Source organism: Eretmochelys imbricata, chromosome 9, assembly GCF_965152235.1.
Source record: "Eretmochelys imbricata isolate rEreImb1 chromosome 9, rEreImb1.hap1, whole genome shotgun sequence".
Lineage (NCBI taxonomy): Eukaryota > Metazoa > Chordata > Testudines > Cheloniidae > Eretmochelys > Eretmochelys imbricata.
Window position 1 is genome coordinate 83928099 of NC_135580.1, and position 125032 is coordinate 84053130.

Here is a 125032-nt window from a genome sequence, read left to right on the forward strand (position 1 = left end):
AGTAGTCTGGAAAGGACCTATCATTGGGACTGTGGGGCCAGCTCTTTATTTGTGCTGCACTAAAGGTAGGGATTAGTTCTGCACTGATTAACAACTCAAATAACCCCACTGAAGTCAAAAGGTTGCACCAGGCTCAAAACTGTACTAAACTTGACTCCTGGATTGAAATCTCGCCTGGGCAGCTGCCAGCATAAGGCCTGTGCACCACCTAAGTCTCACTTTAGCCCTGTGTTGAGGGGTTTAGTGGGAGGTGAGTGGTTTCTAGGGTTTGTGGTAGCTCTCTGCATGGGGCTGACTTTCACCTGCAGCAAATAAGGTCCAAGTTCTTCTCTCACAACTACATTAGTGGGACCACAGTGAAGTCAACGACACTCTTAACTGTAAGCCCTTAGAAATGTTAATAGGGTATAATCCTTCTCATTCAGTTATACAGTGCAAGCTATTTTCCTGTTTATTTTCTGGTCAGATCTGCAAAATTAAAGCTGAATGCATTGACTCTGCCTGGCCTTTATCATTGGATGCTGAAACTTGAATTTTCCTCTATGAAGAGCTCAAATTCTTTTCAATATGCTCAGAAGGAGGCCTTTATCCTTTTCCCTGTAATTGCCCTACCATAAACCAGAGAGAGCCAACAAACTCAACCCTCTCCATCCAGGTCCCATTAGCAAGCAATGCAGGGGCTATCCACACATTTCATCACTTGGCTGATTATTGGCATCCATTAGCCATTAACAGGCTGTGCTTGGACAAACTAAAAACAGAGCATAAAGTACATTATTGTTTTCAATGAAAGACCCAGTTAAAAATCTGTGATTCCCATAATGAAACCAGGAGAAGAAAAGCCCTAGTAGAGCAGCATGCATTTGAACGTGCGTAAACTGAAGGCAGTGCAGACACAAACAAAAAAGTAGAACAAATTCTTTAGAAATTTTTCTGCATTTATCTTCATTGTAACCCCAAAGCGAACACAGCACCCCTGTGACTGGAGAGGTTTTAATGGGCCACTTCACCTTGAATGGTCCCTTGAAAACTACTTATACTAAACAGTCTGTTCCACCTTGTATTTAACAGCAACACTGAGTTAGTTTCCCAGATCTGAAGAAGAGCTCCAGGTAAGCTTGAAAGCTTCTCTCACCAGCAGAAGTTTTGTTCAGTGAAAGATATTACCTCACCAACCTTGTTTCTCTATGGAAACTAAGGGCCTTCTTCAGGAACAAGAAGGTTTTAAACCCTGTCCCCTCCATGTATATGTGTGGCTAAATCAGCTGCTCTAGACAGTATAAACTTTACATCAAGTTGCCGCACAGCAAGCCAGGCAATGAATCTGCCACACACCAGCTTGCTGAGCAGTAACATCCCATGTGGAGCCAGCTACGGTTTGGTGAAAGTCCCAGAGAGCAGGCTGACATACTATGCTTTAAAGTAATAGTAGCTCACCCTGCACACCATGACTTTCACTGTACTGTAGTAGGGTCCACATGGGACGTTACTGCTCAGAGATGTGCTGCAGATTAACACCGCAGCTTGCAGTAACGTGGAGACAAGCTCACAGAGGAGATCTGGTAATGATATTAGGACAATGTGGGATTTGGCTAACAAGGACCATTGCTGGAAAACAATGGGCCTGGTTTTGCTCACACACCTGTAAACTCTGCTGACAAAAATGAAATTACTCTTGATTTAGATCAGCGTAGATGAGCCTCCAAAGTTCAGTATTCTCACTATCTCTGCATTGATCAATATATAGACACAATTCACTTTCAGTTTCCCTCCTTCATCATAGCGGTGAAAATACATGGATTAACTTTTGGACGCGTTAAACCCATTTTCTGTTTCTGTTGTATGGACTGAAACAAAACGTCTGGTCTGTTTGGAAAGCACTTGGTTGGTCTCTTGACCTAATCTCCACTTGATGCTCAGCCCTTGCTTGCTGTGCAAATCTGCTTCTAATCAAATGAAACATACTTTTTCCTGTCAGGCTTGTCAGCTGCAAATAATCCAAGGATTCTGCAGTTCTTGGCTTTGAATCCCAGCCCAAAATGTGGCAGAGAGCTATGTAGGGTATTAGAACATTTATCTTATGCTGCTCTGTGAAATGTGGAAGACAGTTGCAAAGTAAGCTATGAATTGCTCTGTAATAAAGTGATCTTTATCTTGCTTTTTCCCTAAATAAGACACTTCTAGCAGAGAGAGGGTCTGCAAATCTAGAATTACTTGTACAGCATCTAAAGTCCCTCCTAAAATCTCACTTCCACTGCTTGCCGCCCACCACGAGCCATCTGCATCTCCTCCCATGCCAGCTCCATAAACATATAGAATTGCACATTAGCAAATCCTGTGCACTTTTGAAAATCTAGCCCCATAGTATAATATAAAACCAAAGTCACAATAAATAAACACTCTACTGAAATAAGTAAATACAACAGCAAGAACCCTGGAACCAACAAAAACTATTTAGGATCTAATCCTGCAGCCATTGAAGTCAATGGCAAAAACTCCCATTCACTTAAAAGTTGTAGAATCAATGGCCTTACCCTGCAACTGTAATTGTGTGAGAAATACTTACATACATGTCCGGTGCCACTGAACTGAAGTCGGGACTCTTTGTATGAGCAAGGATTGCAAGATGAAGCTCCAAAGTGAGAATGTAAACTGTTTGGGGGCAGGTATCATGTCTTATACAGTATGTTTTTTAATCACTAGGCACACCTATGGCCCTGTAACAATAGGAATAATTCACTGTGATCTGTATTTCCTATTCTGTCTGTGGCAAGATCTAAACCACTGATACTGTAAAGATTCCCATTAATTGCACTTTTCCCAACAGTTCCCTTTGAAATTCCTCACTGCTTTAAGATGTCCCACACTGTCATGAATACTACCTTGTTTGTCAAAAAATGGCAAGTACAGGAAGGACGCACAAGTTTGTTGCCGTTTTCCTTTTGGTTCGTAGTGCAAGAAGTGTATCCAGCGCAGCTTCCTGCCGAAGGGGCCAACCTGGCAGGGTGCTGAGAGTGCTCAATGCCCATTGATTTCAAAGGGCGCTAAGCATTTTCCAAAAGATCTGCAGCTCTGTATTAATCAATAATACAGCAAGAAGCTATGGACTTTATTCTGTATATAATCAAATCCCGTTGCCTCACCGTCCCAATCAATGGGACAATTTGGAAGCATAACGCCTTCAGGAAGGCACCTTTCTCTGTGTGTGAAAGTCATCCCAGTGCAGATGGCCAGCACGAAGAGAATTTAGATCTGTATGATTTTTCCTGCCAGCCAGGACTAAACAGCAAGTTCAACTCCAACCGTTCTAGTCAGTTCCTGATGGTGGTTTATCTACCATTGTCAGGAATGTTGCATTCAGTTAGGCCACGTGCAAGAAGTGAGGCTGCAATAAATGAGATAGATATTAAATGATGCTAAATGAATTACTACTATCCTTGTTATGGAATCCTGTTTATTTTAAGCAGAGATATTCCCACAGTTGTTACACCCCAGCAAATGTTGGGAACCCAACACCTGCTTTGGACAGATTTAAATTGTTTCTTCTAACAACTGTGTTCTGAGTGTGTCATCTTCTAATTTAAGTGTTTTGAGTGCACTGTTAATATCAGCAGGAGAAATGGGGAAGTACCATTCAGCTGATAAAACAACATGTATTCATCTAGTCACCCTGAGAGTGATGGCTACGAACTGTTCACAGAATACAGCCAAGGAGAAGTATGTCATTTTTGTAGGTCCCTGCAACCTGTCAGTTTAGTAATAGAAGCTGCCATTCATATAGCACTTTAGATTTGGGCAAGAAGCTTTATTACTTTAAAGGTTCGTGCAGACTGAAGTTCAAACAGAGTGAGATTCTAGATCACTGGGGATGAAGTTCATCAGCTATATTAGAATATCAGTCTTATGCCCAATGTAATAAATTGCCATTTCAAGGCAGAGTGATCACTTTCTCAGTGCACTTGTATATCCTGTGTCATAAAATCTCAAGAAGTAATAAGAGTTTCCACCAGAAGTCATTAAAGTTGGGCAGTTGCTTGGTGGTCTCCATAAAACATGTCAGGGGGAGTTGTCCAGTTTCTAGGGAACAGATGTTCAAAGGTATTTTAGTGCTGAAGGATGAAGATAGGCACCTAGTGGCATTTTCAAAAGCACCGAAGCAGGTTAGTTGCCTGCATCCAGGCACTGAACCTGCTTAGATGCTTTTGAAAATTCAACTAGATGCTTATCTGCATCTTTAGGAACCTACATACTTATCAAAATCTGGCCCTAGGTGACTGAGTCTTAGCAGAGAGACTATTGAGTAAATGGTCATAGAGACTGAAATACTCTCACCCATAAGCATAGGTGCTGGAGTTAGGAGTGCTGGGGGTGCTACCGCACCCCCTGGTCTGAAGTGGTTTCCATCATATACAGGGTTACAGTTTGGTTCAATGGCTCTCGGCACCCCCACTGTACAAATTGTTCCAGCAACCCTGCCCCGAGGCTAGGTTATCCCTGTAACTCAGGTTTCAAGCAATATTGGTAGAACAGAACAGGGACATTTGCTTTGATAATCCTTATTAAACACCAGTACTGTGGGGAAAGAAAAGAGGACTTCATTTTCCAACTAAACATCTTAATTTTTCATGACCTCTAGTTTCATGGTAAAATGAATTAATACAGCTATGAGTGTGTGTTAGGATAGTATAGTAGCATGATTTTAACATCCAGAAAACTTCCTCCTGAATACCGCACCATATACAACCGAATCTGTTATCAGCCTGCAAGTTATAGACATGGTTGTTCCATTGACTGGAAGCTTCATATTGTAACAATATTATCTTTAGCCTACTTGGAAAAAATTGGAAACAAAGCAGGGAGATTTTCTAGCACCTTATGAACTGAACATTTGTTAGGAAGCTGCAAAAGTCAGGGACATATTTATTCCTTTGTGCTACTCAAAGGATAGTCCAAGTGCAGAGGAATGAATCAGTGGTCCTGATCCTTGGAGAACAATGCTCATGGACAAGTTTAGATTTAAACTCTATCTGCTGTGGAACAAGTGAAGGAAACCATGAAAGAGAAGATGCTGCGCTATTGTCAACTGCTCATATTTTAACAGAGAAGTCCTAATTGTCATTCAGAGGAAGCCGATGTCTAGAAAATGGCTGTTGAGAGAAACGTAGCAGTTCAGGGTATGTCTACACTGGCAAGTTTCTGCACCACAAGTTATACCACTTTTATTAAAACGCTGGAATTAAACCGCTGTTGCGTGTCCACACTGTGCTTCTTGTGACTCTGGAGCGCATCCACATTAGCAGCTCTGGCAATGGCGAAGACAGCAGTGCCCTGTGGTAGCTATCCCACTGTGTGCCTGGCCACAGGGTGCTTTGGGAAGGGTTTGCAATGCCTCAGGGGGCAGGCACAGCCTCACATGATACAAGTTTCCCAATCCCATTGTTCCAGGGACTTCCTACTACATTGCCAGCCGCTTTTCAACTGAAGTGGGCAGGGGAGAGTGAGTATGTGTGTATGTGTGTGAGTGTATGGAGGGGGGGAGAGAGACAGTGTGTTTTGGGAGACAGAGAGGGTGTCAGCATGCTGTCTTGTAAATTCAGACAGCAGCAGGAAGCAACCAGTCCTGAGGCAGGGGGAAGGGGAAACCCCAACATTAGCCCCCACCTCCCTCCCTGGGCACCCTGCACAGCAATCTCTCTCTCTCTCACACACACACACACACCTGCCTCTGTGTTCAAAAGCACGAGCTTTTCACATTAATGGTTTGCTTTGGAGCAGATCAGCACAGCACGCAAGGGCTGCCAGAAAGGGTGCTTTGCAAGGAGAGGGGCGCAGGTCTCCAGGGCAGCTGAGTTCTAAACAGTGAGCAGAGCGGTCACTCGAGGCATTATGGGACAGCCCCGAAGGCCAATTACAGCGCAGAAAGCAATTGAGTGTCTTCACTGGCACTCGAGCGCTGGAGCCTCTGTGCAAATAGCCTTACGACTCTCGTCGAGGTGGGTTTTCTGCAGCGCTGCAGCTGAGGAGTTTCTGAGCACGAAGTGGCGTGGCAGTGTGTACACACATCTGCAGTTTGATCACAAAAAGCTGCCTTACTGCGCAGAAACTTGCCAATGTAGACACGCCTTCATTTTGAAATCGAATTAGCCCACACACCAGTATATTGTAACGTAGGTGTAGCAGCAGGTTAAGATAGACTACGTGGTATGCGGCTAAGCCCTGGCAGTTGTGCAGTTTAATGGGCTGTTAACTGGGTGAGGGCGTGAATATAAATGGCAAATAACGAGGCTTCTGCTGGGGTTTTGTTCATGAAGGAACAGTGCAGCTGAAGAGCTGTGACTGAAACTTGCTATACTATGCAATGCTAATCCCTTTCAAAAACTGCTGCTCTCCTGAGGCCAAAACAGCTGTGAGCAACAGGACTGAAACTTACAGTAAGTGCAAAGCGTAAGCTCAGCATGTGAGCATTCACATAGTTTACCCCTTCACCTACTGCTGTCCTGGCTCCTGAGGATTTATAGTGTGCTGTGGATAGGCGGTTTATATTGTACCTCTCTGTTCAGAAAACCAAGGAGATAACTGGTCCCAAATGGAAAAGTCTTGCTCCTGGGGGGGGGTGAGGGGGGCGTAATAGGAGTGAGTGAGCCCTGGGTAGGTTTGTAGTGTATATGTTCATGGCACTTTGATGAAATAGTGTTCTGCTTCCATCCTATGAGAACTAACGAATGTTAAGGCCCTGCCCTTTGCAAACAGATTTAATCACAGTTAGCTGACACATTGGTGAATACACTACACTGACTATGGTCACTATCGTGTCATCTCACTAGCTTGTGTGCAATCACGTTTAAGTACAAAGAAAGGCTGTCCTGTATTCAAGCCTTACAGCTCCCAGAGGAAGCATTCAACTTTTCGGTCTTCCGAATGCCTAACAATGGGGAACGGCCTACTCTTCTTAGGGGTGAATTGGGTGTGGGGTGAGCTGAGGCAGTTATTCCAGCAGCCGCGTGCACTGCACATCTTTTAATGGCACAGTTCAACATAAACGTAACAAAAAATGGAACAGAAAATACAACCCTCTAAGCACAGGCAAAAGAGTGATCTCAGTGCCTCGCAGGAATGCCTCTAAAAAGAGAGCAAATAAGGTACAGTGTCTCCCAGGTGGTGTGTGTATGTTTATTTTGATTTATTCCGTTACAACATATAAACCTCCTCTTCTGCTTTAGGTGCCCTTGACATAGATTTAGAAACAGAAATATCCCTAGATACCAAAATAAAGCTATTCTGCTGCTCATCATGGGCCAAAGAAGTAGATCGTACCTGACTGGTAAAAATAGCAGCTAATTATATTGTTTAGCAGTAAGAAGGAGAACACTTAGTGTGCTAACCTATGACTCAGGTAACGTGGGATTAATCCCCTGCTCTACCACAGGCTTTCTCTGTGGCCAAGTCACTTGAAACTAATGCAAGTGAGGCACCTAATATCTTTGAGGAGCTGGGCCTCTGGGCCTCAGTTCCCCACCTGTAAAATGGGGACAATAGTACTTCCCTGCATCACAAGGGTATTGTGAGGATAAATACATTAAAGAGAGTGAGGCACTCAGATATTAGGGTAATAGCAGATATAAGTATCTTAGAGACTAACATCGTACTAGACATTCTCAAAGCACTGTACAACTATTAACTAACAAATCCTACCAACACCCGTGTGCGTAAGAATTATCCCCATTTTGCGGATGGGGAAACTACAATGCATTGCAATTAAGCATTTTTCCGAAGGCCAGGCAGTCAGTGCCGGACTCAGGCGATCCTGTATGCAGTATAGGTCTAAGAGCTGTCTTCGCAGCACAGGATTCAGAAAAGAGCATGCGTTCCTCAGTCAAGCATGCGTACTACCAAAAAGAGGAGCTGGCCACAGGCTCATATCAGTTAGTACTTGCTCCCAGGGATTTTTCTTTAGACTTAAATAGCACTGCACAGGACAGGATCTTGTCCTATATACGTACATGTTAACTCACAACATTAGTTAAAAGATGGTATTTAAATACTGGCATATGCCATGATACTCTCATTGCTACAGGTTAAAAGAAAAAGACTACTACCATGCCCTTCTAAACCTCCGGTGTCCTCCATAACAATAAATAGTCAAAGCAGGATAGTAAATTGCAAAGACAAGCCAGAGCTGGGCCCATTTCAGATGATAAGGCTCAGAGTCTTCTTGTAAGGCTACTTCAGTCTATAGCAGGGGTTGGCAACCTATGGCACGCATGCCAAAGACGGCACGCGAGTCTATTTTTAATGGCACGCTGCTGCCTGCCGGGTCCCAGCCACCGGCCCGCTCAGCCCGCTGCCGAACCCAGGCCGGGACCCCGGCAGGCAGCAGCTTGCCATTAAAAATCCTGCCCGCCCGGCCTGCTGTCCTCCGCTCTCCCCACCCCACCCCACCCCCCGCCCGAGGAAGGCTGAAGAAGCTTGGTCCTGCCGGCTGCTGCTGCAGGGCAGGCAAGGTCCGCCCTCCCCCGCTGCTTCGGTTCCTGCCCCTCCTCCTCTCCCTCCCTGCCACCCATCAGCTGATGGCCCTTGCGAGGGAGGGGGAGAAGCGGAGCAGCCGCTCACTGCTCCGGGGAGGAGGCGGAGAAGAGGTGGGGACGGGGCCTTGGGGAAGGCGGGTGGAATCAGGGCATATCCCCTCCAGCCCCCTGCTATGAGCTGCTCTGGGTAGGGGGCTGGGAGCATCCCCATGACCCTAGCCCACACCCCCACCCCTCTGCCCTGACCCCTACAGCCCCCCCGCACACCCTCCCAGTCCCCTGCACCCCCCCAAACCCCAGCCCCCTGCCCTGATCCCTGCACCCCCCCACACACCCCAGCCCTCTGCCCTGACCCCTGCACCCCCTCACACACACCCAGCCCTCTTCCCTGACCCCTACCACCCCCCACACACACCCCAGCTCCCTGCCCTGACCCCTGCACCCCCTCACACACACCCAGCCCTCTTCCCTGACCCCTACCACCCCCCCCACACACCCCAGCTCCCTGCCGTGACCCCTGCACCCCCCACACACCCCAGCCCTCTGCCCTGACCCTTGCACACGCCAGCCTCCTGCCCTGACCCCTGCACCCCCCCCACGACCCCAGCCCTGACTCCAGCACCCCCCACACATGCCCCCAGCCCTCTACCCTGACTCCTGCAACCTCCTCACACCCTCCCAGCCCCCCACACCCCATGCCCTGACTCTTGCACCCCCCACATTCCCACCCCCACCCTGAGCACCAAACAGGAGCTCCTGCACCCCCCCTCCCCCACATTCCCACCTGCACCCGTCACACCAAATGGGAGCTGCCCAGGTAAGCACTCCACAGCCAGACCTCCTGCCCCAACCCTGAGCCCCCTCCCTCATTCTAGCTCCTGGCCAAACCCTACACCCCAAACCCCAGCCTGCTCCTTCACCCCCAGCCCTGTGCTCAGTGCACTCCCACCCTCAGCTCAGTGCAGGAAAAGAAAGGGCTAGAAACAGGGAGAAGGTAGGTACCTACCCACTCTATGTGGGCAGGGCTGGGATCCCAGACCGGCAGCGGGCTGAGCTGGGCTGGCAGCCAGGACCCTGGCTGGCAGGAGCCGGCGGACGGAACCCCAAACCGGCAGCGGGTTGAGTGGCAGCAGGCTGAGCTGCTCAGCGCACTACCGGTCTGGGGTCCTGGCCGCTGGCCCCACTGAGCCCGCTGCCAGTCTGGGGTTCTGGCTACCGGCCCCTTGCCAGCCAGGGTCCCGGCCGCAGGCCCCGCTCAGCTCGCTGCTGGCCTAGGTTAACAGAACCTCAGACCAGCAGCGGGCTGAGCGGGCTGGCGGCGTAAGATCAGCATTTTAATTTAATTTTAAATGAAGCTCTTTAAACATTTTGAAAACCTTGTTACATACGACAATAGTTTAGTTATATAATATATAGACTTGTAGAGAGAGACCTTCTAAAATGTTAAAATGCATTACTGGCACGCAAAACCTTAAATAAAAGTGTATAAATGAAGACTCAGCACACCACTTCTGAAAAGTTGCCAACCCCTGGTCTATAGTTTTGCTCCATTTTAAATTCAGTGTCACTACACTGTAAGCAGCTTTCCCATAATAATAAATGGTTCCCAAGAGCTCTGTACTGAAGGCTAACATATATATAAATGTGCCTAATAAATAGCAGATATCTTCCATAATCAGCAGCATACATAGATCTTCTAAAAGAAAGAGCCATGTGTTTAATGGCTTGGAGGCAGCCCACCCAATGGATGATATGTGCTTCACTAACATATTTGCTCATCTGTTTAACAAAAGCCCTTATATGGCGAAAATATCCAAGGTGAAACCATCAATGCCTCAAAACCAGATGTGAACTGTTGCTGCCACCAAAGCAAGTATCATAACAACTAGGAAAAGTCAGACACGATGCCTGGGCCTTTTATTCCTCTCACATATGAGCCTAAGCCAGGCTGAAGTCTGTGATTGTCTTCGCTTCCTGAATTGCACTGTGTAAGGGTGAGATATTTTGCTGGATCATTATGGAAGACGTTTCATACCTTCCAAAGTCCCGAAGTGAGCAATGCCACTTGAAGCTCCTGTTTTCCTGACATTAAACTTATTTAGAAGCAGCTCAGTTTTAGTGGCCTCCAGCTGCTCAGGTTAAGGAGGACCCAGTTCAGTTGAGAGCCTGCGATGGGAACGGCTTTACCTGAGTTCCACTGTGAAACAAAAGTGCCCCAGGCTGTTCTTTTAATATTCAATGTTTACACAACATTAGGCATACAAATGGTAGTTCAGAGGGGAAAAAACCCTAGTGTTTCCTTTAAGCTTCATGTGAGTGTCTTCATGTGTGTGTTTTTCAGCATGATTGACATATGGCAAATAATAGCATTTGCTGCTATTCTTAGGTGTCTTTTAGGAAATATTAACCTCAGCATTGTACGCACTGTCTTGGGCACTTACCGTATTATCTGAGCTCCTCACATTCTTTACTGTAGCGCAGTGGGGGTCAGGTCCATGACTAGGGCGCCTAAGCCAGGGGGTTTTCAGGCCAAATTTTTTGGTGGCCTCAGAGTGCAGCCACCAACGCTTGCTGGTGGCCACTCTCACACTTTTTCCTAAAATACTTAATTAGCTTTAGGAAAATCAAATACATATGTACATAGACACTTCCAAATCACTGTAATTTATTTATTGCTCGCGAGTGTCTGCTGTGAAAAGTGATATTAACAAACATACAAGTATCACTTTTCACAGTACATTTACTCAGCTTTGGCGAGCCTGGGGACAAATTAAGCCCTAGATGGAGGGTTGGGGGAGGCAGTGGGGGCCAGGGGAGATGGAGCTGGGGGAGGCAGTGGGGGGATGGAGCCTGAAGCCCTGCGGCCAGAGCCCGAAGCCCTGCAGCCGGAGGACAGGGTCCAGGGACGGAGCCTGAAGCCATGTGGCCAGAGTCTGGGGCCTGCCACTGCGCAGCCGGAACCCAGGGCTGGAGTCCAAAGCCCTGGGGCTCGAGCTTGTTGCCCCGCCACCCCACCATCCCTGGGAAGGTGGGGAACTCACTGGCTGCCTGCTCCTACAGCGCTGTGCCCCAGGTGACTCCAGAGGGGGCAGGACCCAACCCCTTCTGCTGGCCCCAGCAAGCAACACCAGGGCAGTGCATCCAGGACCTCAGGGAGGGGGAGGGGTCTCTACTTTGCCTCCCCTCCCCCCATATCACATCCCAGGAGGCTGTAGCCACAAGAAAAGCCCCTGGTGGCTGCATTTGAGAAACGCTGGCCTAGGCACTAAGTAATATTAATAATTATCATGAGGAATATGTTGCAACATGCAGAGCCCGTACTACAGCAGCTGCCAAGGCGAGCCTAACCAGCGTGACCAGCCTATTAGACTGCACCATTCCGTTATCCTTTCCTCTGCCAAATTGGGTCAGAAATTCATGTCAGGGTGCGGAGTCTGCAAAGCTTAGCATTTTGTGCAAGCGCCTGGCTAACTTGCATGAGAAATCCACACATTACGCAGCCCTGGATTAACTAGGAGGAAGGCTGAGACAGTGGGTCAGGAGCAGGCTAAGATTAAACAACACTGCCATCTAGTGAGCCGGTGACAGTCTCTTTTCGCCTCATAATTATGTGGGCCGTGTTCTACTTTCCTTTGGGCTTCAATATTCTGCTCTCGCCTGGTAGGCACGAGGTAAAATCTGCCATGCGGACCCAAAAGGGGAATTTTGACTTTCAAAAGAATCAGAGTTCTTATTTTTAAAAATGTAAAATTCAGGAGATCTTTATCATGAATATACTAGATCGGGTGGCACAATAGACCCTTTCGTTGCATAAGGGGGTCCCTTGCCAGCACAGAACTGGTGGAGCAGCTATACACGAGCTTCTCTCACAGCCCGCAGTAGAGGGGGCGTTTGGGGTGGGGAATGGCAGTGGGCTCTGCCTATTCTCAGTTGCCCTTGGCTTCTGGAGACTCTGGGCAGCCCAAGCAAAAGAGCAGCCTTAGGGATGCTCTAACTTTGGCAAGGCTGCTACAAATTTACATAGAGGGCCAGACAGGCCCCCTGGACAACAGGAGGATATGGGAGTGCAAAGCTGAATGAAAGCTCCCTTTGCTGTCCCTCTCCGAGATTTCAGGCCAATCATGTAGTTTTCAATCAATAATTGATATGCTAATTATGGCCAGTCCCAGGTTTTCTGTAATATCATGCTACCACAGGGGAGATGGGTTCTGAAGGGACCCCTGGCCTCTCATTACTTGGGCAAGCAGTGCCTGTGAATACAGTGGAGGTGATGACTTCAGCCTTGTGAGGAGTAAGAGGAAGTGAGCATGCAACTTCCAGTGCTTTTTTGTACTTCAGAGTTTGGCCGTGGACTGGTATTGTTGAAAAGGAGGCTGATGGAGTAGAGGAAAGAGCAGTGGTGACTGTAGCCCTCCTCGGCTCCAGATGAACTTTTAAATTATGGTCATTTTGCAAAGTAACACTGCCCCCTGCTCTAGCTGCTGGCCTGTCCAGTGAGGTGTGGGTGCTTTCCCTGGAGCTGTGGCTGCTTTGGAAGCCCCATTCCTCTCCCTCTTTTCTGCCTCCTTCCCAGATCCCAGACCAGCCCGCCCTCAAAAATCCTCACCCTCATCCCTACCTGTCTCCCCAGCTGCCATACTCTCCTCTTTCACCTGTAGGGTCCTCCAGTAGGCTGTTCACAGCCACTGCCTGAATTCCATTCCTGACACCCACTGTAAGGTTTGGGGACTGGATGTACTGCTTTGGCCTATTCCTGCTCCCATTAAATCCCTTTGATTTCAGTGGAAACAGGACCAGGCCCTTTACGTCTATTTCACAGTGTTTAGAATTCTTTCCAGGGAATGTGTTTAAATAATGTCTTCAAGATAAATGGTGCCCTCAGATACAGTTATCCAGGGACCACCCAAAAACCACCCTGCAGACAATGCCCACTGAAATCACTGGGAGCTGAACATGTGAATCCAGCGGTAGAATTTAACCCTTTGAATTTTGAAATCTTTGCATGCATTGCCTTCTCCCTATTCAGTCCTACAATATGTAGTGATTTCACCCCTAAAGCGCTGACAAAATTAAAAGAGAGATTAAAACCAGGTTTCAGTGGAGAAGGGTTCAGATTCCCATCTCTGAAAAACCCACCCTGCAGCTTGGGTTCTGGATCTAATAAAAAGCAGGAAGGGGACTATTTTCAAGGTCCAGGTCAGATGTGGCCAAAATCTCTCAAGAACAGAATGCAAGAGACTGGTGCCCTTAAGTCCAAGCCGTAATCTTGATTCAGCCTCAAACCCAAACTTTGCATAATGACAGGTTTCAGAGTCTCAGCTGTGTTAGTCTGTATCCGTAAAAAGAAAAGGAGTGCTTTTCTTTAAACCCAAATGTGAACCTAAGGCTAAACCTTACGTGAATCTTGACTGGGATCCAAATGCTGCCTCTTGGGTCTTTCTCCATACAAAACAGCTTAAATGAGAAAAACTAAAATAAACATGCAGCCTTTAGGAGAATCCCTGCTGGAAACAACCTCATGTTTTATTAACTTATTTGTATGGGGCAATTTGTTAATAATTGATGAATGGTGTGTTGGCAGAAAGTGAGAAACTGACAGCATTAGGCATTTGTTTGCAAAGTGCCATAGAATGCTGTTGGGACCTGGTAAATAAATTAATGGAGAAAAATCTCATCACCTCACTCACCCTACTAGCTCTGCTGAAGTCAGTGGTATGAGGTATTTATATCAAGCAATCAGGAATGAGACCAGAGGTAAAGAAGTAGAGTTGGGGCACCTATTCTGAAATAAACAAGCTCCTGCAAGGCTTAGCGGTCTGCCTGGTGATAGAATAGCTTCCATGAAAAACAATCCTGACTTTTATTCTGGGTGGGGAGAGAAAAACAACTCCTCATTCTGTGGACTAGGGATGCTCGCACGTGCCAAATCAATATTACACTGCAGCAGTGTACTTGGGGCCTGATCCAAGTTAAATGGAAAAACTCCCATTGGCTTGAACGGTCTTTGGGCCTGACCCTATCACATTATGACTTTGCATATATATGTCACGTATTAACACTTCCAAAAGGCGGCAGTCATGTCAGAACCAGACATTAAACAAATTTATACATACACGCTGCTAGGTCTGTTCCCCTCCACAGGGATGAGTCTTATTATGGGATTTCTTCCAGGCTCAGGCTCTGAGCCCCAGGACTCTGATATAAGTTTGTAGTGGGCTTGGTCCCTGCTGAACTCGAATGGGCAGTGTCATTTCTCATCACTACATTTAATAATTCATGTTAGCCCAGGCCTAATGTAGGCACCAATTCAGGAAAGCATTGCTATTCAGGACAGCATTTAAGCCCATGATTAAATCCACATGAAGTCAATGACTAAAGCAAATGTTTAAAGTGAAATATTTGCTTAAATGCTCTTCTGAATAGGGCTGGACTTAATTAGAGTCTTAAGTGTTTTCATGCATCAGGCCATAGTATGAGGGGAAGTTTCAAAAAGAGCTCGACATTGGCCTCAGTCTGCTCTCACAGTGTGTGCAGTCAGGCCAATGCTGAGAGGTTTTGGAAATCACATCCTATATATACATTTTTTAACTTAGTACACCGTCACTTAAGGTGATACATTACACTAATAGACCTGTTTGGCTCTCTCTCGAAGGATAATAAGGCATGGAATAACTTGTTTCTGAGACCAAAATTGCATGTACTCTGGTTTATAAGCAGCTTTGTAAAAGATCATGCTATCATCGACTACATTTAAAGTACAGTCATTTGTACATGGTAATAGCATGTTAAACAAAATGTACACTTAAAGAAAATGGAAAACACAAATGTTAGCTTGGAATATTCCTTTCATTTAAAAGTGCTGTCCTGTAGTTAAGGATCTAATCCTCCTGAACGCTCCAATCAGTGAAGTTACTTTCTTGACTAGGCTCTAAACATTGAAGTGCATATACTGTCATCAGCCAGGAGATTCTCCTAACTAACTTCCCTGCTCAGTGAAAGGGAATAGACCCTTGCAACCAACAGAAAATGTACCTATAGGAAGGCAGTCTGCAAAAATCTAAACTAAACACCACATGTTCAAGTGTTTGTGGTTAGTAGAGTCAAACAAGAAATGACCCAACATAATCTTCCAAAATGTTCGGGGGATAAGAGTACTGATCTATTCAGAGATTTTTTTTCTCAATCCTGTCTCATGTCAGATTGAAGCTGTTTAGTTTGGAAGCCGAAGGCTTTGCCCTGTTAGGTGCTCGAAGGCTTTGCCCTGTTAGGCGCTATTCTATCTAGTACAATAGCATTATATGACTTTGAGACATATACCTAGAAATGATTCCAGTGGCTCTGCTCTAGGACCAGGGCTGTGCTCTATGATACTATATAATCCCTTGTCGGACAATCCAATTGATCTTGTTGCCTGCTTTTTTCCATTGGTGAAAGACAATTTTGCTGTCTGACCTTGCAGATTGATTCCACCAGCACTCCAGTTTCCTACAGCAAGGAAATCAGAACCCTTGGGAGATCTACAGTTTTAATTTCACTTCCTGATGGCTGTCACTCCTAGAAAATGGTGTCGGAATGTTCCTTATCATGTCTGCAACAACAAGGCTCGAGGCTGCTAGAAATGACCTCACAGGATGGTCTAGACAGCACTTTTGCAGCACTGCAGCTCCACATCCTGGGGATGCTCTCTCCAGACCACTGGGGTAACACATTGTTCTGTGTAGTGGTAGTTTGAATCCTTTGTTTTTTGTCCCTCCCCCCCAGTATTTGTTTTGGCACTGTTCTGAAGGAAGAGTGAAGTGGTCTCCATGCCCTTGATCATTACAGAAGCAGTCAAGTTCTCGTCTCTTTCAAAGAGAGAGATGTGCTTCCTTCAAGAGCACCAGTGAATGTCTTTTCCCAAAGCAATGTTAAAGCACAGGTGACTGTTAAAGCACATGCAGCTCATGGGTTACCCCTTAATATAAAATACCAATATGAAAAAATTCTCCACCACAAATTCACCAGGTGAAATTTAGCACAGGATAGGTGTGCTATAATATATCACAGCCCTCCACCAGATCATCTTGTCGCTGTCTGCATAACAGACATAATGTGAAGGAGCTGCGCAGCCACAATGGAGTCCAAATAGTAAATGGTTACTGAATATATACAACACACTAGCCCTAGCTGCACATATTATATTACTCCTGGGGGAATTCTGCGCAATGCAGAATTTTGCAGAAATTAACGTTGTGCCTGCAGAATTTCCTTTTCCCCCAACAGAAATGGGCTGCAGTGCTGCTAGCCACCATTAGGGGCCACTGTACTCTGCAGAGCCCAGCTTGCACATAGAAGACCCTGCTGGGGGGAGGGAGAGGGAGCTAGAGGGTTCCTGGCAGCTGCAGTTTCCAGCATGCCCTGAGGGAAGGAGTGGGTGGCATGCAGGAAACTCTGTGCAAGCCTGGAAATGAGCATCAGGCTGTTTCTCCCTCTGGATCCCTGGGTGCTGTAGAGGGAGGGGGATGGGTGTCTGGGCAAGGGGGGGCCCCACAGCTGGGCTCTGGGGGGGAGGATGCAGGTGTCTGGGCAAGGGGGGGCCTGCAGCTGGGCTCTGTGGGGGACAGGATGTGGGTATCTGGGCTGCGGGGGCACATTTGGACTCTGGAGAGAAGGGGGTTCAGATGTATTGGCTGGGGGGGCCCTGCATGTGGGCTCTGGGGGGGGAGGGGTTGTGGGTATCTGGCCCCCCCAGCTGGGATCGGGGGGGGGGGGGAAAGAGGGCAGCGAAACAGGAACTGGGTTGTTATAGGGGTTTCTTTAACTCTCTACTCCCGGGGGAATTTTTGGGTGGGTTTGTATCGTTACAGACATACTTGCTGACAGTTATTTTGAAATAAATTACCAAAATAATTGAAATTGGCATGATTATGTAGTGTTATTTTGACAAATAAAATTTGCACAATTAAAAAATATTGTGCGCAGAATTTTTAATTTTTTGGTGCTGAATTTTTAACTTTTTGACGCAGAATGCCCCCAGGAGTAATATATACTCACTGCTCCTCTGGTGGGGTTCTAGTGGGTTCTAATATGTAGAACTCTCTAAGTCCCACTAGTGGGCTCATAAGCTATTTAGAGGGCTACCACTCTATTCCTATAAACTACATCCACCATTTATAAATGCTTTACATAGTGTGGCTACAACATACAAATTAGGGTATTTCAGAGGTACTGACAGAATATGGTAACCCTGCCATGAATCCTATCCAGTTTCATTACTAGCACACTCATTTCCAGGTATAACATTACAGAAAGAGCCTAGAAATTGCTGACCAGGCTTTTGAATCAACTGAAGAAGACAGGAGAATTCACCCACCCAAAGAATCTAACCCAAATTTTAGAATGGACTAAGAGCATGCTAGAATAGGACTCTCTTAATGTGTATTTTCTCATATAGCCCCTGATTTAGCTGAATATTTCATCACATGCTTAACTATAAGTGTTTTGCTGCATCAGCGCTGTAGTATAAATATGTTCAACACAGATGTAATATGGTGTCTCAATTCATTAATTTAAGAAACTCTGAGTAACTTGGCCTTACATTTAGGGATGTTGTTTTTCTAGCTTTTTATCTGGAAGTCACTTGAAGACCTTGTACAAACTGTCTCTTCTTTCATTTTTTAAAGTAAAATATAGTACTGATCAAATAAAACTCTATTTAATTGGCTCTCTGTTTAATCAAAGGTGGCTACTGTAAGAAGACATCTATTTAAGCTGTGAACATTATCACTGCTCAGGTGATGTTCCCAAGTTCACCCAGCCAGTCAGTGGCAGAGCCAAGATTAGGAGGTCAAGAGTTCCTGACTCTGAGTCCTACACAGACCACTAGGCAAATCTGCCTCCCAATGGCCCTGATTCTGGGCCACATTCTAGCCCCTTTATGCTGCTCCTGTGGACACCCCAATGCTGATGAATTCCCCAGATGCTTTAGGACCAAAGAAGAGACACTATGCCACACCCAATTTAGGCATATGCCAAGAGCATATGAGGGGTTGTAGCCAGAACAGAGTGCTCTGGTTACTCAGGGCAACCTGGTGGCCCCTAGCTGGCCACCATAACTTAGAGCAGTCTCTGGCGTTTGGGCAGCCCCCCAAAATTCAGAAGGCACAGAGGTGGCAAAAAGCCACCTTTGCCTCTCATCTGGGTTTTGCCTGCTATGTTCTGCTGCTCAGGAGATGCAGCAAAAACTGAGGCTCAGTGAAACCACTTCCATGTTCCACTTCAACCTTTTTATAATGGCACATTCTGGCAGAGGTGAGTTGCAGGGATAAGCTGAAGCAAAACACTGACATATCCCCTATTTAACCAAAGAATATTTTGCAAACTAATAAGGAATACCGTTTTTATGATGTGGTAGAATATGTTGTTTGTCACAAAGGAATGTCCAAAATCCTCACAAAACTCCCTTCCCGTATCATCCACTCTTTAAAAATTGTATCACTTTGTTAACTGGTTTTATGGCTACAAGAGTTTACCATGGAATAAATAAGAGAGAGCATCCTTGTTCTTTTTAGTAATATTTTCCCTTATGACTCATAATCAGCTACTGCACGCAGAAGTTAGACTGGAAGACAAAAATTTCTGAAGTTACTCTGAGCCTCCCCTCTGATGATCAGATCTTGGTACAGTCCAAAGAAATTTCAGGTTAAGAAGCCAGGGACTCTTTGTTTGCAGTATTGATTTTGGAGATTTTGTTTGCCTGACAGCTCAGGAGCAGAGACTATATAAGCCAGGTAAGTGCCAACATTAATAAAGCTAACATGTGTTTAGTGGGTTTGCTTCATCTGTTACCAGAAACAAAACTCTCTTTATAGTAATGATAATCACCACTTCGATTTCACTTTGATATCCACAGTAAGAAAATGCTACTTTAAACACAGTAACATACATACTTTAGATAATCATGGCTGGGTTTGATACTGAACTCTGATTGAGGCTTTTGTAAATGATAGATTGTAAAAGCATGACTACCCAGTTACTTCTTCTGAGATAACCAGTCTAATGTTACATGGAGTCTGACTGTTCTACAGGTGTGACTTCTACACAGACAAAAAAAATCAGAAGGGCAAGTGTTGATAAACAATGTGATTACAATTTCACAATTAAACCAGTTTCACAGGGGTATGGAATTGCACCTTCTTTGATTTCTTAAAAGTATGGTCAGTTCTTGTTGGGGACTTTTCTATTGCAAGTCTCACATGGGCATTTTAAATCTTTCTTTAAAAGAGATGTTGATAATATCTAGCAAGAAGTAGGTGCTTAGCATCATGGATAAGTAAGCATTCAAAATAATTTAACAAGAATACCTGCTATTCATGGACTCACTCACAATCATTAATTGTCATGGTCATCGTTAAAACTGAATACGATGTGAAAGCAGGAATAAGAGTTTTTAGGAATTGTGAAGACAGAATTGCCTGCTTTATTTTCAAGCAGAGAACATGTCTAGAAGGATTCCACAAACATTTCTATTGGCACACTTTCTCTAGTTTGTACACTTACTCTTAATGCTATCCTGGCTTGCACTAGTGTTAATTGCAAATATATCATCATTCAAACATGCTTGATTATTTCCTTCCCAAATCAAGAGTGTAGTCTAAGGTTCTGACCCAGTGCTTCTGGAATTAATTTGAATAATAACTAACTAATTGTGGCTGGTTTTATGACCATTGGATAAATCACTTAGGGGCAGCTTTTAAAAGGCATTTGGGTACCTAAAAATTGAGATAGGCACCTAGGTATTTTTGAAAATTCCATTAAGCACCTAACTCCTATTTGGTGCTTTTGAAAATCCCATTAGGCAATTAAATGCCTTAAAATCTGTCCCTTAGCCACTTTGGCTCAGATCCTCAAAGATATTTAGATACCTAAAGATTCAGAAAAGTGCCTAACGGGATTTTCAAAAGCACCAATGAGAGTTAGGCACCAAGGTATTTTTAAGTATCTGGACCTTCATGCCTTAATTTTCCCATCTGTAAAAAGGGAATTACTCTGCTGATCTGTTTAAAGGACGGGTTGTTAGGAATAATTTAATAGAGTTGGGTTCTACATAATGTGCGAGGCACCAAACTGGGTGTGATTTGGGGCTACGCCCCTTCAGAGAAAACAACAGGAGACAAAAATACAAAGTATCTCAGCTGTATTTTTTCGTGAGCGGAGATTAGCATGCTACGCTCCTACTTTCTGAATACCTGAGAAGTAGGACAAGAAAAATGCTTGTATAATCTCCTTAAGACTCAAACTTGGGTAAATGTATGTCTATAATATTTACTACTATGTGTACATTCTGATGTAGCTTTAAAATGGATAAAAGGTCACCAATGCATACACAAAACATGATCATAGGTATACACATTCCTTTTAAGAAGGTACTCCATACGTGAGAATAGATGCAGTGCATTTGCCTTAGAAGGGATACAATGGTAAGTGGATTCTGTGTGTCCGCATGTGTACATGAACAGCAGAAATGTGCTGGTACTTCCCCCCGCTGCCCATGTAGCTTTGATTCATGCACCATCCTTTTCTAAAATGTGCCCGACTTTTCTGCTGAATCAAGCTCTTCTAGATCCTTCTACTCCTTCACACATGGAGGGACTCAGAGTGGCTGTGACTGAAAGAGTGGCAGCATGGAGTTCCATAATCGCCAACTCTTTTTTGACACGTGTGGAGTTTACTTGGTTTGCAAATTCAAATTTTTGTTTTCTAATGGCCAGCCCTGGAAACTCAGTCTGGGCTTTGAGAATTCAGCTGGGTTCCTTCCACCTTGTGCATCATCACCAGTAATAGAGGTCCTTAGCTACACCTGAGGAGCCCTATTATCTTCAGCTCAGCTCTGAAGCACTTGAGTAACCTCATTAGCATGAAGTGAGTTTACAAATTTGTAACTGATGACATAATCCAGAGATAATAGGGTTGCACAGATGTAGCCTAGGGCCACTTTTGTACTCTCCTGCATTTATATAGCACATTTCATCTAGAAGGATCTCCAAATGTTTGCCAGCTGTGTATACAGCTAGGTTGTGACTTCAGACACTGCCTGACCAAGAGATTGTGCATAAACTCCATCTCCTCAGGAGTAGCCCTGGGAGGGCTTGTGCTTCCCTGGCATACATGTGATTCAAATTTCCATCCTGCTTTCACCTTGAGCCTAGAGATTAATTTACTGCTGGCCAGTTCCAGAAGTAAATTACTACCCACTCCACAGTAACAAGTAGTGGCATGGTACCAAGGCTCCACCCATTCCCCCATCTACTCCCCATCCACTTTCTCCAGGGAAGGTATAAGCAGGCAAGAAGCCCTGTTTATTGTTGCAGACCTGAACCCCAGTTTGGGTAGCCTGTGAAGGAACATAATAATACTTGTAGTACAAGTCACAGTCTAGCCCTTAGGAATCACTTCACCCACTGCTGAAAAATTCCCTCCTGCTACGTTCATTAAAAAAATATTCAGACAGGGTGTATCACATGAATATAAACCATAAAACAAGCTATAGGGTCCAATTCATTCTTGCAGAACTTCAGTGAAGCAGATGGAGTCACATCAAGGATGGACTTGGGCCATGAAGCTTCAGTTACCCTTCAAACTATAGTGTTCTTTGTAACATAAGCCTCCTCTCTCCTAGCTCCCAGTCCATAGTCAGTGTAGGGGCAAATTAATAGGGCCAGAAAGGACCATTGTGATCACCTAGTCTGACTGCCTTTATAAGACAGGCCACAGACCTTTCCCCAAATAATTCCTTTTGAAATCATACATCGTCATAGTGTGATCAAAAAGAAAAGCTTCATTAGAACATCATAATGTAGCTGTGGCAGAGCTGTTGCTAGTTTTGGTACCTCCCAGTACCAGAAAATGCATGTGCTCATGTCCTTCTTCACCTTCAGAATTAAATCTGGCTGCAAATGGAAAGTTCACTAGAGTCCCTGACACCATCTACTGATAGCAGTTGTTGCTGTTTCCCTTGGTAATGGCCAGTCCCATCTGGTTACCTCTGGCCTGGTGCTGTTGTCTGCATAGTACCATCCCTCTCCTGTATTTCCCCAGTTGGTCTGAATATACAGGATAAAGGACAAATATTCTCACTAGAAAGTTTAAGGCAAGACACTGTAGCTAGTTTTCCCCTTTGTAGACATACAGCAAGAGGACTGCCATAACTGTGCAACTAAAAATGCTTGGCACCTATTGGTTTATTTGGTTACACAGCCTTACACTCACGTGTGTCTTTCCCTTACAGCATTTCTTCTACTGAACTAAAAGCTAGTTTTGGATAGAGAAACCTTCACATGCTTAAGAAAGTACCAAGCTATCTAATAGTTAACCACATATTTTCTTTTCAATTTTCTTTTCTAACAGAGTGACTTACTGCTGGACAAGAAAAGGGATAATGCTTCAGGTCAATTTAGCTACCAGCAGAACTCAGATCATGTAATATAACTTGGCAAGTCAGCAAACATATGAAAATGTTTCTCTTCAAAATGGTTCTGAGCAAAGTACAGATTTCACAACTGCTTTGAATTTAGCCAGGCTGTTAGTACAGACTTGGAAAACCATCACTTTATAAAGCCCTTAAATCTGAGCAAATAGAAACAAAGCACTGTAAAATTCTTTTCCTTGTTTCCTGGAACCTCTTTACATTAGGAATCTTTCAGGGAAGTAGTTCAGAGCTAGCAGTAATTTAAAGCTTCTGGCTGCAAAACTAGTTTACTGGTCTAGTTGTTGTGAAGTGAGTTTTTGGAGTGCATGCTACCAGGAAGAGATGCATGTTGACTAAAATACCAAAAGGGTATGTGATCTCAATCAAATAGCTGGCTTTTTACTTTGCTTGCTCATTGCTTGTGAGATTCTTTGTTTTTTAAACAGGAGTAGTCAAAGGAACAAAGAAAGTTTTTTGGCACAAAAAACTTTTTGGGGGTGGGGTGGGGTGGATGAAACAAACTGAAAATCTTGACTTGGGCTGTGAAAAATGATTGAACTCATTTAAAATCTGGGTGCAATGGCGGTCTAGTTCCAGTAGCCCAACTCCTTAAAAGTTCTGCAGCCCTGCACAGATGCTATTCACATATCTGTCCCTACCAGCTAAGCCCCCTCCACCAGCCAGATGAGGGAAGTACATGAAGGTCATCTCAAAAAGCTTAATGGAGCATGGAATAAAAAAATTTTGAGACGGGGGTGGGGGGTGAGGGGTTTGTTGGCCTAAGTCTGTCTTCTGTGGTCTTCACTATAGGATTCAGCTGGAAGGAGAGAGAACTCTTATCCAAAACCATGCACAATTGCAGAACAAATACAATATATATGTGGCTAAAAATTCTCCCTTTTTGTGTTGGCTTTTATGTGGAAGCACGTGTTTGTTAATTCTGTGTACAGAACAGTCTGTCTGGATATATAATGAAATAAATGCATTTCCAGTAAATCAGGCCCCTCTCTTTGAAGATAGATCCAGTTTAGAAGGCAGTGATTGTTGCAGCCTCTCAGAGATATGTTGGCCTGCAGAATTGAAAAGCAACTTTGTGCTTATTTTTATGAAGATGAAAACAGCCTTTGTGACTTCACTGCAACTTCATTGCTATAAAAAGAAGATATGCTTGTAGACAGCAAAACACACCCGCTGTGGATATCTGTGCTTAAAGGACATCATTTAAAAATCACACTTCTTTCTGAAACATTCTAACCTACATGGGACTACTTAGTCACACCTGTGATGACCAAAACTAGCAGATCAGCAAAGAAATATTTTTCTCCATTATTTTCAGCATGTTTACTGTGTGCATTTGACAGTGCTTTGTGTATAATAATTCTGACTGTTTTCCCTGCATGAGCAGTTAGTGAGCTTTCTGGTTTTGTTTTTGTGGGTCTTCTACACAGCACCAGGGCACAGAAACTTAAAAAAAAAGGTTATTGTAAAACCTTAAAACTCAGCAGGGGCACTCAGAGGGATAGTGCCTGAAACTGTTCTTAAGTCTCCTTAAACAGATTGGATTTCAGGTTGATGGCCCTTTAATTTTAGAACCACTGATGGTGCCAGGACTCTATTTGCAGCTATGCTGAATGTGATTTAGCTCTGCACTCTCGCTCCAGCTGGGGAAGTGTGGCTAGATAGTAATTGTAAGTAAAAATCAAATAATACTGTTCTCTTGCAGTTAAAATAAGGAAGGGGCCATGTGAGCAGGATCTTATCAGAAAGGAGAACCGCCTAGACTATCTTCACTGTCTGTGCTGATGAGTTTATTCCAGTCAAAATCTCCTGGAAAGGAACCGTTTAGAAAAAGTCTTCCAACCCTGATGCTAGTTCCTGAGAGGTGCTTAGCATCCTCCATTCCAGTCGGTTTCAACAGGAGTTGTGGGTGCCCAGCACCTCCCCGAATAAGCTTTCAGGTCTGCTGCTTGTTTGTGTTGTACTGGGTAGGGAAGTGAATGAGGCTTGACATTCCATTGTCTGGAAGCTTAGCTTGGAGAGTCTAAAGAACGTAAAAGTAAAGAGCACCACTGTAACTTGATAAAGCCAAAGGGGGGATAGCTTTACTAGAGTCGATTGACCTGCAGGATTTTTCTGTCTGAAGGACTTGCTTTCTTTATTTGCTGCAGCCCAGCCTATATAGCAATGCTGAGGAGGTTCTCAAATTGTAGTCATATATTTTAGGACCAGTCATTAGCCAGCATTACACAGATGTTTCTCATCACATGACAGCGTACTGAGCCCTAGTCCAAGGCACACCGAAGAGGTTGCCAAGCCTTGCTGTATTTGCTTGTAAGTCCAGTAAGTGCCAGCAGTGTAAGGTGTAAATATTTTATAGTAGCTTACCAAGGGACTAGGGGGTACGCTGTTGAAACAACATCCTTTGGCCCATGGCAATATCATCTGTTTCCTCCCTCCCTCCCCAAGTCACTGTCGTATCTGAGCACCTCATTATCTTTAATATAGTTATCGTCACAACACAATGCCCCTGCAAGGTAGGGAAGTACAGCTAGGGAACATACTCTCAAAGGTGGATGTTTTACCCTCACTGAAGTAGCAGAAATCAGTTGGATCCAGGCTTCAGCCTTTAGGATCTGGCTCTAAATGACTTGCCCGGGGCCACACAGGGCATCCGTAGCAGAGAATTGTACGAGTGACTCCCAAATTTCAGGCTTACAGCCTAACTCCTGGGCTTCCTCACTAGTATGCCTAATAACTAGCAAAACTGACTCCTTCCAACACCGCTGCCCTGTAGACCCAGCCAGCTAGGCAGCTACTGGTTAGACTATGTTCTTTATTGTATGACTGCCTTTATACATTGCTGCAATATAAACTCTTGTGTAGTAGTTGGGGCGGGATTTTAATCCTGAAAGGATTGGAATTCCCATCCAGTACAGCACACCAAGAGGGGGGATGGGTAAAGTCATTAAAAACCTAGCTCTGTGAATTATGCAATGACAAGTTGAAAACCTTATCCCCCTGGAACAATTTTAAAAACAAGCGTATCTTGCAAATAGACTCATAGTTTGGGATCTTAGTCCGCCAGTGGAGACTTTTTAATTAGAGAACGTCAATGAGTGTTATTATGAGGTAATTATCTCTATTCCATTCAAATTAGAGTAATTAATTTTTCTCAGCTCTCGCTCTCTTTTTTTAATTGGTGAAGTATTCTGCACTTGACTTTGAAGCAGGCAGGGGCTGTGGGGGAAGAAGCAAATCTACTTAATATTCCTGGTCTTTGGAGACCAACTGCCAAGTAGGGTATCTTCTTTCAGGATCATTAATGAGAAGAGAATTGCCCTTAAGAAAAGGGAAACTGTTTAGAAGGATACAGTAGCACTGAGCTGTTTCGCCCCTGAACAGCCAATATACATACTGTTCAGCTCGAAGGCAGTTTGTATTAACATAAGGAAATATCTTCCTCTTTGAATCACATAGGTGGTAAAAGGTCTAATCCTGAAGGGATTTGAAATACGTCCATTGACTTCAGTGGGGCCAGGATTTCCCCCAAAGTCTTTATACTTGTGCAAAACTCCCATTTGTTGTCAATGGGAGTTTTGCCTTAGTAAAGACAGAGAATTTATTAAGCAGGCACTTCAGGATTTGGCCCAAGAGAGCTAGAATGGAAAAGAAATACAGGATCATGGTCTATCACTTTTCTCGTGCAGGGTAGTCACCCAGTCTCTGCTGCGCCTTTCCACATACACTAACTAACATCAATACAGATCTAAAGAAAATCTGCCATGTTTAGTTACACCTTTGGGCCAGATTCTGGCTTCAGTCCATGTGCAAATAAATGCAACAATGGAGGATACACATCTGATATCAGATTGTTCCTTCCACTCCAGTGGGTGAAGGTGCTAACACCTGAAGAAGATCATTCTGATACTTTGATTAGACTTGGGTGAACTTTTTCAGATGAAAATTTTGTTCACTGAAAAATGCATATTTGAGACAATCAACACATCTTGCAAACTCATATCAAATTCACTGAATGGTTTAAGCTTGGGGGAAAAAAAGAAGAAAATTTCCAAGAAGGTCAAAATGTTTTGTTTTGACATTTTCAAAATGAAATGTTTTGATGGTTTTTTTAATTCAAAATGTTTATTCATTTAAAATTTTTGCTTCAATTTTATTTTTAATAATCGTAAAATGGTAAGAAAACCTGAAATGAAATGTAACGTTTCAGGTCAAACAGAACATCTTGTTCAACCTGAAATGAAACTTTTTTGGCTTTTGCGTTTTTGCCCCATAACCAATCAATCAGTTATTTGCCCAGCTCTAACTGTAATTGCATGCCCTGTCGCATGTTATTGCTTCCTATACTCTACAAGGATGTTTTACACACACAGTATCCTCTACTTCAGTGACAGTATTTTTATTATTGCCGATCATGTCAGGGAAAGAGGAGGATGTGGCCCTGAAAATATGAGGGAAAGAAAAGGCAAAGATTCGCCATACAAGACATTCCAAGCAGAGTGTGTTCGTAATCACCCCCTCTTCTCTCCAACAGCCTGGCTGTGTAGAAAATGGGTCTGGCAAAATGTTATAAAAGCCATAGACAATCCTGAATAATTTCTGTTAATAATTCCTGGTTTGTAGCATGTTTACTGCAAATATAATACTTGAGCTGTGTGATTGGTCACCTAAATCACATGGCATGTTTGTGTTACCTAATTGCATAGTCATAACTCTTAGAATCAATGCAAACACAGAAAGCAAGTTTCCTATTCACTTTCCACCAATATTTTCAAATACCTGCTGCTTCTATGAACATTGCTGTCAGGAAAATCAATTTACTAAAATATCTGGAAAAAGCAAAAACAGCCAAAGCACATTCCTTTAAAAATTCAAATAGCTTCTTGTGGAAATTGTGTTGCAGTCTTCACCCACCTCTATTCTTCACTATTCATGCATAGAAGTCAATTAGCGGGCCCCATTTTCTACCTGGCTATTGGAGAGAGGAGCGGGTGATTACAAACACACTCTGCTTGGAATGGTCTTGTATGGTCACTTTCCAGGTTTATCTGGGTATCTCTTATTTAATCATCTCCCTGCCATTGTGATGGCCTGGGGCACCTCGGTCCCTCCTAGTCCCTCCCTGTAGCATATCATAATCTAGTCTCCTGTAGGCTGTAATATTTTGGTCTCATTTCAGTTGTTGGGGTTAAGGTGCGGGTGCTGGGTGGTGTTTAGTGACCTGTGATATACAGAAAGTCAGAATAGATGATCTGGTGGTCCCTTCTAGTCTTAAATCCTATGACTCTGAATCCCACCAGATGGAAAGGAGACAAAAACCTTCCCAGGTACTCTAGTTTGGGAGCACACACCCACTCTGTTCAGAGTTTACCTTCCAAGAACCCTAGAACCATGTGCCAAGAAGGAAATGCCATGCACCTGCTCTGTCCAGAATCTTCGTCATTATTCTTCCTGATGAGATGCATCCTCAGAGTTCTCTCCTACTCAAAAATTAGGGCCTGTGTAATATCCGAAAAGATAAATCCTTTTAAGACTTCATGATCTAACCCCAGCCTAATCTAATTTGTAATCCACCTTTTATCTGACATCAGTCTATAATTTTGCCCAGAACTACTGGTTGTGCAATCTGTTTGTTTTAAGAGCATGACGAGGGGGGAATCTCTAAAACACTCTAAAGTGGGTTCCAAATTTACACAAACTATTAATCTTAATCTAGGCTGGACAGAGGACTATGTTTTCATCAGTGAAATCTTTCAAAGGTCAGAAGTATCATGAACTCAAGCAGCAGTGCATCAAACAAAGACGACTCTTTGAAGATCCTGAGTTTCCGGCATCGGATGAATCCCTTTTCTACAACAGGTGCCCCCCTGGAAGAGTGGAATGGAAGCGGCCAAAGGTAATTTACACCATTCGTGATGAATGGAGCCCAGTTTGTGCTACTCATCTGCAAGGTTAATAGAATCCTTTTAATTCCTATTTACCCTTCAGGGGTAAAATATAATTTACAAAACAATTCTTCTCCTCCCTGTCCTGCACCTCCTGCCCCCATTTATTTCATACAGTTGTAAGGTAGAGACAACAGACTTCCTGCATCAAATTGCTGTCCAGACTACAATAATGCCTTAGTATAGAAAGACACAATGTAAACTAAATGCTGTGCATGACTAATTGTGTTTTTATGGTTGATAACTCTCTAATATAAAACCAGAAATATGAGGTGACTATAATCTTAGTTCCATTTAAATCAATATTCTCTGAATTCACTGAAAACACTCTATCTGTAACAGATCACTCAATACAGTAGTATGTTCTTGGAGTAAAATATTAATTACCTGGGTCAGTCTGCAGAGAAGTCCCTTTTTGGACTACTGTGCTGACAGAAGTAGTACAATATGTGACAGACTTGGTCAATCATGGTTTCAATTTGTGATGTATTGAAAACTTTACCAAAATTACAAGCAATTACTTCTAAGTTTGTAAGGGGTTTTCTGGTCCTCCTTTCAGGCTAGGGGGCTCTGTAGGGAAATGTGCCAGCTTACAGGAAGGTGGCATGATTTGTGCCTCTCTGCCTTAGGGAACAGCCTGCTTTCTCTCTCTCTGTTTTTGATTCTTGTGTGTAAGGTTCTGGATTTTAAAAAGAAAGTAGTGTTATGTTGCAACTTTCCAGCAAGAGTATTTTATATAACATCTGTTTGTGTGCCACGAACATAACACACTTCATTATCTGTCACTTCTGGAATCCCCATACATCATAAGAATTGCCATACAGCATTCGATTCTATATCTGTTTCTATACCATAATATAGAAGTCTTAGTAGCTGAGTATCTTCCAGTAATGCATTAAGCAACATGACTACACATCTGTCACATGTTGTTTCTCTCATCCTCTCCTCAGAGGGAAAAGCGTGTGTAGAGGAGTGTCTTTTTTTGGTAAGGTATTATTTTTATTATAAATATACTTGTTGCTATGTGCTTATATTAGAGAAGGCAAGGTCAAAAAATGGCCGTTGCACATTGTGGAAGACGGTGAGGTTTATGATAGTCTTTAGTTCTTGGAGGAGTGAATTCCACAGTCTCAGGCTACCTCTGGAGAAGTTCTGTCTCCTGCACAGACAAGCTTTACTCTTCTTCTAGAGAGTTCCATTGTGCCAGAGTAGCACATCTGTTGACTATGGTCTTTGTCCCAAAGCTTTAGATGATCTTTTTGTTACTCTGGGCCAAGGGCCCAGGCCATGAAGTACTTTGAAGATAAGGACTGAGACCCAGGGTCCATCTAATCCAGGGTCCTGTTTCTGACAGTGTCCAGTACTACATTTTTTCAAAGGAAGGTGCAGCCCCCTACAGAAAATTTGGTAGAAAATTTTATTTATGCACATGCATACACACACCTTTTTTTTTTTTAACTTTCCGACGGAATTGAAATGTATTTTTCCCACTAGAGAATTTTACAGGGTGGTTCAAATAACCTGTAGAAAAGAACTCTACTATGTTCTTAATATAACTCTCTAGGTGTGTGGGTTTTTTAGAGAAATGTCTCTCAAGCCCCATTAAGTTCTATAGGGAAAATACCCCTAGTGGAAAGTTATAGAATAATCTGTCCAAAAGGGGAAATTTCCTCCTAACACCAGGTGGTTAGCTAGCTGATTTATACACTGAAGCATGGTAGTTCATACAGCTTATTTCTCAGGGATGGTGGAGGGGTCAAAGGAATAGGAATGAGGAGAGACATCATCTCATCAGCTGGGGTATATGCATCCCACAGTATTCTTGTCAGCAAGTTAAGGAAGTATGGGCTGGATGAATGCACTATCAGGTGGGTAGAAAGCTGGCTAGATTGTCGGGCTCAACAGGTAGTGATCAATGGCTCCATGTCTAGTTGGCAGCCGGTATCAAGTGGAGTGCCCCAAGGGTCGGTCCTGGGGCCGGTTTTGTTCAATATCTTCATAAATGATCTGGAGGATGGTGTGGATTGCACTCTCAGCAAATTTGCGGATGATACTAAACTGGGAGGAGTGGTAGATACGCTGGAGGGGAGGGATAGGATACAGAAGGACCTAGACAAATTGGAGGATTGGGCCAAAAGAAATCTGATGAGGTTCAATAAGGATAAGTGCAGGGTCCTGCACTTAGGACGGAAGAATCCAATGCACCGCTACAGACTAGGGACAGAATGGCTAGGCAGCAGTTCTGCGGAAAAGGACCTAGGGGTGACAGTGGACGAGAAGCTGGATATGAGTCAGCAGTGTGCCCTTGTTGCCAAGAAGGCCAATGGCATTTTGGAATGTATAAGTAGGGGCATAGCGAGCAGATCGAGGGACGTGATCGTTCCCCTCTATTCAACATTGGTGAGGCCTCATCTGGAGTACTGTGTCCAGTTTTGGGCCCCACACTACAAGAAGGATGTGGATAAATTGGAGAGAGTCCAGCGAAGGGCAACAAAAATGATTAGGGGTCTAGAACACATGACTTATGAGGAGAGGCTGAGGGAGCTGGGATTGTTTAGCCTGCAGAAGAGAAGAATGAGGGGGGATTTGATAGCTGCTTTCAACTACCTGAAAGGGGGTTCCAAAGAGGATGGCTCTAGACTGTTCTCAATGGTAGCAGATGACAGAACGAGGAGTAATGGTCTCAAATTGCAGTGGGGGAGGTTTAGATTGGATATTAGGAAAAACTTTTTCACTAAGAGGGTGGTGAAACACTGGAATGCGTTACCTAGGGAGGTGGTAGAATCTCCTTCCTTAGAGGTTTTTAAGGTCAGGCTTGACAAAGCCCTGGCTGGGATGATTTAACTGGGAATTGGTCCTGCTTCGAGCAGGGGGTTGGACTAGATGACCTTCAGGGGTCCCTTCCAACCCTGATATTCTATGATTCTATGGGGCAGCAGGTAGCCAGGAGCTAGTGGTATCACCATAGTCTATAATCTCACTATAGGAACAATGCTGAAAGCTTCCGAGCACCCTCAACTCCCATTGACTTCAGAACACGTGGAGAGTGCTCAGCAGCCTGCAGCAGCTTCCCCTCATTGGTACATAGCAAATCCCTTTGCTTCAAAGTACCACCCTCTCCTAGAGAACTGATCTGGGCTTCAATTAAAAGAGCTGCATCCTGACTCTCTGCAAAACCTTAAGAATCTGTGGAATTCTCAAGGACACAGCTGGGTTCCAAAGAATGGTGTTCACTAACTAGCTACAAGCAAACAAAGCCTCGCTCCAGACATACACTGCTGTTCCGCTGGCTGCTGCAATAGGAAATAGGAGGCTTGCTGTAGGGCTCACACTACTGAAAGGGATACTGCTCTACAGAGAGGTGCCTGAGAAATCGCAGAGAATCCATCTCTATAATGGAGTAGAATGGGTCTGACGGGAAATGAAATGGAAAGGAAGGGGGCTGCAATACTGTGGTAGAGGGGACGCCACCCCCAAAGGGGGCTTGTGGAGTCTTCCCTCTCCTCTGAGCCTTCTGAAGTTGGGTGTAAAAATGTCAGCAGGCCGCTTTCTCATCCCTCCTGCTGATATATGTCTCAGGTTCAGCACTATCAGGGCCCCTGGAAAAAATATTAGCCTGAGCAAATGGGGGTTTTCTTTTTTCTTTACGGATTATGGAGACCGGGACAACGTCCTGGCTGTACTGAGGTTGATAGAAGCTTTGCCATGGATTTCCATAGGGACGGGACTTCACTTGAGCCTTAGATGTTTTTAAAAGGGCGACTGTTGCCTGACAGTTTGCAATTAACACAGAAAAAATAATGGAGTCCTTGTGGCACCTTAGAGACTAACAAATTTATTTGGGCATAAGCTTATATTATGTGCTATAATATATATTCTTCTTACTGTATTTTTCACTCCATGCATCTGATGAAGTGGGTTTTAGCCCACGAAAGCTTATGACCAAATAAATTTGTTCGTTTCTAAGGTGCCACAAGGACTCCTCCTTATTTTGGTGATACAGACTAACACGGCTACCACTCTGAAACCAATTAATACAGAGACATTTGTACTGATGACTGCTCCTAGGCTATTTTATTAGTATCTGCCTTAATAATAATCTGCCTTAATAGGAACCAAATGTCACATTGTTCTCTTCTAGCTGCTGCTGACATGCTGTATGGTTTGAAGGAGTACTTGCGGCACCTTAGAGACTAACAAATTTATTTGAGCATAAGCTTTCGTCATCAGCCACACTATCAGAGGCTCGTTCACCTGCACATCTTCCAATGTGATATATGCCATCATGTGTCTCTGCCATGTACGTAGGTCAAACTGGACAGTCTCTACGTAAAAGAATAAATGGACACAAATCAGACGTCAAGAATTATAACATTCAAAAACCAGTTGGAGAACATTTCAATCTCTTTGGTCACTCAATTACAGACCTAAAGTTGCAATTCTTCAACAAAAAACTTCAAAAACAGACTCCAACGAGAGACTGCTGAATTGGAATTAATTTGCAAACTGGATACAATTAACTTAGGCTTGAATAGAGACTGGGCCTGGATGGGTCATTACACAAAGTAAAACTATTTCCCCATGTTTATTCCCCCCTCCCCCTCCCCCGCCCCCATTGCTCAGACATTCTTGTCAACTGCTGGAAATGGCCCACCTTGATTATCACTACAAAAGGGTTCCCCCCCCACACTCTCCTGCTGATAATAGCTCACCTTCAGTGATCACTCTCCTTACAGTGTGTATGGTAACACCCATTGTTTCATGTTCTCTATGTATATAAATCTCCCCACTGTATTTTCCACTGAATGCATCCGAAGAAGTGAGCTGTAGCTCACGAAAGCTTATACTCAAATAAATTTGTTAGTCTCTAAGATGCCACAAGTCCTCCTTTTCTTTTTGCGGATACAGACTAACATGGCTGCTACTCTGAAACCTGTATGGTTTGAGTTGCTGATATTATTTTATTTGGGTTCGTTAGTCAGTTTGCAGTGGGGGTTATGGTTTGTTAATTTTGCATTCCTGAAACTATTCAGAGTAGGACATGAGCAAATAATTCAGAGGGAATTAAAATAATTTTCAACTCTGCTGAACCATATGGCTTTCCAATGGAAAATGTAATTAGGTTATATTTGGACAGATACTGGGCAGCGGAGTGTGGAAACTCTGTAGTTGGATCCATTTAGTGTTTTCATCCTTAAGTGCAATAAGTTTGGTGCAGAGGTTCCAAGGATTTATTCAGTGTTCTCCTGTTTATTGGGGGTTTCCCCTCTTCTCTGAAAAGGAGAGAAGGGAAATGCTATGAAAGCACTGACTGAAACACAAAGAAATGAATTAATACAAAGAGGACAATGCTTCAGTGTCCAGAGGGATGGGAACGGAATCATTCTGTTTCCTTGGAGGTGAGCAAAAGATCTGATAACGATCCAGGGGAAGGCTTTGTACTGCACTTCCTAGGGGACACAGCATGGGAGTTGGAGCTCAAAGGTGCTTTAAGCCACCTTTTGCACTGGCCTGTGGGTCACTGTGGTGGTTGGCAAAAGTTAGCACAGCCCCAAGGGGCTAGTCCAAACCTTGCATGGCTGCCCATGAGCTGCTCCTGAGCAGAGACTAGCTAAAACACATCGTGCCTTTTCAGCCTTTATGACAGGTGGGGGGTCTGCACAGGAGGGCAGTGTAGATCTGCTCGAGTTGTTCCTATGTTGCCTCTGCACTGGAGAAATTCCTCAAGGGCCCTGTTTCTACCCACTGCCACAGCGGACAGAATCTGCTTTGCACCAGCTAAAACACAAAGTTTTCTCTTCCACTGCTTCCAAGTGGCCTCCTGTCTACCGTGTGGGATGACTCCAGTTCTCCACATTCTCACCATAAAGTAACACACAGAACACCCGACTTCCCTTGTATAAGTAGGGGCATAGCAAGCAGATCGAGGGACGTGATCGTCCCCCTCTATTCAACATTGGTGAGGCCTCATCTGGAGTACTGTGTCCAGTTTTGGGCCCCACACTACAAGAAGGATGTGGATAAATTGGAGAGAGTCCAGCGAAGGGCAACAAAAATGATTAGGGGTCTAGAACACATGACTTATGAGGAGAGGCTGAGGGAGCTGGGATTGTTTAGCCTGCAGAAGAGAAGAATGAGGGGGGATTTGATAGCTGCTTTCAACTACCTGAAAGGGGGTTCCAAAGAGGATGGCTCTAGACTGTTCTCAATGGTAGCAGATGACAGAACGAGGAGTAATGGCCTCAAGTTGCAGTGGGGGAGGTTTAGATTGGATATTAGGAAAAACTTTTTCACTAAGAGGGTGGTGAAACACTGGAATGCGTTACCTAGGGAGCTGGTAGAATCTCCTTCCTTGGAGGTTTTTAAGGTCAGGCTTGACAAAGCCCTGGCTGGGATGATTTAACTGGGAATTGGTCCTGCTTCGAGCAGGGGGTTGGACTAGATGACCTTCAGGGGTCCCTTCCAACCCTGATATTCTATGATTCTATGATTCCCTCTTCACAGAGAGCTTCTCCCTAGATCCCTTCTTAGAGCAGGGTGACTCTGCAATCGGGGGATGTGATTGCAACGTGTGTGGCCATTAATCTAGCTAGCAGGGGTACCAATAGCAGAGGCACTTGATGCGACAGCAAAGGCTTCAGCGTGGCTGTATGAGCCGGCCTGGCACACTGGGTAATTACTCAGGTGGCTAGTCCGCACTGAAGTCTCTACTGCTGTGGCTTCCCTGCTGTCAGTACATGAACCAGCTAGATTCAAGCTAGCTCAGGCATGTCTGCATGTGCAGGTAAACCCCTTGATTGCCATGTAGAGATACCTTAGCAAGAGACATGGGCCTGCAGCCTGAGCACAGGACAGGGAGCTAGGAACACCTGACTTCTGAACCTGGCTTTGACACTGACTTCCTCCATGGCCTTGGGCAAATCACATCAACTCCCTGCTTCAGTTTCCCCATCCCTAAAACATGGCTAATAATACCTACACCCCAGGGGTGTGGTAAGGCTGAATTTGCCAACATTTGTACAGTGCTTTGGCTGTGAAAAGAGCCATGTAAGTTCTAAGTAGTAATAGCTTTACTCTCAAGTCCTGGCTCTGTCTAGACATGCAAACATGACTGCCAGCCTGGTGTTCTATTTTTAGCATGCATTAATGCTAACCCCTTGCTTAATCCCTAAAACACTGGCACTTTCTAAGCAAAATTAATGCTAAGGAGGCCATGTCTATGGAGATATCTCTGCAGAGGTTTTGCTCTGATCTGCTAAAAATAGGCCTTCTAATGTGGCATTTTCCCCATCACTTTCTTCCTCACATCAGCACCTGAGAGATTAATGTGTGCTGTTTGTAAAACCCTGTCAGATTAGCAACAGTACCAGGCTACCCTGATTGCCATTAGTAACCTGTTTTTTAAAACATCCCTTGGGACGCAGAAGAAAGCCAATATGGTCTTGTTAAGTGTTATACCTGAGGATGAAGAATTTGATGAGATGAAAGGCACCATGTATCACACTGCAACTCCTCTGGTGACGGCTGGAACTCACAGCAGCATATTTACAAAGAGAGAGAGAGAGCTGGGGTTTCTATACAAAGGTTCCCCAGCCAATCAGCCATCTAGGGCCAAAAGGGCAAGTCTGTTCAATGCACTGTGCATTGGGTTTTTGCATTACTTGCGTGCAGAAGTGGCACTATGTCAGTGCAGCTCCTTTGGCTGAGTTACCGAAGTCTTCAAATTGTAGTTTAAAGACTTCAAGTTACAGAGAATTCACCATTAATGCTAGTTTAAACCTGCAAGTGACCCATGCCCCATGCTGAGGAAGGCCAAACCCCCCAGGGTCTCTGCCAATCTGACTTGGGGGAAAATTCCTTCCTGACGCCAAATATGGCAATGAGTTAGACCCTGATTATGTGGGCAAGACTCACAAGTGTCTTAATGGGCAGCAGGTTTAAAACAAACAAAAGAAAGTATTTTTTCATATAGCGTACAGTCAACCAGTTGAACTCCTTGCCAGAGGATGTTATGAAGGCCAAGACTATAACAAGGTTTAAAAAAGAACTAGATAAGTTCATGGAGGATAGGTCCATCAATGGCTATTAGCCAGGATGGGCAGGGATGGTGTCCCTAGCCTCTGTTTGCCAGAAGCTGGGAATGGTCGACCAGGGATGGATCACTTGATGATTACCAGTTCTGTTCATTCCCTCTGGGGCACCTGGCATTGGCAGGTGACAGGATAGACAGGATACTGGGCTAGATGGACCTTTGGTCTGACCCAGTAGGGCTGTTCTTATGTTAAGGCAGATACCTGGGAAAGAATTCTCTGGAGTAACTCAAAGCCTTCCCCATTAAGTGTCCCAACCATTGCTCATGCTGTAATGCAGTACTTGGTTGGTGGTGGGCAGCCACTGCACGAGAAAGGTCTAACTCTACTTGGCGTATCTAGCACTTTGTTCTCTACAGTGCATTGGTGCAGCATGGTCTGCTGACTGAGCATATCCTTGCCTTTGAAGAAAGCAGGCCAATCAACAGCTCCAGTTCCACTGACATCAACAGGATTTCTGGGCACTTGCTGCTTTTGAAAATCAGAATAGATCACCCTGTCATCTGCAAAATGGGGATATTAATACTTCATGGGGGAACTGATGCATAAGCAGTGAGGGTTCAGCTGTGCTTTTGAGGCACAGCCCTGCATTGGGAGCAAAGCAGAGACACAGTGCCACCAGGGGATCTGTGGGAGGCATTTTAAATGCCTTCCAGAGTTCCCCAGCAGGCAAGGAGCATGCTTCCTTTTACACCTCTTGATGGCATGAAGCTTGCTCCCTCCCTCCCCACTCTTGCTCCAGCGCTGTTCCATGAGACAGTGTAGTGGGGAACCAGGGCCATTGACCCATGTGCTGCCTTAGGGGTGCCATGAGAGTGTAGGCTCTGCAGTTCGGGTTGCCTCTTACGTGGGCCATGCACGGCTGGGGAAGCTGCTTGTTCCCTTCCCAAAATCAGGGCCTGGCAGGCACCGGCCCTGAATGTACGGAAGTGTAAGCAGTGTCAGGATGAGCTCCACCCTGACATCTGGTGGTGAGGTGTGGCAAGTTGTGGAAAAGAACTTCAGGGGCTGATCTCATTTGCATAGGCACACCCACCCCGCCTAGAATGAGACCATAGCTGCCCAAATGGTCACTTTGGCTGCTGTGGGATCCCCAGTGTCTCTGTTATTGGGGCAGGAAGAATAAATTGTTATTATCCTGATTATGGGAACTGTGCTTGGAACTGTATGTGGCCTTTTGTTATGATGGAGGGATTCACCATCAACTAAGTAGCACTCGCTAGGCAAGGGTCATGGGTTCCAAAACTCTGTGAATGGAGAGAGGCTGGGGACAAGTATTAATACTTGATGGCATGGGCCCCGGGGTGAAGGCCTTACATGCTAATTGCACTTCCTCCTCTCTCCACTGTAGAATATCAGAGCTAATTTTGATTTCATTAGAAGTCTAGTTATAGGCTGCTGAGCTCACTTTGGGCTAACAGTGCACCAGCACTGGGGCTCCCCTACTACAAGCTGAATTCACCTAAGAGCTGAAATCACTGAGTGTTGTGTTAAGTAGTGGGGGAGCCTGAAGATATATTGTGGAGCAGTTTGCGGGACGGCTGGAGTGCCTTGGGGACAGGCTGGTGAAGCAGTTCGTGGATGGCAGGAGCTGCTTGTGGGCCGCGGAGCTGAGCGAAGGAGTTCATGGGGCGGCTGGCGGAGCGGAGCGCAGCTGAGCGAAGGAGTTTGTGGGGCGGCTGGCGGAGCGGAGCACAGCTATGGGGCGGTCAGCTTCAGATCATGTAAGGTGCCTCTTACTCCCGTCCCATCTCCGCCCAGGTTGGGAGGTAAAGCTCCACAGATAAACTTTCGAACTCTGCGGCTGCCCTGACCAGGGACAGAGACTTTTGGGTCATTGGACTTTTGGGACTTTGGGTGATTTGGGGTTGCTGGACTCAAGAACCAAAGGGAAAAGGGCATGCCCCAATTTGCTTGGGGTGGGTTTTTTTTTGCTCATGGGTTGTGTTATGAATCCTGTTGGTGGTGTTTCCCCAACATAATGCCACATTGTTTCTCTCTGTTATTAAAAGGCTTTTGCTACACTCAGACTATGTGCTTGAAGGAGGGGAAGTATTGCCTCTTGGAGGCGCCCAGCGTGGGTGGTATATAGTTGTCCCAGGTCACTGGGTGGGGGCTCGAGCCGGTTTTGCATTGTGTTATTGGAATGGATCCCCTAGATATTGAACCCGGCCCTTGTTGCTGCCAACTCTGACGGGCAGAAGGGTTACAGAAGTGTGCTGAGATCCTGGAATGGAAGGGGCTGTCTGTGTGCTCGGAGAGCTGGTTGGAACATGCCAGTTGTCTTTCACAGGGAATTTTGACTTTTTTTTTTTTCAAAATGTCTTGCAAATTTGGGGGATTATTTTTACAAAATTGAAACCAAACCTCTTTACTGAAAATAAGGGGAGGGGAACCTGACTGAAACAAACGTTCTGAGAAAATCTTTGATTTTATTTTTTAAAGAAAAATCTAGCTTCCATTAAAAAAAAAATCAAAGAGAAAAATGTCCATCTAGTAGTATTCAAATCAACCCCTCCCGTTCAGTTTACCTGGAGTTTCCATTCTCCCTGCCAGCTTTTGAAGCATGGGGTAGAGTTAGAGGGAAGCATGAGCGTCCTCTGTGGGAAGCATTCGACTAACCCAGAGAATTACAGGGATTCTCTTCCCAGCCTCCTACTGGTAGTATGGTGTGTCCTCAGCTCTGTACCCACACTAACCCATTGCTGTTGGATGGAAATGCTGCCTACTCTTGGCGGTTATGGTCAGCACCAATCTCTAATGAACAGTTGGCACTTCACGTCTAATGAAAACACCAATGGACGCTGCAATTGGCCTGAGGGGGAGATTTAGGATTTTTAATTATTTAAACTAAAGTTGAGAAAGTTTAAGGCATCATCATCAGAGGCTTTCCTGTCAAAGGATATTAAATCCCAATTCTATCTTTGTCAGTGGTAAGCAGATAATAATGATGATTCCCCTGCTAAGAGAGAACATCCTTGATTATACATAGGATTTCCTTTCCGAATTATTTGTGGGGGAAAGTGATAGTCTGAGCCTCCAGAATGAGAAACTATAATTTGCTTCTCTGGGTTTCCCCAGTTGACCCTTTCTCAGGCCTAGCAGCTTACTGTGTGGTTGTAAACAGTGTTTTTGCTTTGCTCTGCACAGCAATGAATAGAATATAATCTGTGCCTTAGCACACTATAAAGACAGTGTGGGTTCTTTTCCTGGAAGATAACACAGAAACACTCCTGCTGGGAATGTTGCCGTGATGTTATTTGCCATCTCTCAAGAAACTGTGAGTCCCAGAGACAAAACAACACAATGGATTCATTTTCCCTCTCTTTTATTAAATACACATTAACGCCATCATGTCCAGGGTCAGATATTTAGCTACGAGGCTGGGGACTGCATAAACATGGTTCACTATTTGGGTCTCCTAGGTTTTTAAAAAGCTGCTGTCTTGTTTATGGCCCCAGTTCTCTACAACCCCAACTTGATATGGGTGAAATTCCAGTGCTTTCAGGGGGGTTACAACAACATACTACTGGTGTCAGAGAAGGGAAAGCCAGGCCCCGTGTGTTCAAAGTTCTGTACAGACACCAGGTACTCAGGTAGGCATGGTAAGTATTGTCCCTATTTTACAGACTGGCAAACTCAGGCAGAGAGGTGAAGTGACTTGCCCAAAGCTCTACAGCAAGCAAACAGCAGAGGTGGCATTAGAACTTGGGAGTTCTGGCTCTCCGTCCCAGTGCTCATTTTCTCAGGATTATGCTGGTCCTTGTAACTGCGCTGGAAGGGCTCTCAGTCATCCTAGCAACTAGTGAATAAAACCTCTGGCCCGTTGTGAGTGCTGACTTGGGCATTTGAAGCCCCTCCTGTTGTCAAGACTGGTTTTGGAGGAACATTACAGAGCTCCCTTTGAGGAAACAGTAGGCTTAGTGTTCTGACAGCAATTTGTCCCCCATGTGCCCTTTGTTTACAAAACACCTTGTCAGCTCTAAAGTTGGTGGAAGGAATTTAGCCCTTCCTCCTCTTCCTGTCTGTTTCATGTGAGCATGTGGGAAAGGGCCCTGATCTGAAAGATGGATTCAGAGCTGGCAGACTCCCAAAGCTTCCCATCTGTCTGCACTGACCTAACAATACCAGATAGGTTCAGAAAACACATCACTGCAAAGCCTCAAGCAATGGAAGTGCTTTTAATTGTTTTTAGTGACAGTCCCCTAAGAGCATCTGCATTTCACCTTTGAAAGTTGTGGTCAGCTAATGTGCAAATTAATACAAACAGCTAAGCCCCAAATGATGCCTCATTCGCATGTGTTGAACTATAAGCACATGCGGAATAGACAACTCTGGCATCGTGGATGTGTATTTCTAAATAAGCTCAGCTGAACTTTCATAGTGTTCAGGAATCTTTTTTATCTGGATCACAGGCCTGTTTTCTTTCAGCACATGGAGGCGTTGGAGAGAATATCAAATGTGGCCTGGGAATGCATATTGCTGTACGAAACCCAACCTCTACCAGTTTATGGTTCTTTTCTTCTTCTTCTTACTGGGGTACTCTGGTACTGAAATAAGGAGGAAATGGACTGCATTGAAGTAAAGGGGGGAAAGGACATCAGAGGACTTTAACATGCACTAATCTAATGTAAAGTTCCGGTGACTGCTTTTCCTTGCATCACAGGGGTCATAATGCTTCACACAATGATTGTTGTCCTGCACAAATGATATATGAAACATTGAGACTTATAGTATAACAACTATAAGACCATATACTGCCATTTAAAGGCACATTGATACATTAGTTGCCCTGTAAGGCAATTAAAGGGGCTCCTCGGGGATTATTAAATCTTCAAAATATTAGCTTAATAATTATCTGCGATTAACCATAAGTGCACTGAAAGGGTGGTTAATACTTTAGGACCAAAATTTGACTTTCTGTTAAAAGCGGATTTGAATATTGATCTTGACCTCCAGATTCTCTCAAGGGACGTTTTGCTCCAACCATGAGACAATGCAAACATGTGACTTATTCTAGGTCCTACCATAAACACAGTTGTGCGCATAGGCTAAGAGAGTAGACCAGGCATATTTTCATCTTTGTCAGGAAATAAACCAAGATGTGTGTTTGGTGTAATTTATTTTCCCCTTCAACCTGCAGGATCTGTTAAAAAAGATGTATAAAGAATTATATGCAAAACAGCCTTTAAAGTAAGCAAACTTTAAGACCTAAAACTTTGACAGTATCTCTTTAAGGAACTGTGCAAAGTTTGGGATCCAAATTTAATGTTTATTTATATGAGAGAGACAAGATGGATGAGGTAATATCTTCTATTGGACCAACTTCGCTTGGTGAGAGAGACAAATTTATGAGTTTACACAGAGCTCTTCTTCAGATTTAAATGTGGCAATCAGAGGGCTAATTGGAAGGTTTAGGCAGAAATATTACAGTCCTGCCGTGCAGGCTGAAATTGCGTAGGCAAGTATATCTGATGTAGGCATCTATATATGATGTGATCTTGGGCACGTTTAAATGACAGTAAATTTTCCATCTTCCTTAGTTAGCCTGTGTATTCGGTACCCTGGCCCTGAGTACTCATAATGAGCTGTGCATTCCATAGAAGCCTGTAAATGAAGTCTACCAACACAGAACACTTGATTTGATAAGGGGTTACGGCGTCCTTGGTTCCCGATTACTCGGAGCCCTGCTATAACCATCCATCATTCTAACACAAATGCCATTCTTCTAACTGTGAATAGCTGCTTTCCAAAAGCTGGCTGATTTAGTTTCAGTTGTAAAAGGGAAAAGTGGCTCCTGGGGAAGAAGATGTAAAATCCATCCCAGCTGCCGTATCTCAGATGTTGGCACAGCTCCCAGAGATGCATGTGGCAATACTAAAGCATGTTCTTCACTTGCGTTACCCTAGCAACTGCACATTCAAATGGCAGAGAATGGCAGTGACATTCCGCATACGTTGCAGTTGTTATTAAGTCGCATTGTCTTCAAGTTGTTAGTTGTAATTTTCAGCCAGATGGAAAAAAAACCCTCAATGATATTCACAGTGAATTGCTACCAAACCAAGGTCTTTGGGTAATGAGGACTTTTTCGTTATGTGTATCTCTTTGACAAGTTGCATTTTAACCTTCATTCCCTTCTGAGCCTTGTTTTCTTGCTGAAGAAACTGGAATTCGGACTATAGAGCTCTTTGGAATGTATTAGAGACTTTAATGAGGTTGAGTTGAGGATTTAAGAAGGTGGCTGGCCTTGGCACAATTCTAAGATCCCACTTTTGCCTCCTTGCTACTCAGAATTCATAAACTTTAAAAATGGGATCTTCAAAGACACCTGGGAGGTTTGGATGCCTGCTACCTATTCATTTTAATGGGAAATGGGTGTCCAAAAAGCAGCCTTTAAAATTCTTAGCAGAACAGTTTAAAACAATGATCTCAGGTCAGATTCTTATCTTGGCTGTGCTGGTGTAAATCTGAGGTAACTGGGATCAGAATCTGGCCTCTTTGTATTTGGTTTCATGAAGTTGGTTGATTCTTGCTACCTTTCAGCAGGACCAGCAAATATACAGTGCCAGGCATAGAGATTTTTCCCCACATTGCTATAAAACAAGGTTCCATAAGGAGTTATCCTTTGCATCTTATCCTGGAGTGACAGAAATAGACTAAAGCTTTGTGCGTGAGAGAGAGGAAGCTTAACTAATTAAAACTAAATGTGTATGATTTTAGCAGCGTCCTGGTATTGCTCTTGTATATTAGGACTAGTCTTTCCCATGCTTTAAAGCCCAGAAAGGTGACAACAACACTTAACCAAGCATTCTTTCCTCATTTAAAATTATCCTTTGGAATGTATGTGGATATTTTTGTTGACTATTGGTTATGAAGTGTTTGTCCTGTTCTTGACTTTAGTGGCAGTCCAAAAAAATAACCTTAATGCTAATTTAGTGTTCAGAATCAGTCTCTAGACCTGTGATGAGGTCCTCTGCCCAGAGGATGGGCACTGTATATAGCACCGTGCACATAAAGAGTGCTATATAAATGTCAGTGGAAGGCTTTCCTACAGCACTTTACCACTCCCCAGAAAAGCACAGATACTGAACCTTAAGGCTGCATTTTTTATTGGGGGATTCAAATCTTCCTTTTTCTGAAATTCCAACAGGTGAGGTTTGATAATCCAGTTTGGACCAACCTCTAGGATTTAGACTGAAAATGGAATCCTGTTCATTTTTGAACAAAAACAAAGAGCTAGCTATGTAGTTCCTCAAACAGATAACCTCCATTTACCTATCCATTTATCTATCAGGTGAAAGATGTGTAGATGGATAGTTGTGTATTAAAATATTGAAGTTTTTCCCGTGTGTACACTAATTCAAATGGGCTTGATGAAGGATTATGCTGAGTTTTAATGGCTTATGTCTGGCCCTGTGTACACTCTCTCTCTACTTGTAGGTCCTCTTTTTGCCCCTGAAAAATTGACAAATTAGTGTCTTAGAGAAAGAGTTCCAGATGAGCAAATGACTTTAGCCTCATCCTCAATGACAGGGTGGAAAAGCAAAACAGGAGATTCCTAAAAATTGTCATAACAGTTACAAATGGAGTTTTAAAAAACATCCATCAGAACGAAACACTCCAAGGCTTGCACTAGGATAGAATAATTCAGACTGTGTTTCAGGGACAGGTGAAGACAAAAGTGTATAATTTATCATTCACATCTCTGTCCTCTCATTACTGATGTTAACAACTGTAATACCCTAAATGTATATAAATAATGCACCAATCAAAATACAGCAATAATTAGAATCCCTAAGGGCCTTGATGCAGTTACCAGGACATAATAGGTAATGGCTCAGCATAGATGGTGCTAATAGAAGAACAACATAGTTATTACTTGAGTCCTACACAGATAAGTTCTTGTGATTATTTTTTAGTTAATCATAGGACTGATCAAATATTGGCTGACTGAAACTTTTTCCAACAGAAAATTGCATTTTCAATTAGATGAACACTTCCATGGAAAAGGTCTGCTTGAAAACCTTTAATTTTTCTTTGAAAATTCCAAAACCAAAAATATTCAGTCAAAAACAAAAAATATCTTGTTTTTCTGTTTTTGTGATTAAAAAGTTGCAATTTTCTGAAAATGTTGATGGGGAGTGGGGGAGGAGGGGGAAGGAGGGTTGTTGAAAATTTTCCACTTGGGAGGGGGGAGGGAGAACAACATTTTTCTGATCCACTCTAATTGATAACCTGACCAAGTCCCACATCATTTTTCTCATGTTTGATTAGAAATTGTTGACTGTGTCCCATGAAAGGTCACACAGGACTTCCATGTATCTTAGAAAGTCGGCAGGAAGAACAGGATATTCAGATGGCATCCACCCAAATAGTTCCAGGCTTTAAAACATTGTTTGTTCTCAAATGTTTTCCATCATTTCCCCCCAAGTTTTTGATTCTTTTGAATGGTGAATTCTGAATAGAAGGTGACATTTTAATATCCATGTGAACATCTCCTTAGTTTTGTTCCCCTCTCTGTGTTTCATGGTCTTTCTCTCTCTCTCTTTTTTTTTTTTTTATTGCTCTTCTTTCTACTGTTATAAATTTCTTTACTCCAGTTATCCCCAGAAATTCTTCCAGATCAATCATCAATGCTTTTGTTCTTGACAGTTCAGCTGATGGTTCTACTCACAACCAGTCTGGATCATAATATTCTTTTCCAACCCTAACTTTGGTCGTTTTCTGTCTGCCTTAGAATTTTTTATATTGACACCTATCATCACAATTTTGAGTTCCTCCCAGGTTAAGTAGATTCTCATAGTAAGACTTCTAGAGCAGTGGCTTTCAACCTTTCCAGACTACTGTACCACTTTCAGGAGTCTGATTTGTCCTGTTTACCTCCAAGTTTCACCTCACTTAAAAACTACTTGCTTACAATATCAGATATAGAAATACAAAAGTGTCACAGTCACACTATCACTGACAAATTGCTTATTTTCTCATTTTTACCATATAATTATAAAATAAATCGATTGGAATATAAATATTATACTTACATTTCAGTGTATGGTATAGAGAGCACTATAAAGAAGTCATTGTCTGTATGAAATTTTAGTTGGTACTGACTTCGCTAGTGCTTTTTATGTAGCCTGTTGTAAAACTAGGCAAATATCTAGATGAGTTGATGTACCCCGTGGAAGACCTCTGCGTACCCACATGGGTACATTTAACCCTGGTTGAGAACCACTGTCCTAGAGCATGTCTTTTGCTTTTCTAACTTCTCTGGTTATTGGAAGCCTTGGGGGTTATTTCTGGTTTTTGCTTTTGGGGAAGGGTGTTATTTTTGTTTTTCTTGTTTGAGGGGCGGGGTAGTAGGGGAATAAAGTTATTGTCATGAGTGTCATTCTGGTTATGAGGAAAATATTTATTATACTGGATTAGTCTGATCTCTTCTCTGTCCAAAACCACTCAGAAAGTCTTGTCTCTGGTTCTCGTATGTTTTATTCCGGTCTTAGTGACTTGCATTGTCCCAGAGAAGCACAGTTGTCTTAGCATTGATGATCTCTAATGCTCCAAAAATCAGGATCAAGGCTTTGAACTGGCTGCAGAAACTGATTAGGAGCTAGGGGAGGGACCAGAGTACAGGCATGAGGTGCTCCTAGGAGTCTGAACGGTAGATGAGACATATTTTGCACCATCTGGAGCCTTCACAAGTTTCTCACATTCAGCTGCAGATCCTGAATCACAGTAATCCAGTCAAGAGGTGACAAATGCATCATTTGCTGTGGTCATGTCCTTGTTTGGGAGGAAGGGGGCAAAAGAGGGAGGTGGAAGAAGCCATTGTTTGTCACGGATGTTGCCTGATCGTCCATGTTCAGTGATTAATCAATCAGGACCCTGATGTTTTGCACTGCTTTGACTGAGGGATGTATGTGCTCAATAGAGGGGCAAGAATGTGTACCAGCTGAGTCTTCAAAAAAAATCTCTCACTCCCCACCAGCATCACTTTGGACTTTCCCAGATTGCATCTGAGCCAACAGCTCTTCATCCAGGAGTGGATTTCTGTAGGTGTTGTTACACTGGCAACATCTGCGGAAAATGAGCTACATAATCACGTGTCATGACCTCGAAAGATAAAAGAAAACTAGAGTCAGGCAGCGTTAGACTTGGGAATCTTAATGGAAGGAATTCCCTCACCAAATAATGTGGGATCAACACCTGTGGCAATATGGTCCACTGATGGAAAAAGAAGGGACGCAGACTGAGTTTCAAAGTCTATATCTTCTCCTGTAAGTTTTCATTTGTTATAACAGGTGCTCAAATGTAATGTGAAAATTTGAAAGATCTGTATTATCAGCCTCCTGGGACCTAGCTCAGGCATGCAAACTCCTGATGTTAAAATAAGCTCTTCCTTGGGACCATGTAAAAATAAAATAAATGCTTTGCATTCAAAATCATCCCCACTCCGGAGGAACAGTGTGTGAAAGAACCACTGTTGTGCTCCTTAACTTTGATGGCACTTTGACACCACAGTCATAGAATATCTACCGAAATTTTAGGCAGACGGTGGGCACAAGTGAGGTGGGGTTGCAGACAGGTAAGATACGGTCTCCCCCTACTTACTGGCATGTGTACAACCCATTTTGTGTCCATGCATGAAAAGTTTGCACACCCACCTCAGCTACAGTGTAAAGTGGCCTTAGTGTGAATGAGAATGAGGCCTGCTTATGTTCACACCTGTTTGGAAACTTGCAGAGAATTTCCTTAGCCTCCCTCACAATAAGCTACGTTTCACTTTTTGGTTACAAATGCCAGTGATTCCTGCCAACCTAAACAGATTCTGTCCCCTCCTGAGTCTTTCTTCATCTCATTCTGCAGAGATTTCTGTGAGTTACATGTCGGCATTACCTGGATATAAAACCTCATGCATGGAGTTGAGACAAGACCCTTACAAACATAGCTGACTAAATTCCTTCATCAAACTGACATTTAGGAGAAAGCATCTCACATTAGCCATGTAAATCGCTGCTGACAACTGGCATCATCATAGTGGTCTGGGGAAATCACAGAGGCAGCAGAGTATTCGATATAATCCCCCTTTGTTTAAGATTAACGTTGTGATTTGTCTGCTGCTGTTGTGAGCTAATCTCTGAGGGAACATATTCTCCAAAGAGAAGGAAAAAAGGCCTTTATTGCCTGCGTGGAAGAGACAGCAGTAGCAAGCTATTACCTGTCCCCTGATGTTTTACGGCTTCTGATTACGGGACCCCAGTGAAAAGGACACTATCCTGGCTAGAATCCCTGAGTCTACTCCTTGTGTTCAGAGATGGATCATCCAGAGCAGTGACACTGATCCCTTCCCAGCGTGTCTGAGTCTGACAGACGCTCTGCTGCATGTCCCGCCTCATATTCCAGCAGACACTTTAATTAGAGCATTTACTGTCAGGGGTGTGGGTTTGAGAAGAGTTATGTTGACATCTTCTGCAGCCTTGGATTTTTGTTCTTCTTCTTTTCTTTTCTTTCTTTCTTTTTTTTTAAGTAACCTCAGTCGCTGAAAGGCAGCGAATTGATTAATAGGCCTTTCGCTGCAGGCTCACTTGATATATGTTAAACCACCAGAGAACTGTGTGAAAATCATGTTCTGACTGAAACCTGCATTAAAGACAAATTTAAAAGTGAAGGTCAAACTCTGCTCTTGAGTAGACCAGTATAAACCCAGAGGAACGCCCCAAAATCTCTGTGCACCTCCCATAATGTCCTTACCAATATCCTCCATTCTGATTCCAAACATAATCATCAGATGTGGAGTCAGAAGGGATTCTTCTTCCCCCCATACGACCACCGACGCCCCATCATGCACAGAATATAGGCAGGCACCCTGCTAGGGGAGCAGTGCAGGATGTAGCAGGAGGTTGGGTTTTGGGTACACACCGTTATGCCAGTTTGAATCCAGCGGAAATCCATCACGTTTTGAAAGCAGAGTGAACACAATGAACAAAGCATTTTTTTAAATTACATTTTATTTTTATTTTTAGAAAAAAGCAAAGAAAATAAATTTATACTTTCTGCCCCATCAGGGCCAGTTTTGAATCTGATTAATAAGAAGAGTAATGGGAAAACACAACCATTCCAGATGGATAATGCATTAATGTTGTATGGGGAAAGGAATCCAAGGATCATGGAGAAGTTCCTGGAGATACATCAGCAAAAACAGTCATCTTCTCAAAGGGCTTTTGTCTATTTCCAGAGACTTTTTGTTCTTCTTAAGAACGCTCGTTCTCTGTTTTGTCTGGGTTCTGTTCCTTTGTCCCTGTTGGACTGGCCCAGATGATTGGTTAGACTGTGAGCAGAGAACAATGCTCATTGTGCAGAGAATCCAGCAGCTGATGCTGTCCATAGCCAACATTCAGGCCTCAGAGGGCTACATTCAGCTGTATAAACCTTGCCCACTTCCAATTTTAGACAGGAATCTGCTTTTCAAATTAGAGCTTGGATTCCTTCTGCAGACTGTTGCTAAGATAAGCATACTGAAGACCACAAGTCTCTGGAGTCCAGCCACAAACTCTGAGTTAGTGGAAGCTCTGAAAACCTCATGTAATATTTAGCACAGGCTTCTGCGACAGAGGCTCCCAGGGAAAAGGTCCCCTATTCTTTGCAAACACCTCTCACTTTAGACCTGACAAACTCACTACACCAAACATATATCTTCCAAGATATTTATCTATAAAGAGCAACATGTAAGGTACCCATAAAAAGCTTGTAACTTGTCAAGATTCATAATCATGGTGAGATGTATGCATGGGTATTGTTTAAGGAATGATGTACTTATATTGAAAGTATGCTTGATGGACTTGGAGTAAAAGTTAGTCACCAGGGGATAATGTTTTGGTGATAGCTCATTCAAGCAAGAGAGAGTTGTCACCCTGTCCTGGTTAGTTGGTGATGTAATGCCAGGCTCAATTGTTTAGCCTTGCTCAAACCCAAGACTATCAATGGAAAACTATCAGAGATAACAGCAAGGAAGCCACCTGGAAGTAAAAAAGGAACATTACAGCAAGACAGGAGTTTGCCTTGACTATGAGTAGAAACAAAAGACTGTTTCAGTGTAATACCAAGGAGGGAGAGGTACTCTGGATCCATTCACAGGAGGAAACCTCTTGTGGAGTGGGAGTGTATTCATGGAAGTTTGGATCCTGGTTCCTGTGAAGGCAGCCAGCTCTGCAACAAGCTGAACTTTCAGGGGAAAACCTACTTTATTAGAGAGGAAAGGTAACTATTAATTGTAGACCCAGGTTTGTGTTTTATCATTTTGTTTTGTATTGGAACCATTTGTTCCCACCACTCTTGTTTCTTGTTAACTTTTCATTATTATTTAAATAAACCTACTTTTGGTTTATTATAAGTGCTCACAAGAGTGGTGATTTAAGGTAAAACTAGTAAAGTGGGGGCACACTGCTCCTTTCGGGGTAGAAGATCTGGGATTTCTGTGAGTAGCCAGCATCAGGGGCTGGATATCACAGGGGAACGCTTCAAAGGGACTCTGGGACTGGGGTGCAGCTCTTGTTAACCTGCAAGGCAAAGGCAGGGCTGGCATAGCCCAAAGGAGGGTGCTTGAGTGGCTGAAAGGCTGGTGATGTTATGGAGCTTACACCCAGTCACCGCAGGCAATATTCTCTGATGCTGCAGGCTGGAGGTAACAAGGTGACTCTCAGTCCTCTGAGAACTGTCACCACTTCCATTTCTGTACCTGTGAAAAGGCCTCTACATCTTCCTGGATTGCACACAGGAGCCCTGCTCCTGCTCATTAGAACTGGCTTCCCAATTTCCAGTCATGCAGCTCCTGTCATGTGTTGAATTAGAAGACACTTATGTCTGATAGTAGTACTATGCCAAACCTAGCACTGGATAGACCTCCCTGTCATCCTCCCTAACACAGAAAATAGGAATGAGCAATGTAACTGGCCCCACACATAGACACCTGTGGAGAGCATAGCTCTTGGGAACTCTGCACTGTTCAATCCATACTCCTGTGCTGTTTGGTTGAAAAGATTTCCTTTTTCATTCCTGTCCCTTCACAAAGAATTCAGATGCCCAGGTTTTGCCTTGAAAGATGTGGGCAGTGCAATAGGTGTTGAAATAGCTTCAGCTTATTCTCCTAAATTGCACAAGGAATGTTATTTTTACAAAGGCAGAAATCAAACAGGAGGGATTAGGGAACTCAGCTAGATTAGTACAACATTCCAGGAAAGGAAAAGGGAGGCATGGCGTGTGTGTGTTACATTATCAATAAAGCACTTTGGGTGAAATCTGGGCCCCATCTAAATCAATGGGAGATTCTCCATTGCAGCCAGGATTCTGCTCCTTTATGTAAGCAGGGGAATAGTCCCGCTATTGTGGGGAACTTTCCTGACTTCTGCACTACCCTGGTGAAGTGGGCTAGCGAAAGGATCTGAGTCCTCGCTCCCACTTCCTTTACCCAGAGGCCTCCCTGCCCTTGAGGACTCCCCTTCCACTCTCCTGTCTGGCTGAGTCCTCGTAACCCCAACAAGGCTGAGCCCAGGATTCCTGGGGGGCTCGACCCCCAACCTTGCTGGCACCCTTGTTGGTAGCCTCACCAGAGAGACCAAAGACCGAATGAGCAAGAAAAATGAGCTGCTTTTGTTTCCTTAGAGGTGGTCCCTCAACATCCATCCCTCTGTGTACTTTTATGGCTGCCAATAGCATGGTAACTGAGTACTCACGAGCTCCTGTAAGGTAGAGAACTGTAATTACCCAAGCTTGCAGAGGACATCTGTCACAGAGCTGGGAATTTGGATGTCCCAAGTTCTAGTCCATTGCCTGAGCTACAATTCCATCCTACCTCTCGCTGCCAAGGTACAGGGCAGTGCTGGGAAAACTCACATTACCACTGTCCATTCTTTACTTCTCTGTTGCTATATTCAGGAACCTTTCATGGGGTGTTTAAATTTATTTATACTTGAAGCAAGAACACTATTTTGGAAATGGCAACCTTGTCAGCCGTATGATACATCCAAATCATTCAGGGATGAAATGACAGGCAAAGGCTTGTAAATTACACGCAGGCTCCCCAAGCAGACAGCGCTTCAGATGCCAATATTTTATCATCATCTGTTTTGGCAGTTTTGCCAATTTATGTTCCCCTCCTTCAGACGGGATGGAGACAGTTTTCTTTTTTTTTTTTTTTTTGGTAGTCTCTGAAGAAAAAGCTAGAAGAAAAGACCTCAGCATCACCTCTAGAAAATAAACACTAGACTTTTGGTTTCCTTAAATAAAAAGTTTAAAATGTCAAGTTTTTGTTTAACTTTTTAATCTCTCTTAAATTAAAAACAGTTTCTCACAGAGTCAGCTTCAGTTTGTCCTGAGGCAAGGACCTGATGAGTATGATGTAGCTATTAGGCTCAGAACAAATGCTGTAAGACTAAAAAATTGAGGGCAAGATCCTCAGCTGGTATAACTCAGTATTTCTTCGTTGACTGCTATGTTGGCTCCAACTAAGGACTGAGCCCTAAATGTCTGGCTTCATTCAAGGAAAGTTGTAGGATGAATATGTTGTTTGGAAGGAAAAAAACGTTGTTCTGTTGACACTTCACCAACAGTTTCAGTGCCCTCTAGAAATGAATTGGAAGGAATGCATTGCACATCTGAGTTTTGTGCCATTCTTAAGTTTGCTTCCATATTTAGAAGTGTCAGGGGCATGGGGGAAAGCTCTGAAGTTTGAGGTTTCAAGAGCCATTATTTTCTAGGCTTTCAAAACTAGTTCAAGTTTTCATACTGTTTTTCCTGTGATTTAAATGCATGTTTCCTTCTAGGGTAATTCAATTTATAAATTAAACAAATAAAGCCACATGTTTTTCTAGCTAACTGGCAGTCTTTTCTGTCCTTTCCGAGCCTCTTAAAAGCTTGTTTAGCACAAGTGAGTTTTCTTTATGTGGCATCTCTTAGAGTTTTATTACCTATTCATTGCAAAGCTTTAAAACACTACTAATTTGCTCCTTCTGAGTTTTGGGGGCATCTGTGAAAATGCAGGTTCCAGTAAAATGATTCACAGCAGCAAAAATGTAATGAAAGTTGAGAACAAACTTTATTCCACATTTTCTGCATGTCAGCAAAGCTTTTCATTGTGCATATTTGAGTTTCAAGCTAAGGTAGTTGAGTATTGTCGCTTGGTAGAAATCACGTGACATTTCCTCAGGATCCCTGCGCCTACTCTATATTGGTGCAGTAGGTCAGCCCAAACCATCTTGACTTGATCACTTATGTCTGTGTGAGAGGAAGGTTTGTCCTTCTATAGGCCCCTTTTGTGAAAGAGGGGTTAGGGTGGAGACTTATCCAGAGTGAGCTCTGAATCTATAGATCTTTCCACATTGTTAGTTTCATATCCCTTTTTTCCTATGTTGAAGCCAGCTTTATGTTTTCATATGGTCGTAGTGCCCAAAGGCGCCAGCATGGTTAGAGTCTCATTTTGCTGGGCATCATACAGATAGGAAACCTGGTTCCCGATTTGAAGAGCTTATGATCTAATTTCAGACAAGACACAAGTGAGCACAACAGGGGCAGGGAAACAGTAAGGAGTTCAAGTGGCTACACAGGTTGTTAGCTGTGTGCCCGACTTGATGATTTGGCTCAACTTACTGTATTCTGTTATTTTTATTAATGTAGAGTTGCAGTGTTGAGGCTCCTTCACTGAGTGTTTTGGTCTGGAGAGACTTGTTTGTTGCATGCGGTTCTGCGAGGTAACTATGTGGTTTGCACTGTTGTTTTATGGTCCATGCAGCCCTCGAAGCAGAGCAGGGATCTCAGTTTAGGAGACACAACTGAGCTGACACCACTTGGAAAGTGTAAAATATTTCCTGTTAGCTATGATTCCAAAAGCACCTTGTCGCACCCCATGTCTAGATTTTATGTAGCTCAACAGCAGCTGCATTCGGCCTCTCCTTTATACATTTTAAAAAAACACCATCGGGTCAGAGAGTAGGAGCTGCCCCTTTTTCCCTTTTAGTTTCTGTTGTGACTTTTCCCCTTAACACAACAATAATAGCAAAAAGAAACCACACAGGCACAGTATGGTCTAAATAACCATGTTTACTACATATGTACAATGTGCAAGACCTAGCTGCATATACTCATTCTGCTCAGGTTGGATTCTAAAACCTAGAACACAGTGAGTGCCACTCGAGGGCTCACAGACTATTTAAAGGGATACTACCCAATTCTTGTACACTACAGTTTCCATCAGTTTTATTTTCAAAAAAAGAAAAGGAGTACTTGTGGCACCTTAGAGACTAACCAATTTATTTGAGCATAAGCTTTCGTGAGCTACAGCTCACTTCATCGGATGCATAATGTGGAAAGTGTAGAAGATCTTTTTATATACACAAAGCATGAAAAAATACCTCCCCCCACCCCACTCTCCTGCTGGTAATAGCTTATCTAAAGTGATCACTCTCCTTACAATGTGTATGATAATCAAGTTGGGCCATTTCCAGTACAAATCCAGGTTTTCTCTCCCCACCCCCACACAAACCCACTCTCCTGTTGGTAATAGCTTATCTAAAGTGATCACTCTCCTTACAATGTATATGATAATCAAGGTGGGCCATTTCCAGCACAAATGCAGGGTTTAACAAGAACGACTCGGGGGGAGGGGGGTAGGAAAAAACAAAGGGAAATAGGTTACCTTGCATAATGACTTAGCCACTTCCAGTCTCTATTCAAGCCTAAGTTAATTATATCCAATTTGCAAATGAATTCCAATTCAGTAGTCTCTCGCTGGAGTCTGGATTTGAAGTATTTTACATTTGGGGACAATGTATACCTTCAAATCAGCGGCACTGCTATGGGTACCCGCATGGCCCCACAGTATGCCAACATTTTTATGGCTGACTTAGAACAACGCTTCCTCAGCTCTCGTCCCCTAAGTCCTTACTCTACTTGTGCTATATTGATGACATCTTCATCATCTGGACCCATGGAAAAGAAGCCCTTGAGGAATTCCACCATGATTTCAACAATTTCCATCCCACCATCAACCTCAGCCTGGTTCAGTCCACACAAGAGATCCCCTTCCTGGACACTACAGTGCTAATAAACGATGGTCACATAAACACCACCCTATACCGGACAGCTACTGACCGCTGTTCCTACCTACATGCCTCCAGCTTTCACCCTGACCACACCACACAATCCATTGTCTACAGCCAAGGTCTGCGATACAACCGCATTTGCTCCAACCCCTCAGACAGAGACAAACACCTACAAGATCTCTATCAAGCATTCTTACAACTACAGTACCCACCTGCGGAAGTGAAGAAACAGATTGATAGAGCCAGAAGAGTTCCCAGAAGTCACCTACTACAGGACAGGCCTAACAAAGAAAATAACAGAACGCCACTAGCCGTCACCTTCAGCCCCCAACTAAAACCCCTCCAACGCATTATTAAGGATCTACAACCTATCCTGAAGGATGACCCAACATGCTCACAAATCTTGGGAGACAGACAGCCCCCCAACCTGAAGCAAATACTCACCAGCAACCACATACCACACAACAGAACCACTAACCCAGGAACCTATCCTTGCAACAAAGCCCGTTGCCAACTGTGCCCACATATCTATTCAGGGGGCACCATCACAGGGCCTAATAACATCAGCCACACTATCAGAGGCTCGTTCACCTGCACATCCACCAATGTGATATATGCCATCATGTGCCAGCAATGCCCCTCTGCAATGTACATTGGTCAAACTGGACAGTCTCTACGTAAAAGAATAAATGGACACAAATCAGATGTCAAGAATTATAACATTCATAAACCAGTCGGAGAACACTTCAATCTCTCTGGTCACGCGATTACAGACATGAAAGTTGCGATATTACAACAAAAAAACTTCAAATCCAGACTCCAGCGGGAGACTGCTGAATTGGAATTCATTTGCAAATTGGATATAATTAACTTAGGTTTGAATAGAGACTGGGAGTGGCTAAGTCATTATGCAAGGTAACCTATTTCCCCTTGTTTTTTCCTCCCCCCTCCCCCCAGACGTTCTTGTTAAACCCTGGATTTGTGCTGGAAATGGCCCACCTTGATTATCATACACATTGTAAGGAGAGTGGTCACTTTAGATAAGCTATTACCAACAAGAGAGTGGGTTTGTGTGGGGTGGGGGGAGAGAAAACCTGGATTTGTACTGGAAATGGCCCAACTTGATTATCATACACATTGTAAGGAGAGTGATCACTTTAGATAAGCTATTACCAGCAGGAGAGTGGGGTGGGGGGAGGTATTTTTTCATGCTTTGTGTGTATAAAAAGATCTTCTACACTTTCCACAGTATGCATCCAATGAAGTGAGCTGTAGCTCACGAAAGCTTATGCTCAAATAAATTGGTTAGTCTCTAAGGTGCCACAAGTACTCCTTTTCTTTTCGCGAATACAGACTAACACGGCTGTTACTCTGAAACCAGTTTTATTTTATATATTAAACATATGGCCTGTCTCAATAGCTTGCTTTTTTCTCTGCAATATTTGTGGTAGCCTGCAGTAGAGAAGGTAAGTTTATCTGGTGTTCTTATTTAGACTGTAAGTTCTTCAGTGCAGAGATCATCTCTTAAGTGTATATGTACAGCGCCTAGCACCATGTGTCATAAATATAAAGGGAACGGTAACAACACTTATGTATGCAGTAACATAACTTCCCTCCTGGCCAGAGGTACAGAATCCCCTTACCTGTAAGGGGTTAATCAGTTCAATTAACCTAGTTGGCACCTGACCAGTAGGACCAGTGGAGAAAGAAGATACTTTCAAATCTGGGGCGGGGGAAAGGTTTTGTTTGTGTTCTCTTTGGGTGTTCCCTCTCGGGACAAAGAGAGAGACCAAGCAGGTAACCCAGCTCCTACTGAAATGATACATCTAAAAATTATAGAAATTGTAAGTAATAGCAGGGAAATGTGTTAGATTATCTTTAGTTTTAGCTTGTGAATTTTCCCTATGCTAAGAGGAGGTTTATTCCTGTTTTTGTAACTTTGAGCCTAGAGGGGAATCCTCTGTGTTTTAAATCTTTTTATACCCTGTAAAATTAACTTCCATCCTGATTTTACAGAGGTGCTTCTTTTACTTTTTTCTTTATAATAAAGTTCTTCTTTTAAGAACCTGATCAATTTTAGTGTCTAAACATAAAGGGTCTGGTCTGTACTTTTATTAAAAGCAATTGGTTGGTATATTATTCTCAAGCCTCCCCAGGAAAGGGGGTGAAGGGGCTTGGGGGGATATGTTGGGGGGGATAGGGCTCCAAGTGGCACTTCCCTGAATGTTTGTTTAAATCACTTGGTGGTGGCAGCAATACCGTCCAAGGACCAGGAAAGGAATTTGTGCCTTGGGGAAGTTTTTAACCTAAGCTGGTGGAATATAAGCTTAGGGAGTCTTTCATGCAGGTCCCCACATCTGTACCCCAGAGTTCAGAGTGGGGAGGAAACCCTGACACCATGGGACCCCGATCTTGGTTGGGGCCTGTACACACTACTGTGGTATCAATAATTAATAATAATGCTGCTGTCTGAGACTTTATTTAAACCTTCATTCCTGTGACCGTGTGCAGGGAATAGGGGCACGGTTGTGTTGCTTTGGCTACCCGTTAGACAATTGTCTGTGGATTGGGCCTTGATTATTGCTGCTCCTCTGGCTGCTGCAACTTTTCTACAGGTGCATGGACCTCTTGGCATCCAACTCCCTGGGTGGAGCGTAGGGTAGGGCACTCAGACAGGTGCAGGGATAAATACATCTCTTTGTGAGCGCTTGTGAAGTATGTCCATTTTGCGGTACTCCTTGTGCACGGCCCAGGGCCACGGATAGCCTCTTTCTTCCATCCTGTGCATTTACCATAATCTCGCAATGCCATCCCTCATCCCAGGTAAAGAATGCCCAAATCTTGGACTCTCTGGTCTCTGTCATAAGCTACACTCGCAACTCCATCGCTGGTTCCCTAGCCCATCCTGCTCTGTATGTAAATCACAAGCTTCTCTCTCTCCCATCATGTCTCCTCCCGAAAAGGGAAAATTTCAAACATGGTGGTTGTCTCAATCTTGTTTCTACATGATAGACATTTTCACATGGTCACATGATTTGATGTGTCAGATAGATGTTGCCTGACATTCAGTAAGAGAAAAAATGTAAAATCCACATTGTCACCCAACACATGACATTTTTCACCCTCCATTTCATGGGGCTTTCTCTTCTGACTTTAAGTACATTTTGAACCTATGCTGTTCAAGCAGATTAGAAATTAAGCACAAAAATTTGCCCATCAGCACTTAGAAGAATAAATACTGGTGTATGAGGTTAGATCCTTAGCTGGTATATATCAGCATAACTGCTTTGGCTGTAATGGAGCTATACTGGTCTACAGTTGACTATCTGGCTTTGTCTCTGAGCTATAGAGTGAAAACTGTGCACACTCGTGGGATAGTCTGCATGGCAGATGTGTGGAGTGCACATGAAATTACTTTTGCAGACTTTGAGTTGCAAAATGTGACCTTTATTTGAAAATAATGGCACTGGATGTACTTATATTTTACAAGAGAACAGAATATTTAGCAAACCACAGCATTAATAAAAACAGACGTTTTCTGCTTCGTGAGAGTTAAGACATTTGTGTTGCTGTTTTCTCAGGTTTTCCACTGACATTCTTTGGCAGTGGGGCTCCAAATGAATAAACTGGCTAAGATCTGCTTCAGAAAGTGATTGAATTGTGTGAGGCTCAGGCTAAAAATGACTAATTTTTCTAGGAAGTGGCCTATGTGATGGACAAGAGTGATCCAATTGTTGGTCCCATGTACTATCAACAATGATTTCAGTGTCCTTTGTGGGTTGATAATGTTTTAAGACTTCAGTTGACTGGAATTATTGGTTCTTTTTGCATGTAATTATGAAATTGCATATGACAAGAAGGGAATTTTATCATGAGCCTGAACTGTTTCTGTAGCAATTAGAGACAGGATGAGGATGCAGTATTGGACTCCAGGTCAGGGCTGAGTTTGCGATGTCAAGAACTTATGAGCTCTTCTAGTAAGATTTCAGCTCCAAATGGGGGAGATCACAGGTTATCTTTGCAGATTTCTGTGATCTTCACTGATGGAAATTTTGCAAGGTTAGACACTCTCACTAAAACTCCACCATCTTGGAGAGAAATTTTGTGATATTTTAGCCATATCTGAACTGAACACAGAAACTTGTTCACACCTGTTTTTGGAGGATCTGACCTAGAATCAGAAAAATAGGGAAGGTTCCATTCCAAAATTGTGACTCCAGGGAATTATGTTATCTTCTGGGAAATTATGTGCCAAATCCTGTGAGTAATCCCACTGACATCAATAGGAGTATTCATATAATGTCGGCAGGAGCTGTCCCTGTATTGTAGATTTTCAAAATTTCTCTAGCTGTAAATCCACTAAATTTGAAATAACAAGCTGCCTTAACCAGCAACCAGAAGGCTAACTTCTTCTTACTAAGCGTAGTACTGATATTACTGAAACACATACTGATCATTGCTGTTATCCTGGTCACTTCCTACTAAACTACTGGTTCTCCAAGTGGACAACTTGACACTCATCTATATCACCTATGTGTGCTGTAGGACCCTTAGCTGGAGATGTAATTTACATGAACAAAAGGGCTGAAGCATTGCATCTAATCAGAGTTCAAGTTATTCCTGACGAATCATTACCCACAGTAGTGTGAGTCTAATATGCATCCTGGTCACAGTATTGAGTTTATTTAAACTTCTGAACATTCAGGTATTTTTAACTTGAAGTTTCTTGATCAGTGATGTTGTGCCTATCATTTATTATATAGTCTTTATCTGTTTTCTGACAGCTGAGTGGTGCTGTTCTTTCCTAATCTCAGTGCTGTAGAATAGACATACTGGTGGAGTGTTTTACAACGGAATTATAAGCCCTAAACTCAGAGGTCTCTTATTTACATCACACTGGGAAAATATTAGACTAAATAGATCCAATAGCTGCATCATGTGAACGTACAGCATCATATACATAATAAACAACTTATTTTTATGACATATCTCTGCAGTGAAAGCTCTTCTAGGACCCTCACAATTCAACCATACAGATAAAACTGACTAAACTTCAACTGAGATAAAATCCATGATCAAGTAAACTTTCCGACAAGGCTGTTCATGGGCTTATTATTCCCAATAAAGCAAAGGTTTCAGTCAATATTTACGTCTGATTGTATCCACTTTACTCTCTTCTTCCAGATCTAAATGGAAATATTCCTGGGGCATGACAGTAGTCATGGGGTTTCAGTCACTTGCAGTTGGCATCAAAGTAAAAAGAAACCTCCAGGAGTGAAATAATAAGTCTGAGGAAGGAGCACCTCAGGATGTCAAGTCGCGTTTCTCTTGATACTGGCCCCGAGTTGCTGTGGAAAGGTCACTGCACAGTTGGGGCCTGATTCTGAAAAGAAGCTGCTTACCCACAACAACTCCTACTAATAGTGGGAGAAATGGGTATTCAGCACCTCTCAGGATCAGGCCTTTATGTCCTTTTCGTTCTTTCTTTCCCTTGTTTGCTTTCAGGAACTCAGTAAAATGACAATAACGATTGGAAGGGAGGGCAAGAGTGAAACATGTGAGACAGTGTGAGAGATGAGGATAGGGGAAGGAAGGTAAAAGGAGGGAGAGTACGTGTGAATAGCAACTCTGGCAATGAAAAGAGAGGTTAATGGTTTGTTAATCAGCCTTGGGTTTTGCATACCACGTCATTAAACCTTGAGACAATACTCTAGGCAAAATCAGAGTGGTTCTCAAGGTGAGCGAAAACTGCATGCTGATTGGCTGACTGATGAGGAAATCGCAATTTACCTTTTATTCTAGCTTTAAAATCTACTGTCTGTTGCGGTCAGAGAAGCTTGCTCCATTTCATCACTCAGAGCCTAAGAAACTCTTCCCAGGTGCTGATAATTTCTTTGTGGTTAAATGAACAGCATCCTGAGCACAGTTTTAAAGGTTGTTATAGAAATATGAACTGCTGTTGATTTCCAAAGAGTGAATGAAGCCCAGAGACATCATCGGTAGCTGCTCTCTGTTTATAACAGATTAGCCACAGTGATATTTGATCCGCTGAGTCATAAGCTTCTAGTACCAGAACCAGAGTTAAAGAGGGTGCATGGTGTTATTGATGTTACATTTTTAAAGCTGAGTATTCAGACCCGTAGGCAAGCAAGCAGTGGGATTCCTTAAACTGGCCTAGTCAGTTGCACAGATTGTCTGACATACACATGTCACACTGATTTGATTCTGTCTGTTATCCACTGCAATATTTGTAATAGTTCCTTAGCAACATTTTCTATCAGTTATGCTCCCTAGTTGTAAAACAGCTACAGTAGCATCAGAAACAACGCTTACATGGTTCAAAGTGTTTATCCTCACACAGTAATATTGTGCTGTTTTAATATTTATTTGCAGTCAGAAGGGACTACATCATGCTGTAGTTCTTCATTCTCATGGCGGCAACTCAAGCCCATGCTGGGGCAATGAATGACATGAGTTAATCTCAACACAGAGACCTACCCTAGATAAATGAGGACTGGACAATGGATTCCCAGGATGGCTGTAGCCTTGAGCTACAGTTGTGGGTTCTGATGGTCCAGCAGCACTGATTACAATTCCCTATAACGTATCTGGTGTATCGACAACCGATAGCAGAAACTACTACTCTCATTTCTACATTATACCCTTTCCCAGGATGAATGTCCAGACCAAAATTTAAGGGTCTGATTCACAACCCATTGAAATCCATGGGAGACTTAATGGAAAGACTCCATTGACTTCAGCTGACTTTGGATCAAGTCCCGAAAGAGCCAACCTGTATTATCTGGTACCAAACTTATGTCTTTTATTAGTATTTTGTAAATAATATAAACTGAGATTTATCTTGACCCATCCAGCCTCAGCTACCTTTGCATATGTTAAAACGGTTTACCTGATTTGGTTTCAAAATGTAATGTTAAAGGTATTCTAAAACACTGAACTACACTTAACAAGCTTTTGTTTATGGTTTATTGATGGGGATGTCAGGGGAGAACTTGTAACCTTTTAATCCTTGTGATGTCAAGCAAGAATACTGTCTAGAGCAATGAAATTGCATGGATTCATTTAGAATTCAGCCAGAAACCAAGACAGACTACTTATACTCTGTGGCTCAAAAAAAAAAGGAAAGATTTAGTTAGGAAAGCAAAGTTAGAGGGGACATCCCCAGGTGTCTGGTAAAGGTGTCTGATATAATTTGGAGTGGGTAGGGAAAACCAATATCTGGAGAAGAGCATGAAGGATTTTATGTCCTCAAGAAGAGCATGTGGGATAAATATTTGATGTAATAAATATTACTGTCTAGACTGAAACAAAATCCCGCTGGAAGCAGGATGGGGAAAGCAGAACTTTCAGGGCTTTCTTGTAGAAGAGGGCTCCTTTACAGCGGTGGGTAAGCAATTTTTGCTCTGTGCTTTTTAATTGCACTATGTGTGCCATGTGTTGTCATTAATTTGTGTCATAAGGAAGGGGAAAAGGAGAAAAAGGACACATCTTGTAATCTCATTGAATCCAGCAGCATTTACAATCATATGTAACTTCAGGCACAATGAGCCTCTCTTGTGCCCACAGCATCACTCACCTTCACAAGGGGCACACGGGGAGGGGAACATGAGCTTTCAGCCAACACAAACCATCCCTTTCATCACTTTCCACCCTGAGAATGTCTCTGAGAAGACTTGACACTATTCCTGCCAGGCACTGGCCATCCAGGGTACAACTACACTGGTGAAAATCAGAGTTCACTAAAATCCACCAAACTTTTCTGTTGTAAACAGCTGATTCCCATGCTCACCATGAACACAGCCACCATGCTGTGTCCCGATGCCAACCCTCTGAGACCTTTCAAAATGTCAGACTGGACAAAACCTGGAGAAACCAAGCCCATAGGCCAATATGGTGCTTATTGACATAAGGGTAGAACAGCTAATTCCTCAGCCAATGAGACAAGAGTTCACACAGCTAAACCTGGGAATTATTTATTCCATACTAGGATGATGTTGAATATCTCACTGTTATGAAGAATTGTGCAAGACGACTTCCACTTTTTTTATTTGTTTCTTTGTTTGTTTTTCTCCCATCTTATGAAACCAGTCCAAGAATTTGTTCGAAAAACATGTTTTCAGAAAGCAGTATAATCCATAACTGCTAGATCAGGGATCACCAACCTTTGGCCCGCGGCCCACCAGGGTAAGCCCTGTGGTGGGCCAGACCGGGTTGTTTACCTGCTGCGTCTGCAGGTTTGGCTGATCGCAGCTCCCATTGGCCTGGAGCAGCGAACCGCGGCCAGTGGGATCTGCAATTGGCCGAACCAACAGATGCGGCAGGTAAACAAACTGGCTCAACCCGCCAGGGTGCTTACCCTGGCTGGCCGAGTGCCAAAGGTTGCCGATCCCTGTGATAAGGCATCAAAATTTTCTGCATGGCATTTTCATCTTCAAAGATTCTGCTATTTAATCAGTGCATTGAAATCATATATGCCATAATGTATTAAATTCATTAACTACCCAGGATCAGATGGTGAACCTCTTTATTCCTGTTGGTGAGAAGTTATTCACAAAGAGTCCCATTGATTTCACTGCTTGCGTTATAAGTGTTCACCAGGCTGAATAAGGGCTCCATCATCCATCAAGCCCCCAAAAGTGTGTAGTGTCCAAGATGATACTTGCTTTTTGACAGAGCAATACCCTTCCAAAACCCCATAGAAACAACATTTTAGAAGAGAATATTTTGGATGAGAGCCGGTCAGAAAATGATCTGTTTTAATGTGGGAAAATGTTAACTTTTTATCCAAAAATTAAAAGTTGAAAATATTCTTCCAAAACCCAAGAATTGTGGGTCCAAAACTTCCGGTTTAAAACAGAACATTTTGATTTGAAAATTGTGTCATGGTGACTCGTGGGAGTTGTAGTTTGGATTCCTCATGCCTGTATTCTCTTCCATAGCCTGGCTACATCTCCCATGATATACAAAGGTCTCCCACTCTTGCTGAGCCACAGTGGTCTATCACGAGAGGCCCTGGCCATGATACATGTGGGAGATATAATCTGGCTGGGGAACCTGGCCGATAGAGGAGAATGGGGGCATGAGGATCTGAACTACAACTCCCATGAGGCACTATTTCCACACAAAAATCTTTTTTTTGGTTTTGGCTAGAAGTTTTCAGGTGTTCAGTTTTTCAACAAAAAGTCTAAATTTTTGAGTGCAAAACAACCACTTTCCGTGAAAAATATCATTTTGTCAAAAACACAATTTTCCATCGAAAAACTATTCTGTAGAAATTTTTTGACCAGCCCTAATGTAGATTGATTGCAGTTCACTAGGTCATGGTTGTATCTCCTTTCTTGATTGAAGGATATGGGGATGGATACCTGGCAAGTCATTGCTGGTGGTCTGAAAATTAGTTGACAAGGTTCTAATGGACAAATAGCTAGCACACTAAGAGTACCATCTTTATGTGTCAGTCCACCAGAAACATAAGAGAAATTGTAATACATATACTAGAAAACTTTCTTCCTCTGAAGGAAGAAGACAGAAAGAACTAAAGGCCACAGCAAGTCAGTACTTTACTCCTCATAAAGGCAGCCTTTATCTAAAATGAATCCTTGACCTATCACAATATTTCACAGTAATGATCCAAATCACTGTGGCCTAAAATAATGTAAGTAGCACAGTGCTTGGGGCCAGGGGTCTAGAATACAGTATCTTTCTAGAAGGGGGCTGGAGGCTAGAGAATCTCACTGGTCTTTTTCCAGGTCTACATGGCAGAAGGTTCCCAGAACCATAACTACCTCATTGCTTATTGGTGAGGTTCAATGGGAGGTCAGCCTTTCAGAAAATCAGCTGTAATATTTCCAGCAAATGACAGCACTCTCGATGAGAACTGCACCAGAGCTCTAAGGATCAGGAGGAAAATGGTGCCAGACAAAAAACCATACCACATTTCACAGTATATTTTTTTCCCTCTAAACACTGACTTCGAACCCCCCCGAAATGTGTGTTGTGGAGCCTGTGTGATGCTCAGGCTGGTGGGCCTTATGCGGCTTTAGTCATTGTTAGCCCCCAAAATAAAAACAAAAAAGATTTATATAAAAATGTTTGTGATGCATTTAACTTTGCAGAGTGATTTAGAGGAGACAAAAAAAAAAAAGTGTTGCTTAATCTCCAAATAATACAGGCTCCTAAAGTGCAGTGCCAGAGGTATGATCAACAACGCACAAAACTGGCATGCTCTTCTTCCCCTTGGATTAGCTTGCGTACATTTAGTTGGGTTTCTGTTTTTAAAAGTAATGAGCTATGCTTCACTCCAGGTATGGATGGGTTGTGGGGGCAGGGGTGAAGGGAGGATAGAAACTGGCCAGTGTATAAACAGCAGACTGAGAACTAGATCCTGATCTCGCTTATTTACACTGGGGAAACACCACTGATTTCAGTAGTTACTTCCTGATTTACACAGGGGTGAGTGAGATTATGACTGGGTCCTATATCCCGAATGAAGGTCCATCGGAGCACACTACCCTTTCCTGTAACTCACTAGTTGTTTTACATTCTAACGGCAATTACAAGCTAATAGCAAGACCTATTGCACATGATTATTAAGACTTCTCTTTATTCATGCCATAGGAATGGCAGCCAGGCTGCATACTGTACAAAGAGCCATCTCAGACATAACATTTTGAAAGGATTTTTTGTGAATGTTTGAGTGTCTGGCACAGTTGAACTGATCTTTTTTATTATTAAATGTCATTGCCTTGACGCCCAGCCCAAAATGGAGGAGGACTTGTAAATGTGCCAGCACGGCTGGGAGCCATTATGGGACAGACCGTCTCCCCTACCTCTCAAACCACACAAACAGCCCAGCAACTGTGTTCTCCCCCTGCCTCCTTTTTGATGTTGTTGCTTCTTAACCAGTGGGTAAGCTATAGCCGAGGGTGAACTTTCCCATCTGCTTTCTCAATAGCAGGAAGGAGGAATTACCACAGCGGCCACCATGCCCCAGTGCCCATTGAAGTAGGGCCAGTGTGAAGAGGGGCCTGGAGGAGAGCGTGATGCAGATCTGTGCTGAGCATTGTCTCTCAGACTCCCCCTGCCTTGTGCAAAATGGACTGCCTGGGGCAGGTACTGCACACACCATGCAGATCTCATGGACCCAGGGTAGGCCACAGATCCCAGATGTCTTATGAGCAGACAAAGATGTCTCACTTTTAGACCTTTAAGGCTGGGATTTCCAAAGGATGCTTAGGGAGTTACACACGCAAACCCTACTGGGAATTCAGTGGGAGCTGGGCACCTGGCTTCTTTTGAAAATCCCAGCTTTAATCACTGCCCTTGCTTTTTCTTTTTCCCCTCTCCCTGAAGCACTCTCCCTTCCATCCCCACCCACTCCACCACCCTCTCTTCAGCTCCACGATCGCCAGCTCTGAAGCACTTCCTCACAGATCAGGTCCTGCCCAGCCCCAGGTCTCTGTAGCCTCTCAGAATGCTTTACAGTGTGGTTTCAATGGCGCTGCTCTGACAGTGTAGTGAATACATTAGTCTTAGGTGCGGCAGAATTCAATTTTTGATCATTTTGATGGATAATATCGACATCTCTTCTAAAGCCTTTTTATCAATTATCTATTTAAATGTTTGCAGTTGTGAAATATGGGGGTGTCAGAATGGGGGGAGTCAGACAATAATTTTTTAAAGATAGGAAATGATGAGATTCAAAAAGTCAACACTTTATAACCTTAAAACATAAATTGTCACTATCACATGTCAGAATAGACATACTAAATATTCTGAAATCAGACTCTAATAAGTTTTCAAGCAGCATTTTTCTTACTTTGTCTATCTGTAAATTTTGCTTATCATAGATGGAAATATTTTTCTGTCAGCACATGTATGTTGAAATCGATGTTTACCAATATCCACTGATAAAAATCTAATCCTTCCAAGTCTAACTAAGCTTGTTCTCCCCAACTAATGCCAAGGTCATAATGTTACTTTATGGCTGCTGGTAATGTTTAGACCAAGAAACATTTTTACAGGTAAATGGAGCCCTTTACTTAAGCTAAGCTCCTCTAAAGTCCATTACTTCTAATAGTGTGAACCACCCGAACCACTGCCAGAGGATAACAGATTGTCTCTTCTACCTGCCCATTCACAATTAATTACACATTTTGCAAACAACCTTCTAGACTGGAATTAGTCTCCCAATAGTGTCTAATTCTCTATTGTGATTTTCGCCACAAGTAATATCAGTCCTTCATCATCTATAAAGAATTCCATTACAGAGAGATGTACAAACCATTTGATGACTCAGATTGAAACTAGTAAATCTCTGACATTTTACCAGTTATATCTGGGATTTCTCAAGAAATGTTTTCTTCAGGGAAAAAAAAACCCCAATCCACATAAATCCAATTCACCCACCACTCAAACCCTTTCCCAGCAGCTTGTGAAGTCCCAGCCTACAGCCTGTCGATCCCAAGCAGAAGAAAATCTATAATATATACCAGCTAAAATTGTAGTTTGTGTTATGTGTCAGGTACAGTAATGAGCTCTACCATATTGACCTTCTCAGTATTCTGTGAACTTGCTTATTAGCCAGTTCATTTATTATCTTCACTGTTTCACAGCTCGCCAGCTTTCAGAAAGGGCCATACCAATTAAAGTAGGACAAAGGGGTTCAGTAAGCCACTTTCTTTCTCACAGTATCAGTGTGCGAGTGACATTAAATTACAGATATATCACTCAGGGTTATAAAAATGGGAAATGGCACAAGCAGAATTGAATTACCTGAATAAAAGTCTTGTATGAAAATAGGGACATCATTATTTTCAGGGGCATCTCAAGCAGCTATAACCTCTTGCCTCCTTTTCAGACTCCATGAAGACTCCATACAGGTGGCAATTATAATTCTACACATAATGCAGATATGTGTAACTGAAGAACTACTGGGAGAACTGAGCTTTCTAAGGCTGAACTCTCTGAACATACAAGCAAAATACCCAAATATTTTCTTCCTGTATTATTTATAGTAATGAGGTTACAAATTGATTGAGAAGAACAATAAGGGACAAACAGAGCATCATATATAAAAGAGGGTTTCCTGCAAATATTTGGGCCCAGATTCTGTTCTCACCTCCTCCAGTTTTATACCAGAGTATTTCCACTGATTTCAGTGGATTTGCACCTAAATAACAGGTATGGGATCAGAAGAGACCCCTGGGAGCCCTAAGAAACAGCATTATCAAAAGCCTGATAATCATGATAGTTGCAATATAGAGATCTGACTCTCTCAAAGGAGATCTGGATTAGATGGAGCAATGGTTTCCTACACTATCAATTCCTCCTGATACACTGCAAAAACAATGAAAAAAAGGAAACAGTATATGTTTGGAATTAAACAAACACGTAGGAGTTTTTTGTTTGCCTCATCTAAACCCAGATACTATGGTCTTGGGTGCTATTCCAATGTCTGTGATTAATAATAAGGAAAATATACATCACATCATTTGCTTTTACTAGTTGTTTAGCTTCAAATATTTCAGACATGCTAAATATTTTAGTAGGTAAAAATGCGTCAAGCAGGATCTTAAAAAAAATTATGCAGCTGCAATAGAAACAAGGAAGCAGTGCCAATCAACTCTTCAGCCCAGTGTTTACTTTCGGTCATAGTGGTCAGTTCCCTCTAATCATATCCACATGCTTGGCATTTTGACACAAGCTGCTTTGGGACTCTACACAAGCGTATATGAGACACTTGACGAACGTTTATGTAACAATCCCCTCAATAGTTTAATATGGCTATTTTTGGCAAGGAGAACAAATAAGATTAATTTTCTGTTTGGACATGTCAAATATGGGTGTGCTTAATTTCTTTCAAAAATATGTTTTCTTGGCTTCCTAAAGAGACAACAACAAAAATGTTTGGACTACTTTGTTCCTGAGAACAAATCCACCCCATATTAATTATGCCAATGACAACATTTCAACAGGAAAAACAAACTAGAAAATATTACTGCCCGTGTTACTTAAAAGTCCAGCAAAAGATAATCTAGAGATTTATCCTCGTTGGGTTTGGAATGTTTACCACCATTGCAAAGAAAAGGCCAGATCTTCAGGTGGTCTAAACCATAGCAAGAAGCTGAAGTTCCTGCCCTCATTTCCTGTGTTAAAGCTCTTGTACATTCCAGCTAAACATAATGAATCTGTCAATCGTGCAGGTAAGTAATCTGTGCCTAGCTGACACCAGCAATACCAGATTTTCCATGTACTTTCTCTTACTCAAAGTTTCTTGTAAAATTTTTAATTCATGAAGTCTATGTGTGAGAATTACTGACAGAAGAGTAGAGCACTGAATAATGATCAGTTGCCTGTGTCTCCCAATGCTCAACAATTCTCCCAAGAAATGCTGTTAAATGATTAAAATAGTATTGGGGTAAAAAACCCAAACCCAATACCCTTTTTTAAAAAGAATCCCTCCCTCCACCGCTACCCGCTCCATCTCCCACACTCGTCCCTGCCACCACCTCAGCCCCGTCATGCCACCATTCCCACTCTTACTATCATCCCTCTCTGCCCCCCACTTCTCTGCGGTCTGTAGAATGCAGTTCAGCGGGTACTGAAGTGTGAATTCCAGGTTACCAAGCACACCAAACTTCCAAGGTGCTGCTAGCTGTGTTATCTCTGGGAACGTGGGGCTGGAGTTGCATAGACACCAATAACTGAGCACCACGTGTCGATGCTGTATGAGTTCAGAAGAGCTACTTTTCTGAGGCGTGCGAGATGAGTGGTCAGTAATGCTAACAAAGCCAGCACTCTCAAAAAGCTCTGTTCCTTCAGCCCCCTGGGCTTGTTGAACACTTGCAGCTGCATGCTTAGAGCCATCGGGCTAAGTCCTCAAAGTCTCTTAGGTGCCCATTAATTTCATTGGCAGTTTGGTGCCTAAATAACTTTGGAAAACCTCTGGGGGAGGCAAATTAAAGCCAATGTGGACAACAAGGCTCATGTTTTCACCTCTGGAGGTCCCCGGTTCAAACCCTGAGGTATCAGTCATGATGGAGGCCCTTGACAGAGGCAGTAGGATGATAGCATTCCGGTGTGAGGGGCAGTCATTTCCTGCCACTTCCTCTTTTGACCCCTTCACTCCGCCCAAGCCTACCCCTCCCTTCTTTTCTTTCTCCCAACCTTGTCTTTGTAGCAAGTTCCCTGCTCCTGGGTGCAGAGTGATCACTCCCCTCTCATTCATGTCTTTCCTCAAAATGCACTGTCAGATGTTACCCTCCATCATTCTGTACATCCATTCATACTGTATGAAAAGCTAGAAACTCCGGCAAAAATGTTCAAATATGGGTGCCTAAATTAGGCAATTAAACCTATATTTAGGCACGTAACTGGGTGTCCTGACATTCAGAGAGGCAGAGTACCTGTACTCCTCTTTGACTTCAGGGAGAACTGCAGCTGCTCAGTACTTATGAAAATCAAGCCGCTTATTTAGGAACTAGGAATTGGACTTGCACGGCACAGGGGCCCTCCCACGCTGATCCTTCTGGAAGACCCATCCCTCCCTATGGATTTCAGTGCCTAACTTTAAGCTTCCAAGTTTGAACATAAACAAATAAAATAAAAGTTTAAATGCTGTAAACTGGTTGGGGCCATCAGAGAAGTGTGGCTGTGGTGTGCAACTGAGAACTGCTCCATTCAACTCTTGGCTGCAATTACGATGTATGTGTCATCCCTGAAAAGGTTCCCGTGTATAAGCACAGCTTTCACAAGCAGCCATGTTGCGACTGCTGCCCATTAATGCTAATGCGCTCCTGCTAGAGGGTACTTTGGAACCATGGAGAACTAAAATTGTTTCTCTCCAGCCTGCTCCTGCAATTTCAATGCGACTCAGGGGTAGTCTACATGGGAGACTCTGGAAAGTTAAGGTGAATCAATGAAAGGTGTGAAGTTAATGCACATAAGGTAAAGCACATTGAACCCTCACGTGGATGCTCTCGTTCAGGACTAAAATGGCCTTAGTGTACGGTAGCTTAATCCTCCTCCATGCTACAGCAAACTAAGTCATTTTGCTCTTAAATCAGATCATCCACATGCAGGTTTAATGTGCATTAATGTTGCACCTTTCACTGATTCACCTTAGCTTTCCTGAATGTCCCTGTGTAGACCAGCCCTTAGTTCTGCCAGTTCCGTTTCTAACTCCCCACTGGGCTCTTAAATACTTTTGCTCCCAAGTGTACCAGTAACTTCTCTTTTGTTCTGTAAGGAGCTCTGTGAAGACCCACACCTGTTTGTGAATGGAATCAGTGCCCATGACTTGCACCAAGGGAAGCTCGGGAACTGCTGGTTTGTGGCAGCTTGTTCCTGCTTGGCTCTTCGGGAGAATCTCTGGCAAAAGGTATGTGACCCAATATGCTTGGTGCTTGACATCATAAAGCCTGTCCCCAAAGGAGAGCTGAGTGCCCTGAGCCAAGGTGTCCTGCATCCAAAATCACTGTCCATACAAAACCTGCTCATTTTCCTTCCTGTCAGTGTTAATTTAGTGTAACCCATGATCCACACCTCCTCTCCCTTCCCTTCAGGAAGAATATACAGCTGGGGAGTAGCAGGCACTTGAGGTTCAAATTTTCATTAGCTGCTCATTTTTATATGCCGTCTGCCTCACCAGTTGCTGCTCCCACGGCTTGTTATTATGTGTCTTGCCTGGAGGACAAGAAAGCAACTCTCTACTGAGCTGATTTCCCCCATACCCTCATTGGTATCAGGCAGAGGATGTTGCAGAAACAGGGACCACCTGCACCGTGATGCTTCTATCAGTCACTGCAAATATCACCCCAGTGCCATGTAGCCTCCCTCAAGATATGTTTTCATTCTCTGCATGGATTGCACCAAATGCGACTTTAGGTACTTGGGACCAAATTCACTACTGGTGTAGGTGGGTGCAATTTTCAGTGATTTCAGTTTAAGATCTTCAGAGGCTGATGGGGCTGCCAGAGCCATGCCCTTTGTGGTATCTGCCAAGGAACCAGAGCAAGCCACCCCCTGATTAGGTCTCATTTGTTGTGTTTGGTGAACTGTGCTTTTCTTCATTTCTCAGGTGATTCCAAACTTTAAGGAACAAGAATGGGATTCAAAGAGACCCCAGAAATATGCCGGGATTTTTCACTTCCAGTTCTGGTATTTTGGACAGTGGACCGACGTGGTCATAGATGACAGATTGCCAACAATTAATGGGGAGCTGATCTACTGCCATTCCAACATGGAGAATGAATTCTGGAGTGCACTACTGGAGAAAGCTTATGCAAAGTATGAATTAGCTGAATGTCCTTTAAGTGATTTCAGCTACACATAAAAATCCACCTTATCATTTCAGATGCTACTGATTTCCTCTCTCACCCCTATCATATTTCCCCAGGTTACTTCCCAATTACTGCTGCTCTTGGAGAATATGTAGCTTTGAGACTGCCTCCAGGACCCTTCGTTAAACCATTCCCAAGAGCAGAGCTGGTCAAAATCAGACTTCTCATTATTGTGAAACATTTCAAACTTAAAAAATCATCCCAATTCTGGACAAAAAGCCAACATTTCAATTTTGTATTTTTTTTGCAAAACAAAATTCTGGAAAAATTATTTCAGGATCAAAACATTTCATTTTAATAAATTCAAAATGTTTCATTTTGATCTTTTTTTTTTTTTTTTTTTTTTTTTTACATTTTGAAATGAAAAGTTCCTTTAAATGAAAAATCAAACCTTTTTATTCTGAAAACATGAAAATTGGACATGGCAACATTTAAAAAAAATCCACATTTTTTGTTGAAATTGATCCAATTTGGGGGGAAAATCAAAACAGCATTTTCACACAGAAAATCGTTGTAACAAAAATATTCTGACCAGCTCTAGCCAGGAGGTGCTCCTAAGGCAGTGATCTCCTTCCCATGCTTCTTACAAAAATCATGTTTCCCCTTCATTACATCTAAAGCTAGCAGTTCAGAGACCAGGAATCTTAGGGATGCTCTCAGGTCTATTGCATAGCAGTGTAACAAAGCTTTCTTCCCAGTTCCCTGCTGTTCAGACAAACTTGTGATCCTTTTTCTTGGTGGTCTCAAATATTACACAGAAATAATCCGATTTGGCTTGGTTTTAACAGCCAGAAAATGAGTCAATTTGTTCCATCTTACCTCTAGGCTGGCTGAGTCTTATGAAGCCCTGGATGGAGGCACTGCTGCAGATGCAATTATCGATTTCACTGGAGCAGTGGCAGAATCCATTGACCTGGTAAAGGGCAAATATTGTGAAAATATTTCTGAGCAAATGAAGCTGTTTGAAGACTTGCTGAAAGTACATAAAAGAGGCGGGTTAATCAGCTGTTCCATCATGGTATGTGTGCAGACTTTGATATACAATGATTTATTCTGATTTTTCTTGCCTGGAAAAATGATCTTAACATAAATATATTCAGCATATCCTTAATTTGGATTTTGAAAAGGTGGTTTGTAGAAAGCTAATGACTTGGCAATGCTGTCAGCCAAGAACAATTCCCTAAGCCACCGGCTATAATTCAGGAAACCACAGTCACGTGCCCCGCCATTGACCTTTCTGAATGGAGAAAGGTACCCAATTTGTAACTTGAGCAGAGATGAACAAATTTAGAGTATACTCACTTCCAACCAAGGAGGCTGGCACCATGTCCCCTTAAGACATTTAACTTCTTGCTGAAACCTGTTTACAGAATCACTTTTCCAAGCACTGAGCTGCTAATTCTTCTTCCTGCTGGTGGTGACAGGGCCATCTTTGTGTCAATATAGTACTGGAGCTGAGTGGAAGTGGTGAGCTCATCCAGCTGTTCAGAGCAGGAACGTGGGCTTTATGTTTCTCACTAAAGCTTCTGGTGAAATAAAAACCACTGTGAATACTTGCAGTCTAAGACTATCCTATACATATTTATATAGCACCCAAAGTGGGCTGGATGCTTTACAAGAGAGCAAAGAGACATGCTCCCTGCCCCAAGGAGCTACCAGCAGGGTTGTGAAAAGTGCTAGTCGCTGGCCTACCTCTGCTCCCCAAAAGCCCATGCTAAAGCTCCCATTGACTTCAGTGGAAGCAGGGTTAGACCAATGCTGAAAGCCATTGAAAATCCCACCTTAAATGAAGATGACATCACAAGTGAAGGGAAAACAAACTGCTCACCATGCATTTTTGGATTTTCTGTGAATTTATTTTAAAATTATTTAGAAACTGAGTTTACTTATTTTCTGGACAGGAGCCCCGGGGAAGGGTGTGAAAGGGAGAGGGGATAATTCCATAAGATCAAACAGGGCAGAGTTAAGGTTCTATGAAGCTCCTGGCTGCACTGCTCTCTCCTTTCAATTCTGGAGACCTATAAATGTCAAGGCTAACATCTATGGACTTAGTCAAGTCACTTAACCTCTCAGCTTCGTTTCCCTCTTTGCAAAATGGAAATTATACCACTTACCTCCCCCCTAGAAGTACTGTGGTGATTAACTAGTTAGTACTTACAGTCTGCAATATGAGTTCCCAACTACTTGCTTTGTTTGGAAATTGTTCCTTGAAAATATGAGTGTATTAACATTGGCACTTGTGTGCCGATCCCAGAACAATCAGCTCTGCCCCACTTCTGCAGCAAGAAAGTTGATGGTAATCGAAAGATCCCCCATGATTGCAAAGCAGGTCAACTAAGTGTGGAGGTCATTGCTCTAACTACGACTCGGCATCCACTGTTTCAATGCACTGTCTCCCTTCACCAAGAGGGGAGAGCATGGTGCCTGGGAGATGGCTCCCTGATTGGACTACCAGCCTATAGAATGGAGAATGAGCGCATGAGGCTCCCAAACTACAACTCCCATGAGGCACTGCAGCTGCACTTCAGTATCCAAATATTTTGGGAGTCAGGGTGTTTTGTTTTGTTTTTTTGACAGAAACTCAACATTAAAAAAAAAAGTCTGACAAGCTCTATCACTAACTTCCCCCAAAGCCTTAGGCTGGCATCCTGCTTTAATGTGATGGCAGTGGACAGAAATACCAAGGGGGTGATTGAAATTATCACTAAAAAATGCTGAAGCTGTTTATTTAATAACAATAGCTTGGGGAAAAGGTAAAAGTTTAGGTGGCTGGAATAAAATTAAGCACTTGCTAGTGCTTTCCATTCTCCCCTGAAGTTCTATTTTTGCCCTTTGAATTAATCAAATAAAACACAAATGCTTCTCAACCTTGTTATGCAGGCACTATATTTATTGATTTATCCTGGTGTATGAAACTGCCTCACTAGCATTTTACCTCTCGGCTCTGATAAGTGTGTTATACACACCACAGTGCTTGCTAACTGCAGAATATTTAATACTTAAGTGGCTTACATCCCAATTTAGAAGTGACCCAACATGCTCCTTTGTTTACAGAACATCCCAGGGCTTGTACATTTGGCAGTTCAAATGGAAGGCAGTTTAAATTTCTTATTTAAAAGAAAAAAAAACAACAACCTTAAATAGAAAGTGAAAAAGCCAGGTGCCATCCTGCTGAAAAGAAGAGTGCAGTCACTAATGGAGATTCTTCTGGCGCTACAGTTTAACAAGCAGGAATGGTGATAGACTCCTTTGCTGTCATGGAAACTTGTGCTCTTATTTGTGAAGAGTACAAATGAAAGAAAGTGTTGGGGGGGGGAAGCCCTGGGAAATGTCAGTGGCTCTCAATATAACATATGAACTGATTCTTTGTGAGCTGTTGTCGCTGAAATATACTCTGGTCTTGGCATTAGTCCTGCAATTTCAAGCGCATCAGTCAGACCTGATCTGATAGTTAGATGAGGTGAGAAGTTTCTCTGTTGCTTCTTTTTTTACTAATTTATATACCAAGCTGTTCAAATCTTCCAGCTGATTTGAAATGGGTAAGAATGTCTGGCATGGTCACACATCACTATCAGTGCTGTAGTCCATCCCTCTCTTCCCACCAGAAACAAGGCTTGTATCGTCGCTGAGATTTGATTTTGGTCATTCTGTTCCATGAAGAGAACTGAGAAATGCAAAGAGCCAAACCCTAACAACTCATTCCTGCTGCTCCAAGGGGAGTGTTGGTTGTGTAGAGAGTATGTAAGCCCTGCAGGATCTGGCCCAACGTGAAAGAAAAACAATATAAGGGCCTGATCCAAAACCCATTTATTAAACGGGAATCTCTTTTCCATGGGTTTCAATGGGCTTTGTATCAGCCCCATCTGCATAAAACAGATAGAAATCCAAGTGCAGGAGAAGCATTTGTCAAACATTCTTAGATCAGGATTCAGAGTAGCAGCCGTGTTAGTCTGTATTCGCAAAAAGAAAAGGAGTACTTGTGGCACCTTAGAGACTAACAGATTTATTTGAGCATAAGCTTTCGTGAGCTACAGCTCACTGCATCTTAGATCAGTAGCTGATCAGGCCAGGCAGGACACCAGGGTAACACGCTACCAACCTGTCACATCTGGAGACCTGGGTTCAAATCTGAGTTAAGGTCCCCAGAGGAAACTAATCTGATAGCATCAGCATACACAAGAGATGCACCGACTGTCACACGGCAGTAGTCAGCACACAGGGACCAGCGTAATCACTAGAACTGGGATCAATGGGTGAGAGCCAGGGTAAGAGTCAGACGAGGTTCAGAGTCGAGGTAGTTACTAGGCAAGGGTCGGGGTCTGGCTGGGGTCAGAGACTGGAGACCAATAAACAAGCTGAGGTCTGGCATCATAGCAAGCCAGAAGCCTGCATGGTTGCCCAAACAGCTCCCTGGGCCACCCTCCAAGGTTAAATAGTGAGCATGGGCCAATCAGAAGGCCACAGCGTGCTGTCTTTCTGGACTCCTTGGGCAATACATGCTGCGGTGCCTAATCTCCACAGTACACCCTGGATTTCACTTTGTATGGCCTCCTGGTAATGATGTGAGAACATCAGCTGCCCCAACCTCCCCAGACCAGGGTTCTAGTCCCCTGGATCTTTAGGCTGCCTGATACTGGTCTAGAGGGATGTTGACTTTGATCCATTATGGCAATTCCTCTGTTACTGTATTTCTACAAGGGAACCCACAGTGGTATGTAAAAAAATAAACCTCTTGACTGTGTATGTGCTAGGTGCCCTTATTGATTTTGAAGTTCATATTAGTTCCTTGTGGGATTTTTTCTGTGTGCTGCAGACTTCATCCCCCAGTGACACCGAGGTGGAGACGGATATGGGTCTGATCATAGGCCATGCCTACTCGGTGACGGCAGTTCAGAAGGTGCGCCTCGGAGAGAGGCTCCTGTTCTCTTTTAAGTCAGAAAAGCTCTTCATGATCAGAATGAGGAATCCGTGGGGAAAGAAGGAGTGGAACGGTGCATGGAGTGACCAGTACGTGTTGGGGGCTTCTGTGTTCCAATAATTCAGCTGTCATTTGTGGCTGCTGGAAGTTAGATGTGTGATTAAATGCTAAGAAACACAATGTTGTTTGCAGTGTTTGTCCCAGGATACAAGAGACAAGGTAAGTAGTTTTCGAGTTTCCTTCCCCGGACCCGATGAAGAGTTCTATGAAGCTTGGAAGCTTGTCCCTTCCACAAACAGAAGCTGGTCCAATAAAAGATACCACCTCACCCAACTTGTGTCTCTATGAAATGCTATGGCATTCCACAAGACAAGAGCCTCTTTGATGTTGGGAGTGTTCTGTCATCTCTTCCCAAGCGTAGCAGCCTACGAACAAATGGAACACCACATCCTGCTGCAATGAGGGAGATGTGGCTTACTTTACCTTCTGGACTGCAGCATGCCTCTTGCAGCATTCTTTTGGCAAGCGGCATAGTCTGTGGTTAAAGTATAAGGATGATGAGTCAAGGACGGGAGGTCTGTTCTCATCTGTGTCACAGACCCCCTGCATGATCCTGGCAAGCCACTAAGCCTTTCTGTGGCTCACTTTCCCATCTGAAAAATGCTCCCTCTTAGGCTATCTTGAGGCGCTGATGAAATGTGCCATCAAAGTGCAAATTGTATTATTTCTTAAATGACTTTGTAATGGATCATCACATGGGTCATGAGTTCTGCAGAAACCCTTCCAGCAAGTTAAGGAGGAGCAGAGTGACTGGTTCTGCTGGGTTTGTTCCATGACCCAAGGCCTTAAACATTAAAAGAAAGAAATAATACATTACATTTCAGTTGGCCATTTCTAGGGCATTTAGTCAATGCTTTCAACACTTAATAATATGATGCTCCTTAATAACAGTGTACCAACTTCCCTGTCTTTCCTCTTTTATCTGACAAAGAGGCTGTTACTTTCAGTCGGTGCTTTATCCCCGTTCAAACAAAGTGCTGAGCTGGCCAGATGCAAAGAGAAACAAGTTGTCTTGATTTATACTAGAGATAGAGGGCCAGATTCTAAAGTGTACTCTCAGCCCTTTCTCCAGCAAAACTCCATTAACTTTGGTAGAGTTTGGCATGAGCAAGATCTGTGGGGCTGGCCCATTGAAAAATCCACACCCCTACGTGACATAGTTATACCGACCTTAACACCCTGTGTAGACCGCACTATGTCAGAAGGAGAGCGTCTCCCGCCGACATAGCTACCGCCTCTTGCAGAGGTGGCGTTATTAAGCCAACAAGAGAGCTCTGTACTGTCGGCTTAGAGTGTCTTCACCAGACGTGCTACAGTGGCACAGCTGCATTGGTGCAGCTGTGCTGATGTACATTTGTAGAGCAGATTTGCCCTTAGGGCTTGTCCACATGAACAATTAGGCTGCAGCAAGATGGGATGTGAAACTAGCTGTTTGTGCACCCTGCTGATGCACATTAACAATTCACCAATCTGCTTTGATCTAGGCCTGGTTCGAAGAGGACTAGGTGTTAACAGTTTGTTAGAGCACTTTCATCTAGCCCTCTTGGAAACAGGACTAAATCAAAGTGCACTAGCAGACTGTTAATGTAAATCAGCAGAATGCACATGAACAATTAGACAGCGGCACGCTAATGTGGGGTTGGTCACACCCCAGCTTGCCACAAACGAAATGTCCGTGTAGCCACCCCTTATATAATACCTTCCCGTCCAAGTGAAGAGCATGATAAATAGCTCAGGAGGAAATTCAGGCTGTGTTTCCAGAGCAGTTCATATACATTTTGAGGGTCCTTGGGGAATAAAATCATTCTCATGTGGAAATTTCATCCAAATCTGACCTTCCAAGCCAATGGTTCAGCTATACTGAGGGAGAGGCTCTCAAGTGAAGTAAATCAAGTGCTGCTCTAACTGTGTTTAACATTTTGTCTTTAACCATGTGTCAGTGATGGTTTAATAAATGCCTTTGTGTAAGGCAACAAAACTTTCCTATATATGATCCATCTTGTCAGTGCTCAGACAGTATTTGAATATGAGGGGACAATAAAGGGACTTTTTTTTCCCAAGTGAGAAGATTTAATTTCACGTATTAAAGCACTTTTTTACTTCCAGGTCTGAAGAATGGAAGAAAGTGAGCGACTCAGAGCGTAAGAGCTTGGGACTCACAGTTCAAAATGATGGCGAGTTCTGGTGAGTAAAAATATCTCTGTTGCTTGGGGAACCTCCACTGGAGCTGTCTAAGTCAACAGTTATTATTCGTCCTGGTGTTGTACCTCCCTCAAGGATAATTTCTCTGAATGCATGAGGGCCTGGGACTGTCCTGCAGCTACTGACATTGGACATTAGCAACTGGTGTTGCTTCAGATTCTCAGAGGGTGGGGATGGAAAGCGTGCGAAAGAAGCAATGGAACCAAATACCTCGGCCTGAATGAGTACTTACATTACAGGCACCTCAGATCCATGCTCCTTCAGTATTTAGGAAAATCCCCTTCTTCCTAAATTGCTTTGTGCATGGCAAACTATCAAATATCAGGCACTCTCCCAAACTGCATCTAAAACTATCTGCCTGGTACAGTATCTACCTCATGGATTTCCAATTCACCCATCACTGCAGAAGTGAGGTCCCTATAAATAAAGATGTAATTAACTAATTTTGATCCTAGTCATTGTTTCCCCGACTTGGGACTCTGTATTCCAGACAGACTGTCTGGAGCCCTGATGAGTCAGCGGGGAGGGGTCACTATCGACAGACATTCTCCTGTCCCAAGGCTCAGTGTGTCACTGTATACCCTTCGCTTTGTAAGAACTGGGAACAAGGGGTTAAATGCAGAGTTTGGTTCCAGGTCTCTTCTACGTCAGGAGAGACCCCAAGCCATGATTACTAGACTGACCCTACTGGATATTAATCTTCAGGACCATCTGCAACTATGTCACAACTACAGCAAAAACAACCGCTGACCCATGACTAACATAGAATCATAGAATCATAGAATCATAGAATATCAGGGTTGGAAGGGACCCCTGAAGGTCATCTAGTCCAACCCCCTGCTCGAAGCAGGACCAATTCCCAGTTAAATCATCCCAGCCAGGGCTTTGTCAAGCCTGACCTTAAAAACTTCCAAGGAAGGAGATTCCACCACCTCCCTAGGCAACGCATTCCAGTGTTTCACCACCCTCTTAGTGAAAAAGTTTTTCCTAATATCCAATCTAAACCTCCCCCACTGCAACTTGAGGCCATTACTCCTCGTTCTGTCATCTGCTACCATTGAGAACAGTCTAGAGCCATCCTCTTTGGAACCCCCTTTCAGGTAGTTGAAAGCAGCTATCAAATCCCCCCTCATTCTTCTCTTCTGCAGGCTAAACAATCCCAGCTCCCTCAGCCTCTCCTCATAAGTCATGTGTTCTAGACCCCTAATCATTTTTGTTGCCCTTCGCTGGACTCTCTCCAATTTATCCACATCCTTCTTGTAGTGTGGGGCCCAAAACTGGACACAGTACTCCAGATGAGGCCTCACCAATGTCGAATAGAGGGGGACGATCACGTCCCTCGATCTGCTCGCTATGCCCCTACTTATACATCCCAAAATGCCATTGGCCTTCTTGGCAACAAGGGCACACTGCTGACTCATATCCAGCTTCTCGTCCACTGTCACCCCTAGGTCCTTTTCCGCAGAACTGCTGCCTAGCCATTCGGTCCCTAGTCTGTAGCGGTGCATTGGATTCTTCCGTCCTAAGTGCAGGACCCTGCACTTATCCTTATTGAACCTCATCAGATTTCTTTTGGCCCAATCCTCCAATTTGTCTAGGTCCTTCTGTATCCTATCCCTCCCCTCCAGCGTATCTACCACTCCTCCCAATTTAGTATCGTCCGCAAATTTGCTGAGAGTGCAATCCACACCATCCTCCAGATCATTTATGAAGATATTGAACAAAACCGGCCCCAGGACCGACCCCTGGGGCACTCCACTTGACACCGGCTGCCAACTAGACATGGAGCCATTGATCACTACCCGTTGAGCCCGACAATCTGGCCAGCTTTCTACCCACCCTATAGTGCATTCATCCAGCCCATACTTCCTTAACTTGCTGACAAGAATACTGTGGGAGACCGTGTCAAAAGCTTTGCTAAAGTCAAGAAACAATACATCCACTGCTTTCCCTTCATCCACAGAACCAGTAATCTCATGATAAAAGGCGATTAGATTAGTCAGGCATGACCTTCCCTTGGTGAATCCATGCTGGCTGTTCCTGATCACTTTCCTCTCATGCAAGTACTTCAAGATTGATTCTTTGAGGACCTGCTCCATGATTTTTCCAGGGACTGAGGTGAGGCTGACTGGCCTGTAGTTCCCAGGATCCTCCTTCTTCCCTTTTTTAAAGATTGGCACTACATTAGCCTTTTTCCAGTCATCCGGAACTTCCCCGGTTTGCCACGAGTTTTCAAAGATAATGGCCAATGGCTCTGCAATCACAGCCGCCAATTCCTTCAGCACTCTCGGATGCAACTCGTCCGGCCCCATGGACTTGTGCACGTCCAGCTTTTCTAAATAGTCCCTAACCACCTCTATCTCCACAGAGGGCTGGCCATCTCTTCCCCATTTTGTGATGCCCAGCGTAGCAGTCTGGGAGCTGACCTTGTTAGTGAAAACAGAGGCAAAAAAAGCATTGAGTACATTAGCTTTTTCCACATCCTCTGTCACTAGGTTGCCTCCCTCATTCAGTAAGGGGCCCACACTTTCCTTGGCTTTCTTCTTGTTGCCAACATACCTGAAGAAACCCTTCTTGTTACTCTTGACATCTCTCGCTAGCTGCAGCTCCAGGTGCGATTTGGCCCTCCTGATTTCATTCCTACATGCCCGAGCAATATTTTTATACTCTTCCCTGGTCATATGTCCAAGCTTCCACTTCTTGTAAGCTTCTTTTTTATGTTTAAGATCCGCTAGGATTTCACCGTTAAGCCAAGCTGGTCGCCTGCCATATTTACTATTCTTTCGACTCATTGGGATGGTTTGTCCCTGTAACCTCAACAGGGATTCCTTGAAATACAGCCAGCTCTCCTGGACTCCTTTCCCCTTCAAGTTAGTCCCCCAGGGGATCCTGGCCATCCGTTCCCTGAGGGAGTCGAAGTCTGCTTTCCTGAAGTCCAGGGTCCGTATCCTGCTGCTTACCTTTCTTCCCTGCGTCAGGATCCTGAACTCAACCAACTCATGGTCACTGCCTCCCAGATTCCCATCCACTTTTGCTTCCCCCACTAATTCTACCCGGTTTGTGAGCAGCAGGTCAAGAAAAGCGCCCCCCCCTAGTTGGCTCCTCTAGCACTTGCACCAGGAAATTGTCCCCTACGCTTTCCAAAAACTTCCTGGATTGTCTATGCACCGCAGTATTGCTTTCCCAGCAGATATCAGGAAAATTAAAGTCACCCATGAGAATCAGGGCATGCGATCTAGTAGCTTCCGTGAGCTGCCGGAAGAAAGCCTCATCTACCTCATCCCCCTGGTCCGGTGGTCTATAGCAGACTCCCACCACTACATCACTCTTGTTGCACACACTTCTAAACTTAATCCAGAGACACTCAGGTTTTTCTGCAGTTTCGTACCGGAGCTCTGAGCAGTCATACTGCTCCCTTACATACAGTGCTACTCCCCCACCTTTTCTGCCCTGCCTGTCCTTCCTGAACAGTTTATAACCATCCATGACAGTACTCCAGTCATGTGAGTTATCCCACCAAGTCTCTGTGATTCCAATCACATCATAGTTCCTTGACATCACCAGGACCTCCAGTTCTCCCTGCTTGTTTCCAAGGCTTTGTGCATTCGTATATAAGCACTTGAGATAACCTGTTGATCGCCCCTCATTCCCAGTATGAGGCAGGAGCCCTCCCCTCACAGACATTTCTGCCTGTGCTTCCTCCCGGTATCCCTCTTTCCCACTTACCTCAGGGCTTTGGTCTCCTTCCCCCGGTGAACCTAGTTTAAAGCCCTCCTCACTAGGTTAGCCAGCCTGCTGGCAAAGATGCTCTTCCCTCTCTTCGTAAGATGGAGCCCGTCTCTGCCCAGCACTCCTTCTTCATGGAACACCATCCCATGGTCAAAGAATCCAAAGCCTTCTCTCCGACACCACCTGCGTAGCCATTCGTTGACTTCCACGATTCGACGGTCCCTACCCAGGCCTTTTCCTTCCATGGGGAGGATGGATGAGAACACCACTTGCGCCTCAAACTCCTTTATCCTTCTTCCCAGAGCCACGTAGTCCGCAGTGATCCGCTCAAGGTCATTCTTGGCAGTATCATTGGTGCCCACGTGGAGAAGCAGGAAGGGGTAGCGATCCGAGGGCTTGATGAGTCTCGGCAGTCTCTCCGTCACATCGCGAATCTTAGCCCCCGGCAAGCAGCAGACTTCTCGGTTTTCCCGGTCAGGGCGGCAGATAGATGACTCAGTCCCCCGGAGGAGAGAGTCCCCGACCACCACCACCCGCCTTCTCCTCTTGGGAGTGGTGGTCGTGGAACCCCCAACCTCAGGACATCGCATCTCATGCCTTCCAACCAGCGGAGTCTCCTTCTGCTTTCTCGCCCCAGACATATCATCTGGTCCACTCTCCGCAACGGTACCTGCGGAGAGAACATGAAAGCGGTTAGTTACCTGTGTCTGTGTTACTGGAACCCGGACATTCCGCTTACCTCTTCTGGAGGTCACATGTTGCCAAGCTTCTTCACTGGCCTCTTGGCTCCTCTGTGCAACCTGCTCTATATCTTTAGAGCTTTGTGCCCCTAGAAGCCTATCCTGAGTTTTGTCTAGAAAATCCTCAGTTTCTCGTATGCAACGCAGGGTCGTTATCTGTTGCTCCAGACCTTCAATCTTCTCTTCCAATATGGAGACCAGCTTGCACTTTGTACAGACAAAGTCGCTTCTGTCCTGTGGAAGAAAGACAAACATGGCACATCCAGTGCAGGTCACAACAGCTGAACATGGCTACCCCGCTGAAACTACAGCAATATTTCTTGGTTAAAACACTCCCATAGATGAGACTTAAATGGGTTTTAACTGTTTCACATGCCATAGCCCAGTTTAGGGACAGTGCTAGGCTGTATTTAAATCCTGAGTACACTTCAGGAGGGACCCACATTGTAACCATGTATGGAGACCAACAGGCTATAACAAAGTCACCTGAAATGGTTGCTTCTGTGTTGTAGATAGAACCTTTGTAGCAGGTACAGAGATGGCATTTGCCCTATGCCATACATACAGTACCAGTTCCAGCCCTGTGGTTATAACCATGTTCTTAGGATCAGATGGGTTAAGGTCAAAGACGAGTGATGCCTCCACTTGAGCTTTAGAAGGCACCGTGTGTTGTCTTGCCACAGATGGGCATGATAATCCTTTTTATGGAAAGCTTGAGGCCTTTTTTACAAATCATGCCTTGCTTGTGTCCCTGGTTCAGGATGACATTTGATGACTGGTGTCAGAACTTCACCGATGTTGATGTCTGTCGTATTGTGAACACTTCGTACTTCAGCATCCACAAAACCTGGGAGAAGAAAATGGTGTACGGGGCCTGGACCAAGCATTCGGAACCACTGAAAAACCGCTCCGGAGGGTGTTTTGATTACAGAGCCACCTTCTTACAGAATCCCCAGGTAGGAGCTCATTTACACTGAATTGAGAAGGCAATCCTTGGGGGTCAGTGGTGACTCTTGAACAGGAAGCCTGTGCATTTCCATGTAAAGACCACCTGAGAGCATGTTGTTTCATAGATTCCAAGACCAGAAGGGACTGTGACCAACTAGTGTTCTCCCATAGAACGCAGGCCATGAACTTCCCCCAAAATAATTCCTAGAGCAGAACTTTTAGACAAACATCTCACCTAGGTTTAAACATTGTCACAGGATAAAGACTCATATATGTTTCAGTGACTTCTGTAATACCTTGCAGAGTATATAGATATTTATTTAAGACTCATTTTAGCTATACTGAGCCTCGCCCACATGGTCAAGGCAGGAGGAGGAGTCCCTCGTGGATGATGATGAAGGGAGGTGAGTGACCTATTGCCCTGAATCCATGTCCATTCTCCCAACACCTAAAGGAACACTGGTCCAAATTTTATGTTGGCACTAATTCATTTTATTAATAGTATTAACCCTGTAGAGACTTTGGCTGAGTGTGATTAAGGGGTAACTTTTTGCACTGATTAGGTTCCTTAAGGATATATAAAACCCCAGAGTTGATTCTCCCATCACTACTCACAAGGCTCTCTTTTTCTTGTCCTAGCTGATTGCTCTCAAGCTATCAAAGTTAGCTGGTTCTTTGCTCTCTCCCGTGTCAGACATTGCCAGCACAGCGCATGAGGAGTCAAATGCAAAACTCCCATTATTGTCAGTGGGAGCTGGGCACTCAGTGCTCCACGTATTACTTTGAAAATTGACCTCTTTGTTTTTTGGGTTTTTTTTGCAGAACTCCCCATACTTACAATTGCAGAGACTGTTTTTGTGCCTCCTTGTCTACATTTAGTTGGGTGGTTTCTGTCAGCATTCCTTCTATTTTCTTAGCAGGGCATCAGACAGCTGCAATCTTCATTGCTCAGACTAGGAATCATCTGTAACTCCCCGCTTGTCCTTGCCTAGCAGGGAAGAATGGCTTCTCTTCTATCTCTTCCACAAACAGTCTCCCTTGAAAAGGATCAGCGCTCATGTGAATTTGTCCAGTTCACAGGGGTGGCAGTTCCTCTTTCTGATCTTGGACATTTTCTTAGTGTTTGTGTCGGTCTACTTTTTAAGTGTTCAACTACAAAAAAGAAGAGTTCCTGATGTAAGAAGAATGTTATAGATCAGATGCAGTGAAAAGAGCTCCTTTTATTAAATCCTGTCTCAAAGATTGGTACTAGCATTCCTGTGAAATCTTTACCTTTACTTAAGGACAAATTAAATTACCTTGTTCCTGTGTCACATACTACAACAGTCTGGAGACCATTTCTGACCCTCACCCACCGGAGGGAACAGTCTAATTCCCTTGACGGCCTCCTCTGAAGCAAATATTTGCACAGAGGGATTATGAGATATCCACTTCCCTTGCAAAATAAGAGAATTTAAGCATTTTGATAATCTGCTATCAGCACATGCCCAGGGCTAATTTCTCTTATTGATTACTTTATTGGGTACTAGGAGAACAAAATTGGAGCCTAAATAGTGGTTCTCACTATTTATCACTCCTCAGGTAGAGATTCTTGAGTCCCCTCAGTCCTGACAAGAAACAGTTAAACCAGAAAGAAATAACAGGCCGAGAGCCTGGGAGGGAATTAATTTTCTCCAGGACAGCTTTCCTTGTGCCTCCTCTGCAAGAGTTTGACGTTTCCTCAAAGTTAAAATGATATTGCCCTAAAGCATGACGGTAAAGGGGAGAAAGAAGGGAAGGTGCCTCATTCTACAGGGCAGAGTGACTCTGAGGAATCTGAAATCACCAGCAGGGCTAGATTAGACGGTGAAAGCAAAGGCAATCCCAGTGTCCACCCCCGAGGAGAACTAGTGAGGAAAACTTTTCAGCAGCATCGGATGGGAGAAAGCTAAACATACCACAGATTACATTACCCTCAATACTGGTCACAATTTCCAGCGTTCTCTTTAAAACATGAAGCCAGATCAGTGCACTGCACAGTTGGGCCACATTGCAATTTGGTGCTGTTTTTCATTTGCTTCATAGTCTCGGTGCAGGGGAGCATCCAATCTTCCTAATCTTGACATATATAGCACCATTTCTTTCCCTTGACAATTTCCTACAACTGAGATTTGCCCATTAGTGGCAAGTATGAGGAATGAACAGGGAACTTAAAGGTGTCTGTGAATGGGGAAAGAATTTGGTGTTTGGCCCCGTTTGCTTCTTTGTGGTGTAAAAAACACTCTTCTGGCCTTCTTTTATATATTAGAAATTCTGGTCTTGTCTACTCTCTTTTCTCTGAAAGATTCTGAATCACTGGTGAACTAGTAGGATAGTGATACCATAATTAAAAAACCAGTGAAGCATGATTCATTGAGAAGAGGAAGTGCTATTTATACAGGCTGCACAAATATTTTGATTTTTGTTTGGTCTTGTTGAAACCTACTCAACTAAAATCTCTTAAACACTGTTGGGATAAAATATCTCTTAGTTAAAGATGCAAACCATCCTCTCAGTCAATTTCTCTGAGTCTTCCAAATATTTTCAGCAAAACCAGGAAAGACCAAAACGGACATTTCTGAAGTAACTGGGGTCTGGGGGTGTGGAACAAAAAACCCTTTTCATGCTTTCTTTATGCATCATCAGATACAACCCATTTGTCATTTTCATGTCACCGGTAAGGAAAATACCTGGAGTAAACCAGCCCTACTTGGAGATCCATGTAGAAAAAAAGCAAACGCACAGTCCAGACTTTGTTGTTTAACTTTATCTCCTTTCCCCTTTATATTTTTTAAGATTTCTTTTTACTATTGTTTTCAGAGCACATCTGGTGTCATGCCACTTCAATAGCTACTTGGAGACATTCTCTTTTAGCATGCATTGAATGAATCACTGATTTCAATATCTCTGATACTATTAGTTTCAAAATCCCAACAATTGTAACTAATTTTCAGCTACAACTTGTCAGGAATTGATCATGGGTTTGTCGCTGGAATGATGGTTCTGCATCCATTTCCAGGTACCTCTGCAGTATGCCCTTGTGTACAGTATCCCAGAGATGTTGTCCTAAACAGCTGGTTCTCTGTTCTGTCTCCCCCTTGCTAGTATGTCTTCGATGTCAAGAAGGCTGAGGACAAAGTGCTGATTTCACTACAGCAACAGGATCAGCGCATTTACAAGAAAGATGGGAAAGGGGACAACTTCCCTATTGGCTTTGAAATCTTCAAGGTAGGCCACATCTTCATTTGGGTTTAGAACCTAACTGCAGCTTCACCTCATCAATGGGTGTTTGGCAGGTAGATGCACATTTCAGACACCATGGGGTCTAACTGCCCCTGAGATCTCTCAACATGATTCTTGCCCAGTTATTGCAAATACATTCAGATACCAGAGTCACTGGGGCTCTTCAGTTTCAAAGCTCAAACCCCTGCCTCTTGAGCTTAAGGAGCAGCAGGATATGGCAAGCCACATGTGGGAGACATGATTGTGTCCACTCAGCTTCCTCCTGACAGCCTCTACTATTGCGCTGGTGATGACTGTATGAAACAGTTCATAAAACGCTGGAGGAGTTGGTGGGGGGGAGGAGTTGGTGGGCGGGGAAAGTGCAGAAAATTTTGAAGTCTCTTTCATTCATCAGGTTTGGAAATGAAACAATCTTTTTAGTTTGTTACAAAAAAATTATCTAGAATGTTGGTGTTTGAAATGTGAAGGTTTTTGCGGGGTTGTTGGTTTTCTCATTTTCCCCCCTTGCTTTTCATTTTGCCAATCAATGCAACAGAATGAACGGTGTCTGAACATTTGTCTCTTTTTCCCCGCTGTTTCCTATGGCTACAGCGAAAAGTTGAGGAAATTTGCAAAAGTTGCAAAGTAGCAAGAAGAAGAATGGGGGAATAAAAAGCAAACTCTGGACATCATTCATTCTCACTTTAAGGCCGGAAAGAGCCAGCATGATCATCTAGTCTGACCTCCTAAACAGCGCAGGCCACAGAACCTCACCCACCCACTCCTGTTATAGACCCCGACCTCTGGTGAAGTTACTGAAGTCCTCAAATCATGATTTAAAGATTTCAAGTTACAGAGAATCAACCATTTACACTAGTTCAAACCTGAAAGTGACCTGTGCCCCATGTTGCAGAGGAAGATGAAAATCCCCCTCAGTGACCTGAGAGGAAATTCCTTCCATACCCCAAAATGTGGTGATCAGTAAGACCCTGAGCATGTGGGCAAGACCCAACAGCCAGACACTGGGGAAAGAATTCTCTGTAGTAACTCAGCACCCTTCCCGTCTAGTGTCCCATCACTGGCCGCTGGAAATATTTGCTACTAATAATCACAGTTCAGCTACATGCCATTGTAGGCAGTCACATCATACCATTCCCTCCATAAACTTATCAAGCTCATTCTTGATCACTGTCCCTACCCTAAACAACAGTACATGAGTTGATTGTGCCATAAACAGCAAGTTGACATTTACATTCAATGCATATACATTTGATAAATTCACAGTATCAAAATATATTGAGAAGTATAATTAATACATTCTTCTGGAACACTGCATGATTTGTCTATTCCGTATTCTTATCTATTCAATAAACCTAATTATAGGATAACAATCTGAATATAGGATAACATTTTCACAGAAATGTCGTCTTCTTTTTTGTCTGTCAAAATTGTGTTTTGGAAATGTTCGACCAGTCCTACTAATTAATGTAGCTAATTACACACTGAAGTTTATAAGCCAAATTCTCTGCTTCATTGAAGTCAAAGAAATTATGCCAGCAGACAATTTAGTGTTACTTTTGCAGGTAGAATGGCTGGAGAAATACATACATATTGTAATGATTCTGTAGAAAATGTTGCAGTCCCCCAGAGAAGATATTGCTTCAAGGTTGTGAACCAAGCGTAGATGTCAATCAAACATTTTCTGTATTCAGATTAGAAGGGACAGCAAAGGGCATTCCATCAAAGTGCGTGCACATATTCCTGTGTTACACATTGTACGTTTTGAGAGGCACTTACGTGCTCTAGTGAGGGATGCCACAGAAGAACCTCAACATGCAGTAGAGACATTTGTGTGTGAATGAGTGCCCGGACAAGCCTTCGGTTGCTATTTTCAGACCTCTGCTACTCTATTATTGCGCCTCTGCCGGTGGACACAGCATGTACTGGCAGCTCTCTCTGCAGTGGGCCCTTTGAAAATAAAGCAGCTTCACTTCATGTGCACTTGTACGAATGCATTGTCCACATAGTGCAGGTAGAAAGGCTTTCCCATTCTCCATTTGGGAAAGATGCAGCAGTTAGAGCACTGAACTGGAAGTCAGAAACTCTAATTCTGCCCCTGCCACTGATTTTGTTTTGCAAGTCATTTTACCTCACAGTGCCTCATTTTTGCCATCTGTGTGGTGGGGATAATGATATTGATCCTTTGTAAAGCTTTGAGATCCCTGGATTAAAAGCTCTAAATAAGTCTCAAGTATTATTATTAGTATGGTAAAATATTAATCTTTAGAAAATGTGGCCCATTTTGTTTGGTGGTGTTTGTAAGTGAAGGATGATGTCAGCCACTTCTTTAGCACTAAATCCATTTAAAACCAGATTGTTGTATAATGATGTCCAGGATCTGCCTAAATGTACCTTGGGGCTGGCTAGGGAACGCAACGTTTGATTTTCCCGCTCACATGACTGCACATCATTGTGGAGGCATTCATGTCTCATCACTGGAAACCAGAACCAAACAATGCAGCAAGAAAGACTGTGAGTGAGAAATAAACATGCCAGATCTTGTTCTGCTGTGTAACTGTAGGTGGAGCTTAACAGAGACTATCGGATGCACAAGCTGCAAGTACAAGAAAGAGTGGCAACCTCCATTTACATCAATACACGCACCGTGTTCCTGAGGAAGCTCCTTGCACGGGGTCGCTATGTTCTTATCCCAACAACACACTATCCTGGCATCGTCACAGCATTTATCCTGAGGCTCTTTACAGATGTGCCATCAGAACTCAGGTACTTGCTACTTTACAACAGTAAAAAGGTTTCTCCCACTGACTCCAGTTCTCCTTTCACCAGCATGGTTAATCCTCCAAATACCATTGGGTCACGGAAGGTGACTGAGTGACTCATTGAAGTTCATCCACATGAGTCTTTGCTGTTGTAAATGAAGGTTAGTTTTTCAGTGTTTCGAAGCTAGACACCCTTACAGCCAGAGGTAGGCATCTAAACAAAAGTGATGTGATTTTTTCAGACGTGGCTAAACACTCTCAGCCACATTAGCTTCACTGGGAGCTGTGGACCATCAGAATATCTGAAAATGGGGACATTTTTAGTTAGGCCCCTAAAAGTAGGTGTCACAGTTGAGGGTAATTGCACCTGTATTCTCCCTCTGTGGTCCAGCAATGGCACCCACTCTAGGCTTCTGGTTCTCCCAGCCACCACCTCTCTTGAGTGGAACATGCCTCTCGTTCCCTTCTGATCAGGGTTTTCCAGGCTGTACAGTCCCCTGACCATACTGGGATATCCTAGCAAGAGGCTGCCTAAGAAGACCTGCTTACTTTCTCTTCAGAGACTAATAACAGAGTAATTACCCATCACTATAAGGTACTACACAGCTCTTCCCATGAAAGCCCATTTTATTCTTAAGGTAAAAGCATTACAAGAAAAACACATTAGAAACAGTGAAAGAACCTACATGCATTCTAATAAACTTACCAGAGATCACCCCAAGCTTAACGTGGGCTCTGGCAGGGGCAGTCCTTCAAACCCCCCACTCAAGTGCTTTCCTTGTGGATTCAGGTTCACCACAGGTTCTGCTCAGAGACTGTGAACATGTTTAGTCTACCCTTTATACAGTGCAGGGGGTCATTGATCTGGAGTTTCGCAGAGCAGGTAAATAGCAGACAATTGGTTTCTCTCCCCAGGGCATAGATTCAAAAGGATGGTTCCACAGTGGGTCATTTGCATTCCCCTTGCCCCCAGGTATTTCCTAGGAAATCCACTTTACATGCATTGTTCCAAAAAGTCCTTTGCGGTTTCTCATATCTCCCAGTGATTGCATGAATCCTGTCTTCCTGCTTAAGAAGTTCCGTACAATAGTACATAAACATTTGCATTTTTAATACAATGGACCTGAAAGGTATTAAATCTAATTCAATAATGTTTAACTTAATTCAATAAAGTTTGTCTTATGTCCAAAAGGTTTGTCCAGGACATTGTTAGTCTGTCACAGTAGGGGCTCAAGTTTGGGAAATTTTCGCACATGGGTCCGACTTTTATAGCCACCTTCCATTCTGCAGCTGAAATTTTGTGGGCACTAATATTTGCAAGTGCAGTTGATAACATTTACTTGTCTCACAATCTAGCTCACAAACCAGGCAGTTGGACGTGCCAATGACATCAAATATTTGCACCTGAAAAGTAGGATACTGAGTTGAGGTTCCTGTCACAAGTCAGCCTTCGAAACCAATCTTAAGATATGTATGTTTCAGAAAGCTCATAGAGTTGGGACTGCATGGTGGGCAGCTGCAGTGCAAACTTCCCCCACAATGACCTGATCTGGGGAATCACCTGTAGGGATGATAGGATAATTGTCTCCCCATAGCCCATTCAATCTTTGACCTCTCTACTGTGACATTTTCAACATGAGTGCCTGTTTGTGCCGTTGGGGGAGAGGTTATTTTGGTCCCCAAACTCATATCACAGGCCACTGCACAGATTACAATAACATCTTATAAATTGCTATGTTGGTGTGGATTTTAACCTGGGCATCTACTGATGGAAAGGCCCCTGACCCCATTACCACTTTCTTCAGCCATGCAATCTCCCAAACACATCCTTCCCTAATGTCAGCTAAACAGTGAACCTTTTCGTTTATTGGGTCCTATTCTTCTCTCTTTCACGTGAGCGTAAAACTGTCAGGGGACTAGCCTGCAGCAGAACCAGTCTCCTGGCAACCTAATGAGTGCAGCTGGCCCTGATAGAAGCTGTCTGATTGACTGAGCCAGCTGACTGGTTGAAGGAGTCAGTTGGCTTCTACTTAAGCCCAGTAGCAACAGCATTCTAGTGGCTACTCAGTGCATCCCTAGCCTGAAGCTGTGCTTGGTCCAGGCCTTGCCTCTGCTTCTCTCTAGTCTTGCTCCATCCCCAGCCTTTAACTGCTCCTTCTCCAGCTTCTTTCTGACTCCCAGCTCAGACCCTTGGTTCTGCCTTCTGCCTGCAACTCCTGTTAACCCTTCCATTTAGGCTTTGGTTTCTGACTCTCAGCTCTGATCTTCTACTGGATGTTCTGACTGCAACTCTGATTAACCCTTTGGCTTAGGCTGTGACCCTTGGCTTTGTTCCTCAACCTGCTCCATCTAGGTTCAGCTCTAACTGGTAGGCTAGATTCTTGCTCCAACCACTACACCAGACCGCCCATGAGCGGTTCACTGACAAAATCTGGAGTAACTCAGTTAAAATCAATGGACATATGCAGGGTGCAAAAGAAGATTAGGCCCATTATGTTTTTGCATTGATATTAATATAGGTGACTTTTAGTTCCCCCCCTCCCATGTAGTTGTCATATGAGAGATTATGCCATTTTTATTTACTTAAATATAGGACATTCCTGTAACAGAAACCATTGGTAATAAACTGGTGAAGAACTACAAGTATGATGTTCCAGAAAGGTCAAAATTCCACTGAAGTTCACCATTTTGTTGCTTGGCCTTCATCACTAAAGATTTATAATCTGCTTGAATTGCTTAATCTTGATCTTTCAGGGAGCTGAAGCTAGATAAGCCTAAACGGACATGCTGGAGCATTTTGTGTGGTTACCCTCGCATAGTCACGGAAATTAAAATTCACTCCGCCGAAGGTCTACAGAGGCAAGATCGATCGGGTGGTAAGTGCAAAGGAAGACTCTGGAGGATTGGGAATTGCTTGTTATTTCCTCTGAGGCCATGGTCATTTGAGATGCAAATTGTTCACTTCATGAGAATAATTTGTGACTTTTAAGCCTGAGTTGTTTGTGTCTGGAGAGGCAGGGGTATCGTTTATAGAACATTGTGATATGAGAGCAGGCTTTCGAAAGGAGAGTTGGGGTTAAGGAGGCATCAAAAAGCGACAAGAGCTATGAGTTAAATATGCTGGCCCAGATGGTGAATAATGGGCAGTCACTTTTGATGAGCATGTAGTGGGAATGATTCAGAAATTCACAGTGATCATTTCATCTTTGGGGGTTACTTATTGTCAAAATTGAAAATTGCCAGTGAGTCAGCTGGATGGAACTCCCTGTAATGAGATCCATTCTGCTATATACATCTAACCACATTTCATCCAAGGACTTCAAAGTACTTTGCACTTCATAGATTCATAGAGTTGAAGGTCAGGAAGGACCATTAGATCATTTAGTTTGACCTCCTGTTCACAGGCCATTACATTTCACCCATTTACCCCTGCAGTGAGTTCAATAACTTGTGTTTGACTAAAGCATAATTTGTATTTGGCTAAAGCACATCTTCCAGAAGAGCATCCAGTCTTGATTTGAAGAGAGGGAGAATCCACCATTTCTTTGGTCTCTTGTTCCAGTGATTACTCACCCTCACTTGTTTCCAGTCAGAATTTGTCTGGCTTCAGCTTCCAACCATTGGTTCTTGTTATGCTCTTTCCCTACTAGATTAGAGCCCTTTAGTACCCAGTATTTTCTCCCCAGGGAGGTACTTACACACTGCCATCAAGTCAATCACTCTCAATCTCTTTTTGATAAACTAAACAGATTGACAGTGGTAGCCGTGTGAGTCTGTATCAGCAAAAAACCCAAAAAATTAGGAGTCCTTGTGGCACCTTAGAGACTAACAAATTTATTTGGGCCTAAGCTTTCGTGAGCTAAAACCCACTTCATCAGATGCATGGAGTGGAAAATACAGTAGGAAGAGATATATACATAGAGAACATGAAAAAATGGGTGTTGCCACACCAACTGTAACGAGACCAATTAATTAAGGTGGGCTATTATCAGTAGGAGGGAAAAAAACTGTTTGTAGTGATAATCAGGATGGCCCATTTCAAACAGTTGACAAGAAGGTGTGAGTAACAGTAGGGGGAAAAATTAGCATAGGGAAATAGTTTTTCTTTGTGTAATGACCCATCCACTCCCAGTCTTTATTCAAGCCTAATTTAATGGTGTCCAGTTTGCAAATTAATTCCAATTCTGCAGTTTCTCGTTGGAGTCTGTTTTTGAAGATTTTTGGTTGGAGAATTGCGACTTTTAGGCCTGAAATTGAGTGACCAGGGAGGCTGAAGTGTTCTCTGACTGGTTTTTTAATGTTATAATGCTTGATGTCTGATTTGTGTCCAACAATGCCCCTCTGCCATGTACATTGGCCAAACCAGACAATCTCTACGCAAAAGAACAGATTGAGTTTCTCATTGTAAGGCACTTTCTCCAGCCCTCAAATCATTTTTTGTAGTTCTTTTCTGCACCATCTCCAATTTTTTAATATCCATGCACACACCAGAACTCTATACAGTATTCCAGTATCTGTCTTGCCAATTACAACTTAATCACTGTGAGGTAATTACTGTTCTATTACAACTGTTTGGGGCTTGGTAAATTGAGCAGAGAGGTTAAGTCACTTGTGCCTTGTACAGCACAGGCTATGTGTCAGTGTTTATCAAAAAGAAAAGCTCTCTTGAAACCTCTCTCTGGTGCCTATCTCTGACAGCTAATTAAGACTTTCCTCATCCCTATCCTTTGCTCCCTGTCTTTTACATCCTCTCTCTGTCTGCCACAGTTAAATTATTATGCCTTCCAATGACCAAAAGGATAGACGTGGGCGGAGACAACTGGCAGAGAGTAGTAGGTTAAGAGAAATCAAGAGAGGGAACAAAGACAGTCTGGGTGAACCTGGAACAAGAAACAAGTAAGACTGCCGAAACAATGGCTTCCCTGATGTATTTGCTACAGAGAGAGCTTCAGATTTGGTTGGCTTGGAATCTGGAGCTGAGTTGCTGTAACTCCTTATAATAGAGAAGTAATTATAGTGAGACCTGTGCATGAACTTCTTAAGAAACAGTTGCTAAGAATCTCCAAACCGTTGGATAGAATTCTGTTCCAGTTCCCTAATAGCAGCCAATATCTGTGTTCCTCTGAGTGGCTGACTGCAGTCTTCGCTGTACAGGTCATTTTTGCTAACAGCAGTTGTCTTTTCAGGGGATGGAAGGAGGGGATGGAGGAAATTGCTTCAGTTCATTTTTCTTGGCAGTTTTCTTTCAGGGCTGCAATCCTCTTTTATGTGATTAGACTTCAGATGTGCAAGTAATATGGCTGACATTCTTGGAGAGACCAGCTGGATGGATGACACCAAAGGGGGAGAGACCAGCAGAGGAGGGGTTTCAAAAGAGGCAGGGCATTCTTGTTCTTCCCCTCAAAAATGACACTTAAGCTTTTAGACCTTTTCTTCTTTACCCCTTTAAAATTCCTTAAGCATTTTCCTATTACATTCCCTGTGGGAAAACAGTCAGGAGAGAGAATTGGGTTCTATCACTTCACAATCCCTAGCACTCTTGCAGTGTTGCCAAGATCACTAAAACAAACTTCCACTGCTGCCAAAAAGCTGGCTTCAGCTCAGGAAGTGAAATGGGATTTGTCAAGCTGTGATACTGTCTATAATTTACAATGGGAACTTGCAACCAGTGATTAATAGAAATTAATCTCTCCTGCCTACAAGGTGGTTTAAAATACCTATAGAGCCAGATTCTGCCATCCTTACATCCAGCTCTAGCTATGACACAGTCCACAGCTGACCTCCCTCCCCCCAGCCTAGTATTGCTGAGGTGCTTTGAGGAGCTGTGCTAAGACACTTGTTTGATATTACACTGGATTTTATGGCCAGGGGCTAAATACTATACAGACTTTTATTGTGTCTTTTCAAATGAGTTAATAGTACTCCGTTAAAAATCCCGTCTGTAGCTTGGTCATAAACCAAAATCACTACAGCATTAAAGTTAGTGTTCACAGAGACATTAGAAAATATGCTTTGAGTATACTTCCTTAAAACTGCCATATAGAAGCAAACCCTTTTCTTTCCCTCTGTCCCCATCTGGGGACCAGCTTCCACTCATCTCAAAGCACTGGAAAAGGACTGTGTGGGTCTCAGTGACAGCTTTCCTGTGGAGGGAGTGCCATGTGGGATTCCAAGTCCCATGAGCAAGTATCAAAATACCCGCCTTACCCAGTGGCCCCTGAGTGCTCCTAGGTCAAAACACACTTAAAAGCAATGACCCACTCCAGCCTCCTGTCTAATCAGAACAACGGGTATGGAAGGAGTCTGGCAGCAAACCCAGTCAGGACTGATGAGTGAGAGTTTTCACTTGTGTTAGGTACATTCAGTATGTTTGCTTAGAAGGAAAATAAGTAGAACATGAAGAGGTGCTCAGAGAAAGCCTGTTGTGCCCAAAGCACTAGACACATTGTCTAAGGTTAGTTCAGTCCTACATAGAGATTACCTTCCTGGTGGCAAGCTCATTGAGACCTTGCCTTACAAGATAAGCCTCTTGATTGTTTTTACCCCATCACATTTTGTGTATGTAAATGTGAATGTTTTCTGACTCCAGATGAGAGCACCCCATTCTCTCTTTCCACTCTGCTTTGCAGAGTTCCTACTTCTAAACCTAACTTCCCCCTTCCTTAGCTTCCATCATCCATCAGCTCTGCTGTCTGTGGTGGGACTAAAAACACCAACTGCCAGAATCAGTTCTGTATAAGGAATCTCTCCTATCCCTTGTGGTAGAGAAGAGACAGGACTTGGTGGTAATTAATATAATTGGGATTTTTTTTTTATCCTTTTGAACACAGACGAGATCCTGTAGTTCTTTCCAGCTCACTGAATTGCTATCTCGGTCAGTGCTGTAATGTTATCACATCGGGTACCCATAAATTGTGGTCTGGGATAAGCAGTCAAGTAAGGGACTGGTTACCACACAGTAGTATCCTATACAGAAGGGCCTGAACTGGAATGTCTGATTTGAACAGCCTTGAATCTGGTGGAAGTTTAGATTTGGATACACAATTCACCACTTAAAGCCTATCTGTAATATCTGAGAGAGCCATACTGTGGAAGTATTTCTGACCAAACTACTCAAAAATTGGAGCCAAAGAGACCTCTGTCCATGGCAAACACACACCACATCATGGCTCTTGTTCTGGTTATTGTGACAATGTTGCTTCCTGCCACCGGAACGTTGTTTGGTTTGTTTGTTTTTAAAATACTCCGCTTGCTGCTGCTATAGATGATATGTCCTGGCCAATTAATTGATTGTTTGCTGTTGACAAGGTTAAGCGATGGATCTGGTCGCTCAGATGTCAGAGAAACATTAGTATATTTTCTGCTTCTCTTGGAAGTATCCAGTTATGAGTGAATTCATTCTGAGATTTAACCAATTACCATTAAGCCAATTATGGTGGCAGACTTGCAAGGGGATGAAGAAGGGATGTTTGCTTTGGCTTTTCTTTCTTCATTCCAAGTCTATTTTAAAATCATCCCAGCTACTGTCTGTCATGGTCTTTTCATCACAGCTAATCTCAAATAGCCCTCCAAGTTTTCTAAAATGTTGCCCCTGAAGCTTCATGTTGGATTCCCATGTTTAATTCTTTCACTTTGTTTTAACTGCTCCCACTCTTTCCAAAATGGTATTTTAATACTTGTCACTAATGGCTATTTGATAAGCAGGAAAAGTGAGGGTGCAAGAAATACCTTGTAAACATCCTGTGAGGGGGGAGAGAAAATATTTTTGAGTGCCGTACTCAGAGCCAGCTCAAAAACTTGTTCCTGCCTAATTTCTAACACCACTATAAGCACGCTCCTCTATTATTTGTTTTGTGGTAGTGCCTAGCCCTCCCAGTTATAGATCAGGGCCCCACCATGCTAGGTGCTGTACAAACACAGAACAAAACAATGGTCCCTGCTGCAAACCGCTTACAAACCAAGTTACTGTAATCTTCAGGACATTTCATTGGTTAATAACAAAGTGCCATGTCTCGATGTCTTTGGTCAGTTTTTATTCAGTCAATGGGGGTTTTGCTGAATAAGGACTGAATACAGACTGACTAAAGACCTCAAGATCTGGACTAAAGAACACTTTTTCTATATAATCTTGAAAGCCTTTGCCTTGTACAATAGCACCTTATTGTGAATGTTCTTGTCTAAAGTCCATTATCCATAAAGCAATGGGCTGCCTTCACCGTGAGGCTAACTCTGATCAGATCTCATTTTGGCTTAAAAGTTGTCATCTAGATCACTACTTTTTTTGGGACTACATTCTTATTAGCTTTTATCTCTCACTCATGATTTTGGCTTTATTTTTGTCCCTGTGTTATCCTTTTCTTAAATTGCCATGTCCCGTCCATTTCCCACAGCCATGGGATTGTGGTAGAACAGGGATCGGCAACCTTTGGCATGCGGCCCATCAGGGAAATCCGCTGGCGGGCTGGGACAGTTTGTTTACCTGCCGCATCTGCAGGTTCGGCAGATCGCAGCTCCACTGGCTGTGGTTTGCCGCTCCAGGCCAATGGGGGCTTGGGAAGCAGCGTGGGCTGAGGGATGTGCTGGCCGCCGCTTCCCGCAGCCTCCATTGGCCTGGAACGGCAAACTGAGGCCAATGGGAGCTGCGATCAGCCGAACCTGCGGATGTTGCAGGTAAACAAACCGTCCCAGCCCTCCAGCGGATTTCACTGATGGGCCGCGTGCCAAAGGTTGCCGATCCCTGTTCTATCACAATCACAAAGGTTGCCGATCCCTGTGATAGAGCTACTGTCCTGGTGTGACCTTGGGAACTGAACTGCTAGACTTTACCACCTGGCACCTGTGTAGTGACTGATTCCTGAACAACATGGGTATGAAATGCCACCTTTCTGATTTAGTAGCCATTATGCACAGGTTAAAACATACAAAGAGCTGAGCAGTGGCGAATCAGGCCCTTTAAAACCACTGAGAAAATATCTTTGTCTTGTCTCAGATCTTTAGGCATCACATCTCTTTTGAGCCATGTTTCTTCAAAAGATTGTACCATTTTCCTTACAGTAACTGAACGTTCAGCATTCCAGCCAGGAATGTATCTTGCTTTGACACTTTTAATCTTTCTTTCTTTCTTTCTTTCTTTCTTTCTTTCTTTCTTTCTTTCTTTCTTTCTTTCTTTCTTTCTTTCTTTCTTTCTTTCTCTTTGTAACTCCTGAGTAGGTTGAATAGTTTATTAAAATGTTAGCCTTTCTATTTCTTTTGATTGATTAAATAATCTGGGCTAACAGCTCTCTGCTGCAATACAGATATGCCTGTTAACTATTAGAATCCTGTGTACTCTCCTTTCTGTCGCTTCTCTGTGCCTGTTGCTCGCCTGATTGCTATTAACAAGCTGCTCTAGCACTTTGCTTTGCTATTTGCCTAAGGCCACAATAGTTGACACCATTTTGTGAAAAGACCCCATTTTATTCAGAACAGTTTTCAAAATGTCTTTGACTCGGGGTGGGCTCTCGTGTTACTTGTAACAGACTGTAAGTATGTGCCCCAAAGGCTAAATCAACACACTCAGTGACACAGAAATAATTGTCGACCAAAAAAACCAATAAATTGCTACCTGCAGCAGTAATCTGTAAGTGCTATGTGTTGTCAGGGCAACCGTCCTATTCTATGGATAGCCAGAGTAAAGAATATGGGCAAGTCTGTTCCTTTCTCTAAAATATCTATCGTTCTTGCTCCTTCAGAAGTACGTAGCTGTTCTCGTGTGTGTTTGTGTGAGATTTTGGTGTCTGTCCTTGTGACCAAGTAGATGCTTTAGAGAAATTATATGTAATATCAGTTATTAAGGAACTACAGTCACTTTAAATTTAGGTTTCAGAGGAGCAGCCGTGTTAGTCTGTATCCGCAGAAAGAACAGGAGGACTTGTGGCACCTTAGAGACCAACCAATTTATTTGAGCATGAGCTTTCGTGAGCTACAGCTCACTTCATTGGATGCATCCGATGAAGTGAGCTGTAGCTCACGAAAGCTCATGCTCAAATAAATTGGTTCGTCTCTAAGGTGCCACAAGTCCTCCTTTTCTTTTTACTTTAAATTTAGTGGCTACAAGGAAGTTACACTTTACATCTGGCTCTTTGTCCAAAGACTGCAAACAGCTTCTTTTGGAGCAGAGCTCTGTCAATGCAAATGGGCATTATTCCAGTTGAGATATCATCTAGTGATGAAGTTCCGTTGCATGCTGAAAAATTATATTTGCATTAATATAAAAGTAGAAACAAAATGAATCGAAACAATGATGTCTAAATGAAATGTTTTTACCTTATCAAAACCAAATGTTTTGAAATTATTAAAACAAAATGAGAATCTAAATGATTAGTTTGGACACTTTCTTGTAGACAATGGTGTCAAAAATGGACATGTTCCCGTGAAACGTTTCAGTTTGACAAACCTGCGTTTTCTGGCAGGGAAACTGTTCTGTAGAAAAATACTTGACCAGCTCTGGTCCTAATACCAAAGAGGATGTAGGTCAGCTCTTTCCAACTTGGAGGTTTAACGTTAGGCATCTAACTTTGTGTGTAGGGATCTACATGAAAATGATTTTGAGGCCTTTGGAGGGTTGGCTTTCATTGCTTTTGGTGGGAATTAGCACCTCTTGACCATCTATTTAGGTGCTTTCATATGGAGTTTGATGGCTACTCTTATACACACATTTTTTGCCTTAATATCTAGAGAGGTGCTGAGGGGCCTCACACTTTTACTTTAAAAACCATGTGGTGTATAAGCCAGGAGTAGATAGAGAGGGAGAGATTGTCAAACAGACCATGGTGCGGGGAGGAGGGAGGAAACGAAAGGAGAAGGCAGTATGGTCTAGTGGCTAGAGCTCTGGACTGGGACTCAGGGGCCTGGGTTCTATCCACTGCTCTGTGTGGTGTCATTTTCTGAGTTGCTTTCCCCCCTACACCTCACTTCCCCATTGCTACAGTGGAGTTAATGAGAATGACCTCCTTTGTAAAGCACTTTGAGGTCTACTATCAGCACTATATAAGAGCTAGAGGGCGTTGTTAAGAGATCAAGCCGCCTGGATTTTGAAAACACAAATGACCTTTAATAATGTGAGAATTGTACTCTCTTGTTTTAATGCATCTCTAACTACAAGGCTGTACCCCCCCCCTCACGAGGCTGTTACCCAGACCTCAGATTAGCTGTGAATTTATGCAGCTTACCTTTGATTTACTTGGAGCTTCCCTAGGATTTCTCATGATAACTAGGCTGTTGTGTTCATTTTGCAGTTACTGTGTTAACCAAAGTGGGATAAAAAATGATCATCTGATCTCTGGCAAAAAGCAAAGGGGGAGAGACTTTTCCTGGACATTCAGAGATAGGGGGCAGAAGGGTTCTTCCTAAAATGGGCTGGCAGAATGCTAGTGGAAGAGAAGCATGACCATGGCAAACAGCTTCCAGCTGCAGGGAATGCACAAGGATGTTTGATAGTGGTTTTCTTTGTATGCAACCTGTGCCTGTCTCCTAACAGAGTAGGGCAGGACAGGGATGGCAACAGTGGCATTAATTTCCCTCCTCCTACATCTGCACCAATTCCTCTGACCCAGGTGCCCATGCTGAGCAGAGAGTGGTCCGTCACTGCACATGGCTGTGACGAGACTCATTGCTTACGTCTCTGGAATCCTTTTTTGTCACCTTGTCCACCAAAGCATCAGTCCTGCTTTTGAAATACAGGCTGTCCTTTGAGACAGGCCTGTTGTTGATTGTGAGCCTAAAAATTTATCAGCCAGTTATGCCTGTCACTTTGGAAGGTGTAAAATAACCCCAGATTCGGTCTTTTCTCCTCGCTGAGTATTTATGTACCATTCAATTTAGAAGGACCCCAAATCTCTACCACTTCCCCTCTTTGTCTTCTGCATTGACCTGGGGGTGGAGGGGCAGTGGTGGGAGGAGGAGGGTGGTGATGGTGGCTATATGGGTATAATGTTATGCCCATAGTGTTCGAGCGAGGGTCAAAAATCGCCGCCACTCTTTTTTTTTAATAAAAGAGCAGCTGAACGGAAAGCCTGGGCTCGTACTTGGACACAAGGTAAAGGTCAAGCTAGTAAAAGTCAAGCTGGGAACTCAGACTGCCAATGCTCTTACGACCCCTTCGCATGTCCCTGATTATTAAGGATGGTTTATATACTATAATAAGCAACTCTGACCTTCCCCTCAGCACTCTTGATCACACCTTTGTTATGCTTTGGGAAGCTTTAGGTGACTTTTCCTCCCAGTGCTTTTCATCTTCATGCCCCTCCTTCCATCCAGGTGCTAACTGCTGTCACTCACTGTAGGGTTGTCCTTCTACTGGCCTGGTAATGGCTATGCAAATTATGACATAACGGACGTATGGACGTGACTATGCTGCTAGCTTGTGACCTGTGCCCACCGTGAATTAGCTGTTACCACTGGCCAGACTGAGATCGAGCCGGGTGCTTGTCCAGTTAAGAAAAGTCCTGCCTCTTACTCTGTTACACAACATTCCTGGGTGCCAGTTACAGAGATGAATTAAGTGATGCACAATTTCTCAGCAGTTGCCTCTTCCAGACATTCCTAACTGTTTTCTTAAAGGAGACCGTGTCCAAGAGCTAAAAAGTTAGAGGGATCCAGCCTTTGCGGCAGAGCACAGGGACACTAAATGACTCTCTCACGATCCTACGGTGAGCCAGGGGCAGGATCAGGAATTTGCAAACCTGTGCTCTCTTGTCTTCTCCTGACTCCAAGCCAGCCACCTGTTCTCGTCCCTATCAATGGTGCCTCCATAAGTAGTTGGCACTTGTTCCTCTGACTCTCCCTGGTGTTTCTGACTCGGAATCAGTTTCTCAGCTAGTCCAGTGGGACTAATAAAGACTCTGCTGATTGTGTTTCAGGAGCAGATCCCTACCTGATTATCAAGTGTGAGAATCAAAAAGTTTGCTCTGCTGTCCAGCAAGACACCGTCAGTGCCATTTTTGACACACAAGCTCTTTTCTACAGAAAGAAGATCGAGCGTCCCATTATTGTCCAGGTAAGGAAGGGAATCCCAGAGCCTTGCAGCAAAGTACATGCTCCCACAGGCAACCAGAGTAATGCTACTGCAGGGGAAACGGACAGGTCTATCCACAGCATCCGTGTGCAGCTATACAGCAATGCAAAGCAGCAGTGGGGGTTAAACAAATGTGACATTGATGGGCTAAAGGTCTGACATATGTTAACTGCTCCTTCACAAGATCAATACCCAGAACTGGGGCTGCTGAGGCAGAAGAATATGAGAATGACTGCTTCTCCTTAACAGCCCCATGGCTGAAGTAATTCAATTTATATTGATTCTCTTATATCCACCACCCAAAATAGTAACCATTAATAATACCTTGGCGTTACATAGCATTCAAAGGTGGTTAAACGCCTTCATCCCTACTTTATAGCTGAGGGAACTGCGGCATAGAAAAATGAAGGGATTTGCCCAAAGTCACTCACTGAATTAATGGCACAGCCAAGAACAGAGTCTCTTGACTCTCAGACATGTGGTCTGTATCAGCTAAACCACATGTCAACCTCTAAGTAAGAGGCATATCAATGCTTAGAGAAGGCTATGCCAGTGTAGTTATGGGAGTGTGCCCTCAGTGAAATCTGTTACACTTGATAGTTGCCTAGTACCATAAGAATGTAAGAAAATGAAGTCTTTTTCTCTTCCTGGGTTGGATCAGTGCTTCTATAGGATTTTAAGAATAATCCATAACTCAATCCACTGCTATTAGAAAGGAATGGCAGAGAGGGAAGCTAGCCTTGCAGTGCTGTGAGAGCAGTTTACAAACAGTGAACATGTCTGACTGTTCACTACACTATATCTAGAATTCCTCTGGCACAATTCTTCTCTGAGCTGAAAGGGATCTGCTCAGTTCACTATGAGCAAAAGGAGGCTGAGAAAGCAGGTATCTCACAGCCCTCAGAATATAGTCAGGATATGAATTTAACCTAATAACACAGCTGATGGAAAGGGTCTCCTGTTTCCCAATCAGTATGGGCAGGACTGATCCTGGGGACAAGTCACTAACAGAAGTATAAACCTTCTGGATATCAGGCTAACACAACCCCCATCACCTCCATAACACTCAACACAAACTCCCACTTTTCCAGGTTGATTGAGGCAAAAATAGAGAAAAACACAGCTGAGTGCTTCACAGGCCGAGCCAGATGCATGGCCCAGTGAAGACTGCCATGTGCCACTGTGGGAACACAAATCAGCCTTAAAAGCACTTACACTGGCAATGGAGGATTCCCCCATATGGTGGTGTTAGAGCTGTCATAGAGATGCCCAAGCCCCTGTCCCCGCTCCCCCGAGCCTCTGGCGGAGGAGGTATGGCTAGGCCAAGGAGGCATGGCCAAGACTCCATGGCAGGAACAGCCCTTGGGGCCATAGGTAGCTGAGTAAAATGCAAGCAGCCTGGGGCCAGGAATGGGTTGTAGAGAAATGTCAACAAGCTGATTAGCTGCAGGTCTTTATTGGTGATGAACCCAAACAGGCAGTTTCTATACCTCTTCTAGGTTACATATGAGGCCAAGCAAAATGCTGGGAGTTGTGTTTTCATCTCTTTATTTTACTAGTGTATGTAAATGAATATGCAAGTCAAGAACAGCCCTCAGGCTCTAGATAGTTAGCCAACTTTAGACACCCCCCTCCCCCCGTTCCCCACTCCTGCTCCAGGGGGTTAATGTGAGTGCCCCTTATCCACCATAAATGACCCTTTTCAGTGGAGTGTGACAGGAAGCACTGGCTGGGCTGCGGTTATTTCTGTTCCCTTGTAATTGTATGTCTAGGTCTGGAATAGCAACGTCTTGTGTGACCAGTTCCTTGGACAAGTGCTGCTGGCTGCACTCCCTGGTGACCCCAGAGAACCGCAGACTCTCCAGCTCCGGGGAAAAGGCAGCCGAGAAGCAGATGAAATGCCAGGTCACATCACCGTCAAGGTTGTTTCCAGTGACGACCTCATGGAGCTATGAATACCAGAGCCCCGCAGACCCAGACAAAGCTGTTGCCTCGCAGCAAGAACTCTTGTCTGTGCTTTCAGTGTGAACGACTCGGGAGCAAAGGTTTCCAGAAAGCCCCCTCTTGCGCAGTCTGACCATGTGGGGGCGGGGGGCGTGCAGGGGAGGGGGAGGTGGTTTTTTTTTAAAGGAAAAAAAAATATAATGCAGCAGCTATGGCAGGAGACAGGCCGATCTAAAATTCAGTGACAACATTCGCTACCAAACCGCCACCTCCCCATCCGCTCCAGCTGGGGGTGACGTTGCAGTAGATTGAGGTGCACAATCCTACAGAGCAGCCCACTATTCCTGGAGGTTTCCAGCGCGCTGTTTTTGTTGTTGTCTGTTTCAGGGCGACAGGCTGGAAAGGCACTAATGTCCATGGTGCACAGGTGAGGGGATGGAGTGCAGGAGCTGGCCCCATGGCTAAATCCCTGCCCAGTTGAAATGTTTCCCAGCACCCTGTCACTGGTGAGGGATTTGTGTGGGCTGCGGTTGGTTGAAATGAGTTACTTTTCATTTAATCCTACAATAATTTGTATTAACAGCACTTTTACTACTGCTAATCAGACATTACTATGCCTCAACTGAAACGTCATTGGTAGAACCGTCGGAGCAGTCATTCAAAATGCACAGAAGTGGAAACCTGGTGGAAGAAGAATCCCAGTGTTAAAATGATAGACCCAAATCCTGCAGTCCTTACTCAGGCATTGTAGCCAGTGGGAGTTTTGCCTGCATAAGGCTGCTGGATTAGACCCCATATTCCCTTTTCCTGAGCCAGCTGAGCTCACAAGGTCAGGTTTCTGACCACAGGAAGACACGTGAAAATTCAGCAGTGGCTTGGATCTAGTACAAACTCTTAGTAATGAGATCCCATTTGCAGAGCAGAAGTGCTCTAATAAATGAGATGCTTTAAGAGAGGAATATCATTCTTATTAAACATGCAATTCACGTCCCCCTCCCCACCCCAAATGAGGATGTGCATAATGACAAATTGAATTGAGGAGGATACAATCCTCCCAGCTGCTGCGAGGGTTATGAATGAAAGGCAAAGCCATTGGGGGTTGGTTACTTGATTGCGTTCCTGAGTTTTGAATACACTGAGCGCTAATAAATACTTGTGTCAACCAAATATAATGCAGGGCAGGCACTGACTAAGTGTTCCCACAGAGCAGGCCAAGGCACATGCTTCCTTTCAACCTGCGCCTACAGCACAACGGTGGGGTTCCCCAGAGCAGAATCCATTCGTATTGTCAAACTGTAGCAATTCCAGGTGTAGAATAATTTCACAATGAAATCCCCACCCTCAACCTTCGACTTCTTTTATTGCTGTTGCAAATTCTGAGCTTGAGCATGAAGCTCTAAGTTTCCTCTTTCAACCCTTCATTCAGACTGAGGTTGCATTTTTGGAAAATTTGAGTTTTGCACTCAGCTGGAGGCTAACCCAGGCATTCTTGTGGAATTTAAGAGCTTGCAAAATGGTCCAGAACAGAATTACATGACTCTTTTTTGGAAAAATATTCTGAACATTTGTTCATGGGTTTCAGACCCACCTCTGCTGTGTGACAATGATTTTGCTGGTGTCCTGAGGTAGGAATGGAAACACACAAATGATACTGAGCAAGTTGGGAGCCATCTCTTTGGTTTTCTGTGTCAAATACTTGCATTCAGCTTAGGCCATAAATATTGTGCCTAAGCTGTGTTGCACGATGATAGCATGCGTCAGCTCAGAACTGCATGCCTGGATATTTCTGTTGTCTGTAAATTGATGTTTTTAACTTTGCTTTGATTGCACATCTAAAGTTAAGCTTTCCCATATAGCTTAGGCCCTGGTGAGCATCAGTGCCAGGGAGCCAATGTGCAGACACTACACAGTATCCTGACTCTGCATTAGGAACTGCTTGACTATGTTGGGCCTGATTCTTCTCACCCGCTATCTTATACCATTGTAACTCTACTGGCTTCAGCGGAGTTTACTCTTGATCTACACTAGTGTAAGCAACAGGAGAATCAGGCCATCCTGTATACTCTAATTAGGTAAGAGAGCAGAGGATCAACCATGCTGTCCTATCAGAGTAGTCTCACCAAGTCAGTGGAGTACAGCCAGTGTGAGATGAAAGTCTCATTTTTTCCAGTTTGACTTGTAGAAGATAACTGTGCCCTCCCAGGATTCAATGTACTGGATCTGTTACAGCATTCAGTGCTACCAGCTTCCAGGCCCTGCGGCTTAAACCCTGTCTTTCCCCTTTAGTTGCATCTCAGTGCGCACGCTTTCTTGCTATGAATATAGCCTCAGTACTAACACTGTCCTGTCTCCCCTACTGGGCAATAGCCGTTCGATACCCATGTATGTGTCTTGTGGCTGAATCCCATTCAAAGCATTGACAAATATGCCAAGTAGTCTTCACTCCTTCTTAAATACTGTGATCTCAAGCTCCCAGCCCCTTGTAGAAAATGGGCCAGATCCTCAGCCAGCATAGCACCATTGGCTTCAGTGTAGACGCATCGATTGACATCAGCTGAAGGCCTGGCCTAATACAGCCCCCTACATTTTCTAAGACAAAATTGAACCTAGCATGACATTATTGTGCTTTCTAGTATAGTTTACTGTGCTAGAAAGTATTGTGTGTAGCTTCACAGTTCCTTCCTCCTCACCCGATTTCCCCTGTGATTTCCTCCTAAGGCACTGGAAGTTTCTCTTGGACCACAGATGGAGAATGGCTTATTCCATGAAGCATGAGAACTGAATGTCCTTGTGACTTTACCTTCCTGGTGCAGCATCACTTGCTGTTCTTATTTATGGGAAAGTGTTTGAAACTAAAGCTGGTTGCTCAGTAATATGCTGTGGTAGCAAGTTTCCCAAGCTAACTACATATTATGTTAAGATGTGTTCCTTTTGTCTGGTTTAAATTTGCTCATCAACCTATTGTTCTTCTGTTTATAAATACCAGTGCTTCCCACCTGGTAGTCTCAGGATTATTACATCTGCGTTCCTCTAACACATTTGCTCTTACTTTCCTCCCAACTCTAGGGGAAAATGGTGGTACGAAGCCTTTCCAACAGAGCTGTTCCCTCCAATACTGACAGGTTTCAGAGTAGCAGCCGTGTTAGTCTGTATTCGCAAAAAGAAAAGGAGGACTTGTGGCACCTTAGAGACTAACCAATTTATTTGAGCATAAGCTTTCGTGAGCTACAGCTCACTTCATCGGATGCATAAAGTGCATTGCTGGCTCATGATGGCATATATCACATTGGTAGATGTGCAAAGCCCGTTGCCAACTGTGCCCACATCTATTCAGGGGACACCATCATAGGGCCTAATCACATCACCCACACTATCAGAGGCTCCTTCACCTGCACATCTACCAATGTGATATATGCCAGCAATGCCCCTCTGCCATGTACATTGGGCAAACTGGACAGTCTCTACGTAAAAGTATAAATGGACACAAATCAGACGTCAAGAATTATAACGTTCATAAACCAGTCGGAGAACACTTCAGTCTCTCTGGTCACTCGATTTCTGATCTCGAAGTGACTGTCCTTCAACAAAAAAACTTCGAAAACAGACTACAACGAGAGACTGCAGAATTGGAATTAATTTGCAAATTGGATACAATTAACTTAGGCTTGAATAGAGACTGGGAGTGGTTGAGTCATTATACTAAGTAAAACTATTTCCCCTTGTTTATTCCTCCCCCCTCCCTCCCCTCCACTGTTCCTCAGACGTTCTTGTTAACTCCTGGAAATGTGCTGGAAATGGCCCACCTTAATTATCACTTCAAAAGGTTTTTTCTTCCCCCACCCCACTCTCCTGCTGGTAATAGCTCATCTAAAGTGATCACTCTCCTTACAGTGTATATTTTTTCATGGGCTGTGTGTATATAAATCTCCTCACTGTATTTTCCACTTTATGCATCCGATGAAGTGAGCTGTAGCTCACGAAAGCTTATGCTCAAATAAATTGGTTAGTCTCTAAGGTGCCACAAGTACTCCTTTTCTTTTTCCCTCCAATACTGACGTTCTGGCCAGTGACTTGCACCTGACCAAATCAAAGCTAGAATTTCAGAGGCAGCTTCCTTTATAAAGGTCTGAACCCAATCCCACTGAAGTCAATGGAAAGAGACCCACTGACTTCAGTGGGCTTTGAAGCAGGTCCTACACCAGTATGGGCCTAATTTTTCAGAGGTGCTGAGCAACTCCAGAGGGAGCTGTGGATGCCCAGAACCCCAAATTAGAGGCCACTTCTGAAAAGGTGGGCGTTTAAATGAGATCAATTGTACATATCACCATTGTGTTGAGTCCTCAGATGGGATTACCCTTGCTGGAAGAAATGTTCAACTCTTGCACTGCTGTTTTTCATGCTCAAAGAGCATTTTGCAGAAATGGCACTTCTAAGTCTTGGAAAATACAGTCACATGATGTAAAATAAACATTTTTATCTTTATTGGTCCTATGTTCTTAGTGTCCTTCTACCTGGAGCCAGCAAAGGCAACCTTCATCTTGCCTTATGGTAAACTGGACTTTGGAAAGGAAATGTTTTCAACACTTGACTTTGTCCATTACAGGAACATCTGCCCCAAGCACTGATGCATCATCCCGGAGGGCTCTCTGTCTTCTAGGGAAGACAATTGCCTTAGCAGCCTAGCTAGCAAATATCCACTAGAAAGGATAAAACATGTACCTCCATCTAGTGCCAGTTCTGCATCCAGGGAAAGAAAAAGCAATTTAAAAAAGAATTTGCAAAAAGAAACCTTGCACTGTGGTAAACTGCTCCCAGGGCTATGTGCTCAGACCATTTCAGGGGCAACAAGAGACCCTTTTTAGTGAGTAGCTTATAATTGAAATGTGGTTTGATTTGTGTTGAATACAGCAGAACCCCAAGTGTGCATAAGCTGTAGCTGCACCCTGCACTAGGGAATGTGGCAAATGACGCTCAGGAAGAAAGCAGAGCTCCGGGGAAAATGGACTCCAGGCCCCTCTGACTTGTGCCCATCCCATTATGGCAAAGGGCTGCTTGGGCTGGAAGGGATAAGTGTCCACAATGACAATTTCCATTTTCATGGAGCCTTTCATTAGAGGGTCTCAAAGCGCTTGGCACAAATTGGTAAAGCTTGTTATTGCTATTGTACAGCGGAGGCCCAGATGGACCATGTGACTTGCACAAGGTCTCATAGTACATAAGTGGCAGAACAGGAATTTGGGCTCCTGCTTCCCTGCCCTATGCTCAAGACAGTAGTCCCTGCAGTCCAGTACACACCCTTCTACTCAGTGATGAGCCGCCAAAATCTTAACAACCGGTTCCATCCTCACCCCACGAGGGGGTCGTGGCCCACCCCCACCCCCTGGGGACTCCTGCCCCATCCAACCCTCTGTGTTCCTTGATGACCCCCCTGGACCCCTGCCCCATCCATCCCCCTCCCCTGCCCCCAGAACGGGGCAGGAGGGTCTTGTGGGCCACTGTAGTGGGTGCCCACCCAGCCCCTAAGAGCCAGAGGGACCTGCCAGGGGGCGAGGTAGGGAGTCCTGGCGGTGCTTACCTGGGGCAGCTCCCAGGAAGCATCCGGCAGGTCCCTCTGGCTCCTAGGGGCAGGGGAGCGTAGCTGGGGGCAGAGCGGCCACTCCCCCCACTGATCACATCAAAAGTGGCACCTTAGGCACCGACTCTGTGGCGCCTTAGGCCCCAGAGCACCCACCAGCAGCTCCCTGCCCCACGCTTGGCCCCAGCTCACCTTACCTCCACTCCGCCTCCTCCCCTGAATGCGCTGCCCCGCTCTGCTTCTCCGCCCCCCTCCCCCGTCTTCCCGCAAATCAGCTGTTCACGCGGGAAGCCCTGGAGGGTTGAGAACAGGCAGCGGCTTCGTGCTCAGGCCCAGGGAGGCGGAGGAGAGCTGGGGCAGGGAGCTGTTCCCCTGCACACCCCCCGGGTTACCAGCTGCAGCACGGGCGGCCCTCCTCGCACCCCCCGGCCCCAGCTCGCCTCCACTCCACCTCCGTCTCCCTGGGCCTGAGGGCGAAGCCGCCACTTGCTTCTCAGCCCCCCGTTTTCCCATGCAAACAGCTGATTCACAGGAAGCTGGGGGGGCAGGGGCAGAGAAGCAGAGCAGGGCGGCGCATTCAGGGGACGAGGCGGAGCGGAGCTGAGCTGGGGCTGGGGGCAGGGAGCTGCCGATGGGTGCTCTGCACCCACCAGATTTTCCCCATGGGTGCTCCTGCCCTGGACCACCCACAGAGTCGATGCCTAAGGCGCCACTTTTGGCTGATTGTTAAATTTAGAAGCCCTTTTAGACCCGGTTGTCCCTTGTTATCCTTCTAAATTTAACAACCGGTTCTAGCGAACCGGCTCCAGCTCACCACTGCTTATACTATACGACTGCATCACCTTTCTCCATCCACGTGGCTAAGTCTCGGCTGTCTCTATTCTTCTTTCCCATCTCTGCCACTTTGTGGGCTCAGCTTCTGTAGCATGGCTACGTCTACTGGCAGGGTGAGGAAGCTGCAGGTGGATCAACGGTAGGAAATTGCTTTACTGAAAAGGCAGGTGGTGGCTGCATTATTAAGGCCTAATCCTACTGCGTGGAGTAGGACAACGATTTGCCCATTGGAGATATCCTATGGCTTCCCACAACTAGCCAATGTTACCCAAGGGATTGCACATTGTCTAGGGCCGCAGGAGCCAGGGAGTCTATTACTGGCTCTGCCACTGGCTTCCTGGGTAACCTTGGGCAAATCACTTCACCACTCTGTGCCTCAGTTTTTACCATCTGTAAAATGGGGATAATGCACCTTAGCTTCTTTGTAAAGGGCTTTGAGATCTCGTGTGTGGTCTTGGCTGCATTTCCAGGCTCAACATGTGGCAATGCCTCTCCCATGTACACACCCGCCTCGTTTCCTCGTGGCCATACAAGCCTCAGTGATTTTTATCCTTTCCTGGGGTAGGCAGGGACAGTTTGCACTCCACTTTCGCTAGACGAGCTATCCTAATGCTGGCATGCTAATTTAACCAACCCATCCCATGCTTCCACAAGGCCTCCCTGGGAGCAGGCCAACACCTCTCACTATTACAACAGAGCTCCCCCCTGCACTCCCTCCTTGACAGCAACAGTTACCTTTTCAAATAGATTTGTGCAAATAGTGTCATGAGATGTAAAGCACTGGTCATGTGCCTGGTCTTGGACAATGCAAATTAAGCCAGTCCGAGCTCTCAAAGAGCTTACTGTCTAGTAGCCAAACAGCTATATTGGAACCGTACAAGGGAGCCTCAAGGGGGACCATTTCCCTCACACAGTTGTAATGAATCAACATATCCAGTGGGTGGCACTGCTGCTCTACAGTTGGTTCTTTGAGAAACTTATTTAAGAAGACGTTGGGCTTGTCTACACGTAAAATGTTACCTTGGCACTTCACTGGAGACATGGCCCCTACGCCAACAGGAGCATGGTGACCAGACAGCGCATGTGAAAAGATGGGACAGGAGGTGGGATGTAATAGGCACTTATATAAGAAAAAGGCCAAATATCAGGCCTGTCCCCAAAAAATGGGGACATCTGGTCACCCTACCTCCCCGCGAGGTGCGGTACTGGGTCTACAATGATGGCAGTGGCACCAAGGTGCTGGCCCACACTCAGAAGGGGCCCCAGTGCCCGGACCATGTCCCAGTCCCCCGGCTCTGCCTGCGCTCTGCCCTGAGGCCCCAAACACAGCTCACTCTTCTTTGTCCCCTCGCCGCCCCCTGGGTCTGGCCCCTGGGCATGGGGCATGGGGCCAGTGGGCATGGCTGGGCCGGGCAGGCTTTTGGGGCGGGGGGGTGCTCATGTCCCAGGGGTCTGTCCCACGGCCTAGCACAGCTCTGACTCCGCGCGGTCTCTGCTGGCCATCACCTGTGGGGATCCCACCCACCTCCCCACGGCTGAGCCGCCCGGGACCAGTGCAGGGGCTGGACCGGTCCCTGCTCCCACTCTGGCCTGGCCGATCGTGCCACTCCCAAGGGACTGGCTCAATCTGCGACTGGCCCCAGCTGTGCTGCCGGCTCAGCTCAGCGGACACGGTCACCTCCCCGTGGGACTAGTGACTGTGGCTGGGGAGGTGGGGGCACAGGGCCAGGAGAAGTGGGTCTCTGGGGGAATCTGTGGGGCGGCACTGGGCAGTGCGGGGGGCAGTGGGGGATGGGGGAGGTCTGTGTTCCTTGGGGTGCTGGGCAGTGTATATGGGGGGGCTCTGTGTGGGATACTCCTGGGGGGATGAAAACAGGTTCTTTCCCTCACTCACCCCCGCCCCCCGCAGATTTATTTGCTTCCCTGCAGAAGGTGACGGAAAAGTAAAGGGACGCTGGGAGTGGGGAATGCTGTTGGGGGAGCATTGCTCCCCCCAAACAGAGGAAAGGGGTGGGGGGCACACAGGATCACATGCCCCCGCTCCTCATTTCTGCAAGTGCAGAGCTGACTGGCTGAAAGAGGGTGCTGCTCAGCTCCGCTGACTTTGCAGGTGGACGGCACTTTCTGTGGCCTCGTGCTGGGCGTGCGCCCCTTCTGTACAACAGAGCGTGCCTTTGGGGCAGGGACACGCTGGGGCTGGGGGACAGGCACAGTGTGGGCGGGATGGGGAAGGAGCATGGGATGGGGATGGGAAGGCGAGAGGCAAAGCAGAGGAAGGAGGCAAGCGGGAGCCCGGCATGTGGCATCCCCTTGGCAGCAGCTGGGACTCCCCCATTAAGCAGGCCCATCAAACCCCCACACCCTGACAAGCCCACTCCACCTCCTCTGCACCTGGATCCCCCCCCCCAACACACACACTGAGTGCCCCACACCTAGACTCCCCCTGCTGAACCCCCAACCACCTTCACCTGGACCCTTCTGCAGTATCCCATTGCCCAACCCCCCTCCGGCAACAAGTTCATGTGCAGATCCCCCCACTGAGCCGCCCACAGCCAGATTGTTCCACACAGACCCCCTCTTACTGCCATCTGGAGCCACCTCTGTACTTAGCCCCTGCTGCCAGGCTGAGGCCCTCTGTACTTAGCTCCTGCTGCCAGGCTGAGCCTGCTCACCCACACCTGGTGCATGTGGCATGGAGGGGCAGGGCTCTGGGTATTTCTGGGGCAGGTCCAGCCCTGGCACTGTCTCAGGGTCTGGTGCAGCCTCATTGCCATCTCATTGAACCGGGGCAAAGGTGATCTGCCACCAACATGCAGCCAGTGGCCTATGCTTCCCACTGTCATGCTGGAGCCTCCATATTTATTTATTGACAAATAACATTTGCAGAATTTTAAAATATTGTGCGTAGAATTTTTAATGTTTTTGATGCAGAATTCCCTCAGGAATATTAGGTGCTGAGCACTTGTGGTGGGGGGCACTGGGCAGGGCATGTGGTATGCAGGGTGCTGTGCAGTTGTGGGGACCAGCTGGGGGCGGGGGATGTGTCTCTGGGCAAGGGGGTACTGGGCATAGCAAGTCCAGGGGGGTGCTGGGCATACGAGTCATTGGGGGATGGGTGCTGGGCATAGGGAATCTATGTGGGAGGTCTCTGGGCAAGAAGGCACTTGGCATTGGGGGGTGCTGGGCATGGGTGGGCGGGGGGCACTGGGGTGGTGTGACATGGCGTGGGCCTGTCTCCCGAGGGGAAGGGGCACGCTGGCACCTCAGGGATGGGTGGGCCAGTTTACATATGGCAGTTGTGGGTTTGTAAACAGTGCCCTCATGCTGGCTGCACAGAGCAGGGCCACCCCTGCACCATTGCCCCCAGCCAGTAGGGTTACCATATTTTCCTGGACATGTCCGGCTTTTTAGTTCTTAAAAAGCTATCCCAGAGGAATTTTTAAATATCTAAAAACGTCCGGGAAAATAGGGACGTATGGTAATCCTAGATGGGAGCTGCCGGAGCCGTGGAGCGGGGATTGCAGGCACCGGCAGTGTGCAGAGAGCCCACTGCCATGCCCCGCCCTGACCCTAGGAGCCAGAGGGACCTGCGGCAGGAGGGATGAGTAGGCGAGCGGGGAGCGGAGGGGTTGGTGAAGAAATGAGCAGTGAGGGAGCCAGTGGCTGGCTGGCTGGCGGGCAGGCAGGCGGGAGGGTAAGGAGGCAAGGGGCGGGCGGGAGGGTGAGGTGGCAGGTGGCAGGCGGGCAGGGTGAGGAGGCGGGCCGTGAGCCAGCGGCAGGTGTGGGGGGTGAAAAGGCCAGCGGCGGGCAGCCGGGGTTGAAGAGGTGAGCGGCGAGGGAGCCAGCAGCGGGCGGGTGGGGGCTGAGGAGGTAAGCGATGAGCCAGCGGCAGGTGGGAGTTCTCGGGGCAGGCATGGGGGTTTCTGGCAGGGGAGTGAGGAGGCGAGCAGCAGGTGGGAGGAGGCGAGCGGTGGGTAGGGAACTGAGGAGGGATGCAGCAAGCCAGCGGCGGGCCAGGGGGTGAGGAGGGGTGCGGTGGCAGGGCTGAGTGGGGAGGTGGGCGGGACCTGGGGAGAGTGGGGTGCGGAGCGTGGGAGGAGCAGGGTAGACTGTGGGCGGGGCTGACAGCACCCCAATGTGGAGTGTCCTCTTTTTTGAATGTTCAAATATGGTAACCCTACCAGCCAGTCCCTCACTCCAGTGACCGCCACCGCCCTCCAACACACATACACACCATACCCCATTGCTCCCATGGGGGGGGGGCCCACAAATGTGTTTGGTGCTGGGCCCACACAAGGTTAATCTGGTCCTGGTGAGGTGATAGCATGGGCACTGGAAGAATTTTTCTGCAGCCCTAGTGCTGGTCTACATTGTGGGTTAGCTAGGTGTAGCTATGTCACTTGGGTTGGGGGGGCGTGGATTGTAGCTATACTGATGTAAAAGCCTAGTGTGGAATAGGCCTCCATTTAGTATTTTGCAGTGGCGTTGCAGTCGTGTTGGTCCCAGGATGGTCATGAAAACCAAGATAGGGGTGAGGTAATAGCTTTCATGAGCACCAACTTCTGTTGGTGAAAGAGGCATGCTGTGAAGCCACAAAGCACACTTTTTGCATTCTGTAATGTCCTGTCATCTTTCTTTGCAAACCAAAAAATCCCTGCTTGGTAGCATCGGCCCTGTAGCAGTGTGACATTCACTCCACGCAAAACATGGTTGCTGGAATGCTCACATGAATCCCCCCCACCCCACCCCTTTAGTCTTGCAACATATAGCTTGGCCCTGCTAATCATGGGCAAGGACTCAAGTTTGCACAAACCAGAGAGGTGTGGGTTGGCAAATCAGTTTGCTTGTGAGGCTGCTGTACCGTACGGAAGTGTTTCATTGCCAGTAATGGTACCTGCTACATTCAGCAGCATAGCTGGTGTGTTGTACTTGGCTGGACCTACTGTATTTGACAGCAATCCAGCATGTAACACAGCCACTGAAATTGGCCCCCCTACTTCACTTCCATTTTGCTGGAGACCTGCGGTGTGACGTGTTGTGGGCAAAGGAGGAATGTCATGGCTGTCCCCAGCGCTGAGCTATGTGGGCCAGGATGCTGAAATGTGGGGTAGGAACTACTGGCTTTTCTGTGGCTCAAGTTGTTTTCCTGGCTGGCTCTAGGTGTAACGTGTCCAGGCATGCTGGGGGGTGTCAGTTCCCTGCTGGTGTAAATTGCACGGCCTTGAGTGCCATTTTGTTGGCTTTATCTTGGTGTACATGAGGGCAAAATATGGAGCCAGTCAATGATGTTCAGTGTCGACTTTCACGGTGCCCTTTGGCCTTAGCTCACCCGACCTGTTGCTAAAGTCACAATAAGCACTCCTCCATCTGACTGACTGCCATGTACCCTGACTGCACCCAAATCAACCCCTCCTCCTTGCTGCCCCCCCCCCAGCAACATGCACCCCAGCAACTCTGCCAACTGGAAATCCTCTCACTAGCACTTGCATCCCCCCCACTGCCCTTAGGCCAGCCCTTCCTATGACCCTGCCTCAAAAAGGATTCCAACTGCCCCCCCAATCCCTATAGAGCCGTGTTCCATTGGCACCCCCTGCTGACTGTGTCTACCATGCCAAGCCCCAGGTCCCCAGACAACATGCCGGCACATCTTCTGCAAAATGCCCTGCTCACAAGCTGCTGGCCCTTATAACACAGCTAGTTTCCAGGTGGCTATGAATAGAAAACAGGTGCGTTAAGCCTTGGAAGATGCTACCCTGTAAAATACCCACTGAACTGCCCATCTTAAATGTTAGAAGAAGTGAGGTGGGGAACATACTGGAAATATGGGGTTACCCCACAGCAGGCTTGAGTCCACTGATTGCCCGGCACATCTTATGCTATTAAGCTCACAATTAACAATCCACTCCTGACTCAAGGACACAGGCATGTAGAGCACAGGACACGCTCGCTGTTTCATCAGCTGTGTGCACCAGCCTCCAAGGCAAATCATCACCGTCTGTTGGTGTCTGTTTGACATGAGCCTCTCACAGAATCTGTCATACAAATGATTGGCAGCACTTGACATTTGTAAGACAGGCTCAAAGGGCCACATTCTGCCCTTACGTGCACTGTTCCAGGGTTGGCCATGGTTAGCTAGCCGTTGCAGACATTAGCCTCACAATACCCCTGAGAATTGGGGGGACTTATAGGCTTCCAGTTTTAATGATGGAGGTTGAACGCAGAGAGAATAAGGCCGGATTTAGAAAGGCATCTAGCTGCCTAAAGTTGCAAAGTGGCACCTAATGGGAGTCATAAACATCACCTAAACAAGATAGGGGCTTAACTCACTTAGGAGCTTTTGAAAGCCCACTTGGAGTTTCTTTAGGCACTTCAATACAATTTGTATATCTGGCCCTGAGTAAGTGACTTGGTCAAGGTCACCCTGAAAGGCTGAGGCAGAGTCAGGCACTGACACAGGGCTCCTGAATTTCAGTGCACTGCCTGCCTCGTGCCATGGCTCATAACATGAAAAAACCCTATGATAGCTAAGGCTGTAACTTGTTTCTGTCCATTCAGCACCGTGGTAGCTGATGTTGGTTGTCTGAAATGCGAACCTAGGCTCTATATGATGTTATGTCAAACATTAAACTGCATGTAAGGCAAGGTCAAGACAGATGTGAGTGCACGGACTCTGATTGCCTCACTTGGTAGATGCTCACTTCACTATGACTGGCATGCTGTCAGAGAGAGACACGGTGGGTGAGGTAATAGCTTTTATTGGCCCAACTTCTGTTGGTGAGAGAGAGAAGCTTTCAAGCTACACAGAGTTCTTCAGGTCAGACCTAAAGCATTCTCACCCATAGGAGTGGGTCCACTAAAAGCTTTTCCCTCACCCACCTTGTCGCTAATATCCTGGGACCACTACATTGCATGCTGTAAAACAGTTTCAGTGCTTTTTGGCATCTTAGTGGCAGGGCAGGTCTGCTAGTTTTAAGGTTGCCCAACATTTCCCATTATAAGTCCCTGTTTTCAATTCTTAAGTTTGCCAAACATTAACAGTTTGGACTGAAATTTTTACATGCCAGGTAGCTGCCGCAGCAAAATTTCAGTTAGAACAATTCAGGTGTTTCTGAGGAGGCTAGTGAAAAATATGTGATTTTGTCCATCTTTGCTTTGAGAATCTCTAGTGCCCACCTCCACCCCTTCCCCACCCCTTCCGCCCTACCCCCACTTACTTTGGAGCAGGAACTTGAAATTTGTTGGGGGGGGCAGTGTTTCTGTCAGAAATGCCATCCTCATGAAAATCCATCCAACTATACATATAAACCTTTCAAAAATTACAGTTTGTGCACGCTCAGTGGAGATGACTTAGATTTTCACCTCTAACTTCCCTGAGGGTTCCATCGCACTTGGCATGTTCCAGCCTGGGGCAACTGTCCCTGCAATTGCAGCTCTGGCCTGCTGTGGGCCAATCTATGTCTACCTGAACTGCTAGCAGGAAGACTGTCTCTCCTTTGCACTCAATGCCATCCCTGCTGGGCCCAGACAGCATGGAATAAGAAGCTGTCTGAGTCAATTGTAGAGAGGACAGGAGGCAGAACTGCAGGGGGAAGTAGATTGGGACAAAAAGCCTGGAGAGGGGAATGTGGGTAGGCTTGGGGGGAGCAAGATGGAAATGGGATCTAGGAGTTGGGCTGGAAAAGAGTGGGCAAGGAGACGGACAGAGTTGGGGGAAGGGAATACTGGAACTGCATAGGCTAGGAGCCTGGGACTAGGACTGGAGGGATGAGGAGAATGGGGCTGGGCCACCATCCGGAGGTGAAGACTTGGCTTAGGATGGGAAGCCTGAGGCATGGAGAATGGGACTGACTAGGTGAGAAAAGTGGCACTGGAAGGAGGAGCCAGGAATGGAGACAAGTCTGGGATAGAGACAATTTTGGAGGAGATAGGGCAGAATGGATCATGCTTGTAGGGGAATGGGCAGAACGGGCTGTGGCCACTAGAGCAAATTCCCCTCGACTCTGGAATGGAATCCAAGATTCCGGAGTCTCACCATTCCTCTGCTGTCAGCAAATATCTGTGAGACCCACTGGCTGGCCATTCTGTGCCCTGAGTGAGGCAGGAGTCTTGTGATAACAGTGTGTGATAATGTAATTAGCGACTGTCTCATAATGCATGTGCACAAGGGACCAAATTAAGGCTGCACCGGCAATCTTAATTCTGGCATTTCCTGACTTTGAGTGCTTAACTCTGCAACTTAATAATGTTCTTTTAAGGTGTATGTGTGTGTTAGAATAAAAGATAAAGTTCCCCCTCCTTGTGACTTGTTTGTAGGGCAGGGAATGTAGCTTATCTCCAGCTGTGTAATACATATTCATTTTTGGCATTTTATGGTTTATAAAAATGATAACGGGCAAAACATAAGCTGAAAAATCACAGCACTAAGTGAAGTTTCCAAGTGGTGGAGCAGTGAAATACATGGCTGTCTAGAGCTTTGTAAAGCCAAGAGATACAAGAGCTCCAACATCCAGATGGAGGATGACAGGTAGAGGAGGACTCATTGAGGACTGACAGCTGATGAGCTAGCGAGAATGAATGTTTTGTCTGAATATAACAATATGGATCAGTGACAGGAGGTCTCAGAAAGGCTTAAAACATGAACAGTGTGTAACCAAAGGAATGACGTCTGCCTGAGTTTGCAGACAGCCTGGAGGAGGGTGAACTCCCTATGCATCTCAAAGAGGAGTTACCTCCAAGACCCATAGCTCTGGGAGCTTCTGCCAATGCAAACCCCACAAAGGACTATGTGTGTGGTAGGAAGTAAAGACTGCAGCAGGCCCAGCCCATACACTGCTGCCACTACACTTACCACCCATGCTCCAAGTGGGGGCAGAACCACAGGGGGACCCATGTCATGGGGTGCTTAGGGCCCAAGATGGTCTTAATTCAGCCCTGATATTATTTTACTGTACATCATAGGGAAATCCTATGAAGAGAGCTGAGAAAACACAGTTCAGTGGTATTTATAACTTTTATTTGCAATACTTTAGGTCCAAGTTTCAAACTGCAATATTTTTACACTCAAGACACAGTCATGCACAATCCATATTTCAATTTTCTATTGCTTCAACCACAATTTAAAATAACTTAATGTTGGAAAGAAAAAATTCTTTTAAAAAAATGGATGCTGAGGTCAGTACAATGGGTCCATGCCATCAGCATATTTACAAAGTAAAGAACTTAGTTCTCTTCTTAAAAAGATCGTAAGTACCTCTTAATCCAAAGCTACAGAAGAATTCCACTACACACTTTTTTTTTTTTTACAGATAAACACGTCCTAAAAAAAGGAATGTACAGCAAAATGAGATACATTTTTGATAAACAATGAAAATGTAGGATCCTCCTGTTTACGTTTGTCTGGGTACCCTGAAGAAAAACCCAGCAGACACTAGTATAGCTGTAAACTAGTTGCTTCTGATTGACCGGAAGTTTACAGATGGTTAAAACTCAAGCCAGTAAATGGTTGCAGGATTCTTTTGCCAGATCTTACTAGAAGGTAGGTGTATATGTGCGTACAGCACAAGCAGTGCAGTGTAAATAGACATATACAAGCTCTAGAATAACTCCCTGGTATAGCCCCTGGACTCAAGTTCTACCCATAAGGTTAGTTATTATTTCCACCATGGCCTACTGGTCTGTACAGTACTTTGCGATTGGGACATGTCCGTAGCTCGCTCACCCTCCAAGTCCAAGCAGCCAGACATTTATGGGATTTGCAACCAAAGAGTTGACCAGCCTTTTGTTGTTGTTGTTCAACAGACAGATTTATTAACACAGCCTAAGACTAATATAAAGATTCAAAGCAACTGTGCACACATTTCGTTTGTAACCTGGAAGTTCAGAGGTCAAAATCTTAGCAGGCATGGATGTAAAAGAATGCCTCAAAAGTGCAACATTGGACCGATTATATGTTAAGCACCTCGTACGAAAGAATAGACTGGGTCTGACTCTCTTGCACATCCCTACTTCTCCAGGGAATACTTCGCAGCAGCCAGCACATAAAGTGACATTCTGTTTGGGTGGCTCTGCCTTACCAGCACCTGCTAATTAAGGGCCAGCTGCTGCTGTCATTGAAGTCAATGGCAAAATTCTTACTGATTTCAATGAGAGCAGAACTGGATCCTATATCTGTTCCCTAAGTGTACCGTAAGGTTGGACAAACGAAACAGAGAATATTCAGCAGCAAAAGGATTTTAGTTTAGAACAAATCAAGCCAACATTATTCCCTAAGTTTCCTACTATATTAGGCCAGCATGTCATATCTGGGAGACTTAGGCTCAGGAATGTCTTGGGATTGCAGGCAGTGATCTAGTGGAGGTTATGCCCATGAAGGACATGGTCTCCGGGCTGAGGATGCTGATTTAAAACACTGCTGTAAACAGGCAATCAAAAAAGGAATGAACTGAGAAGTTTGACCACTGTGTCTCAGATAATGATACTTGGTTAGAAGCCACTGAGGATGGAAGGAGCAGAGAGGGGTGCAGAAAGGGTAAAAGCAACCAAATAAAATGTAGAGACTAGGAAGAGCAATAACAGCAGGGGTTAAACCCCCTTTTGCTTCTCTCTTTGGAAATATTCTTCTAGCTGATCCAAGTCCCTAAAGGGAGTGAAGGGAAGACACACAAATGATAATTGCTAGGTATTTCCTCACTTGTAGTCTTCGATTCAAACATGTATTTGAAAGTGTGCATTGACGCCTCTCAGAGCCATCTGCAATGATTGCCAGCTCACTGCTCCTGATTTCAGTCCTCTCTTTCCTAACTTGTTTTGACACATTTAATACGCAACTGGTAAAAGCAGGTGTCTCTGGCCATGTCTTGCAGTAATTGAGCACTAAGCATGAGTGGCTATGAATGTGGGCCCCACTAGCTTGGAGACAGCTGCAACTGGCACACAGATGCTAATGCAGACATTTTTAATCCTTTGGGGAAATGTCAGGTGCAAAGCCACCATGCTCCAAAAGTAAAAAAGGTCATTTTTCATTAAAGCAACTTTAACATTAATATCTTATGTTACTCACAATTTCCTAAGTCACGGTCAGATTCTGAAACTTAGTGCTTACTCAGAAGAATAGCTAAGCAGTAATAGTATTTGCAGAATCAGACCGATGACTGACCGGAAGGCACCAATGAAGAGAACATAAGCTTCTTTCTCCCACCCTGCCACACCCTTTTTGAGACTGCAGCTGTTCCCAAAGATCCACACAACCCATGCGTTGAGCCAAAACACGTGGATTTCACCTCCAAGCACGGGTTTATGCGTTTGTGACGCAACCCCAGAATGCTGGCTCATCTCTGAACCATTGATAAACAGAGGAAAAGGTGTAAGCAAGATTCCGCAGTGTTCACCTAGAGAGAACTATCGCTTTAGATCAAGGATGGGCATAAGCAATGAAGTGTTTTAAAGATACTTGAAGATCTCAAGATGCAGATGCTATGGTAGAAACCCGAGCAAGATATCAGAATGGTTGTCCTTGAAACACAGAGGTTGTCCTTTCCCTGGTCCTGAAAAATATGGATTAAAAATGAAGATACTTTCCCTGTCCAAGAGAATAACCATCTTGAAAGCTGGAGGCTTTGCTTCTGGGCCTTAGTCACTTCCCCCCACCGCCCATCTTTAAATTACTGAGTGTGAATGAATGATACTCCATTGGGGAAACACGCAGACTAGCGATCTTTTATGCAGCTCATAAAGGCTAATCTAGCTTTGCTGTGCATGCCCTGGTGTTTCAAGCAAAGCAACATTTCCTCCTGCCTTCACTGGTAGATTTTATGGAATCTCTCTGGCTTGTCAACCAATTCGTCTGCAAACCCGCTGAGCAAAGAAATATATTTATTTACATGCTTAATGTACAGTATTGAGGAATATTCCTTATGTAGCCAAAACCATGACTCCATATGGGAAGTAACAACTACATAAGAATTGGATATGATTTAGTAATTCCCTTCTTTAGTGACTGGAACGTGCTGGGGGCAGAAACTGGGGGGACTGGCTGATAGGAACTATAATGTTGAGGTGCTCTCACTAGCCTCAAAGAAATCTCAACAACAACAACAACAGAATAAATAAATAACTGAGTTCATCTGTGTACAGTGAGATTTGGCCAACCAGTAGCCACTGATGGAAAACAGACACATACATATTTACAAAAGCAGAAAGACACAACAGGTGATAACACAACCGTTGCCCGATACTGTGACCAAAACCTGAGAGCACTGTAAGATCCAGCAATTCCTCTCTGGCTCCTGTGAATGCATGCAGAAGCCCTGTTACATGTAAGGCTTTTTTTTTTCCTTTTCCATTTTCTTAAATAAATAATCTGTACTGTGCTTCTCAAGCTTCCCTGATTTTACTGCTTTCTTGCTCCTGTCCTAGGACCTTTTGGAACCATGGTTAGCTAACGGCCATTTTCACACCTCAATATTATAGGGGACTGGAACAACATTTGAGATCGGGAAGTTCTTTACTGTATTATGAATTTAAAAATGAAATAGAA

At 44.4% G+C, this 125032-nt stretch overlaps 1 protein-coding gene across 2 annotated transcripts; it reads left to right on the forward strand.

Annotated features, from left to right (window-relative positions):
• Positions 1 to 28720: 28720 nt before the first annotated feature.
• Positions 28721 to 106099, forward strand: CAPN6 (calpain 6). 2 transcript variants are annotated; one of them, XM_077826570.1, is made up of 12 exons: positions 28721 to 28885; positions 71381 to 71512; positions 72212 to 72420; positions 73299 to 73491; positions 77287 to 77480; positions 79558 to 79635; positions 84883 to 85078; positions 88194 to 88316; positions 90892 to 91094; positions 93845 to 93966; positions 103990 to 104126; positions 105917 to 106099. In XM_077826570.1, exons 1-12 carry the CDS (start codon positions 28721 to 28723, stop codon positions 106097 to 106099), a joined length of 1935 nt encoding a protein of 644 aa, XP_077682696.1. The 2 variants fall into 2 exon arrangements, with proteins under 2 accessions (XP_077682696.1, XP_077682697.1); XM_077826571.1 differs by lacking the exon at positions 71381 to 71512.
• Positions 106100 to 125032: the final 18933 nt, after the last annotated feature.

What these genes read in the sequence shown, in the direction of transcription:
- CAPN6 (XM_077826570.1), top strand. Translation starts at nt 28,721, where the DNA reads ATGTTTTCATCAGTGAAATCTTTCAAAGGTCAGAAGTATCATGAACTC. An exon ending in TAATCAGCTGTTCCATCATG is followed by an intron (nt 73,492 to 77,286) that starts GTATGTGTGCAG and finishes TGTGTGCTGCAG; the next exon opens with ACTTCATCCCCCAGTGACAC. An exon ending in GAGGCAAGATCGATCGGGTG is followed by an intron (nt 93,967 to 103,989) that starts GTAAGTGCAAAG and finishes ATTGTGTTTCAG; the next exon opens with GAGCAGATCCCTACCTGATT.